This window comes from Ornithorhynchus anatinus, unplaced genomic scaffold (genome assembly GCF_004115215.2).
Source record: "Ornithorhynchus anatinus isolate Pmale09 unplaced genomic scaffold, mOrnAna1.pri.v4 scaffold_79_arrow_ctg1, whole genome shotgun sequence".
NCBI classification, from domain to species: domain Eukaryota; kingdom Metazoa; phylum Chordata; class Mammalia; order Monotremata; family Ornithorhynchidae; genus Ornithorhynchus; species Ornithorhynchus anatinus.
In genome coordinates this window covers 1-105,048 of record NW_024396935.1, presented here as the reverse complement: position 1 = coordinate 105,048, position 105,048 = coordinate 1, and the positions used below count along the sequence as shown (strand labels likewise).

The window sequence follows — 105,048 nt, the reverse complement described above, 5'->3', positions numbered from 1 at the left end:
CCAGATGGGGTTCACACTTTTGATCTCCCATTTTACAGATGAGGTGACTGAGGCCCAGAGAAGTCAAGCAATTTGCCAATGGTCACGCAGCAGATGGGTAGCAGAGGCGGGGTTGGAACCCAGGTTCCTCTGACTCCCGGGCCTGGGCTCTTTCCACTAGGCTGCCCTGCTTCTGTCCTGTTCAGCTTCCAGAGGACTGCTGGTGTAAGAAGAAGGTAGAGGAGGGCAACTTTGGGGGGCTTTTAATCCAGGAGCCGGGGGGAGAGTGGGGGGAAAACACAGGTAAGGGGGCTGGAGGCAGGTGGGGAGAGGAAGGAAGAGTGAGTCAGCTTTAAGCTGGCCACTAAGGATGGCCAAGGATGGTCCTTGCACATCTTGGACCAACAGATAATAACAATGGTATTTGTTAAGCACTTGATATGTGCCAAGCACTGTACTAAGCGCTGATTCCTGAGGTATCACGTGTCTCAAGGCACAATTTTTTTATGCTATTTGTTAAGTGCTTCCTAGGTGTTCAACACAATTCCAAGTGCTGAGTCAAATACAAAGTAAATTAGGTCGGACACAGTCCCTGGTCCGTATAGGGCTCACGGTCTAAGAACCGAAAAGAGAACCGAGGGCCAGAGAAGTGGAGCCACTTGCCCAAGATCATACAGTGGGCATTTGGCAGAGCTGGGACTGGAACTCAGGTCCTTTGACTCCTAGGCCCAGGCTCTTTCCACAAGGTCACACTGCTTCTCGGAAGTCTGCCCAAATCTTGGCCGTTTCTCCCTGGAAGCACAGGCACTGCTTCCAAGCCATGGAACTCGGTAATTGGAGTAAAGGAGAGGAGGGAGGCTGGGTGTGGAAAAGAAAAATGGTGGGCGGGAAGGCATTTGACAATGACCCGTACGTTATGGGCTGAGAATCGGATTGGGATAAATAGCTATTCTACTGGCCATCTTTTCTAAGGGCCTGTGACTCACCTGAGGCCATGTGACAACCTTGTCTGCCATGGAGTTTTCTGGTCTCCGCTCCCAGAATGCCTGGCGTTGGGACATGCCACACAAGGCCCGTCAGGACTTACCATAAAACAGGTGACCTGTTATAGGGTACAGAGGATGGACTGAGATGCCACATCTCTGCTGTGGCAGAGCACACAGCTCCTTAACTTCTATTTTAACCACTCAATCTCCAAGGGCTCCTTCCCCTCTGCCTTCAAACATGCCCACGTCTCCCCCATCCTAAAAAAACCCGCTCTTGACCCCACTTCCCCCTCCAGTTATCGTCCTATCTCCCTACTACCCTTCCTTTCCAAAATCCTAGAACGAGTCGTCTACAATCGATGCCTAGAATTCCTTAACTCCCATTCTCTCCTAGACCCCCTCCAATCTGGCTTCCGTCCCCTCCACTCTACCGAGACTGCTCTCTCTAAGGTCACCCATGACCTCCTTCTTGCCAAATCCAATGGCTCCTACTCCATTCTGATCCTCCTTGACCTCTCTGCTGCCTTTGACACTGTCGACCATCCCCTCCTCCTCCATACCTTATCTCACCTTGGCTTCACGGACTCTGTCCTCTCCTGGTTCTCCTCTTACCTCTCTGGCCGATCATTCTCGGTCTCCTTCGCTGGAGCCTCCTCCCCCTCCCATCCTTTAACTGTTGGAGTTCCTCAAGGGTCAGTTCTTGGCCCTCTTCTGTTCTCCATTTACACTCACTCCCTCGGTGAACTCATCCGCTCTAAGGGCTTTGACTACCATCTCTACGTAGATGACACGCAGATCTACATCTCCGCCCCTGTCCTCTCCCCCTCCCTTCAGGCTCGCATCTCCTCCTGCCTCCGGGACGTCTCCACCTGGATGTCGGCCCGCCACCTAAAACTCAACATGAGCAAGACTGAGCTCCTCATCTTCCCTCCCAAACCCGGTCCTCTCCCAGACTTCTCTATCACCGTGGATGGCACGACCATCCTTCCCGTCCCGCAGGCCCGCAATCTCGGTGTCATCCTTGACTCGTCCCTCTCGTTCACCCCACACATCCTATCCGTTACCAAGACCTGCCGGTTTCACCTCTACAATATCGCCAAGATCCGCCCTTTCCTCTCCACCCAAACGGTTACCTTACTATTACGGGCTCTCGTTATATCCCGGCGAGACTACTGTGTCAGCCTTCTCTCTGACCTCCCTTCCTCCTCTCTCGCCCCGCTCCGGTCTATTCTTCACTCCGCTGCCCGGCTCATCTTCCTGCAGAAACGATCTGGGCATGTCACTCCCCTTCTTAAACAACTCCAGTGGTTGCCTATCGACCTCCGCTCCAAACAAAAACTCCTCACTCTAGGCTTCAAGGCTCTACGTTACCTTGCCCCTTCCTACCTCTCCTCCCTTCTCTCTTTCTACCGCCCACCCCGCACGCTCCGCTCCTCTGCCGCCCACCTCCTCACCGTCCCTCGGTCTCGCCTATCCCGCCGTCGACCCCTGGGTCACGTCCTCCCGCGGTCCTGGAACGCCCTCCCTCCTCACCTCCGCCAAACTGATTCTCTTTCCCTCTTCAAAACCCTACTTAAAAATCACCTCCTCCAAGAGGCGTTCCCAGACTGAGCTCCTCTTCCCCCTCTACTCCCTCTGCCATCCCCCCTTTACCTCTCCGCAGCTAAAGCCTCATTTTCCCCTTTTCCCTCTGCTCCTCCACCTCTCCCTTCCCATCCCCACAGCACTGTACTCGTCCGCTCAACTGTATATATTTTCGTTTCCCTATTTATTTTGTTAATGAATTGTACATCGCCTTGATTCTATTTAGTTGCCATTGCTTTTACGAGATGTTCTTCCCCTTGACGCTGTTTATTGCCATTGTTCTTGTCTGTCCGTCTCCCCCGATTAGACTGTAAGCCCGTCAAATGGCAGGGACTGTCTCTATCTGTTGCCGACTTGTTCATCCCAAGCGCTTAGTACAGTGCTCTGCACATAGTAAGCGCTCAATAAATACTATTGAATGAATGAATGAATGCTGTGTGACCTTGGGAAAGCCACTTCGCTTCTCTGTGCCTCAGTTACCTTATCTGTAAAATGGGGATGAAGACTGTACTTTTCAAGTGCTTAGTACAGTGCTCTGCACACAGTCAGTGCTGAATAAGTACGATTGAATGAATGAATGAATGAATGAATGACTAAGCGCCATGTGGGACAGACTCTGTGTCCAGCCTCATTGGCTTATACATACCCCAGTGATTAGAACAGTGCATGGCACATAATAAGTGCTTATCAAATACCACAATTATTATTATGAGACAGGTTTCATTCCAACAATCAACAGTACTTACTAAGCACTTACCCTGTGTCGCGCAATGTATTAAGCAACTGGAAGAGTCCACTAGAGTGAGTAGGCACAATCCCTGCCCTCAAAGGACTAAGGAGCCAGCAAGTTGCCATCTGGGCTTCCTTTCAGCTTTAATTGGCAGCTCTCTGAGACCTGGGCAACCAGGGATGTGGAAAGTTGGGAGCCATCATTCCATCACCCTCTTCACCCTCATGGATTGGCCTCTATGCCCACTCTCCAGACCTGTTCCGTTTCCACTGTCTCTTCCCTAAAAATTGGGGAGCGGCTTCTGGGCCCCGGTGATTTGAAAATTAAAAACAACTGGTATAAATGGTGTCCAGTGTCTTATCGGTACTTTTCAGGGGACAGACTGGCCGAGAACTGGGCTGATGGGCATAAAATGGGGAAGACCTGGGGATCTTGGCTGAGGGGAGAGGGCGGGTGGACTGAGGGTAGAGGGAACATGAACTCAGGGTTTGACTCATAGTAGATGCTTAACCAATACCATTGGAAAAGATAAAAAGATAAACACCCCGCCTTGTCTCAAGCCAGCCTCTCAGCTGCCTTTGACACTGTCGACCATTCCCTTCTCTTCCACACCTTATCTCACCTTGGCTTCATGGACTCCATCCTCTCCTGGTTCTCCTCTTATTTTTCTGGCCGTTCATTCTCGGTCTCCTTCACGGGCTCCTTCTCCCCCTCCCATCCTCTAACTGTAGGGGTTCCTCAAGGGTCAGTTCTTGGCCCTCTTCTGTTCTCCATTTATACTCACTCCCTTGGTGAACTCATTCGCTACCATGGCTTCAACTATCATCTCAATGTAGATGACACCCACATCTACATCTCCTCCCCTGTACTCTCCCCCTCCCTCCAGGCTCGTATCTCCTCTTGCCTTCAGTACATCTCCACCTGGATGTCTGCCCGCCACCCAGAACTCAACATGTCCAAGACTGAGCTCCTTATCTTCCCACCCAAACCCTGTCCTCTCCCTGACTTCCCTGTCACTGTGGACTGCACTACCATCCTTCCGGTCTCACAGGCCCGCGACTTTGGTGTCATCCTTGATTCTGCTCTCTCAATCACCCAACCCATCCAATCCATCACCAAAACTTGCCGGTCTCACCTTCACAATATCACCAAGCTCTGCCCTTTCCTCTCCACCCAAGCTATTACTTTGTTGGTACAAGCTCTCATAATATCTCAACTGGATTATTGCAGCAGCCTCCTCTCTGATCTTCCATCCTCCTGTCTCTCCCCACTCCAGTCTATTCTTCATTCCACTGCCTGGATCATCTTCCTATAGAAACGCTCTTGTCATGTCACTCTCCTCCTCAAAACTCTCCAGTGGTTGCCTATCAACCTTCGCATGAAACAAAAACTCCTCACTCTTGACTTCAAAGCTCTCCGTCACCTTGACCCCTCCTACCTCACCTCCCTTCTCTCTTTCTACAGCCCACCCCAGACACTCCGCTCCTCTGCCACTCACCTCCTCACGGTCTCTAGTTCGCACTTGTCCTGCCATCGACCCCTGGCCCACATCCTATCACTGACCTGGAATGCCCTCCCTCCTCACATCTGCCAAAATAACTCTCTTCTCCTCTTCAAATCCCTACTGAGAGCTCACCTCCTCCAGGAGGCCTTCTCAGACTGAGCCCTCCATTTCTCTCTGCTCATCCTCCCTCCCCATTCCCCCTTCTCCCGCCCTCTGCCCTTCCCCAATCCCCTCCCCACAGCACTGTGCATATTTGTATATATTACTTATTGCTCTATTTAGTTTGTTAATGATGTGTATATATCTGTGATTCTATTTATCTTGATGATATGTATATGCCAGACTACTTGTTTTGTTCTGATTTGTTTTGTTGTCTGTTTCTCCCCTTTAGACTGTGAGTCCATTGTTGGGCAGAGATTGTCTCTATCTATTGGTGAATTGTACCTTCCAAGTGCTTAGTACAGTGCTCTGCACATAGTAAGCACTCAATAAACACGACTGAATGAAGAGAGACGTGCAGACCCCCTCCCCTTTCCCCAATCCTGAATTTGCTGGACTGCCAACTGGACAGCTTTGGCGCTTGGCGATTTGTTAGTAAAGTCACCACTGGTCATCTCTGTCCTGAGAGGTGGGCACAGGCAAAAGGACCGTAAACTCACTGTGGGCAGGTAATGTCTCTGTTATATTGTTATATTGGACTCTCCCAAGAGCTTAGAACAGAGCTGTGCACACGGTAAGTGCTCAAAAAATACAATTGTTTGACTGACTGACTCACCCACCAAGGACTCCCATCTGTGCTAAGGGGAGGGGAAATAAACCTACCATGATAAGGAAACTGCATTTCAGGGAGAAGATGGAATTGGACCCAGGGGCTCTCAGAGGTGCTATCTAGGTGGAAACTGGTTTTCTTAGGGCCACATGAGTAGATGGGGTGTTACTGCACAGATCTGAGAGTCTCATCATGGCTTGTCATCCCTCTTCCACCACTTGTCTTCTGTGTGACCTTGTGCAAGTCACTTAACTTCTGTGTGTCTCAGTTTCCTCATCTATAAAATGGGGATTGACTATGAACCCTATGTGGGACAGGGATTATGTCCAACTCGGTTATCTTGCCCTTACCTTCGAGCTTAAAAACAGTATTCAGTGCTTAAAACCATTGTTCTATTATTCCCCAACCTTCTCTGAACACCTACCTTTCCTTGCATGCCTTTGATAGCCTCCATTTCCCCTCCTCTTCAGCAAGCATTCATTGATTGAGCCCCTCTCCTTTCATTCATTCCTCCCTCTTCTCCTTTCCATTTCAACTTTGCCCTGGGCAGGAAGGTGAAGCTTTTGGGATTTTGAGTGGGCCAGTTTACAGGATTGCCTTGATCAATAAGCTCTAAATGGGACCCGTTTGCTTTGTTGGCCTTGAACTGGTTAAGCATATCACTGCTATTTTAGGGGAGGGCTTGGTATCCATTTAGGGTGGGATATTCTAGACACATACACACACACACACACACATACACACACGTGCTCAGAGCTTGGAAGAAACTGATAGCTGAGAGGTCTCACTGCTCCTGGTGAATAGGACTCCAGAAAGGAACAACTGTTGGCTTGGGAGATGGGGAGAAGAGGGAGGGGATATGGCCTGTGAGCCTGGTGGTTTGTCCTCCTGTCCCCATCTTCTCCCAGGACAGCTGTTGAGAGGGGCCAGACCAGCAGACACAGGGAAGAGTTCCTTGGTGAGTCCTGCTTAGTCAGCAAGGAGGGAGGGTCCCACTTTATCTTTGCTTTCCTCCTCTCCCCTCCTTCACCTGCCCCCAACTAGTAGAGGCCCTCACTGCCCTGAGGGACCTCCCAGTGACTAGAAAAAAGGCTTTAATACTAACTGGAAATGTGAATGATGTTGCCAGCCTTGGCCTTTCAGCTCTACTGCAAACCCATGGGAGGGGTAATCTGAGAGGGGCCTGGGAAGCTTTCTTTGCCATGTACTGCTGATATCCTTGCCCAACAGAGCTCAAGACATGTAGTAATAATAAGGGGATTTCTAAAGCTTACTATGTGTCAAGCACTGTTCTAAGCACTGGGGAAAATACAAGGTTATCAGGTCAGACGCCATCTCTATCCTTACAATATATACAAGGAGGAGAACATGTGTTGAATCCCCATTACACAGATGAGGTAACTGAGGGAGAGAAGTGAAGTGACTTGCCCAAGGTCACACAGCAAGCAAGTGGTGGAGCTGGGATTAGAACCCATGTCCTCTCACTCCCGAGCCTGGGGTCTTACCACTTTAGTGTAATGCTTGGCGTAAAATAGTCACATTATTATTATTATTATTATTATTCATTCATTCATTCGGCATTTATTTTTACTCATCACTTGTTTTGGGATTATTTTATTTCCATCTCCACAACATCTTCTAGAATGCTCCTGTTGAATAGGCCTTGCGTGTCCTTCACACTTCCTCACCAAACACTTCCGCTCCCTGAAGACTCCTTAGTAATGGAAATGGAAGTATTGACAGCATCAAAGCAAGTATTAACAGTATTAATAAGAATACCCAATGCGTGCTCGACATTTGAAGCAAGAGTTACAAAATATGATCCCTGTCCTGAAAGACCTTACCATTTCTAACAGGGAGATGATAGTCAGCCATTATTGATATTTCCTTCTCCATTAACACAATTTTCACAACTCACCTTTCATTCTCAATAGCATTCCAAAACCAACAATCACTACTACATATACCTAATATAAGAATGTCATGTGAGGAATTGATGTGTTTTCTTGATATTGTGCAGTTGTAGAATTACCCATCAATTAATCGTATTAAAGGAGCGCTTACAGTGTGCAGGGCACACTGAACTAAGTGCATGGGAGAGCTCAGCACATCAGCATAACAGGAATGGCACCACAAGTTTATACTACAGAGGGGGAGATAGACAATATAAAGAATAAATGACATACTTATCTTCTAGGATGCATCCTGCTTTATGTTGTGAGCTCCCAGAGGAGAGGACTGTGTACGTTTTATATGCTTTGCTCTGTGCTCAGCATGGCTCTCTGCACTTGTAGACAACTACAAAAGACACTTGGATGGTAGAAGTATAACATTATTAATAGGCATACAATGCAACATAAGATCTATGGCATATGTCCATCACTTAGTCTTACAAAAGAGTAATTTATCTCTATTGCAGACTTGGCATTGTACTCCTCTCAGCCAAGATAGGTGAGACAGAAGAATATTTGACCCATTGGATAACCACCTCTTGGCAACTGTTCTGTGACCTTGGGCAAGTCACTTACCTCAGTTACCTCATCAGTAAAATGGGGATTAAAACTGTGAGCCTTCTGTGGGATCAGCAACACCCAATCTAATTATCTTGTAACTACTCCAGCGCTTATTACAGTGCATGGCATATATTAAGTGCTTAACAAATACCATAAAAAAAAATGAGGATGCTGTGCTAACGATCAACTGAATAGCCATTGTGATTTGGATTCATTCCATGGGGCTCAAATTTCAAACCTCCAGAAACTCCAGCATCGGGATGCAAATTTGCGACTTACTTGGCAGTGTGGTTCCACACCAAAATTCCAACATTTGCCAAAAAACTACCTTCCAGTGAGATAAATTCCTTTCTGGACTGGGAATAATGACTAAACAGATCTTTTCCACTTATCACAGAGAAAACAGAGACATCATCTTCAAGTCCTTTATTGCTGAACACCATGAAGTGCTTAGCACTTTGGTACATTGTTCATACACATTCAAATGGTGTGAAGATAATTGCGCTTGTTCATTCATTCAATAATATTTATTGAGCGTTTATTATGTGCAGAGCACTGTACTAAGCGCTTGGAATGTACAATTCGGCAACAGATAGAGGCAATCTCTGCTCATCGACGGGCTTACGGTCTAATCAGGGGAGACAGACGGACAAAAACAAGACAACTTAATCACAATAAATAGAATCAAGGGGATGTACACCTCATTAACAAAATAAATAGGGTAATAAAATAAATAGAGTAATAAAAATATATTATAAAGTGCTGAGGAGAGGGGAAGGGAGAGGGGGAGGAGCAAAGGGAAAGTGGGGAAAGGGGGCTTAGCTGAGGGGAGGTGAAGGGGGGGCAGAGAGGGAGCAGAGGGAGCAGAGGGAAAAGGGGAAGCTCAGTTTGGGAAGGCCTCTTGGAGGAGGTGAGCTCTCAGTAGGGCTTTGAAGAGGGGAAGATAGTTTGGCGGAGGTGAGGAGGATGGGCATTCCAGGACAGTGGGAGGACGTGGGACAGGGGTCGACGGTGGGATAGATGTAAACGGGGGTCGGTGAGGAGGTGAACGGCAGAGGAGCCGAGTGTGTGTGGTGGGCAGTAGAAAGAGAGAAGGGAGGAGAGGTAGGAGGGGGCAAGGTGATGGAGAGCTTTGAAGCCCAGAGTGAGAAGTTTTTGTTTCGTGCGGAGGTTATAGACAACCACTGGAGGATTTTAAGGAGGGGAGTGACATGCCAGAGTGTTTCTGCAGGAAGATGACCCGGGCAGCAGAATGAAGAATAGACTGGAGTGGGGAGAGACAGGAGGAAGAGAGATCAGAGAGAAGGCTGACATAATAATCCAGCTGGGATAGTATGAGAGCCTGTACCAGTAAGATAGCTGTTTGGATAGAGAGGAAGGCGCGGATCTTGGTGATATTGTAAAGGTGAGACCGGCAGGGACTGGTGACGGATTGGATGCGTGGGGTGAATGAGAGAGCTGAGTCAAGGATGATACCAAGGTTGCGGGCTTGAGAGATGGGAAGGATGGTCATACCATCCGCAGTGACAGGGAAGTCAGGAAGAGGACAGGGCTTGGGAAGGAAGATAAGGAGCTCAGTTTTGGACGTGAATGTTGGTATTTGTTAAGTGCTTACTATGTGCAGAGCACTTTTCTAAGCGCTGGGGTAGATACAGGGTAATCAGGTTGTCCCACGTGAGGCTCACAGTTAAAATGATGGTGAAACATCATTTTGAACCTGAACAGGAATTGCCATGAAAAACAACAATTTCCAGCGTGAAATTCTCAAGCAAGACAGCTAAGAAAACTGCTGGAGTAGAGTTAAGGATGTGGTTCAATCCTGTTCAAATCCCCGAACCTACTCCTGATAGGAAGTTACAAAGTATTGGTGCTAATGAATATTGACAAAATATCTAGTTGAAAGAAGTTGGTCTTTTAGTCATAAGCAGGGTCAGACTACCTCAGGAGGCAGTTGGACACTTGCCTAGGGGCCTGATGGGAGACCTGCTGATTTTGGGGAAGAGAAAGGAGGAAGCAAACTCAAATCCCTGCTGGTTCTGTTCGGAGGCAACATCACTCAACACGCATCCACCATCTTGCAAGTCTCCCACCTGGGCAGGAAGGTTCAGGATTTGGTTCTAATGAAAGCATATTGTGGTCACTAAGCAGTCCCTGTCTGTCTGCCTATCGGTTCCTAACACTGCTTGGCATTCTCCATCAAAAGCACCAAAAGGCCCAACTGAGCTTATGATTCACAATCCAACGTAGAACACTAGATGATGATTAAGAGGCCCGTAACTCTTTTTCTCTCATGCTTATTATTCATGCACCCCTGAGATATTTCAGAATCTTTCCAAGATTCTGGATTACTCTAAGGATTTTCAGATCTGGGAGTCAGCGATCCCTGAGCCCAACTCAGAAACCGGAGCCTAGCAGAAACTCCAACCTGATCTAAAAAACAGATAAATTGTTGCAGTCTTTTTTCTGGAGGCAGAGCAATGCAGAAGCCTCAAGAGCTGCAATCCAGTGCCCTAAAATACGGCACTATCCCCTCTATGCCTGTGAAGACACAGTATAAGTAAGCTTTAACCTCCAATATATTTGAGTGTCCTGATGTCAACCACTTTGGGCTAAATGTCAGACCAGTGTTCCTGTGCTGGGAGTTCATTTACCTAAGTTACTGAGTCAGGTAGGTAACACCGACTTGCTAGGTAACAGTGACTTGCCTCAGAGCTAATTTGAAACCCAAAACAGAAAGTATATAAAGAAATTTCTGTTCCTCAATCCCCATTCACCCTAATTCTCAAATCTCTTACCAGAACTTTTATCCACCTTCCTCTGTGTCACTGTCAGCCTTATTCTGGTCTTTGGCCCAAATCAAGAAATCTGGTCAAGGCACCTGGGACAGAAGAATACCTAGATTACCACCAAAGAATATATCCACAAGATGTTTCTGAATGTTATTGGAATTATTATATCTGATGTTGTTGGAGAACCATGTGCTGATGAAATTTGCTTTTCAGCCCACAGATTTTTATTTGATTGCATTTGATAGTTCTCACCCTGGAGGTATTTGATTTGAACCTCCTCTTTTGCTCTGCCCTGTTGGACATAGCAATAGGGTTTATGAGACAGGAAAAGGTATGATTCTGGGATTCACGGATCCCCGAATCCAACTAAAAGACATTATGAAAGAACCTTTTTAAAGTGCTTGTCTGAAAATATCCAACAGCCCCAGATGGCTCAAGACAGTGACATTTGGGCCATTAATTACATTGCCTCTGCAGTAATGAAGGAACTGTCATCTCTGAATCTGCAAGGCAGCTCTACAGACAACACAGGGACCCTGTAAAATCAAGGGCCCTCCTCTTTCCTTTCTCTAGCACTTTCCACTTTTCCACCCTTGATCTACCCCTCAACAGAGTTCATCATCTTCTAATTTGTGACTCCATCTAAAAAATCACCAAGACATTTTTCTCTCATGGGACTGATTGCTTCTGGAGCAATTTTGCGTTGTGTTTATTTTACAGGAATGTTAATGATGTCCAGTCAAGGCACAGGTTCCAACGAGTATGTTCCAGATGCTCACCTTGGTGCTTTGCATTGTGGGTATAGTTCTGCCCTGCAGAATATCCATGTTTTCCAAAGACAGTAACAATTGTGTTTGCAGTACAGCAGCAAAGAGAGAGCTTTAACGTCTTATCCTTTCCCTTTTCATTTTCTCTGCCCAGTGTCAGCACTAAAAAGTGCATGGAAACCCTGAAGATTGCTTGGGATCAGATCTGACGACGTGAATATTTGAATATCCTTACTTCATAGTTGCTATTTAAATAGTGCTGCCTTAGTAACACTATAGTTTGTAGTCCAATCACACATTAAGTTTGTGAGTTTCTAACTTAGCTTAAGTTTTCACAATGGATCGAGCTCTCACCCTATAACTTAAAAACATGTCTACATTCAAAGTGACTTTTAAACCATGAGATGTTTCTGAATGTTATTGGAATTACTATATTTAAAAAACAGATGTATTCAGCCCAAAGTGGTTGACATCGGGACACAAATATATTGGAGGTTAAAGCTTATTTATACTGTGTCTTCACAGGCATAGAGGGGATAGTGCCATATTTTAGGACACTGACTTGCAGCACTTGAGGCTTCTGCATTGCTCTGGCTCCAGAAAAAAGACTTCAACCATTTATCTGTTTTTTAGATATAGTAATTTGTATCTTTAGCAGATGCAATGGAAAACTAAAGATAACAAATGTTTTTTAATCATGTAATTTACAGTGTTGTTTAATGGGTGCAATTCTTGACAGCCAAAATATCTATTTGTCAAACAGTTTGTCTCTTGCTTTGGGCACCATGAAATCCTTTGTGCAATGGCATTCTCTCAAAGAAATATATAGAATGCTTTAGTTAGCAAAGCCGGAGAGACATCTTTAAAAAAAAATCCACTGCAGTTCAATTGTAACAAACCCAGTGGTATAAAATGAACCTCAAAGCTCACTCCAAACACATCCTTGGCTCACTGAACCATTGCTCCTCCTGCTAAAATAGAATAAATGAAGCCAGAGGGAGTTAGTTTCAAGGGGAACACTAGTCTAGCAAATCCACCAGGAAACGAAACTACAGTCAACTACCTTTTGGCACAGAAGTGACCGTCACGTTGAGATGCTACCAGTAAACAATACTGCAACACTTAGATACGTCTATCCAATCACATGTAAAGATGGAATTTCTTCCATAATTCTCTCTGATAGAGTATTAGGAAAAAAAAAAACAAAACCCTTACAGATGAACCAGCTTTTTGGGGGGAGAAAGAAAACTAAGCAAATATCAACAGAACTATAGATTTGTTGTGCTCTCATTCCCAGTATTAAAATTGCCAATGGAGAGCTTTACTGCTCTTAATTTTACTCCATGTCTAATCAAACCAGTCATCTCCCATGCAGTTGCAATTCCATTCCAATCCACAGGTCCAGCACCACTCAAATTTGCACTGAGGCTGTGGGCATTTCATATGCATACATCCTCCAGGGGAGACAGAAAGAAGGACATGATCGTTGGCTATATGGTAGTGAGTCAGTCAATTGTACTTACTGAATGCTTACTCTGGGTGGAGGATTGAACTAAGTGTTTAGGAGAGAAACAGACACACTCCCTGCCCACAGTGAGTTTACAGTTCAGAGGAAAATGACACAAATATGTAAAACTACACTATTGGACATCACAAGCGCTTAGTACAGTGGTCTGCACACAGGAGGTGCTCAGTTCAGACTATCGATTGAAAGACATGCATTTACATGACTCCCTTCTAATCCATCAATTAACTGCTAAGACTGATAAGAAGGATATGGACTGAATGAATCTGAGTAGATCTCACCTCTTTTTAAAATCTGCATCATTCATCCATCCAGCGCTTACAACAGTGATTGGCACGAGTAAGCACTTAACAAATACCATCATCATCATTATTATTACTGGAAGGTGCAGGTGTCACTCAGAATCCATTCTTCATTATAAGACACCAAACAAACCGCTACCATTGTAGTACAATCACTCATCCTATCCCAACTGGAAAACTACATCGGCCTCCTTGATGACCTCCCAGCCTCCTGTCTCTCCCCACTCCAATTCAAACTTCACTCTGCTATCCAGGTCATTTTTCTCCAAAAACATTCAGGACATGTCACCCCAATCCTCAAAAAACTCCAGTGGTCGCTCATCCACCTCTGCATCAAGCAAAAACCTCTCACCTTTGGCTTTAAAGCACTCAATCACCTTGTCCCCTCCTACCTCACCTTGTCTCCTACTACAATCCAGCTCACACCACACTTTGCTCCTCTAATGCTAATCTTCTCACCATGCCTCAATCTCATCTATATCATCGCTGACGCCTCACTCACGTACTGCCTCTGTCCTGGAATGCCCTCCCTCCTCAAATCTGAGAGGAACTACGCTTCCCTCCTTCAAAATCTTATTGAAGGCACATCTCCTCCAAGAGGCCTTCCCTGCCTAAGCCCCCCTTTCCTCTTCTCCCACTCCCTTCGGCATTGCCCTGACTTGCCGCCTTTGCTCCCTCCCAGCCCCATAGTACTTATGTACTTATCTGTAATTTATTTATTTATATTAATGTTTGTCTCCCCCTCTCTAAATTGTAAGCACATTGTGGGTAGGGAATTTGTCTGTTTATTGTTGTATTGTACTCTCCCAAGTGTTTAGTACAGTGCTTTATATGCAGAAAGCACTCAATAAATACGATTGAATGAATGAATGGATGAAAAGATTATAGGAATTTGTCTTGTTATCACAAAGGGTTGTTCTGTACTACATCTCATGTTTCAGTTCATTATTTGCTCTTAAGACAGATTTTACCATTCTTTACTACCTCATTTTCAAATTTAATTCATCATCAATCTACTATATTTATTGAGTGCTTAGTGTGGACAGAGCAATCATTTAATTAATCAATGGTATTTATTGAGCACCTACTGTTGTGCAGAGCACTGTACTAAGCACTTGGGAGAGTACAACAGAATTAGCAAACCCATTCTCTGTCCTTAGCAAGCTTACGGTCTGGGGTGGAGGTGGACATTAACGTAAATACATAATTGGTAATATATAATTTAAAGAAATGTAGTAAGTGCTATGGAGTTTAGGGTGGGGCCAATATCAGATTCCCAAGGGCACAGATGATGCAGAAGGGAAAGCAAGCCAGAGAAAAGAGGGATTATTTGGGGGAAGGCACTGTACTAAGTGCTTAGGAGAGCACAATCTGATAGAATGAGAAGACATATTCCCTGCCCATAGGGTTTAAGGCATGTAGTTTTCTTGGAAAAAATTGTAAGGCCATTTAAGTGCTGCACATTCAATTGAAGATCAATCACTGTGTAGTAGTGTTAAGACTTCAGTGAAGGTTATTATTTTTCTTGAGGACCCAGAAAACATGAGTCATCATTGTATGCTCTCTACAGTGTTTTAGTTGAGCTCTATCCTTTATAGTAGGTTTTCAAAAAAAGATGCCTGTGTTTTAAATAGGAAAAATCCTACACAGTTTTCAAATTGGGTTTACTTTGTGCAGAGCACTGATTCTCCTGAATGATTTCTTTTCAATGGGACTTGCCTCATATTGAGCAGTGGGGTACATAAAAGGTTGGACATTGTCTATGTCCTACCTGGGGAACTAAAGCACAGAGAAGTTGAGTGATTTGTCCAAGGTCACACAGAAGAACAGTGGCAGAGTCAGGATTAGAACCCTTGTCCTCTGACTCTCAGCCCGTGCTCTTTCCACTAAGCCGAACTACCTCCCTGATTCAGAAAAGTGTTTTGTGTGGGCATTTTTATGGAATCATTCCAATAAATGTCCAGTTCTTTCTTCCACATTATTAGAGAAGCAGCGTGGCTCAGTGGAAAGAGCACGGGCTTTGCAGTCAGAGTTCATGGGTTCGAATCCCGGCTCGGCCACTTGTCTGCTGTGTGACTTTGGGCAAGTCACTTAACTTCTCTGTGCCTCAGTTCCCTCATCTGTAAAATGGGGATTAAGACTGTGAGCCCCACGTGGGACAATCTGATTCCCCTGTGTCTACCCCAGCGCTTAGAACAGTGCTCGGCACATAGTAAGCGCTTAACAAATACCAACATTATTATTATTAGTCAAGACCTGCCATAAGACCATTTAAAACACTTCTGGTGAATTCAGATCCCTGTTAATGCCGCAAAATTTTCTTACTCATTGAGAATTCATTGTGAATTAAGTGTAGAGGAACACTGGATATAATTATTCCCGGAAGTACTTGGAAATAATTCAGCCTAAGATAAAGTCCAAGTTCTACCTCCAAAAGGTTGTAATGTTTTAAACTGAATTTTACATGCAAAGTGCTATGAATAAACTGATCTTTAGGGACATATCTAAACCCAATTATCACTTGAAATGATGCTATGTAAAGCTTAGTGGTACATGATGGTTGAATTGAACCATTGTTTTAGAGATGAGGAATGTCAACATTATGAAAAGAGTTGAACTGAATGGAAATGACAGGAACAGGACAGAATCACCCCAAGGGAAAGAAAATGCATTGGAAAGCAAATGGAAATACCATAGACTGTATTAATAATGACTCTTAAAAGACAGAGAAATCACTGATGTTATATATATATAGATAAATGTTGCCCAAAGCTTAGATCTCATGGACAATTTTCTGTCTTCTGGTAGTCACTAACACAGTGGTGATATGCTAACGGAGATCTGCTGAATGTATCAATATTGGGTAATTCAGGATTCTAATAGGGAAGATCAGGGGGTGACACTGTCCAGGATTTAGTGCCAGGACTTTGGCAACATGCATCTCTGCCACTCTTCACTCTAATAAACTGTCTCCTGCCTGCAAGACTGAATACTGAGGATGATGATTCTGTTGCTGATGGAGATCGGGGGAAGGTGAGGAGGAACGGGGAGTGTGGGGACCAAAAATGCCTCTACTTCGGGTTCCAGGCCATGGGTTGATCCCTTAGAAGTGGAATGAGTCTGGGTTACATAAAAGCTCCTTTTTGTGATTCCTGGATTGGGGAAGGGGTTGGAGGAGAAGAAGAGGGAGGGATAGGAGAGAAGGGTGAATAGTAATAATGATAATTGTATTTGTTATGCATTTACTAAGTACCAGGCTCTGAACCAAGTGCTCGGGTTGATACCAGATAATTGGGCTGGACAGAGTCCCTGTCCCATGTAGGGCTCCCAGTCTCAATCCCCATTTTACAGATGAGGTAACTGAGGCACAGAGAAGTTAAATGACTTGACCAAGGCCACACAGTGGCAGAGGGTAGGATTAGATCCCAGGTACTTCTGACTCCCAGGCCTGTAAGAGAAGAAGGGATGAAAAAGAAGGCCTCGGTTCTAATCCAGGCTCTACAACTTGCTTGCTGTGTGACCTTAATTTCTCTGAATCTCAGTGTCTTTATCTATAAAATGGAGATTTGATACCTGGTCTCCCTCCTAACTGCAAGCCCCCATATGGGATGGGGATTAGTGTCTGACCTGATTATCTTGGTTGGCACATAGTAAGTGCTTAACAAATCCCTCAATTCACATATGGCCTAAGGTGGAGTCAGTTTGTGCACATGAACCTGGCATCTAAACCTGGGACTACTGCATTCATTCATTTATTTATTCAATTGAATTTATGGAGTGCTTACTGCATGTAAAGCACTCTATTGTGTGCCTGGGAGAGCATGACTTAGTGGAAGGAGCACTGTCTTGGGAGTCAGAGGTTCTAATCCCGGCTCCGCCATTTGTCAGCTGGGTGACTTTGGGCAAATCATTTCACTTCTCTGTGCCCCAGTTACCTCATCTGTAAAAGGGGGATTGAGACTGTGAGCTCCACGTGGGACAACCTAATAACCATGTATCCACCCCAGTGCTTAGAACAGTGCTTGGCACATAGTAAGTGCTTAACAAATAACCATTATTATTGTTATTTTTATTATTATTTCAATATAACAGTAAACAGACTCATTTCCTGCCCACAGTGAGTTTACAGTCTAGAGGAGGAGTTTACAGGGAGATGTTCCCTGGAGGCGGGGTTTGGCAAGGACACAACCCCTATCTAACCGGAGAACTGGAAAAGATCCTTGTATCCTTTACTACAGACTCACCATTTTTCTCTACCGGAATTTGACAATGAGGGCACGGCTTGGTAGTTTTCTTGATTGTGTCTTTGGAAGCCTCTTCCCAACAGGCTCCTTCTACTACTTGCTCATCAACCGAGTAGCCCTGTAGAGGAGAGATAAATGGGAGACATAGTTCATTCATTCAATCATAATTTTTGAGCACTTACTGTATGCCGACCACTGTACTGAGCGCTTAGGAGAGTATAATAGAACAATAAACAGATACGTTCTCTGCCCACAACGAGCTTACAGTCTAGAGGGGGAGACAGACATTAATATAAACAAATAAATTAGAGGTATGTACATAAGTGCTGTGGGGCTGGGAGGGGTGGACGAATAAAGGGAGAAAGTCAGGTGGTAATTATTAAGTGCATACTAGGTGCTGAACACCGTACTAAGTGCTGGGGTAGACACAAGATACTCAGGTCAGACACAGCAGACAAGCTAAGTGACTTGCCCAAGGTCACACAGCAGGCACGTGGCAGAGCTGGAATTAGAACCCAGGTCATCTGATGTCCAAACCTGTGCTTCCATATTTTAGCATTTAATCCTCTCCCTACTTCACAGACAACTGGATACAGCATGGGCCTGGGAGTCAGAAGGACCTGGGTTGTAATTCCTTGCTCCTTCATTTGTCTGCTCTGTGACCTCAGGCAGTTCACTTCACTTCTCTGGGCCTCAGTCACCTCATCTGTGAAATGGGGATGAAGACTGCGAGTCCCATGTGGGACATGGACTGTGTCCACCCGGATGAGCTTGTATCTACCCAACAGCTTAGAACAGTACCTGGCACACAGTGAGCACATAATACCATAAATAATAACAACAAAAATGGCACTCTTCCACCTATAGCCACAGATTACTTTCCTCTTGGCCTGCCACTACATTGAAGAATTTGGGTCAATGCACATTCGGCACTGAGCAGAGCATAAACACCTGTAGATGGGACTCTGACCTGTTTCTGTATCTTTTCAAAGAGAAGTCATGTGGCCTAGTGGACAGAGTATAAGGTGTCAGAGGGACCTGGGTTCTTATCCCAGATCCACCACTTGTCTGCTCTATGACCTTGGGCAAGTCACTTGATTTCTCTGTGCCTCAGTTACTTCATCTGGAAAATGGGGATTAAGACTGTAAACCCCAGGTGGAACAGGGACTTTGTCCAAACTGACTAACTTGTATGTACCCCAGCATTTAATACAGTGTCTGGCACATAATAAGAGCTTTACAAATACCATTAAAAAAAAAACTTCTGGGTGACAATGCTTGATGAGAAGTAGCATGGCTTAGTGGAAAGAGCACAAGCTTGGGAGTCAGAGGTTGTAGGATCTAATCCCAGCTCCACCACTTGTCAGCTGTGTAACTTTGGGAAAGTCACTTAACTTCTCTAGGCTTCAGTTACCTCATCTGAAAATGGGGATTAAGACTTGTGAGGCCCACATGGGACAACCAGATTACCTTGTATCTACTCCAGTGCTTAGAAGAGTGCTTGGCACATAATAAACGCTTAACAAATACCATCATTATTATTACTATTTTTTCCATGTATTAATTCCAATAGCATGACTCAATGCTCAAATATGGCTCCCTCCAACTGCCTCCCACAACCTTGAGTTTCTGTTTCCTTGAGTTCATTGCATAGACCTGGGAGAAATCTCCATTGTCCAGTCTCTGCACCATGATTTTAGTTCTTATTGATCAATCAATTAGTAAATCAATAAATCACCCTTGGTTTTCAAACTCTTTTGAACTCCCAAGAACTTCAAACCCTTACAAACATATCTTTTAAAATTTCTTTACCAGTAGCACTTGGATGCAGAAGATTCTGAAACCTGACTAAAGGCCACAGTTAGGTTTTTGGGGTTTTTTTTTCCAATAAATTACCAGGAAATAGAAGTTTCAAAATAAGATCTTCCAGCTAACATCTCCCATCTCCCAACCTGGATCCCTGATAAACTTGTCTAAGGGATCTAACCAGAACCAAGACCAGGCTACCTGATCCTGACTACTATTCTCTGGTTCTATGGACCACCTAATAGTGCTTAGAACAGTGCTCCAGCACTTAGAACAGTGCTTGGCACATAGTGCTTAATAAGTACCATCATTGTTATTAATATGGATCAGTCCCCAGTTAAATTAGTCAGTCAGTCAGTGGGAGCTATTCAGCAACTACTGGGTGCAGAGTATTGTACTACTGATTGATCAAACTGATTGATTTCAATCAAAATGATTGATTGAAATGTTTCCTGAAAATCCAGCTTTTCAAGGAGCAATTCCCTAATTAATCTTCTCCTTCCAGAGTGTTTCAATCCAACAACATTCCTGTGCACTTAAATTCTAGCATTTGTGTCCCCCTTTCAGAATCACACCTGAAGAGTTTCCAGTATTCTACCAGTTTCAAATAAGGTAGGGAGAGTCAAGCAGAGGCATATCCATTCCATTCCTAGCTTGGATGGTGGCTAGCGAGTGGCAGGTAATCTGCTACAAGTCAAAACTCACCTGTTCTGGGCAGCAGCTTCATGGGAGAGAGTCGAAAGTAAGGATTCCAGGTTACTGTGTGAAAGATGCAATGGTAAACTCTTTCTGTGTTTTTACTAAGAAAACTCTACGGATATAATCCCAGAGCAATTGCAGTTGGAGAGCGGGGTGTTCCGGGAGAGAGATGTGTCCACGGACTCGCTATGGGTCAGAAACAACTCAACAGCATAAGACAAGACAAGAATTGTGTATGTCCTATTTTATATTGTTTTACCCTGCATAATTCATCTATTTATTCTGTCATATTTCTACTCAGAATGGTGTTATTGTTTTTTCTCACCATGAGGATGGAGAGACAGAGGCAAAAGTGGAAACAGCGCTGCAAATAACAAAGATAATGATGTGCTATCACTACTTACAAAATGAACTTTTCCTTCCACCTCCAAAACTAGTGAGTGTGGTGGAGGAATTATGCAGTGGAAGCAATTAAGAAAGTGAATACATTGAGTCAATTTTGTTAGATTTACGGGATTTGTTAAACACTTACTGTGTGCCGGGCACAATACTAAGCACTGGAGTAGATACAAATTGATCAGGTTGGATATAGTCCCTGTCCCACAAGAGGCTCCCAGTCCTAACCCCCATTTTACAAACGAGGTAACTGAGGGATAGAAGTTAAGTGACTTGCTCAAGGTCACAGAGCAGACAAGAGGCAGAGCCAGAATTAGAACCCAGGTCCTTCTGACTCTACTAGGCCATGCTGCAGGGGCTAGAAAAATGATTAGCTTCCCACACACTAAACCTATGGTGGGCAGGGAACATTATCTGCCAGCTCTGTTGTATTGTATTCTCCCAAACGTTTTGTTCAGAACTCTGCCCACAGTAAGCGCTCAATAATTACCACTGATGATGACACTGATATAGCATTTTTTAGGGGAATATTTTCACTTTTCAAGTTAACGTACAAATGCCAAAGTAAGGTTTGTGTTTGGCTGACAATTTGGTGAGGCTGAAAAATTCAAAGCCATACACTGTACCTGTGAACCAGGTTAACCTCTGTCTACCCAAATGCTTAGTATTCATTCATTCATTCAATAGTATTTATTGAGCGCTTACTATGTGCAGAGCACTGTACTAAGCGCTTGGGATGAACAAGTCGGCAACAGATAGAGACAGTCCCTGCCGTTTGATGGGCTTACAGTCTAACAGGGGGAGATGGACAGACAAGAACAATGGCAATAAATGGAGTCAAGGGGAAGAACATCTTGTAAAAACAATGGCAACTAAATAGAATCAAGGCGATGTACAATTCATTAACAAAATAAATAGGGTAATGAAAATATATACAGTTGAGCGGACGAGTACAGTGCTGTGGGGATGGGAAGGGAGAGGTGGAGGAGCAGAGGGAAAAGGGGAAAAAGAGGGTTTAGCTGTGGAGAGGTAAAGGGGGGGTGCCAGAGGGAGTAGAGGGAGAAGAGGGGCTCAGTCTGGGAAGGCCTCTTGGAGGAGGTGAGTTTTAAGTAGGGTTTTGAAGAGGGGAAGAGAATCAGTTTGGCGGAGGTGAGGAGGGAGGGCATTCCAGGACCGCGGGAGGACGTGACCCAGGGGTCGACGGCGGGATAGGCGAGACCGAGGGACGGTGAGGAGGTGGGCGGCAGAGGAGCGGAGCGTGTGGGGTGGGTGGTAGAAAGAGAGAAGGGAGGAGAGGTAGGAAGGGGCAAGGTGATGGAGAGCCTTGAAGCCTAGAGTGAGGAGTTTTTGTTTGGAGCGGAGGTTGATAGGCAACCACTGGAGTTGTTTAAGAAGGGGAGCTACATGCCCAGATCGTTTCTGCAGGAAGATGAGCCGGGCAGCGGAGTGAAGAATAGACTGGAGCGGGGCGAGAGAGGAGGAAGGGAGGTCAGAGAGAACATAGTACATAGCAAGCACTCAAATACCACAAGCACTCTGTATTCAGACTGCACTCAGCCTAACAGCACTTACTTACATATCCATTATTTATAGTAATGTCTGTCTCCCCCTCTAGACTGCAAGCTCATTGTGGTCAGGGAATGTGTCTGTTTGATTGTACTCTCCCAAGCACTTAGTACAATGCTTTACGTACAGTAAGCACTCAATGAATACCATTGATTTAGTTTGGTCTTGTGCAGAAGGAGCCTCAGGCTTTCATCAGCTCCTCTGCTGCTAACCTCCTCACGGTGCCTTCTTCTCGCCTGTCCCAGCATTGACCCCTGACCCACGTCCTACCAGTGACCTGGAATGTCCTCCCTCCTCACATCCGGCAAACTCACATTCTTCCTCTCTTCAAGGTCCTAATGAGAGCTCACCTCTTCCAGGAGGTCTTCCCAGACTGAGCCCTCCATTTCCCTCTGCCCTCCTCCCTCCCCATTCCCCCTACTCCCTCCCTCTGCTCTAGCCCCTTTCCCCTTCCCACAGCACTTGTGTATATTTGTATATATTATTTATTACTCTATTTTATTAATGATGTGTATATATCTATGGTTCTATTTATCTTGATGGTATTGATCCCTGACTACTTGTTTTGTTTTGTTGTCTGTCTCCCCATTTTAGACTGTGAGCCCATTGTTGGACAGGGATTGTCTCTATCTGTTGCCAAACTGTGCATTCCAAGCTCTTAGTACAGTGTTCTGCACAAAGTAGCGCTCAATAAATACGACTGAATGAATGAATGAAAGTCAATAATGAAGGGATCAACTCTAGTTGAAGTCCACTTGATTTAGGAAAGTCTCCTATGATCAATTTAAATCCATTATGTCATCATCATCAATGGCATTTGTTGAGCACTTACTATTTGCAGAGCAATGTACTCAGCGCCTGGGAGAGTACGATACAACCCTGTAACAGATACATTCCCTGCTCACGATGATCTCACAGCCGACTGGGGGAAATGGACATTAATATAAATAAAAATGTATCATATATAATTTACACATATGTACATAACTGATGTGGGGCTGAGGGTTGAAGGTGTGGTGAATACCTAATGCTCAAAGGCTACATATTCAAGTATGTAGACTTCTACCAACTCAGCTGTACTGCACTCTCCAAGTGCAGGAGAAGCTGCATGGCTCAGTAACTGGGAAAAACGTGGAAATATATTGTTGGAGGAACTTTTAATCACCCCCTGGACTGTTTCATCTCTGTGAAAATATGCCTTATCAGTAGCTGGAATTTGAAAGTAGAAAGTTACATATTTTAGGTAACTACACAAGGTGGCGATGTAGACCTTAAGAAAAAATATTGTACAGGTATTTTCCCCAAGATTACATGTTAAAAGAAGAGCAAATGTTCTCCCATTCACACAAGCTTTTTTTGTAATTTTGGCAAATCAACCGGAGAGGAATTAATTTGAAGCCAGAGGCTGACTTAAGCACATTCTGGAGACTTGCAGCCCAACATATTGTCTCTATTCGCTGCTGAATTGTTCTTTTGAAGCTCTTAGTACAGTGCTCTGCACACCGTAAGAGTTCAGTAAATACGAGTGAATGAATGAACAGACGTAGAACCTACTGAACCCACCCCTCACACTTGGCTCCTCTAAGCCCCAGCTTCCTCTCTTTGCCCTAATCTCATCTCAGGCCAGATCACCACTCTCCCCACCTTTAAAACGCTATTATGGTCATATCTCCTCCCAGGGGCTTTTCCCGATTAAACCCTCTTTTACCTGGCTCCCGCTCCCTTCAGCGTTTTCTGTTGATTTGCTTGTTCATTTATTATGGTATTTGTTAAATTCATTCATTCATTCATTAGTATTTATTGAGCGCTTAATATGTGCAGAGCACTGTACTAGGCGCTTGGAATGTACAAATTGGCAACAGATAGAGACAGTTCGCGAGGTTCTAGATCAGCGAGATGCAAGATTCGTGAGGTTCTAGATTAACGAGGTTCTAGACCACTGGGGTCCCCACTCCAGATCCAGAAGGCTCTGGGACTCCGGCACTCCGAGGCTCTAGGTTCCCGAGGCTGCTACAGCACCCCAAGGCTCTAGGTTCCCAAGACGGCTCCAAATCCCAAAAGCTCTAGGTTCCCGAGGTGGTCCTGGCATCCTGGGGCTCCGGTGACCCGAGGCTCTAGGTTCCCAAGGCGGCTCTGGCCTCTGGGGGCTCTAGATTCCTGAGGGTCTAGATCATATAGGCTCCAGATCCTCGAGGATCTAGATTCGTGAGGTTCTAGATCCCTGAGGTTCTAGGTCAACGAGGTTCTAGACTCGTGAGGTTCTAGATCATCGAGATGCTAGACTGCTGAGGTTCTGGATCCTGATACGGCTCCGACTCCCAAAAGCCCTAAGCTCCCAAGGCGGCTCTGGCATCCTGGGGCTCCGGTACCCGACACTCTAGGTTCCCGAGGCGGCTCTGGCCTCTGGGGGCTCTAGGTTCCTGAGGTTCTAGATTCCCGAGGTTCTAGACTAGTGATGTTCTGGATCACTGGTTTCCAGGTGTCTGAGGTCCCTGCTCCAGGTCCCAGAGGTTTTAGGTTCCCAAGGCAGCTCCGGAATCCTGGGGCTCCGGCGCCCCGAGGCTCTAGGTTCCCGAGGCGGCTCCGACATCCAAAAACTCTAGGTTCCCTAGGTCACCACCTCGGGAACATAGAGCTTTTGGGATTTGGAGCTGTCTCAGGAACCGAGAGCCTCGTGGAGCTGTAGCCACCTCGGGAACCAAAAGCCTCGGAGTGCCACAGACCCAGGAAACCTAGAGCCTCCGGGACCTGGAGCGGGGATCTCAGATACCTAGAACCTCGGCGATCCAGAACCTCACGAACCTAGCATCTCGGCGATCTAGAACCTTGCGAGTCTAGGACCTCAGTGATCTAGAACCTCAGGAATCTAGAGCCCCCAGAGGCCAGAGCCGCCTCGGGAACTTAGAGCTTTGGGTGACCGGAGCCCCAGGATGCCAGGGCCACCTCGGGAACCTAGAGCTTTTGGGATTCGGAGTCGCTTCGGGAACCTAGAGCCTCGGGGCACCGTAGCCGCCTCGGGAACCTAGAGCCTCGGAGTGCCGGAGTCCCAGAGCCTCCGGGACCTGGAGCAGGGACGCCAGCGGTCTATAACCTCATTAATCTAGAACCTCACGAGCCTAGCATCTCGGCGATCTAGAACCTCGCGATTCTAGGACCTCGATGATGTAGAACCCCAGGAATCTAGAGGTCCCAGAGTCCAGAGCCGCCTCTAGAAACCTAGAGCCTCGAGGCACCGGAGCCCGAGGACGCCAGGGCCACCTCGGGAACCTACAGCTTTTGGAGGTCGGAGATGTCTCGGGAACCTAGAGCCTAGGGGCGCCAGTCCCAGGATTCCGGAGCTGCCTTGGGAACCTAAAGCCTCCGGGTTTTGGAGCAGGGACCTCAAATACCTAGAAACCAGTGATCCAGAACCTCATGAGTCTAGAACCTCGGGAATCGAGAATCTCAGGAACATACAGCCCCCAGAGACCAGAGCCGCCTTGGGAACCTAGAGTCTCATGGCACCGGAGCCCCAGGATGCCAGGGCCAGCTCGGGAACCTAGAGCTCTTCAGATTCGGAGTCGCCTAGGGAACCTAGAGCCTCGGAGTGCCGGAGTCCCAGAACCTCTGGGACCTGGAGCGGGGACCCCAGCGGTCTAGAACCTCGTTACTCCAGAACTTCACGAATCTAGCATCTCGGTGATTTAGAACCTCCCGAGTCTAGCACCTCGGTGAACTAGAACCTCAGGAATCTAGAGCCCCCAGAGTCCAGAGCCGCCTCGGGAACCTAGAGCCTCAGAGCACCGGAGAGCCTGGACGCCAGGGCCACCCCTGGAACCTACAGCTTTTGGGAGTCGGAGCCGTCTCGGGAAACTGGAACCTCGGGGCGCCATAGCCGCCTCAGAAACCTAGAGCCTCGGAGTGCCGGAGTCCCAGGATGCCTGCACTGCCTTGGGAACCTAGAGCCTCCGGAACCTGGAGCGGGGATCTCAGACACCTAGAACCTCGGTGATCCAGAACCTCACAAGTCTAGAATCGCGGTGATCTAGAACCTCGCGAGTCTAGGACCTCGGTGATCTAGAACCTCAGGAATCTAGAGCTCCCAGAGGCCAGAGATGCCTCGGGAACCGAGAACCGCTGGGTACCGGAGCCCCAGGATGCCAGGGCCACCTCGGGAACCTAGAGCTTTTCAGAGTCAGAGACGCCTCGGGAACCTAGAGCCTTGGGGCGCCGGAGCCCCAGGATTCTGGAGCTGCCTTGGGAACCTAAAGCCTCAGGGACCTGGAGCAGGGACCTCAGACACCTAGAAACCAGTGATCCAGAATCTCACGAGTCTAGAGCCTCGGGAATCTAGAACCTCAGGAACCTAGAGCCCCCAGAGGTCAGAGCCGCCTTGGGAACCTAGATCCCCGGGTTACCGGAGCCCCAGGATGCCAGGGCCAGCTCGGGAACCTAGAGCTTTTGGGATTCAGAGCAGTCTCGGGAACCTATAGTCTCAGGGTGCAGTAGCTGCCTCGGGAACCTAGAGCCTCACGTCAGTGGAGTCCCAGGGCCACCTCGGGAACCTAGAACCACGGAGTGGCAGAGTTCCAGGATGCCGGACCACCTCGGGAACCTAGAGCTTTTGGGATTCAGAGTCGTCTCGGGAATCTAGAGTCTCAGGGCGCCATAGCCGCCTCGGGAACCTAGACCGTTGGAGTGCGCGGGGTTTAAAAAAAAAGCGCAATATTGGGGTGTGTGGAAAAAGGGGGAAGCACTCTAAGCGGGGGTGGGGTTTAGAAATAAAGCGAAATATTGGGGTGTGCGGAAAAAAGGGGGAGCGTTCTAAGGGGGTTAGTAATAAAGTGCAATATTGGGGTGGGCGGCAAAAAGGGTAGCACTATAAGTGGGGGAGGGAGTTGAGAAAGAAATTGCGATATTGGGGTGTGCGGAAAAAAGAGGGAGCGTTCTAAGCGGGGGAAGGGGGTTAGAAATAAAGCACAATAATGGGGTGCACGGAAAAACGGGGGAGTGTTCTAAGTGAGGAGGCTTAGAAATGAAATGGAATATTGGGTGTGAGGGAAAAAGGGGGAGTGTTCTAAGCGGGGGAGGGGAGGTTTAGAAATAAAGCGCAATATTGGGGTGCGCAGAAAAAGGTGGAGTGCTCAAAGTGGTGGACGGGGTTTAGAAATAAAGCGCAATATTGGGGTGGGCGGAAAAAGGGGGAGCGCTCAAAGCAGTGGACGGGGTTTAGAAATAAAGCCCAATATTGGGGTTCAGGGAAAGGGGGGAGCGTTCTAAGCGGGGGAGGGGGTTTAATATAAAGCGTAATATTTTGGTGGACGGGAAAAGAGGGGAGCTTTCTAAGCGGGGCGGTTAGAAATAAAGCACAATATTGGGGTGCACGGAAGACGGGGGACCGTTCTAAACGGGAGGGTTTAGAAATAAAGCGCAATATTAGGGTGTGTGAAAAGAGGGGGAGCGCTGTAAGCGGGGGGGGGGTTTAGAAAGAAAGCGCAATATTGGTGTGTGCGGAAAAAGGGGAGCGCTATAAGTGGGAAGGGGTTTAAAATAAAGTGCAATATTTTGGTGGGTGGGAAAGGGGGAAGCGTTCTAAGCGGGGGGGTTAGAAAAAAAGCGCGAGATTGGGGTGCGCGGAAAAAGGGGGTGCGTTCTAAGCGGGAGGTTTAGAAATAAAGCACAATATTGCGGTGCAAGAAAAAAGGGGGAGCGTTCCAAACGGGAGGTTTAGAAATAAAGCGCCATATTGGGGTGCGCGAAAAAAGGGAGAGTGCTTTAAGCGTGGGAGAGGTTTTGGAAATAAAGTGCAATATTGGGGTGTGCGGGAAAAGGGGGGAGCGTTCTAAGCGGGGGAGGGGGGTTCAAAATAAAGCGCAATATTTTGGTGGGCGGGAAAAAGGGGGACTTTCTAAGCGGAGGGTTAGAAATGAAGCGCAATACTGGGGTGCGCGAAAAGGGGGGGCGCTGTAGGCGGGGGGGTTTTAGAAATAAAACGCAATATTGGGGTGTGCGGGAAAAGGGGAGAGCGTTCTAAACAGGGGTTAGAAATAAAGCGCAATATTGGGGTGTGCGGGACAAGGGGCAGCGTTCTAAATGGGGGGTTTTGAAATAAAGTGCAATATTGGGTTGCACGAAAAAAGGGGGAGCTTTTTAAGTGGGAGAGAGGGTTTAGGAATGAAGTGTAATATTCAGGTGCATGAAAATGAGGAGCGTTTAAATTTGGGGAGGGGGTTTCAAAATAAAGCGCAAAATTGGGGTGCGCGAAAAAAGGGGGAGCGTTCTAAGCGGGGGTTAGAAACAAAGCACAATATTGGGATACGCGGAAAAGGGGGAGCGTTCTAAGTGGGGGAGAGGGTGTAGGAATTAAGCGCAAAATTTGGGTGCGCGAAAATGAGGAGCGTTTTAAGTGGGTGAGCGGGTTACAAAATAAAGCACAATATTGGGGTGTGCGAAAAATAGGGGAGCGTTATAAGCAGGGGGTTCGAAATAAAGCGCAATATTGGGGTGCATGGGAAAAGGGGGAGCATTCTAAACGGGTGCTTAGAAATAAATTGCAATACTTGAAATAAATCGCAATATTTTGGTTGGTGGGAAAAAGAGGAAGCGTTCAAAAGCGGGTTAGAAATATAATGCGATATTGGGTGCGCGGAAAAGGGGGAACATTCTAAATGGGTTTTTGAAATAAAGTGCAATATTGGGGTGCGCGGGCAAGGGGGAGCGCTGTAAGCGGGGGTGGGGGGTATAGGAATAAAGCGCAATATTCGGGTGCACGAAAAATGGGGCGCGTTTTAAGTGGGAGGGGGGGTTTAGAAATAAAGCCCAATATTGGGGTGCGCAAAAGAAGGGGGAGCGTTCTAAGCAGGGGGTTAGAAATAAAGCGAAATATTGAGGTGCGGGGGAAAAGGGGGAGCGTCCTAAACGGGGGAGGGGGTTTAGAAATAAAGCACAATATTTTGGTTGGTGGGAAAAAGAGGGAGCGTTCAAAGTGGGGTTAGTATTAAAGCACAATATTGGGGGGGGGGCGGGAAAAGGGGGAGCACCCTAAACGGTGGAGGAGGTTTAGAAATAAAGCACAATATTTTAAAGAAAGCGCAATATTTTGGTTGGCGGGAAAGAGATGGAGAGTTCAAAAAGGGGTTAGATATAAAGCGCAATATTGGGGTGCGCGAAAAAAGGGGGAGCGTTCTAAGCGGGAGGTAGGAATAAAGAGCAATATTGGTTTGCATGAAAAAAGTGGGAGCGTTTTAAGTGGGGGAAAGGGTTTAGGAATAAAGCGCAATATGCGGGTCCGTGAAAATGAGGAGCGCTTTAGGTGGGGGAGGGGGTTTCAAAATAAAGCGCAATATTGGGGCGCACCTGAAAAGGGGGAGTGTTTTAAACGGATGTTTTGCAATAAAGCGCAATATTTTAATTGAATCACAATATTTTGGTAGGCGGGAAAAAGAGAGAGCGTTCAAAAGGGAGTTAGAAATAAAGCGCAATTTGGGGTGTGCGAAAAAAGGAGAAGCGTTCTGAATGGGTATATAGAAATAAAGCGCAATATTGGGTTGTGCGGGAAAGGGGGAGCTTTCTAAATGGGGAGTTTTGAAATAAAGCACAATATTGGGTGCACAAAAAAGAGGGAGCGTTTTATGTGGGGGAGAAGGTTTAGGAACATGGCGCAATATTCGGGTGCCCGAAAATGAGGAGCGTTTTAAGTGGGGGAGGGAGTTTCAAAAAAAGTGCAATATTGGAATGCGTGAAAAAAAGGGGGAGCGTTCTAAACGGGGGTTAGGAATAAAGAGCAATATTGGTGTGCACGATGAAAGGGGGAGCGTTTTAAATGGGGGAGAGGGCTTAGAAATAAAGCGCAATATTCCGGTGCGCGAAAATGGGGAGCGCTTTAAGTGGGGGAGGGGATTTCAAAATAAGTCGCAATATAGGGCTCGTGAAAAAAGAGGGAGCGTTTAAAAGAGGGTTAGAAATAAAGCACAATATTGGGGTGGGTGGGAAAAGGAGGAGTGTTTTAAGTTGGGGAGAGGTTTTAGGAATGAAGCACAATATTCGGATGCGCGAAAATGAGGAGCGTTTTAAGTGGGGGAGGGGGTTTCAAAATAATGCGCCATCGTGGGGTGCGCGAAAAAAGGGGGAGGTTTCTAAGCCGTGGGTTAGCAATAAAGCACAATATTGGGGTTTGCGAGAAAAGGGGGAGCATTCTAAATGGGTGTTTAGAAATGAAGCACAATATTTTAAATAAATCGCAATATTTTGTTTGGCGGGAAAAAGAGGGAGCGTTCAAAAGAGGGTTAGAAATAAAGCGCTATATTGGGGTGCGCGGAAAAGGAGGAGCATTCTAAGCGGGGGTTAGAAATAAAGAGCAATATTGTTGTGCGCGAAAGAAGGGGGAGCACTGTAAGTGGTGGAGGGGGTGAAGAATAAAGCGCAATATTCGGGTGCGTGAAGAATGGGGAGCGTTTTAAGTGGGGGAGGGAGTTTGGAAAAAAAGCGCAATATTGGGGTGCCTGAAAAAAGGGCTAGCATTCTAAGCGGGGGGCGGATTAGAAATAAAGCGCAATAATTGAAATAAATCGCAATATTTTCGTTGGCGGGAAAAAGAGGGAGCATTCAAAAGAGGGTTAGAAATAAAGTGCAATATTAGGGTGCACGGAAAAGGGGGAGCGTTCTAAACGGGGGTTTAGAAATGCAGCACAATATTTGAAATAAATCGCAATATTTTGGTTGGCAGGAAAAAGAGGGAGCGTTCAATAGAGGGTTAGAAATAAAGCGCAGTTTTGGGGTGTGCGGAAAAGGGGGAGCGTTCTAAACGGGGGGGTTTGAAATAAAGCACATTATTGGGGTGCGCGGAAACGGGGGAGCGTTCTAAACGGGTTTTTGAAATAAAGCGCAATACTGGGGTGCGCAGAAAGGGGGGAGCGTTCTAAGCGGGGCTTAGAAATAAAGCGCAATATTGGTTTGCACAAAAAGGGGGAGCGCTGTAAGCGGGGGAGGGGGTTTTGGAATAAAGCGCAATATTTGGGTGCGTGAAAATGAGGAGCGTTTTAAGTGGGGGAGGGGGTTTCAAAATAAAGTGCGATATTGTGGGGCACGAAAAATGGGGGAGCGTTTTAAGCAGGGGAGTAGAAATAAGGCGCAATATTGGGGTGCCCGGGAAAAGGGGGAGAGTTCTAAAGGGGGGGCGGTTTGATATAAAGCATAATATTGGGGTGCGCGGAAAAGGGGGAGCGTTCTATACGGGGGAGGGGTTTAAAATAAAGCGCAATATTTTGGTGGGCGGGGAAAAGGGGGAGCGTTCTAAGCGGGGGAGGGCGTTTAAGATAAAGCACAGTATTTTGGTGGGTGGGAAAAAAGGAGAGCGTTCAAAGTGGGGTTAGAAATGAAGAGCAATATTGGGGGGCGTGTAAAGGGGGGAGCGTTCTAAACGTGGGGGGTTTGAAATAAAGCACAATATTGGGGTGAGCGAGAAAAGGGGGAGCGTTCCAAGCGGGGGTTAGAAATAAAGCGCAATATTGTGTGCCCGAAAAATGGGGAGCATTTTAAGTGGGGGAGGGGGTTTAGAAATAAAGCACAATATTGGGGTTCGCGAAAAAAGGGGAGCTATCTTGGGGGGTTGGAAATAAAGCGTAATAGTGGGGTGCGCGGGAAAAGGGGGCGCGTTCTAAGCAGGGGGGGTTAGAAATAAAGCGCAACATTTTAAATAAAGCGCAACGTTTTGGTTGGCGGGAAAAGAGGGAGCATTCAAAAGGGGGTTAGAAATAAAGCGCAATATTGGGGAGCGCGTGAAAAGGGGGAGCGTTCTAAGCAGGGGTGTGGGTTTAAAATAAAACGAAATATTGTGGTGCGTGGAAAAAAAGGGGGGACGTTCTAAGCGGGGGGTTGGAAATAAAGCACAATATTGGGGTGCGCGGGAAAAGAGGAGCGTTCTAAGCGGGGCAAGTGGTTTAAAATAAAGCGAATTATTTTGGTGGGCAGGAAAAGGGGAGCGTTCAAAGGGGGGTTAGACCTTAAGCGCAATATTGGGGTGCGCGGAAAAAAGGGGGGATGTTCCAAGCGGGGGATTAGAAATAAAACGCAATATTTGGAGGCACAGAATAATAGGGGAGAGTTCTAAACGGGGGAGGGGGTTAGAAATAAAGCGCAATATTTCGGTGGGCGGGAAAGGGGGGAGTGTTTTAAAAGGGGGTTAGAAATAAAGTGCATTATTAGGGGTGCCGGAAAAAGGGGGAGCGTTCTAAGCGGGGGACGCGGTTTAAAGGAAAGCACAGTATTTTGGTGGGAGGGGAAAAGGGGAGCGTTCTAATGGGGGGGTTTAGAAATAAAGCGCAGTATTGGGGTGCGCGGAAAAGGGGGGGAGCATTCAAAGTGGGGGAGGGGTTTTAAAATAAAACGCTATATTTTGGTGGGCGGGAAAAAGGGGGAGCGTTCAAAGGGGGGTGAGGAACAAAGCGAAATATTGGGGTGCGCGGAAAAGGGGGGAGCGTTCTAAACGGGAGGGTTAGAAATAAAGCGCAATATTGGGGTGCGCAGAAGAGGGTGAGCGTTCTAAGCAGGGGGTTAGGAATAACGTGCAATATTGGTGTGCGCGGAATAAGGGGGGCGTTCTAAGCGGGGGTTTAGAAATAAAGCGCTGTATTGTGGAGCACGGAAAAAGGGGGAATGTTCTAAATGGGGGTTAAGAAATAAAGCGCAATATTGGGGTGCGCGAAAAAAGGGGTAGTGATGTAAGTGGGAGGTAGAAATGAAGCACAATATTGGGGTCTGTGGGGGAAAGGGGGAGGGTTCTAAACGGGGGAGGAGGTTTAAGATAAAGCGCAATATTTTGGTGGGAGGGAAAAAAGGGGAGCGTTCAATGTGGGGTTAGAAATAAATCGCAATATTGGGGTGCACGGAAAAGGGGGAGCGTTCTAAAAGGGGCGTTTTTGAAATAAAGCGCAATATTTGGGTGTGCAAAAAAGGGAGAGCATTCTAAGCGGGGGGTAGAAATAAAGCACAATATTGGGGTACGTGAAAAAAGGGGAGCGCTCTATACGGGGGAAGGGGGTTTAGGAATAAAGCGCAATATTCGGGTGCGCGAAAAACGGGGAGCGTTTCAGATGGGGGAGGGGGTTTAAAAATAAAGCGCAATATTGGGGTGCGCGAAAAAGGGGGAGCGTTCTAAGCGTGGGGTTAGAAATAGAGCGTAATATTGGGGTGCGCGGGAAAAGGGGGAGCGTCTTAAACGGGGGAGGGGGGTTTAGAAATAAAGCGCAATATTTTGGTTCCCAGGAAAAAGAGGGAGCGTTCAAAGGGGGGTTAGAAATAAAAAGCAATATTGGGGTCCACGGGAAAAGGCGGAGCGTTCTAAGCGGGGAGGGGTTTTAAAACAAAACGCAATATTTTGATGGGTGGGGAGAAGGGGGAGCGTTCAAAGGGGGGTTAGAAATAGAGCGCAATATTGGGGTGCGCAAAAGGCTTCCCCTTTTTTCCCACACACCCAATAATGCGCTTCATTTCTAAACAACCACGTTCAGAACGTTCCCCCTTTTTTCCGCGCACCCCAATATTGCGATTTATTTCTAATCCCTTGCTTAGAACGCTCCCCCCTTTTCCCGTCCACCAAAATATTGTGCTTTATTTTACCCCCCCACCCCCGGCTCACAGTGCTCCCCCTTTATTCGCGCATCCCAATGTTGCGCTTTGTTTCTAACCCCCGTTTAAAACGCTTCCCCTTTTCTGCTCACCCTAATATTGCGATTTATTTCTAACCCCTTTGAACGCTCCACATTTTTCCTGCCCACCAAAATATTGCGCTTTATTTTAAACCCCCTCCTCCGCTTAGAACGCTCCCCCTTTTCCCGTGCAGCCCAAAATTAGGCTTTATTCCTACCCCCTCGCCAGCTTAGAACGCCTTCCCTTCTTTTCGCAACCCCAATATTGCGCTTTATTTTTAACCCGCGATTAGAAGTCTCCCCCTTTTCTGCACACCTCAATATTGCGTTTAATTTCTAACCACCCGCTACGAACGCTCCCCCTTATTTCGCGCACCCCAATATTGCGCTGCATTTCAAAACCCCCATTTAGAACGCTCCCCCCTTTCCCGCGCACCCCAATATTGCGTTTTATTTCTCACCCCCCTTTGAACGCGCCCCCTTTTTCCCCTCCACCAAAATATTGCGTTTTATTATAAAACCCCTCCCTCGCTTAGAAAGCTCCCCCTTTTCCCTCGCACCCCAATATTGCACTTCATTTCTAAACCCCAGTTTTAGAACCCTTCCCCCTTTATTCCGCGCACCCCAATATTGCGCTTTATTTTTAACCCCGCTTTGAAAGCTCCCCCCTTTCCGCCAGCCAAAATATTGCGCTTTATTTCAAACCCCCCTCCCCGGTTTAGAACGTTCCCCCTTTATTCCGTGCATCCCGATATTGCGCGTTGTTTCTAACACCCCGCTTAGAACGCTCCCTCTTTTTTCAGCGGACCCCAATATTGCATTCTAAACGGGGGGTTAGAAATAAAGCGCAACATTGGGGTGCGTGGAATAAAGGGGGAGCGCTCTAAACGGGGGAGGGGGTTTGGAAATAGAGCGCAATATCTTCGTTGGTCTGAAAAAGGGGGAGCGTTCAAAGGGGGGCTAGAAATAAAGCACAATATTGGGGTGCGCGGGAAAAGGAGGAGCGTTCTAAGCAGGGGAGGGGTTTAAAAATGAAACGCAATATTGGGGTGCGCGGAAAAAAGGGGCAACGTTCTAAGCGGGGGGTTAGAAATAAAGTGCAATATTGGGGTGCGCGGAATAAGGGGGAGCGTTCGAAGTGGGTTATAAATAAAGCGCATTATTGGGGTGCGCGGGAAAAGGGGGCGTTCTAAATGGGGGGTTTGAAATAAGCCACTATATTGGGGTGCGCGGAATAAGGGGGGAGCGTTCTAAACGGGGGAGAGGGTTTAGAAATAAAACACAACATTGGGGTGCACGGGAAAAGGTGGGAGCGTTCTAAACGGGGGTGTTTCAAATAAAGCGCATTATTTGGGTGCGCAAAAAAGGGGAGCGTTTTTATAAGGGCGTTAAAAATAAAATGCAATGCTGGGGTGTGCGGAAAAGAGGGGGGCGTTTGAAGAGTGGGGTTAATAATTAAGCGTAATATTGGGTGCGTGAAAAAAGGGGGAGCGTTGTAAGCGGAGAGGGGGTTTAGAAATAAAGTGCAATATTGGGGTGTACGAAAAGAGAGGAGGCGTTCTAAGCTGGGGACAAGGGGTTAGAAATAAAGCGCAATATTGGGGTGTGCGAGAAAGGGGGAGCAATCTAAGCGGAGGGGGTTAAAATAAAGCGCAATATTTTGGTGGGCGGGAAAGAGGGGGAACGTTCAAAGGGAGCTGAGAAATAAAGCGCAATATTGGGATGCGCGGGAAAGGGGGGAGCATTCTAAACGGGGGTTGGAAATTAAGCGCTATATTTTGGTGGGCGGGAAAAGGGTTAGCGTTCTAAGCGGATGTTAGAAATTAAGCGCAATATTGGAGTGCGCGAAGAAAGGGGGAGCACTGTAAGCGGGGGAGGGGGGTTAGAAATCAAGCACAATATTGGGGTGCTTCGGAAAAGGGCGAGCGTGCTAAGCGGTGGGTTAGAAATGAAACACAATATTGGGTGCGCAGAAAAAAGGGGGAGCATTCTAAATGGGGATTTAGAAATAACGCGCAATATTGGGGTGCGCGAGAAGAGGGGGAGCGCTGTAAGCGGGGGAGGGGGTTTAGAAATGAAGCGTAATATTGAGGTGTGCGAGAAAAGGGGAGGCGTTCTAAGATGGGGAGGGGGGGTTTAGAAATAAAACGCAATATCGGGGTATGCGGGAAAAAGGGGGAGCGTTCTAAGCGGGGGAGGGGGTTTAAAATAAAGCGTAATAATTTGGTTGGGGGGGAAAGGGTGAGCGTTCTAAGCGGGGGTTAGAAATAAACTGCAATATTGGGGTGCACGAAAAAAGGGGGAGCGCTGTAAGCGGGGGAGGTGGGTTAGAAATGAAGCGCAATATTGGGGTGTGCTTGAAAAGGGGAGGCGTTCTAAGATGGGGAGGGCGGTTTAGTAATAAAGTGCAATATCGGGGTGTGCGGTAAAAGGGGGGAGCGTTCTAAGCGGGGGAGGGGTTTTAAAATAAAACGCAATATTTTGGTGGGCGGGAAAAGAGGGAGCGCTGTAAGCGGGGGAGGAGGGTTAGAAATAAAGCGCAATATTAGGGTGTGCGGGAAAAGGGGGGTCGTTCTAAGCGGGGGATTGTAAATAAAACACAATATTGGGTGGGTGGAAAAAAGGAGGAGCATTCTAAACGGGGGTTTGGAAATACCGTGCAATATTGGGGTGCGCGAGAAAAGGGGGAGCGCTGTAAGCGGGGGAGGTGGTTTAGACATAAAGCGCAGTATTGGGGTGCGCGGGAAAGGGGGAGCGTTTTAAGAGGGGGCGTGGGTATAAAAATCAAACGCAATATTGGGGTGCGCCGAAAAAAGGGGGAACGTTCTAAACGGAGGGTTGGGAATAAAGCGTAAAATTGGGGTGCGCGGAAAAAAGGGGGAGCGTTCAAAGGGGGATTAGAAACAAAGCACAATATTGGGGTGTGGGAAATGAGGGGGAGCGTTCTTAGCGTGGGGTTAGAAATAAAACGCAATATTGGGGTGTGCGGAAAAACGGGGAGCGTTATAAGCGGGGGTTAGAAATAGAGCGCAATATTGGGGTGCGCAAAAAGGGGGAGCGCTGTAAACGGGGGAGGGCGTTTAGAAATAAAGCACAATATTGGGGTGTGCGAAAAAGGGGGAGCGTTCTAAACGGGAGGGTTATTAATAAAGCGCAATATTGGGGTGCATGGAAAAAGCGGAGCGTTCTAAGGGGGTAGAAATTACGCGCAATTTTGGGGTGTGCAGAATAAGGGGGGAACGTTCTAATCGGGGGAGGGGGGTTTGAAATAAATCGCAATATTTTCGTTGGCGGGAAAGGAGGGAGTTTTAAAAGGGGGTTAGAAATAAAGCGCAATGATGGGGTGTGCAGAAAAGGGGGGAGCGTTCTAAATGGGAGTTTAGAAATAAAGCGCAATATTGGGGTTTGTGGGGAAAATGGGGAGGGTTCTAAGCGGGGGGGGTTTCAAATAAAGCACAATATTTTGGTGGACGGGAAAATGGGGGAGCGCTCAAGGGGGTTGAGAAATAAAGCGCAATATTGGGGTGCGCGGGAAAGGGGGAGCGTTCTAAACGGGGGGGGGTGTTTAGAAATAAAGTGCAATATTGGGTGGGTGGAAAAAAGGGGGAGCGGTTTAAACGGTGGGTTTAGAAATTAAACGCAATATTGGAGTGCACGGGAAAAAGGGAGAACCTTCCAAACGGGGGATTTAGAAATAAAGTGCAATATTGGGGTGTGCGGAAAAAAGGATGAGCGTTCTAAACGGGAGGTTAGAAATAAAGCGCAATATTGGACTGTGCAGAAAAGGGGTGGGGTTCAGAAATAAAGCGCAATATTGGGATGCGTGAAAAAATGGGAACACTAAGCGTGGGAGGGTGTTTAGAAATAAAGCGCAATATTGGGGTGCGCGGGAAAAGGGGGAGAGATCTAAGCGGGGGAAGGGGCTTAAAATAAAGCACAATAATCTGGTGGGCGGGAAAAAGGGGGAGCGTTCTAAGAGGGGGTTAGGAATAAAGCACAATATTGAGGTGCACGGAAAAGGGGGAGCGCTCCAAGCGGGGGTGTTAGAAATTAAGCACAATATTGGGGTGTGCGGGAAAAAAGAGGAGCGTTCTAAGCGGGTGAGGGGTTTTAAAATTAAACGCAATATTTTGGTGGATGGGAAAAAGGGGGAACGTTCAAAGGGGGGTTAGAAATAAAGTGCAATATTGGGGTGCACGGAAAAGGGGGGAGCGTTCTAAACGGGGGTTTTGAAATAAAGCGCATTATTGGGGTGCGTGAGAAAGGGGGAGCGCTGTAGCGTGAGAGGGGTTTTAGAAATAAAGCGCAATATTGGGGTGCACGGAAAAAGCCGGAGGGCTCTAAGTGGTGGACAGGGTTTAGAAACAAAGCACAGTATTGGGGTGGGCAGAAAAAGGGAGAGCGCTCTAAGAAGGGGAGGGGGTTTTAAAATAAAGTGAAATATTTTGGTGGGCTTGGAAAAGGGGAGCTTTCTAAGCGGGGGTTAGAAATGAAGCAAAATATTGGATTGCGCGGGAAAAGGGGGGAACGTTCTAACTGGGGGATGTTTGAAATAAAGTGCAATATTGTGGAGCACGGAAAAAAGGGGGAATGTTCTAAAGGGGGGGGGTTTAGAAATAAAGCGCAATATTGGGGTGTGCGGAAAATGGGGAGCGATGTAAGCGGAGAGGCAGATATAAAGCGCAATATTGGGGTGTGGGGGGAAAGGGGGGAGGGGGTTTAAAATAAAGCGCAATATTTTGGTGGGCGGGGAAAAGGGGGATGGTTCAAAAGGGGTTAGGAATAAAGCACAATATTGGGATGCGTGGGAAAAGGGGGAAAGTTCTAAGCGGGGGATGGGGTTTAAAATAAATCACAATATTCGGGTGTGTGGTAAGAAGGGAGAGCGTTCTAAGCGGGGGAGTGGGGTTTAGAAATAAAGCGCAACATTGGGGTGCGCGGAAAAAAGCAGAGCATTCTAATCTGGGGAGGGCGTTTAGAAATAAAGTGCAATATTGGGGTGCGCGAAGAAAGGGGGAGCATTCCAAGGGGGTGGGTAAGAAATAAAGCGCAATATTGGGGTGCAGGGAAAAAGGGGGAGCGTTCTAAGCGGGTGAGGGGTTTTGAAATAAAACGCAATATTATGGTGGATGGGAAAAAGGGGGAGCGTTCTAAGCGGTGGGTTAGAAATAACACACAATATTGGTGTGTGCAGAATAAGTGGGGCGTTCTAAATGGGGGAGGGGGTTTAGAAATAAAGCACAATATTGGGTTGTGTGGGAAAATGGCGGAGCGCTACAACGCGGGGTTATAAATAAAGCGCAGTACTGGGGTGCACAAAAAGGGGGAGCGCTGTGAGCGGGGGAGGGGGTTTAGAAATGAAGCACAATATTGGGGTGTGCGAAGAAAGGGGAGCGTTCTAAACGGGAGGGTTAGAAATAAAGCGCAATATTGGGGTGCGCCGAAAAGGGGGAGCCTTCTAAACCTGTTTTTGACAGAAAGAGCAATATTGAACTGCGCTGAAAAGGGGGAGGGTTCTAAGCGGGGGTTAGAAATAAAGCGCAACATTGGTGTGCTCAAAAGAAGGGGGAGCGCTGTAACCCGGGGAGGGGGTTTAGGAATAAACGCAATATTCGGGTGCGCAAAAAATGGTGAGCGTTTTAAGTGGTGGAGGGGGTTATAAATAAAGCGCAATATTGGGGTGTGCAAAAGAGGGGGAGCGTTCGAAGCGGGGATTTAGATATAAAGCGTAATATTGGGCTGCATGGGAAAAGGGGGAGCATCCTGAACGGGAGAGGGGGTTTAGAAATAAAACACAATATTTTGGTTGGAGGGAAAAAGAGGGAGAGTTCAAAGTGGGGTTAGGAATAAAGTGAAATATTGGGGGTCGGGAAAAGGGGGAGCATCCTAACAGTGGAGGTGTTTAGAAATAAAGCGAAATAGTTTAAATAAAGTGCAATATTTAGGTTGGCGGGAAAAAGAGGGAGCGTTCAAAGGGGGTTAGAAATGAAGCACAACAGTGGGGTGTGTGAAAAAAGGGGGAGCGTTCTGAACAGGTGTATAGAAATAAAGCACAATATTGGGGTGCGCGGGGGAAGGGGGAGCATTCTGAATGGATGTTTAGAAATAAAGCGCAATATTTGAAAGAAATCACAATATTTTGGTTGGCGGGAAAAAGAGGGAGAGTTCAAAAGAGGGATGGAAATAAAGCGCAATATTGGGGTGCCCGGAAAAGGGGGAGCATTCTAAACGGGTTTTTGAAATAAAGCGCAATATTGGGATGCGCGGGAAAAGAAGGAGCGTTCTAAGCGGGGTTTAGAAATAAAGCACAATATTGATGTATGCGAAAAAAGGGGGAATGCTGTAAGCGGGGCAGGCGGTTTAGGAATAAAGCACAATATTCGGATGGGCGAAAAATGTAGAGCGTTTTAAGTGGGGGAGGGGGTTTAGAAATGAAGTTGAGTATTTGAAATAAATTGCAATATTTTGGTTGGCGGGAAAAAGAGGGAGCGTTCAAAAGAGGGTTAGAAATAAAGCGCAATATTGGGGTGTGAGGAAAGGGGGAGCGTTCTAAACGGGTTTTTGAAATGAAGCATAATATTGGGGTGCGCAGGAAAAGGGAGAGCGTCCTAAACGCTGGAGGGGGTTTGGAAATATAGCGCAATATTTTGGTTGGTGGGAAAAAGAGGGAGCGTTCTCAGTGGGTTAGGAATAAAGCGCAATATTGGGGGTGGGTGGTAAAAGGGGGGGTGTCCTAAACGGTGGAGGGGTTTAGAAATAAAGTGCAACATTTTCAATAGAGTGCAAAATTTTGGTTAGCGGGAAAAAGAGGGAGCGTTCAAAATGGGGTTAGAAATGAAGCACAATATTGGGGTTCGTGAAAATAGGGGGAGCGTTCTAAACGGGTGGTTTTGAGATAAAGCGCAATATTGGGGTGCGCGAAAAAAGGGGGAGCGTTCTAAGCGGAGGTTGGAAATAAAGCGCAATATTGGTGTGCGCGAAAAAGTGGGGAGAGTTTTAAGTGGGGCAGAGGGTTTAGGAATAAAGCGCTATATTCAGGTGTGCAAAAATGCTGAGCGTTTTAAGTAGAGGAGGGGGTTTCTAAAAAAAGTGCAATATTGGGGTACGCGAAAAAAGGGGGAGCGTTCTAAGCTGGGGTTTAGAAATAAAGCGCAATATTGGGGTACGCGAAAAAAGGGGGAGCGTTCTAAGCGGGGGTTAGAAATAAAAGGCAATACTGGTGTGCGCTAAAAAAGGACAAGTGTTAAAGCGGGGGAGCGTCCTAAACGGTGGAGGGGTTTAGAAATAAAGCGCGATATTTTGAATAAAGCGCCATATTATGATTGACGGGAAAAAGAGGGAGCGCTAAAAAGGGGGTTAGAAATAAAGTGCAATATTGGGGTGTGCGAAAATAGGGGAGCATTCTAAGTGGGGGTTAGAAATAAAGCTCAATATTTGTGTATGCGAAAAAAGGGAGAACCCTGTAAGCGGGGCAGGGGGTTTAGGAATAAAGCGCAATATTCAGGTGCGTGAAAAATGGGGAGCGTTTTAAGTGGGGGAGGGGTTTAGAAATAAAGTACAATATTTGAAAGAAATCACAATATTTTGGTTGGTGGTAAAAAGAGGGATCGTTCAAAAGAGGGTTAGAAATAAAGCACAATATTGGGGTGCCCGGAAAAGGGGTAGCATTCTAAATGGGTTTTTGAAAGAAAACGTAATGTTGGGGTGCGTGGGAAAAGGGGGAGCATCCTAAACGCTGGAGAGCGGTTAGAAATAAAGCCCAATATTTTGGTTGGCGGGAAATAGAGGGAGCATTCAAAGTGTGGTTAGGAATAAAGCGCAATATGGGGGGGGGGTAAAAGGGGAAGCGTCCTAAACGGTGGAGGGGCTTAGAAATAAAGCGCAATATTTTGAATAGAGCCCAATATTTGAGTTAGCGAGAAAAAGAGGGAGTGTTCAAACCGGGGTTAGAAATAAATCGCAAAATTGGGGTGCGCCAAAATAGAGGGAGCGTTCTTAATGGTTGGTTTTTAAATAAAGCGCAAAATTGGGGTGCGTGAAAAAAGGGGGAGCGTTCTAAGCGGGGGTTAGAAATAAAGCGCAATATTTGAAATAAATCGCAATATTTTGGTTGGTGGGAAAAAGAGGGAGCATTCAAAAGAGGCTGAGAAAAAAGCGCAATATTGGGGTTCGCGGAAATGGGGGAGCGTTCTAAACGGGTTTTTGAAATTAAAGGCAATATTGGGGAGCGCAGAAAAGGGGGAGTGTTCTAAGCGTGGGTTAGAAATAAAGCGCAATATTGGTGTGCGAGAAAAAAGGGGCAGCGTTCTAAGCGGAGTTAAGAAATAAAGCAAAATATTGGTGTGTGCGAAAAAAGGGGAGCGCTATAAGCGGGGGAGCGGGTTTAGGAAGAAAGCGCAATATTCAGGTTCGCGAAAAATTTTGAGTGTTTCAAACGTGGGGGGGGTCAGTAATAAAGCGTAATATAGGGGTGCAGGGGAAAAGGGGGAGCGTCCTAAATGGGGAGGGGGTTTAGAAATAAAGCGCAATATTTCGGTTGGCGGGAAAAAGAGGGAGTGTTCAAAGTGGGGTGAGAAGTAAAGAGCAATATTGGGGAGCACGGGAAAAAGGGAGCATCCTAAATGTGGGAGGGGGTTTAAAATAAAGCACAATATTTTGGTCGGCGGGAAAGAGGGGGAGCTTTCAGAGTGGGTTTAGAAATAAAGCGCAATATTGGGGGGGCGGGAAAAGGGGGAGCGTCCTAAACGGCGGAGGGGTTTGGAAATAAAGCGCAATATTTTAAATAAAGCATAATATTTTGATTGGCGTGAAAGACAGGGAACGTTGAAAAGGGGTTAGAAATAAAGCGCAATGTTGAGGTGCTTGAAAATAGGGGAGCGTTCTGAACGGGTGTAGAGAGAAAAGCGCAATATTGGGGTGTGCGGGAAAAGGGGGAGCGTTTTAAATGGGGGTTTTGAAATAAAGTGTAATATTGGGGTGCGCAAAAAAGGGGGAGCGTTTTAGGTGGGGGAGTGGGTTTCAAACTAAAGCACAATATTGGGTTGAGCGAAAAAAGGGGGAGCGTTCTAAGCAATGGGATTAGAAATCAAGCTCAATATTTGAAATACATCGCAATATTTTGGTTGGCGAGAAAAAGAGGGAGCGTTCAAAAGAGGGATAGAAATAAAGCGCAATATTGGGGTGGCAGCGAAGGGGGAGTGTTCTAAACGGGTTTTGAAATAAAGCGCAATATTGGGGTCCACGGGAAAGGGGGGAGCGTTCTAAGGGGGGTGAGAAATAAAGCACAATATTGGTGTACACGAAAAGGGGGGAGCGCTGTAAGCGGGGCAGGCGGTTTAGGAATAAAGTGCAATATTCGGGTGCGCGAAAAATGGGGTGTGTTTTAAGTGGGGGTGGGATGTCAAAAATAAAGCGCAATATTGGAAATAAATCGCAATATTTTGGTTGGCGGGAAAAAGAGGGAGCGTTCAAAAGAGGGATAGAAATAAAGAGCAATATTGGGGTGCGAAAAGGATGGGGAGCATTCTAAACGGGGTTTTGAAATAAAGCGCATTATTGGGGTCCGCGGGAAAAGGGGGAGCGTTCTAAGCGGAGGTTAGAAATAAAGCGCAATATTGGTGTACGCCAAAAAAGGGGGAGTGCTGTAAGCGGGCCAGGCGGTTTAGGAATAAAGCGCAATATTCGGGTGCGCGAAAAATGGGGCGCGATTTAAGTGGGGGAGGGGGTTTAGAAATAAAGCGCAATATTTGAAATAAATTGCCATATTTTGGTTGGCGGTGAAAAGAGGGAGCGTTCAAAAGAGGTTTAGAAATAAAGCGCAATATTGGGGTGTCCGGAAAAGGAGGAGCGTTCTAAACGGGCTTTTGAAATAAAGCATAATATTGGGGTGCACGGGAAAAGGGGGAGCGTCCTAAATGCTGGAGGGGGTTTAGAAATAAAGCGCAATATTTTGGTTGGCGGGAAAAAGAGGGAGCGTTCAAAGTGGGGCTAGGAATAAAGCGCAATATTGGGGGTGGGCGGTAAATGGGGTGCACCCTAAACGGTGGAGGGGTTTAGAAATGAAGCGCAACATTTTAAATAGAGCACAATATTTTGGTTAGCGGGAAAAAGAGGGAGCGTTCAAAACGGTGTTAGAAATAAAGCACAATATTGGGGTTCGCGAAAATAGGGGGAACGTTCTAAGCGGGGGTTGGAAATAAAGCGCAATATTGGGCTGCGCGGGAAAAGAGAGAGCGTTCTAAACGGGTTTTTTAAATAAAGCGCAATATTGGGGTGCGCTGGAAAAGGGGGAGCGTCCTAAACGGGGGAGTGGGTTAAGAAATAAAGTGCAATATTTTGGTCAGCGGAAAAAAGGGGGACTTTTCAAAGTGGGGTTAGGAATAAAGTGCAATGTTGGGGGGGCGGGAAAAGGGGGAGCGTCCTAAACGGTGGAGGGGTTTAGAAATAAAGCGCAATATTTTAAATGAAGTGACATATTTTGATTGGCGGGAAAAAGAGGGAGCATTAAAAAGGGGGTTAGAAATTAAGTGCAACATTGGGGTGCGTGAAAATAGGGGAGCGTTCTGAACGGGTGAATAGAAATGAAGCGCAATATTGGGGTGTGCAGGAAAAGGGGGAGCGTTCTAAATGGGGGGGTTTGAAATTAAGCGCAATGTTGGGGTGCGAGAAAAAAGGGGAGCGCTGTAAGGGGGGAGACGGGTTTAGGAAGAAAGCGCAATATTCGGGCTCGCGAAAAATTTTGAGCATTTTAAACGGGGGGGGGTTAGAAATAAAGCATAATATAGGGGTGCAGGGGAAAAGGGGGAGCGTCCTAAACGGGGAGGGGGGTTAGAAATAAAGCGCTATATTTCAGTTGGCGGGAATAAGAGGGAGTGTTCAAAGTGGGGTGAGAAATAAAGCACAATATTGGGGAGCGCGGGTAAAGGGGAAGCATTATAAGCGGGGAGGGGTTTTAAAATAAAATGCAATATTTTGGTGGGCGGGAAAAAGGGGGAGCGTTCTAAGAGAGGTTAGAAGCAAAGCGCAATATTGGCGTGCTCGGGAAAAGGGGAGCGTCCTAAACGCAGGAGGGGGTTTAGAAATAAAGCGCAATATTTTGGTCGGCTGGAAAAACGGGGAGCTTTCAAAGTGGGTTTAGGAGTAAAGCGCAATATTGGGGGGGGCGTGAAAAAGGGGGAACGTCCTTATCGGCGGAGGGGGGTTTGGAAATAAAGCGCAATATTTTAAATAAAGCGCAATATTTTGATTGGCGGGAAAGAGAGGGAACGTTGAAAAGGGGGTTAGAAAGAAAGCGCAATGTTGAGGTGCTCGAAAATATGGGAGCGTTCTGAACGGGTGTATAGAAATGAAGCACAATATTGGGGTGTGCGGGAAAGGGGGGAGCGTTCTAAATGGGGTTTTTGAAATAAAGCGCAATATTGGGGTGCCCGAAAAAGGGGGAGCGTTTTAAGTGGTGGAGTGGGTTTAGGAATAAAGCGCAATATTTGGGTGTGCGAAAATGAGGAGCGTTTTATGCGGGGGAGTGGGTTTCAAAATAAAGCACAATATTGGGGTGCGCGAAAAAAGGGGAAGCGTGCTAAACGATGGGATTAGAAATAAAGCGCAATATTTGAAATAAATCGCAATATTTTGGTTGGCGGGAAAAGAGGGAGCGTTCAAAAGGGAGTTAGAAATAAAGAACAATATTGGGGGTGCGTGTGAAAAGGGGGAGCATTCTAAGCAGGGGTGTGGGTTTAAAATAAAACGAAATATTGTGGTGTGCGGAAAAAAGGGGGGACATTCCAAGCGGGGTGTTAGAAATAAAGCGCAATATTGGGGTGCGTGGGAAAAGAGGAGCATTCTAAGCGGGGGAAGTGGTTTAAAATAAAGCGATTCATTTTGCTGGGCTGGAAAAGGGGAGTGTTGAAAGGGGGTTTAGACATTAATTGCAATATTGGGGTGCGTGGAAAAAAGGGGGGACGTTCCAAGCGGGGGATTAAAAATTAAACGCAATATTGGGAGGCGCAGAATAATGGGGAGAGTTCTAAATGGGGGAGGGAGTTAGAAATAAAGCACAATATTTCGGTGGGCGGGAAAGGGGGAGTGTTTTAAAAGGGGGGTTAGAAATAAAGTGCAATATTGGGGTGTGCCGGAAAAACGGGGAGAGTTCTAAGCGGGGGAGGGGGTTTAAAGGAAAGCGCAATATTTTGGTGGGAGGGGAAAAAGGGAGCGTTCTAATGGGGGGGTAGAAATAAAGCGCAATATTGGGGTGCGCAGAAAAAGTGGAGCGTTCTAAGTGGGGGGTTAGAAATAAGGCACAATATTGTGGAGCACGGAAAAAGGGGAAACGTTCTAAACGGCGGTTAAGAAATAAAGCTCAATATGGGGGTGTGCGAAAAAAGGGGTAGTGATGTAAGTAGGAGGTAGAAATAAAGCACAATATCGGGGTGTGTGGGGGAAAGGGGAAGCGTTCTAAACCCGGGAGGGGGTTTAAGATAAAGCGCAATATTTTGGTGGGAGGGAAAAAAGGGGAGCGTTCAAAGGGGGGTTGGAAATAAATCGCAATATTGGGGTGCACGGAAAGGGGGGAGCGTTCTAAAAGGGGCGTTTTTGAAATAAAGCGCAATATTTGGGTGCGCGAAAAAAGGGGGAGCGTTCTAAGCGGGGGGTAGAAATGAAGCACAATATTGGGGTGCGCAAAGAAAGGGGAGCGCTGTAAGCGGGGCAGGGGTGTTAGGAATAAAGCGCAATATTCGGGTGCGTGAAAAATGGGGAGCGTTTTAGGTGGGGGCGGGGGGTTGAGAAATAAAGCGCAATATTGGGGTGCGCGAAAAAAGGGGGAGCGTTCTAAGCGTGGGGTTAGAAATAGAGCGTAATATTGGGGCGCGCGGGAAAAGGGGGAGCGTCTTAAACGGTGGAGGGGGTTTAGAAATAAAGCGCAAAATTTTGGTTCCCGGGAAAAAGAGGGAGCGTTCAAAGGGGGGTTAGAAATGAAAAGCAATATTGGGGTCCATGGGAAAAGGGGGAACGTTCTAAGCGGGGAGGGATTTAAAAATAAAACGCAATATTTTGGAGGGCGGGGAAAAGGGGGAGCGTTCAAAGGGGGGTTAGGAAGAAAGTGACGTATAGGGGTGTGCGGAAAAGGGAGAACGTTCTAAACTTGCGGGTTTTGAAATAAAGCGCAATATTGGGGTGTGCGAATAAAGGGGAGTGTTCTATGAGGAGGTTAGAAATAAAGTGTAATATTGGGGTGTGCCGGAAAAGGGGCAGCGTTCTAAGCGGGGGAGGGGGGTTTAACGTAAAGCGCAATATTTTGTTGGGAGAAGAAAAGGGGAGCGTTCTAACAGGGGGTTAGAAATAAAACACAATATTGGGGTGCGCGGGAAAGCGGGGAGCGTTCTAAACGGGTGGGGGGTTGAAATAAAGCACAATATTGGGGTATGCAAAAAAAGGGGGGGCGTTCTAAGCCGGGGAAGGGGTTTAGAAATAAAGCACAATATTGGGGTGTGTGGAATGAGGGGGGAGCGCTGTAAGCGTGGAAGGGGGTTTAGAAATTAAGCGCAATATTGTGGTGAGCGGTAAATAAGAGGAGCAGTCTCAGCGGGGAGGAGTTTAAAATTAAGCGCAATATTTTGGTGGGCGGGCAAAAGGGTGAGCGTTCTAAGCGGGGGGTTAGAAATAAAGCACAATATTGGGGTGTGCGGGAAAGTGGGAGCGTTCTAAACAGCGGGGTTGAAATAAAGTGCAATATTGGGGGCGCGGAAGAGGGGGAACTTTCTTACCGGGGGGTTAGAAATAAATCGCAATATTGGGGTGCGCGGGAAAAGGGGATCATTATAAGAGGGAGTTGGGAATAAAGCGCAATGAAGGGGGAACGTTCTGAGTGGGGGGGTTTAGAAATGAAGCGCAGTATTGGGTTGCACGGAAAAAGGGGGAGCTTTCTAAGCGGAGGAGGGGGGTTAGGAATAAAGCGCAATATTGGGGTACGCGGGAAAGGGGGAGCGTTCTAAAGGGGATTGAAATAAAGCGCAATATTGGGGCGCGTGGAAAAAGTGGGAGCGTTCTTAGAGGGGGCTTAGAAATAAAGCGCAATATTGGGGTGCGCGAAAAAAGGGGGAACTGGTTTAGAAATGAATGGCAATATTGGGGTGTGCGAAAAAGGGGTGGTGTTCTAAGCTGGAGAGGGGCGTTTAGAAATAAAGCGCAATATTGGGGTGCACGGGAAAAGGGGGAGCGTTCTAAGCGGGGGAGGGGGTTTAAGATAAATCACAATATTGGGGTGTGCAGAAAAGGCGGGCGTTCTAAACGGGGTTAGAAATGAAGCGCCACATTGGCTTGCCCGAGAAAGGGGGAATGATGTGAGCGGGGGAAGGGGGATGAAATAAAGCGCAATATTTTGGTGGGCGGGAAAAGGGGGAGCGTTATTAGCAGGGGGGTTAGAAATAGAACACAGTATTTGGGTGTGTGGACAAAAGGGGGAGACTTCTAAACGGGGGTTTTAGAGATAAAGCGCAATATTGGGGGCCCGGGAAAAGGGGGAGCATTCTAAGCGGGGGCGTGGGTTTAAAATAAAACGCAATATTGTGGTGCGCAGAAAAAAGGGGGGACGTTCTAAACGGGGGGTTAGAAATGAAGCACAATATTTTGGTTGGCGGGCAAAGGGGGGGAGCGCTCAAAGGGGGTTAGAAATAAAGCACAATATTGGGGTGCGCGGAATAAAGGAGGAGCACTCTAAACGGGGGAGGGGGTTTAGAAATAAAGCGCACTATCTTCGCTGGTGTGAAAAAGGGGTAGCATTTAAAGGGGGGTTAGAAATAAAGCGCAATGTTGGGGTGCGCGGGAAAAGGGGGAGCGTTCTAAGCGGGGGAGGTGTTTTAAAATAAGTCGCAATGTTGGGGCGTGCGGAAAAAAGGGGGAACGCTCTAAACGGGGGTTAGAAATAAAGCACAATATTGGGGTGTGTGGATTAAGGCAGGAGCGCTGTAAATGGTGGAGGGAGTTTAGAAATTAAGCGCAATATTGGGGTGCGCGTTTAAAAGGGGGAGCGTTCCAAGCAGGGAGGGGTTTAGAAATAAAGCGTAATATTTTGGTGCGCGGGGAAAAGGGTGAGCGTTCTAAGCCAGGGGTTAGAAATAAAGCACAATATTGGAGTGTGTGGGAACGGGGGAGGGTTCTAAACAGGGAGTTGAAATAAAGCGCAATATTGGAGTGTGCGGAAAAATGGGGGAGCGTTCTTAGCGGGGGGTTAGAAACAATGCGCATTATTGGGGTGCGCGAAAAAAGGGGGAGGGCTCCAAGCGGGGGAGTGGGTTTAGAAATATATCGAAATATTGGGGTCCGCAGAAAAGGTGGAAGCGTTCTAAGCGGGGGTTTAGAAATGACGTGCAATATTGGCGTGCGCGGAATAAGGGGGGCGTTCTAAACGAGGGAGGGGGGTTTAGAAATAAAGCGCAATATTGGTGTGCGCGGGAAAAGGGGGGAGCATTGTAAGCGCGGGCTTAGAAATTAAGCGCAATATTGGGGTGCGCAAAAAGGGGGAGCGCTGAGCCGGGGAGGGGGGGTTTAGAAATAAAGCGCAATATTGGGGTGTGCGAAAAAAGTGGAGCGTTCTAAACGGGAGGGTTAGAAATAAAGCGCAATATTGGGGTGCGCGGCAAAAGGGGGAGTGTCCTAAACGGTGGAAGGTGTTTAGACATAAAGCGCAATATTTTGGTTGACGGGAAAGAGAGGGAGCGTTCAGAAGTGGGTTAGAAATAAAGCGCAGTATTGGGGTGCACGGGATAAGGGAGACCGTTCTAAGCGGAGGAGGGGGTTTAAAATAAAGCTCAATATTTTGGTGGGCGGGAAAAAGGCGGAGCGTTCAAAGGGGGGTTAGAAATAAATCACAATATTGGGGTGAGCAGAAAAAGGGGGAGCGTTCTAAACGGGGGTTAGAAATAAAGCGCCACATTGGGGGGTGCGAATGAAGGGGGAATGCTGTGAGAGGAGGAGGAGGTTTAAATGAAAGCGCAATATTTTGGTGGGCGGGGAAAGGGGGGAACGCTCTAAGCGGGGGTTAGAAATAAAGCACAATAATGGGGTCCACGGAATTAAGGGGGAGCGTTCTAAAAGGGGGGTTAGAGATAAAGTGCAATATTGAGTTGCACAGAACAAAGGGGGAGCGCTCTAAACGGGAGAGGGGGGTTAGAAATAAAGTGCAATATCTTCATTGGTGTGAAAAAGGGGGAGCATTCTGAGCGGGGGTTTAGAAATAAAGCGCAATATTGGGTTGCGCGGGGAAAAAGGAAGCCCTCTAAGAGGGGGAGGGGGTTTAAAATAAAACGCAATATTGGGGTGTGCGGAAAATAGCGGAACGTTCTAAGTGGGGGGTTAGAAATAAAGAGAAATATTGGGGTGAGCGGAATAAGGGGGTGCATTCAAAGGTGCGTTATGAATAAAGCGCAATATTGGGGTGCGCGGGAAAAGGGGCTTTCTAAACGGAGGGTTTGAAATAATGCGCAATGTTGGGGTGTGTGGAATAAGGGAGGAGCGCTGTAATTGGCGGAGGGGGTATAGAAATTAAGCGCAATATTGGGGTGTGCGGGGAAAGGGGGGAGCTTTCAAAGGGGGGTTACAAAAATAAAGCACAATATTGGGGTGCCCCGGGAAAAGGGGAGCATTCTAAGCGGAGGAGGGGGTTTAAAATAAAGCGAAATATTTTGGTGGGCGGAAAAAGGGAGCATTCAAAGGAGGGTTAGAATTTAAGTGCAATATTGGGTGTGCAGGAAAAAAGTTGGAGCGTTCTCAGCGGGAGAGGAGGTTTAAAATAAAGCGTGATATTTTGGTGGGCGGGAAGGGGGGAGTGTTTTAAGGGGAGGTTAGAAATAAAGCGCAATATTGGGGTGCGCCGAAAAAGGGGAGCAGTCTAACCGGGGGTTTAGAAATATAGCGCAATATTGTGGAGCATGGAAAATGGGGGAACTTTCTAAACGAGGTTAAGAAATAAAGCGCAATATTGGGGTGCGCGAAAGAGGGGAGCGATGTAAGCAGGAGTTACAAATAAAGTGCAATATTGGGGTGTGTGGGGAAAAGAGGGAGGGTTCTAAGCGGGGGAGGGGGTTTAAGATAAAGCGCCATATTTTGGTGGGCGGCAAAACAGGGAGCGTTAAAAGGGGGATTAGAAATTAAGCGCAATATTGGGGTGTGCGGAATGATGGGGAGCGTTCTAAACGGGGGAGGGTGTTAGAAATAAAGCGCAATATTGGGGTGTGCAGGAAAAGGGGGAGAGTTCAAAGGGGTGGCTAGAAATAAAGCGAAATATTTTGGTGGGCGGGTAAAAGGGGAGCATTCAAAGGGGTTTAGAAATAAAGCGGAATAAAGTTGGGGTGAGCGGAAAAGGAGAAGCGCTCTAAGAGGGGGTTAGAAATGAATCGCAATATTGGGGTGTGCCGGAAAAAGGAGGAGGGTTCTAAGCGGGGGAGGGGTGTTTAAAGTAAAGCGCAATATTTTGGTGGGAGTGGAAAAGGGGAGCGTTCTAACGGGGGGTTAGAAATAAAGCACAATACTGGGGTGTGTGGAAAAACGGTAGGGTTTTAAGCGGGGGGTTAGAGATAAACCGCAATATTGTGGAGCACGAAAAAGAGAGGGAACACTCCAAACAGGGGTTTAGAAATAAAGCGCAATGTTGGGGTGTGCGGAAAAAGGGGGAGCGATGTAAGCGGGAAGTAGAAATAAAGCGCAATATTGGGGTGTGGGGGGAAAGGCGGTAGGATTCTAAGCGGGGAAGGGGGTTTTATATAAAGCGCAATATTTTGGTGGGCGGGGAAAAGGGGGAGCGTTCAAAGGGGGGTTAGAAATGAAAAGCAATATTGGGGTGCATGGGAAAAGGGGGAACGTTCTAAGCGGGGAGGGATTTTAAAATAAAACGCAATATTTTGGTGGGCGGGGAAAAGGGGGAGCGTTCAAAGGGGCGTTAGGAATAAAGCGACATATTGGGGTGTGCGGAAAAGGGGGGAACGTTCTAAACTTGGGGGTTTTGAAATAAAGCACAATATTGGGGTGTGCGAATAAAGGGGAGTGTTCTATGAGGAGGTTAGAAATAAAGTGTAATATTGGGGTGTGCCAGAAAAGGGGCAGCGTTCTAAGCGGGGGAGGGGGGTTTAAAGTAAAGCGCAATATTTTGTTGGGAGAAGAAAAGGGGAGCGTTCTAACAGGGGGTTAGAAATAAAACGCAATATTGGGGTGTGCGGGAAAGCAGGGTGCGCAAAAGAGGGGGGCGTTCTAAGTCGGGGAAGGGGTTTAGGAATAAAGCGCAATGTTGGGGTGTGCGGAAAAAGGGGGAGAGATGTAAGCGGGAAGTAGAAATAAAGCGCAATATTGGGGTGTGTGGGGAAAGGCGGTAGGATTCTAAGCGGGGAAGGGGGTTTTAAATAAAGCGCAATATTTTGGTGGGCGGGGAAAAGGGGGAGCGTTCAAAGGTGCATCAGAGCGCTGTAAGCGTGGAAGGGGGTTTAGGAATAAAGCGCAATATTGGGGTGCGCGGGAAAAGGGGGAAAGCTCTAAGCGGGGGAGGGGGCTTAAATTAAAGCGCAATATTTTGGTGGGCGGGAAAAAGGGGGAGCGTTCTAAAAGGGGGTTAGGAATAAAGTGCAATATTGGGGTGCACGGAAAGGGGGAGCGTTCTAAGCGACGGGTTAGAAATAAAGTGAAATATTGGGGTGTGCAGCAAAGGGGAGCGTCATAAACGGGGGAGGGTGTTTAGAAATGAAGCGCAATATTTTGGTTGGTGGAAGAAAGAAGGAGCTTTTAAAGTGGGGTTAGGTATAAAGCACAATATTGGGCGGGGTGGGAAAAAGGGGTGTGTCCTAAACGGTGGAGGGGTTTTGAAATAAAGCGCAATATTTTTAATAATGCGCAATCTTTTGGATGGCGGGAAAAGAGGGAGCGTTCAAAATGGGGCTAAAAATAAAGCGCAATATTGGGGTGGGCGAAAAAAGTGAGCGCTGTAAGCGGGGGAGGAGGTTTAGAAATAAAGCGCAATATTGGGTGCACGGAAAAGGGGGAGCGTTCTAAACGGGTTTTGGAACTAAAACTCAATATTGGGGTGCGCGGAAAAGGGGGAGCGTTCTAAGCGGGGGGTTAGAAAATAGCGTAATATTGGGGTGCGCGGGAAATGGGGAGTGCTGTAAGCGGGGGAGGGGGTTTAGAAATAAGGCACAATATTTTGGTTGGCGGGAAAAAGAGGGAGCGTTCTAAAGGTGGTTAGAAAAAAAGCACAATATTGGGCTGCGCCAAAAAAGGGGGAGCGTTTTAAGCGGGGGTTAGGAAGAAAGCACAATATTGTAGTGCCCGAAAAAAGGGGGAGCGTTTTAAGTGTGGGAGAGTTTTTAGGAATAAAGCACAAAATTCAGGTGCGCGAAAATGAGGAATGTTTAAACTGGGGGAGGGGTTTTCAAAATAAAGTGTAATATTGGGGTGCCTGAGAAAAGGGGGAGCTTTCTAAGCGGGGGGGGGTAGAAATTAAGCGCAATATTGGGGTGCGCGGGAAAAAGGGACAGCGTTCTAAACAGGTGTTTAGAAATAAAGTGCAATATTTGTAATAAATGACAGTATTTTGTTTGGAGGGCAAAAGGGGCAGCGTTCAAAAGAGGGTTAGAAATAAAGCACATTATTGGGGTGCCCGGCAAAGGGGAAGCGTTCTAAACAGGGGGTTTTAAAATGAAGCGCAATATTGGGGTGTGCAAAAAAAGGGGGAGCGCTGTAAGCAGGCGAGGGGATTTAGGAATTAAGCGCAATATTCGGGTGTGCGAAAAATGGGGAGCATTTTAAGAGGGGGAGGGGGTTTGGAAATAAAGCACATTTTTTTAAATAAAGCTCAATGTTTTGTTTGGCGGGAAAAAGAGGTTGCATTCAAAAGGGGGATAGAAATAAATCGCAATATTGGGGTGAGCGAAAAAGGGGGAGCTTTCTAAGCGGGGTGTTAGAAATAAAACGTAACGTTCGGGGGGTGGCGGGCAAAGGCAGAGCATCCTAAACGGTAGAGGGGTTTAGAAATGTAGGAAAATATTTTCAATAAAGCGCAACACTTCGGTTGGCAGGAAAAGAGGGAGCATTCAAAAGGGGGTTAGAAATAAAGCACAATATTGGGGTGCGCGAAAAAAGGGGGAGCATTCTGGACGGGTGTATAGAAATGAAGCGCAATATTGGGATATGCGGGAAAAGGGCGAGCCTTCTTAAACGGGGGTTTTGAAATGAAACGAAATATTGGGGTGAGCGAGAAAAGGGGGAGCGTTTTAAGTTGGGGAGAGGGTTTAGGAATGAAGCGCAATATTCGGGTGTGCGAAAATGCGGAGCATTTTTAAGTAGGGGAGGGGGTTTCTAACTAAAGTGCAATATTGGGTTGCACAAATAAAGGGGGAGTGTTCTAAGCGGGGGGGGGGGTTAGAAATAAAACGCAATATTGGGGTGCGCAGAAAAGGGGGGAGCGTCCCAAACGGGTGTTTAGAAATACACTGCAATATTTGAAATAAATCGCCATATTTTGGTTGGCGGGAAAAAGTGGGAGCGTTCAAAAGAGGGTTAGAAATAAAGCGCAATATTGGGGTGCGCGGAAAGGTGGGAGCGTTCTAAACGGGGGGTTTTGAAATACAGCGCAATATTGCGGTGCGCGGAAAAGGGGGACTGTTCTAAACAGGTTTCTGAAATAAAGCACAATATTGGGGTGCGCTGAAAAAAGGCAGCGTTCTAAGCGGGGGTTAGAAATAAAGCGCAATATTGGTGTGTGCGAAAAAAAGGGGGAGCCCTGAAAGCGGGGGAGGGGATTTAGGAACAAGCGCAATATTCGGGTGCACGAAAAATGTTGAGAGTTTTAAGTGGGGGAGGGGGTTTTGAAATAAATCGCAATATTGGTGTGCGAAAAAAGGGTGAGCGTTCTAAGCGGGGGTTTGTAAATAAAGTGTAATATTGGGGTGCGCGGGAAAAGGGGGTGCTTCCTAAACGGGGGAGGGGGTTCAGAAATAAAGTGCAATATTTTGGTTGGCAGGAAAAAGAGGGAGCGTTCAAAGTGGGGTTAGGAATAAAGCGACATATTGGGGGGGGGCGGGAAAAGGGGGAGCGTCCTAAACGGTGGAGGTGTTTAGAAATAAAGCGAAATACTTTGAATAAAGTGCAATATTTTGGTTGGCGGGAAAAAGAGGGAGCGTTCAAAAGAGGGATAGAAATAAAGCACAGTATTGGGGTGCGCAGGAAAAGGGGGAGCGTTCTGAACGGGTGTATAGAAATAAAGCACAATATTGGGGTGTGCGGCAAAAGGGGGAGCGTTCTACACGGGGGTTTTAAAATGAAGCGCAATATTGGTGTGGGCAAAAAGGGGGGAGCGTTCTAAGCGGGGGTTAGAAATGAAGCGCAATATTGGCATGCGCGTGAAAGGGGGGAGCTTTCTGTACGGGTTTTTAGAAATAAAGCACAATTTTTGAAATAAATCGCAATATTTTGGTTGGAGGGAAAAAGAGGGAGCGTTCAAAAGAGGGTTAGAAATAAAGCGCAATATTGGGGTGCGTGGCAATGGGGGAGCGTTCTAAAACGAGGGTTTGAAATGAAGCACAATATTGGGGTGCGTGGAAAAGGGGGAGCGCTGAAAGCGGGGGAGGGGATTGATGAATAAACACAATATTCGGGTGCGTGAAAAATGGTGTTTTAAATGGGGGAGGGGAGTTAGAAATAAATCGCAATATTGGTGTGTGAAAAAAGGGGGAGCGTTCTAAGCGGGGTTTTAGAAATAAAGCGTAATATTGGAGTGCGCAGGAAAAGGGGGTGCGTCCTAAACGGAGGAGGGGGCTTAGAAATAAAGCGCAATATTTTGGTTGGCGGGAAAAAGAGGGAGCGTTCAAAGTGGGGTTAGGAATAAAGCGAAATATTGGGGGGCGGCAAAAGGGGGAGCGTCCTAAACGGTGGAGGGGTTTAGAAATAAAGCGAAATACTTTAAATAAAGCGCAATATTTTGGTTGGCGGGAAAAAGAGGGAGCATTCAGAAGGGGTGAGAAATGAAGCGCAATATTTGGGTGAGCGAAAAAAGGGGGAGCGTTCTGAATGGGCGTATAGAAATAAAGCGCAATATTGGTGTGTGCGGGAAAAGGGGAGCGTTCTAAACGGGGGGTTTTGAAATAAAGTGCAATATTGGGGTGCGTGGAAACGGGGGAGCGTTCTAAACAGGTTTTTTAAATAAAGCGCAGTATTGGTGTGCGTGGAGAAGGGGGAGCATTCTAAGGGGGGGGGCTTAGAAATAAAGCGCAATATTGGTGTGGGCGAACAAAGGGGGAGCGCTGTAAGCGGGGCAGGTGGTTTAGAAGTAAAGCACTATATTCGGGTTTGCGAAAAATGGGGAGCGTTTCAAGTGGTGGAGGGGGTTTAGAAATAAATTGCAATATTGGTGTGGGCGAAAAAAGGGGGAGCTTTCTAAGCGGGGGGTTAGAAATAAAGTGCATTATCGCGGTGCGTGGGAAAAGGGGTAGCGTTCTGAATGGGTTTTTTAAATAAAGCGCAATATTGGGGTGCGCTGGAAAATGGGGAGCGTCCTAAACGGGGGAGGGGGTTTAGAAATAAAGCGCAATATTTTGGTCGGGGGGAAAAAGGGGGAGCTTTCAAAGTGGGGTTAGGAATGAAGCGCAATATGGGGGGGGCGGGTATAGGGGGAGCATCCTTAATGGTGGAGGGGTTTAGAAATAAAGCGGAATATTGGGGTGCGCGAAAAAAGAGGGAGTGTTCTACGTGGGGGAGAGGGTTTACGAATAAAGCACAATATTCGGGTGCACGAAAATGAGGATTGCTTTAAGAGGGGGAGGGATTTTCTGGATAAAGCGCAATATTGGGGTGCGCGAAAAAAGGGGGAGCTTTCTAAGCGGGGGTGTTCGAAATAAAGTGCAATATTGTTGTGCATGGAAAAAAGGGGGAGCGCTGTAAGTGGGGGAGGAGGTTTAAGAATAAAGTGCAATATTCCAGTGCGCGAAAAATGGGGAGCGTTTTAAGTGGGGGAGGAGGTTTGGAAATAAAGCACAATATTGGGGTGCATAAAAAAGGGGAGTGTTCTGAAGTGGGTTAGAAATAAAGCGTAATGTTGGGGTGCACTGGAAAAGGGGGAAGGTCCTAAACAGGGGAGGGGGTTTAGAAATAAAGCACAATATTTTGGTTGGCGGGAAAAAGAGGGAGCGTTCAAAGTTCGATAGGAATAAAGCACAATATTGGCCGGGGAGGTGGGGAAAGGGGGAGCGTCCTCAAAGGTGGAGCGGTTTAGAAATAAAGTGGAATATTTTAAAGGAAGCGCAATATTTTGGTTGGTGGGAAAAAGAGAGAGCGTTCAAAAGGGAGATAGAAATAAAGCGCAATATTGGGTTGTGCGGGCAAAGGGGGAGCGTTCTAAACTGGTGTTTAGAAATAAATCGCAATATTTTAAACAAATCGCAATATTTACGTTGGCGGGAAAAAGAGGGAGTGTTCAAAAGGTCGTTAGAAATAAGGCGCAATATTGGGGTGTTCAAAAAAAGGGGGAGTGTTCTGAACGGGTGTATAGAAATAAAGCGAAATATTGGGGTCCTCGAAAAAAGGGGGAGCGTTCTGAACGGGTGTATAGAAATAAAGCACAATATTGGGGTGTGCGGGAAAAGGGGGAGCGTTCTAAATGGGGGGTTTGAAATAAAGCGCAATACTGGGGTGCGCGAAAAATGGGGGAGCGTTCTAAGCGGAGGTTAGAAATAAAGCGCAGTATTGGGGTGCACGAAAAAAGGGGGAGCGCTGTAAGCAGGGCAGGGGGTTTAGGAATAGAGCACAATATTTGAGTGCGTGAAAAATGTGGAGCGTTTTAACTGGGGGAGGGGGTTTAGAAATGAAGCGCAATATTTGAAATAAATCGCAATATTTTGGTGGGCAGGAAAAAGAGGGAGCGTTCGAAAGAAGGATAGAAATAAAGCACAATATTGGGGTGCCAGCGAAAGGGGGAGTGTTCTAAACGGCCTTTTGAAATAAATGCAATATTGGAGTCTGCGGGAAAAGGGGGAGTCTTCTAAGGTGTGTTAGAAATAAAGGGCAATATTGGTGTACAAGAAAAGGGGGGAGCGCTGTAAGAGCGGCAGGAGGTTTAGGAATAAAGCACACTATTCAGGTGTGCGAAAAAGGGGGCGCGTTTTAAGTGGGGGAGCGGGGTTAGAAATAAAGCGCAATATTGGGGGTGGTCGGTAAATGGGGGAGCGCCTTAAGGAATGGAGGGGGTTAAGAAATAAAGCGCAATATTTGAAATGAAATGCAATATTTTGGTTGGCAGGAAAAAAGAGGGATCGTTCAAAAGAGGGTTACAAATAAAGCACAATAATGTGGTGCGTGAAAAAAGGGGGAGTGTTCTAGGCGATTCGATTAGAAATAAAGGACAATATTTGAAATAAATCGCAATATTTTGGTTGATGGGGAAAAGGGAGCATTCGAAAGAGGGTTTTAAAAAGTGCAATATTGGGGTTCGCGGAAAAGCGGGAGCGTTCTAAACGCGTTTTGAAATGAAGCGCAATATTGGGGTCTGCGGGAATAGGGGGAGCCTTCTGAGCGGGGGTTAGAAATAAAGCGCAATATTTGAAATGAATCGACATATTTTTGTTGGTGGGAAAAAGAGGGAACATTCAAAAGAGGGTTAAAAATCGCAATATTGGGGTTCGCGGAAAAGGGGGAGCGTTCTAAACGTGTTTTTGAAATAAAGCGCAATATTGGGGTCCTCGGGAAAAGGGGAGCCGTCTAAGCCGGGTATAAATAAATCGCAATATTTGAAATAAATCGAAATGCTTGAAAAAAAATCCTGATATTATTGTTGGCGGGAAAAAGAGGGAGCTTTCAAAAGAGGGTTAGAAATAAAGCGCAATATTGGGGTGCGTGAGAAAAAGGGGAGCGTTCTAAGCGATTCGATTAGAAATAAAGCGCAATATTTGAAATAAATCGCAGTATTATCTTTGGCGGGAAAAAAGAGGGAGCGTTCAAAAGAGTCTTGCAAATAAAGCACAATACTGAGGTCCGCGAAAAAGGGAGAGCATTGTAAGCGGGGGTGAGAAATAAAGCGCAGTATTCGAAATGAATCGCAATATTTTGGTTGGTGGGAAAAGGGAGCATTCAAAAGAGGGTTTTAAAAAGCGCAATATTGGGGTTCGCGGAAAAGCGGGAGCATTCTAAATGGGTTTTTTGAAAAAAAGCACAATATTGGCGTCCATGGGAATAGGGGGAGCCTTCTGAGCGGGGGTTAGAAATGAAGCGCAATATTTAAAATGAATCGCCACATTTTTGTTGGTGGGTAAAAGAGGGAGCAGTCAAATGAGGGTTAAAAATCGCAATATTGGGGTTCGCGGAAAAGGGGGAGCATCCTTAACGGGTTTTTGAAATAAAGCGCAATATTGGGGTCCGAGGGAAAAGGGGAGCCTTCTGAGAGGGGTTTAGAAATAAAGCGACATATTGGTGTAAACGAATAAAAGGGGGAGCGCTGTAAGCGGGATAAGCGGTTTAGGAATAAAGCGCAATATTCGGGCGCGTGAAAATTGGGGAGCGTTTTAAGTGGGGGAGGTAGAAATAAAACGCAATATTTGAAAGAATCGCGATATTTTGTTTGGCGGGAAAAAGAGGGAGATGTCTAAAGAGGGTTAGAAATAAAGCGCAAAATTGGGGTGCGTGAAAAAAGGGGGAGCGTTCTAGGGGATTCGATCAGACATAAAGCGCAATATTTGAAATAAATCGCAATATTTTGGTTGGCGGGAAAAAAGAGGGAGTGTTCAAATACGGTTGCAAATAAAGCACAATACTGAGGTCCGCGAAAAAAGGGGAGCGTTCTAAGCGGGGGTGAGAAATAAAGCGCAATATTGGAAGTGAATCGCAATATTTTGTTTGGGGGGAAAATGGAGCATTCCAAAGAGGGTTTTAAAAAACGTAATATTGGGGTTCGCGGAAAAACGGGAGCGTTCTAAACGGGTTTTTGAAATAAAGCACAATATTGGGGTTTGAGGGGAAAGGGGAGACTTCTGACCGGGGGTTAAAAATAAAGCGCAATATTGGTGTACACGAATAAAAGGGGTCGCGCTGTAAGCAGGATAGACGGTTTAGGAATAAAGCGCAATATGCGGGTGCACGAAAATTGGGGCGCGTTTTTAGTGGGGGAGGTAGAAATAAAGCGCAATATTTGAAAGAATAGGGATATTTTGTTTGGCGGAAAGAAGAGGGAGCTTTCAAAAGAGGGTTAGAAATAAAGCGCAATATTGCGGTGCGTGAGAAAAAGGGGAGCGTTCTAGGCGATTCGATTAGAAATAAATCGCAATATTTGAAATAAATAGCAATATTTTGGTTGGCGGAAAAAAGACGGAGTGTTCAAAAGACGGTTGCAAATAGAGCAAAATACTGTGGTCCGCGAAAAAGGGGGAGCATTCTAAGCGGGGGTTAGAAATATAGCGCAATAATAGAAATGAATCGCAATATTTTGGTTGGTGGGGAAAAGGGAGCATTCAAAAGAGGGTTTTTTAAAGCTCAATATTGGGGTTGGCGGAAAAGCGGGAGCACTCTAAACGGGTTTTTGAAATATAGTGCAATATTGGGGTCCGCGGGAATAGGGGAGCCTTCGGAGCGGGCGTTAGAAATAAAGCGCAATATTTGAAATGAATAGCAATATTTTTGTTGGTGGGAAAAATAGGGAGCATTCAAGAGAGCGTTAAAAGCGCAATATTGGGGTTCACGGAAAGGGGAGAGCGTTCTAAACGTGTTTTTGAAATAAAGCGCAATATTGGGGCCCGCGGGAAAAGGGGAGCTGTCTAAGCGGGGTAGAAATAAAGCGCAATATTTGAAATAAATCGCAATATATTAAAAATCGCGATATTTTTGTTGTCAGGAAAAAGAGGGAGCTTTCAAAAGAGGGTTAGAAATATAGCGCAATATTGGGGTGCGTGAGAAAAAGGGGAGCGTTCTAAGCGATTCAATTAGAAATAAAGCGCGATATTTGAAATAAATCGCAATATTTTGGTTGGTGGGAAAAAAGAGGGAGCGTTCGAAAGAGGGTTGCAAATAAAGCACAATAATGTGGTCCGCGAAAAAGGGGGAGCATTCTAAGCGGGGGTTCGAAATATAGCGCAATATTGGAAATGAATGGCAATGTTTGGGTTGGTTGGGAAAAGGGAGCATTCAAAAGAGGGTTTTAGAAAGCCCAATATTGGGGTTCGCGGAAAAGCGGGAGCGTTCTAAACGGGTTTTTGAAATAAAGCGCAATATTGGGGTCCGAGGGAAAAGGGGCGCCTTCTGAGCGTGGATTAGAAATAAAGCGCAATATTGGTGCACACTAATAAAAGGGGGAGCGCTGTAAGCGGGATAGGTGGTTTAGGAATAAAACGCAATATTCGGGTGCGCGAAAAATGGGGCGCGTTTTAAGTGTGGGAGAGAGAGGTAGAAATAAAGCCCAATATTTTAAAGAATCGCGGTATTTTGTTTGGCGGGAAAAAGAGGGAACTTTCAAGAGGGTTAGAAATAAAGCGCAATATTGGGGTGCATGAAAAAAGGGGGAGCGTTCTAGTTGATTCGATTAGAAATAAAGCGCAATCTTTGAAAGAAATCGCAATATTTTGGTTGGCGGGAAAAAAGAGGGAGCGTTCAAAAGAGGGTTGCAAATAAAGCACAATACTGTGGTCTGCGAAAAAAGGGGGAGCATTCTAAGCGGGGGTTAGAAATAAAGCGCAATATTGGAAATGAATTTCAATATTTTGGTTGGTGGGGAAAAGGGAGCATTCAAAAGAGGGGTTTTTAAAGCCCAATATTGGGGTTCACGGAGAATTGGGAGCGTTCTAAACGGGTTTTTAAAATAAAGCACAATAATGGGGTCCACGGGAATAGGGGAAGCCTTCTGAGCGGGCGTTAGAAATACAGCGCAATATTTGAAATGAATCGCAATATTTTTGTTGGTGGGGAAAAGTGGGAGCATTCAAAAGAGGGTGAAATTGCAATATTGGGGTTCGGGGAAAAGGGGGAGCGTTCTGAACGGGTTTTTGAAATAAAGCGCAATATTGGGGCCCGCAGGAAAAAGGGGAGCCATCTAAGTGGGGGTAGAAATAAAGCGCAATATTTGAAATAAATCGCAATATTGGAAAAAATCGCGATATTTTTGTGGCCGGGAAATAGAGGGAACTTTCAAAAGACTGTTAGAAATAAAACGCAATATTGGGGTGTGTGAGAAAAAGGGGAGGGTTCTAAGCGATTCGATTAGAAATAAAGCGCAATATTTGAAATAAATCGCAATGTTTTGGTTGGGGAAAAAGAGGGAGCGTTCAAAAGAGGGTTGCAAATAAAGCACAATACTGTAGTCCACGAAAAAAGGGGGAGCATTCTAAGCGGGGGTTCGAAATAAATCACAATATTCGAAATGAATGGTAATATTTTGGTTGGTTGGGAAAAGGCAGCATTCGAAAGAGGGTTTTGAAAAGCGCAATATTGGGGTTCGCTGAAAGCGGGAGCGTTCTAAACAGGTTTTTGAAATAAAGCGCAATATTGGGGTCCGAGGGAAAAGGGGAGCCTTCTGAGCGGGGGTTAGAAATAAAGCGCAATATAGGTGTACACGAATAAAAGGGGGAGCGTTCTAAGCGGGATAGGCGGTTTAGGAGTAAGCGCAATATTCGGGTGCGCGAAAAATGGGGCGCGTTTTAAGTGGGGGAGAGGGAGATAGAAATAAAGCGCAATATTTGAAATAATCGTGATATATTGTTTGGCCGGAAAAAGAGGGAGCTTTCCAAAACGAGTTAGAATTATAGCGCAATATTGGGGTGCGTGAAAAGGGGTGCGTTCTAGGCGATTCGATTAGAAATGAAGCGCAATATTTGAAATAAATCACAATATTTTCGTTGGCGGGAAAAAAGAGGGAGCGTTCAAAAGACGGTGAGAAATAAAGCACAATACTGAGGTCCGCGAAAAAGGGGGGAGCATTCTAAGCGGGGGTTGAGAAATAAAGCGCAATATTTGAAATGAATCGCAATATTCTTGTTGGTTGGAAAGAGAGGGAGCATTCAAAAGAGGGTTAAAAATCGCAATATTGGGTTTCGTGGAAAATGGGGAGCGTTCTAAACGGGTTTTTGAAATAAAGCGCAATATTGGGTCCGCGGGAAAAGGGGAAGCCGTCTAAGCGGGGTAGAAATAAAGCGCAATATTTGAAAAAATCGAAATATTTGAAAAACCCCGATTTTTTTGGCGGGAAAAAGAGGGAGCTTTCAAAAGAGGGTTAGAAATAAAGGGCAATATTGTAGTGCATGAGAAAAGGGGGGCGTTCTAAGCGATTCGATTAGAAATAAAGCGCAATATTTGAAATAAATCGCAACATTTTCTTTGTCGAGATAAAAGAGGGAGCGTTCAAAAGAGCCTTCTGAGCGGGGGTTTGAAATAAAGCGCAATATTGGTGTACACGAATAAAAGGGGGAGCGCTGTAAGCGGGGCAGGCGGTTTAGGAATAAAGCGCAATATTCGGGTGCACGAAAAATGGGTCGTGTTTTAAGTGGCGGAGAGGGAGGTAGAAATAAAGTGCAATATTTGAAAGAATCGCGATATTTTGTTTGGCAGGAAAAAGAGAGAGCTTTCCAAAGAGGGTCAGAAATAAAGCACAATATTGGGGTGCGTGAAAAGGGGGGAGCGTTCTAGGCGATTGGATTAGAAATAAAGCGCAATATTTGAAATAAATCGCAATATTTTGGTTGGCGGGAAAAAAGAGGGAGCATTCAAAAGACGGTGGCAAATAAAGCACAATACTGTGGTCCGCGAAAAAAGGGGGAGCATTCTAAGCGGGGGTTAGAAATAAAACGCAATATTGGTGTACACGAATAAAAGGGGGAGCGCTGTAAGCGAGGCAGGTGGTTTAGAAATAAAGCACAATATTCGGGCGCGTTTTAAGTGGGGGAGGGGGGTTAGAAATAATGTGCAATATTTGAAAAAAATGGCAATATTTTGTTTATGCGGAAAAAGAGGGATCTTTCAAAAGCGGGTTAGAAATAAAGGGCAATATTGGGGTGCGAGAAAAAGGAGAAGCATTCTAAGCGGGAGTTAGAAATAAAGCACAATATTGGAAATGAGTTGCAATATTTTGGTTGGTGGGGAAAAGGGAGCATTCAAAAGAGCATTTTAAAAGCGCAATATTGGGGTTCACGGAAAAGCAGGAGCATTCTAAACGGGTTTTTGAAATAAAGCGCAATATTGTGGACCGCGGGAATAGGGGAAGCCTTCTGAGCGGGCGTTAGAAATAAAGCGCAATATTGGTGTACACGAAAAAGGGGGGAGCGCTTTAAGCGGGGCAGGCGATTTTGGAATAAAGCACAATATTCGGGTGTGAGAAAAATGGGGCGCGTTTTAAGTGGGGGAGGGGAGGTAGAAATAAATCGCAATATTTGAAAAAATTGCGATATTTTTGTTGGCGAGAAAAAGAGGGAGCTTTCAAAAGAGGGTTAGAAATAAAGCGCAATACTGTGGTCCGCGAAAAAAAGGGAGCATTCTAAGCGGGGGTTAGAAATAAAGCGCAATATTGGAAATTAATCGCAATATTTTGGTTGGTGGGGAAAAGGGAGCATTCAAATGAGGGTTTTAAAAATCCCAATATTGGGGTTCGCGGAAAAGCGGGAGCGTTCTAAACGGGTTTTTGAAATAAAGCGCAATATTGGGGTAGGTGGGAAAAGGGGGAGCCTTTTAAGGTGTGTTAGAAATAAAGCGCAATATTGGTGTACACGAAAAGGGGGGAGCGCTGTAAACGGGGCAGGCAGTTTAGGAATAAAGCACAATATTCGGGTGCGCAAAAAATGGGGCGCGTTTTTAGTGAGGGAGTGGGGTTAGAAGTAAAGTGCAATATTGGGGGTGGGCGGTAAATGGGGGAGCGTCCTAAACAGTGGAGGGGTTTAGAAATAAAGCACAACATTTTAAAGAAAGCGCAATATTTTGGTTAGCGGGAAAAAGAGGGAGCGTTCAAAATGGTGTAAGAAATAAAGCGCAATATTGGGGTTCGCGGAGAAAGGGGGAGCGTTCTAAACAGGGGTTAGAAATAAAGCACAATATTTGAAATGAATCGCAATATTTTGGTTGGCGGGAAAAAAGAGGGATCGTTCAAAAGAGGGTTGCAAATAAAGCACAATACTGTGGTCAGCGAATAAAGGCTGAGCATTCTAAGTGGGGGTTAGAAATAAATCGCAATATTTGAAATGAATCGCAATATTTTGGTTGGTGGGAAAAGGGAGCATTCAAAAGAGGGTTTTAAAAAGCGCAATATTGGGGTTCACAGAAAAGCGGGAGTGTTCTAAATGGGTTTTTGAAATGTAGCGCAATATTGGGGTCCGCGGGAAAGGGGGGAGCCTTCTGAACGGGGTTTAGAAATAAATGCAATATTGGTGTACACGAATTAAAGGGGGAGCGCTGTAAGCGGGGCAGGTGGTTTAGGAATGAAGCGCAATATTCGGGTGCACGAGAAATGGGGCGCGTTTTAAGTGGGGGAGGGGGGTTAGAAACAATCTGCAATATTTGAAAAAAATTGCAATATTTTGTTTGGCGGTAAAAAGAGGGCGCTTTCAAAAAGGATTAGAAGTAAAGCGCAATATTGGGGTGCGGGAAAAGGGGGAGAGTTGTAAGCGATGCGATTAGAAATAAAGCACAATATTTGAAATAAATCGCAATATTTTGGTTGGCGGGAAAAAAGAGGGAGCGTTCAAAAGAGGGTTGCAAATAAAGCACAATACTGTGGTCCGCAAAAAAGGGGGAGCATTCTAAACAGGGGTTAGAAATAAAGCGCAATATTGGAAATGAATCGCAATATTGTGGTTGGTGGGGAAAAGGAAGCATTCAAAAGAGGGTTTTAAAAAGCACAATATTCGGGTTCACGGAAAAGGGGGAGCCTTCTAAGCGGAGGTAGAAATAAAGCGCAATATTTGAAATCAATCTCAATATTCTGGTTGGCGGGAACGAGAGGGAGCGTTCAAAAGAGGGTTAGAAATAAAGCTCAATATTGGGGTGTGTGGAAAAGGGGGAGCGTTCTAAATGGGTTTTGGAATTAAAGCATAATATTTGGGTGCGCTGGAAAAGGGGGAGCGTCCTAAATGCTGGAGGAGGGTTAGAAATAAAGAGCAATATTTTGGTTGGTGGGGAAAAGGGAGCATTCAAAAGAGGGTTTTAAAAAGCGCAATATTGGGGTTCGCGGAAAGGTGGGAGCGTTCTAAACGGATTTTTGAAATAAAGCACAATATTGGGGTCCGCGGGAAAAGTGGGAGCCTTCTGAGCGGGGGTTAGAAACAAAGCGCAATATTGGTGTACACGAATAAAAGAGGGAGCGCTCTAAGTGGGGCAGGCGGTTTAGGAATAAAGCGCAATATTCCGGTGCATGAAAACTGGGGCGCGTTTTAAGTGGGGGAGGGGGATTAGAAATAAAGCGCAATAATGGGGTGTGCGTAAAAGAGGGAGCGTTCTGAACGGCGGCTCACTGGAAAGAACCTGGGCTTTGGAGTCAGAGGTCATGGGTTCGACTCCTGGCCTTGCCACTTGTCAGCTGTGTGACTGTGGGCAAGTCTCTTAACTTTTCTGTGCCTCAGTTACCTCATCTGGAAAATGGGGAATAACTGTGAGTCTCACGTGGGACAACCTGATTACCCTGTATCTCCCCCAGCGCTTAGAACAGTGCTCTGCACATAGTAAGCGCTTAACAAATACTAACATTATTAACAGGTTTTTGAAGTAAAGCATAATATTGGGGTGCGCGGGAAAAGGGGGAGCATCCTAAATTCTGGAGAGGGGTTAGAATAAAGCGTAATATTTTGGTTCGCAGGAAAAAGAGGGAGCATTCAAAATGGGGTAAGGAATAAAGCGCAATATTGGGGGTGGACGGTAAAAGGGGGAGTGTCCTAAACAGTGGAGGGGTTTAGAAATAAAGTGCAATATTTTAAATAAAGCGCAATATTTTGATTGGCGGGAAGAAGAGGGAGCATTGAAAAGGGGGTTAGAAATAAAGCGCAATATTGGGGGGCGCGAAAATAGGGGAGTGTTAAGCGTCAATTAGAAATAAAGCACAGTATTTGAAATAAATCGCAATATTTTGGTTGGCAGGAAAAAGAGGGAGCGTTCAAAAGAGGGATAGAAATAAAGCGCACTATTGGGGTGCCAGCGAAAGGGGGAGCATTCTAAACGGCTTTTTGAAATAAAGTGCAATATTGGTATCCACGTGAAAAGGGGGAGCCTTCTAAGGGGGTTAGAAATAAAGCGCAATATTGGTGTACACGAAAAGGGTGGAGCACTGTAAGAGGGACAGGCGGTTTAGGAATACAGCACAATATTTGGGTGCGCGAAAAATGGGGCACGTTTTAAGTGGGGGAGGGGGGTTAGTAATAAAGCACAACATTGGGGTGGGCGGTAAATGGGGGAGCGTCCTAAGCGGTGGAGGGGTTTAGAAATAAAGCGCAACATTTTAAATAAAGCGCAATATTTTGGATAGCGGGAAAAAGAGGGAGCGTTCAGAACAGTGTTAGAAATAAAGCAATATTGGGGTTCGCGAAAAAAGGGGGAGCGTTCTAAACGGGGGTTAGAAATAAAGCGCAATATTTGAAATGAATCGCAAAATTTTGGTTGGCGGGAAAAAAGAGGGATCGTTCAAAAGAGGGTTACAAATAAAGCACAATACTGTGGTGCGTGAAAAAAGGGGGGCGTTCTAAGCGGGAGTTAGAAATAAAGCGCAATATTTGAAATAAAATGCAATATTTTGGTTGGCGGGAAAAAAGAGGGATCGTTCAAAAGAGGGTTTAAAAAGCGCAATATTGGGGTTCGCGGAAAAGGGGGAGCACTCTAAGCGGGGGTAGAAATAAATCGCAATATTCTGGTTGGCGGGAAAAAGAGGAAGCGTTCAAAAGAGGGTTAGAAATAAAGCGCAATATTGGGGTGTGCGGAGAAGGGGGAGCGTTCTGAATGGGTTTTTGAAGTAAAGCATAATATTGGGGTGCGCAGCAAAGGGGGAGCGTCCTAAATGCTGGAGGGGTGTTAGAAATAACGGGAAATATTTTGGATGGCGGGAAAAAGAGGGAGCGTTCAAAATGGGGTTAGGAATAAAGCGCAATATTGGGGGTGGAAGGTAAAAGGAGGAGCGTCCTAAACGGTGGAGGTGTTTAGAAATAAATCGCAATATTTTGAATAAAACGCAATATTTTGATTGGCAGAAAAAAGAGGGAGCAATGAAAAGGGGGTTAGAAATAAAGCACAATATTGGGCATGCAAAAACAGGGGAGCGTTCTGAACAGGTGTATAGAAATGAAGTGCAATATTGGGGTGCCAGCGAAAGGGGGAGAGTTCTAAACGGGTTTTTGAAATAAAGCGCAACATTGGAGTCCGCGGGAAAAAGGGGAGCCTTCTAAGGGGGGTTAGAAATAAAGTGCAATATCGGTGTACACGAAAAGGGGGGAGCGCTGTAAGCAGGGCAGGCGGTTTAGGAATAAAGCGAAATATTCGAGTGCGCAAAAAATGGGGCGCGTTTTAAGTGGGGGTGGGGTGTTAGAAATAAAGCGCAATATTTGAAATAAATCTCAATATTTTTGTTGGCGGGAAAAAGAGGGACGGTTCAAAAGAGGGTTAGAAATAAAGCGCAATATTGGGGTGTGCAGAAAGGGAGGAGCGTTCTAAACGGGTTTTGAAATAAAGCATAATATTGGGGTGCGCTGGAAAAGGGGGAGCGTCCTAAATACTGGAGGGGGGTTAGAAATAAAGCGCAATATTTTGGTTGGCGGGAAAAGAGGAAGCATTCAAAATGGGGTGAGGAATAAAGCGCAATATTGGGGGTGGACGGTAAAAGGGGGAGCATCTTAAACGGTGGAGGGGTTTAGAAATAAAGCACAATATTTTAAATAAAGCGCAATATTTTGATTGGCGGGAAAAAGAGGGAGCATTAAAAAGGGGGTTATAAAGCGCAATATTGGGGGTGCGAAAATAGGGGAGCTATCTGAATAGGTGTATAGGAATGAAGCGCAATGTTGGGGTGTGCGGGAAAAGGGGGAGCGTTCTAAACGGGGGGTTTTGAAATAAATCGCAATACTGGGGTGCGCGAAAAAAGGGGGAGCGTTTTATGTGGCGGAGTGGGTTTAGGAACAAAGTGTAATATTTGGGTGCACGAAAATGAGGAGGGTTTTAAGTGGGGTAGTGGATTTCAAAATAAAGCGCATTATTGGGGTGCATCAAAAAGGGGGAGCGTTCTAAGCGATTCGATTAGAAATAAAGTGCAATATTTGAAATAAATCGCATTATTTTGGTTGGCAGGAAAAAGAGGGAGCGTTCAAAAGAGGGATAGAAATAAAGCGCAAAATTGGGGTTCCAGCGAAAGGGGGAGCATTCTAAACGGGCTTTTGAAATAAAGCACAATATTGGAGTCCGCGGGAAAGGGGGGAGCCTTCTAAGAGGGGTTAGAAATAAAGTGCAATATTGGTGTACACGAAAAGGGGGGAGCGCTGTAAGAGTGGCAGGCAGTTTAGGAATACAGCACAATATTCGGGTGCGTGAAAAAATGGGGCACGTTTTCCGTGGGGGAGGGGGGTTGGAAATAAAGCGCAATATTGGGGGTGGGCGGTAAATGGGGCAGCGTCCTAAACGGTGGAGGGGTTTAGAAATAAAGTGCAACTTTTTAAAGAGAGCGCAATATTTTGCTTAGCGGGAAAAAGAGGGAGTGTTCAAACGGTGTTATAAATAAAGTGCAATATTGGGGTTCGGGAAAAAACGGGGGCGTTCTAAACGGGTGTTAGAAATAAAGCACAATATTTGAAATAAATCACAACATTTTGGTTGGAGGGAAAAAAGAAGGATCGTTCAAAAGAGGGTTGCAAATAAAGCACACTACTGTGGTCCTCAAAAAAAGGGGGATCATTCTAAGCGGGGGTTAGAAATAAAGTGCAATATTGGAAATGAATCGCAATGTTTTGGTTGGTGGGAAAAAGGGAGCATTCAAAAGACGGTTTAAAAAGCGCAATATTGGGGTTCGCGGAAAAGGGGGAGCGTTCTAAACAGGTTTTTGAAATAAGGCGCAGTATTGGGGTCCGTGGGAATAGGGGGAGCCTTCTGAGCGGGGGTTAGGAATAAAGCGCAATATTGGTGTACACGAAAAAAGGCGGGAGCGCTGTAAGCAGGGCAGGCGGTTTAGGAATGAAGCGCAATATTGGGGTGCGCGAAAAATGGGGCGTGTTTTAAGTGAGGGGGTTAGAAATAAAATGCAATATTTGAAAAAATCGCAATTTTTTGGTTGGCGGGAAAAAGAGGGAGCGTTCAAAAGAGGGTTAGAAATAAAGCACAATATTGGGGTGTGCGGAAAAGGGGGAGCCTTCTAAACGGGTTTTTGAAGTAAAGCATAATATTGGAGTGCGCTGGAAAAGGGGGAGCATCCTAAATGCGGAGGGGTGTTTAGAAATAAAACGCAATATTTTCGTTGGCCGGAAAAGGAGGGAGCATTCAAAATGGGGTTAGGAATAAATCGCAATATTGGGGGTGGACGGTAAAAGGGGGAGCGTCCTAAATGGTGGAGGGGTTTAGAGACAAAGCGCAATATTTTAAATAAAGAACAATATTTTGATTGGCGGGAAAAAGAGGGAGCATTAAAAAGGGGGTTAGAAATAAAGCGCAATATTGGGGGTGCGAAAATAGGGGAGCGTTCTGAACGGGTGTATAGAAATGAAGCGCAATATTGGGGCGTGCGGGAAAAGGGGGAGCGTTCTAAAGGGGGGATTTTAAAATAAAGCGCAATACTGGGGTGCGCGAAAAAAGGGGGAGCGTTTTTATTGGCGAGTGGGTTTAGGAATAAATCGCAATATTTGGGTGTGCGAAAATGAGGATGGTTTAAGTGGGGGAGTGGGTTTCAAAATAAAGCGCAATATTGGAGTGCGTGAGAAAGGGGGAGCGATCTAAGCGATGGGATTAGAAACAAAGCACAATATTTGAAATGAATCGCAATATTTTGGTTGACCGGAAAAAGAGGGAGAGTTCAAAAGAGGGATAGAAATAAAGCGCAATATTGGGGTGCCAGCGAAAGGGGAAGCGTTCTAAACGGGTTTTTGAAATAAAGTGCAATACTGGAGTCCGTGGGAAAAGGGGGAGCCTTCTAAGGTGGGTTAGAAATAAAGCGCAATATTTTGGTTGGCGGGAAAAAGGGGTAGCTTTCAAAGTGTGTTTAGGAATAAAGCGCAATATTGGGGTCGGAAAAGGGGGAGACTCCTAAACCGTGGAGGGGTTTGGAAAAAACCGCAATATTTTAAATAAAGCGCAATATTTTGATTGGCGTGAAAGAGAGGGAGCATTGAAAAGGGGGTCAGAAATAAAGCACAATGTTGAGGTGCTCGAAAATAGGGGAGCGTTCTGAACGGGTGTATAGAAATGAAGCGCAATATTGGGGTGTGAAGGAAAAGGGGGAGCGTTCTAAGCAATGGGATTAGAAATAAAGCACAATATTTGAAATAAATCGCAATATTTTGGTTGGCCGGAAAAAGAGGGAGCATTCAAAAGAGGGATAGAAATAAAGGGCAATATTGGGGTGCCCACCAGAGGGGGAGCGTTCGAAACGGGTGAATAGGAATAAAGCGTAATATTGGGGTGTGCGGGAAAAGGTGGAGTGTTCTTAACGGGGGGGTTTGAAATAAAGTGCATTATTGGGTGCGTGAAAAAAGGGGGAGCGTTTTAAGTGCGGTAGAGGGTTTAGGAATAAAGCAAAATATTGGGATGCATGAAAATGAGGAGCGTTTTAAATGGGGGAGGGGGTTTCAAAATAAAACGCATTATTGGGGTGCTCGAAAGAAGGGGGAGCGTTCTAAGCGGGGTTAGGAATAAAGTGCAATATTGGGGTGCCCGAAAAAAGGGGGAGGGTTCTAAGAGGGAGTTAGAAATAAAGCGCAATATTGGGGTCCCCTGGGAAAGGGGAGGCTTCTAAACGGGTGCTTAGAAATAAAGCGCAATATGTTACACAATTGACAATATTTTGGTTGGCGGGAAAAAGAGGAGCGTTCAAAAGAGGGTTAGAAATAAAGCGCAATATGTTACACAATTGACAATATTTTGGTTGGCGGGAAAAAGAGGGAGCGTTCAAAAGAGGGTTAGAAATAAAGCGCAATATTGGGGTGTGCGGGAAAAGAGGGAGCGTTCTAAATGGGGTCTTTGAAATAAAGCAAAATATTGAGATGGGCAGAAAAGGGGGAGCATTCTAAGCGGGGGTTAGAAATAGAATGCAATATTGGTGTGGGACCAAAAAAGCATTATTGGGTGCGCGACAAAAGGGGGAGCGTTTTATGTTGGGGAGAGGGTTTAGGAATAAAGTGCAATATTCAGATGCGTGGAAATGAGGAGCGTTTAAAATGGGGGAGGGTGTTTAGAAATAAAGCACAATATTGGCGTGCGTGAATAAAGGGGGACGTTCTAAGCGGGTGTGTTCGAAATAAAGCACAATATTGCTGTTCACGGATAAAAGGGGGGAGCGTTGTAAGCAGGGGAGGGGGTTTAGGAATAAAGCACAATATTTGGGTGCGTGGAAAATGGGGAGCGTTTTAAGTGGAGGAGGGTTTTTAGAAATAAAGCGAAATATTGGGGTGTGCAAAAAAAGGGGGAGCTTTCTGAACGGGTGTATGGCAATAAAGTGCAATATTGGGGTGTGGGAAAAGGGGGAGTGTTCTAAACGGGGGGGTTGAAAACAAGCGCAATATTGGGGTTCGTGGAAAAAGGGGGAGCATTTTAAGTGGGGGGGGAGTTTAGGAATAAAGCGCAATATTCGGTTGCGTAAAAATGACGAGGGTTTTAAGTGGGGGAGGGGGTTTCTAAATAAAGCACAATATTGGGGTGTGTGAAAAAAGGGGGAGCGTTCTTAGCGGGGTGTTTAGAAATAACGCGCAATATTGAGGCGTGCGGGAAAAGGGAGAGCGTTCTAAACGGGGGTTTTGAAATAAAGCGTAATACTGGGGTGCGCGGAAAAGGGGGAGCATTCTAAGCGGGGGAGGGAGTTAAAATAAAGCGCAATATTTTAGTGGGCGGGAAAAGGGGGAGCGTTCTAAGGGTTGGGGGTGTTTCTAAATAAAGCGCAATAGTGGGGTGCACGGAATAAGGGGGGAGCGTTTTACGTGGGGGAGGGGGGTTGAAATAAAGTGCAATATTTTGGTGGACGAAAAACAGGGGGAGCGTTCAAAGTGGGGTGAGAATTAAAGCGAAATACTGGGGTGCGCAGAAAAGGGGGGAGCGTTCTAAACGGGAGGTTTAGAAATGAAGCGACATATTGGGGTGCGTGGAAAAGAGGGAGCGTTATAAGCGGGGGGTTAGAAATAACACGCAATATTGGTGAGCGCGGAGTAAGGGGGGCATCCTAAATGTGGGAGGGGGGTTAGAAATAAAGCGCAATATTTTGGTTGGCGCGGAATAGAGGGAGCGTTCAAAAGAAGGTTAGAAAAAAACACAATATTGTGGTGCGCGGAAAAGGGGGAGCGTTCCAAACGGGGGTTTAGAAATAAACTGCAATATTTGAAATAAATCGCAATATTTTCGTTGGCGGGATAAAGAGGGAGCATTCAAAAGAGGATTAGAAATAAAGTGCAATATTGGGGTGCGCGAAAAATGGGGACTGTTCTAAGCGGGGGAGAGGGTTTCGGAATAAAGCACAATATTCGGATGCGCGCAAATGAGGAGAGTTTTAAGTGGGGGAGGGGTTTCAAAATAAAGCGCAATATTGTGGTGCGTGAAAAAGTGGGAGTGTTCTTAAGAGGGGGAGGTTAGAAATAAAGCACAGTATTGGGGTGCGCGGGAAAAGGGGAGCGTTCTTTATGGGTGTTTGGAAATAAAGCGCATCATTTTAAATAAGTCGCAATATTTTGGTTGGCGGGAAAAAGAGGGAGTGTTCAAAAGAGGATTAGAAATAAAGCACAATAGTGGTGTGCTCGAAAAAAGGGGGAGCGTTCTCAACGGGTGTATAGAAATAAAGCGCAATATTGGGGTGTGCGGGAAAAGGGGGAGCGACCTATGCGGGGGTTAGAAGTAAAGCGCAATAATAGTGTGCGCGACAAAAGGGGGAGCGCTTTAAGCGGGGAAGGGGGTTTATGAATAAAGCGCAATATTCCGGTGCGCAAAAATGGGGAGTGTTTTAAGTGCGGGGTAGGTTTAGAAATACAGCGCAAAATAGGGGTGCGCGAAAAAGGGGGAGTGTTCTGAGCGGGGGGTTAGACTTTGAGCGTAATAGTGGGGTGTGCGGGAAAAGGGGGAGCGTCCTAAATGGGGGAGGGAGTTTAGAAATAAAGCACAATATTTTGATTGTCGGTAAAAAAAGAGGGAGCATTCAAAGTGGGGTTAGGAATAAATCGAAATATTGGGGGTCGGGAAAAGGGGGAGCATTCTAAGTGGGGGTTAGAAATAAAGCGCAATATTGGTGTGCTCGAAAAAAGGGGGAGCGCTGTAACAGGGGGAGGGGGTTTAGGAATATACACAATATTTGGGTGTGCGAAAAATGGTGAGCGTTTTAAGGTGGGGAGGGGATTTATAAATAAAGTGCAATATTGGGGTGCGCAAAAAAGTGAGAGCATTGGATGTGGGGGTTTAGAAATAAAGTGTAATATTGGGGTGCGCGGGAAAAGGGGGAGCGTCCTAAAAGGGGGAGGGGGTTTAGAAATAAAGCACAATATTGTGGTTGGCGGGAAAAAGAGGGAGCATTCAAAGGGGGTTAGAAATGAAGCGCAATATTGGGGTGCATGAAAAAATGGGGAATGTTCTGAACGGGTGTATAGAAATGAAGCGCAATATTGGGGTGTGTGGGAAAAGGGGAGCGTTCTTTATGGGTGTTTGGAAATAAAGCGCATCATTTTAAATAAGTCGCAATATTTTGGTTGGCGGGAAAAAGAGGGAGTGTTCAAAAGAGGATTAGAAATAAAGCACAATAGTGGTGTGCTCGAAAAAAGGGGGAGCGTTCTCAACGGGTGTATAGAAATAAAGCGCAATATTGGGGTGTGCGGGAAAAGGGGGAGCGACCTATGCGGGGGTTAGAAGTAAAGCGCAATAATAGTGTGCGCGACAAAAGGGGGAGCGCTTTAAGCGGGGAAGGGGGTTTATGAATAAAGCGCAATATTCCGGTGCGCAAAAATGGGGAGTGTTTTAAGTGCGGGGTAGGTTTAGAAATACAGCGCAAAATAGGGGTGCGCGAAAAAGGGGGAGTGTTCTGAGCGGGGGGTTAGACTTTGAGCGTAATAGTGGGGTGTGCGGGAAAAGGGGGAGCGTCCTAAATGGGGGAGGGAGTTTAGAAATAAAGCACAATATTTTGATTGTCGGTAAAAAAAGAGGGAGCATTCAAAGTGGGGTTAGGAATAAATCGAAATATTGGGGGTCGGGAAAAGGGGGAGCATTCTAAGCGGGGGTTAGAAATAAAGCGCAATATTGGTGTGCTCGAAAAAAGGGGGAGCGCTGTAACAGGGGGAGGGGGTTTAGGAATATACACAATATTTGGGTGTGCGAAAAATGGTGAGCGTTTTAAGGTGGGGAGGGGATTTATAAATAAAGTGCAATATTGGGGTGCGCAAAAAAGTGAGAGCATTGGATGTGGGGGTTTAGAAATAAAGTGTAATATTGGGGTGCGCGGGAAAAGGGGGAGCGTCCTAAAAGGGGGAGGGGGTTTAGAAATAAAGCACAATATTGTGGTTGGCGGGAAAAAGAGGGAGCATTCAAAGGGGGTTAGAAATGAAGCGCAATATTGGGGTGCATGAAAAAATGGGGAACGTTCTGAACGGGTGTATAGAAATGAAGCGCAATATTGGGGTGTGTGGGAAAAGGGGGAGCGTTCTAAACGGGGGATTTTGAAATGAAGCGCAATATTGGTGTGCACGAAAAAGGGGGAGCGTTTTAAGTGGGGGAGAGGGTTTAGGAATAAAGCACAATATTCGGGTGCATGAAAATGAGGAGCATTTTAAGTGGGGGAGGGGGTGTCTTAATAAAGCGCAATATTGGTGTGCGCGAAAAAAGGGGGAGTGTTCTAAGCGGGGGTGTAGAAATAAAACGCAACATTGGTGTGCGCTGTAAATGGGGGAACGTTTTGAACAGGTGTTTAGAAATAAAGCGCAATATTTGAAATAAATCGCAACATTCTGGTTGGCGGGAAAAGATGGAGCATTCAAAAGAAGGTCAGCAATAAAGGGCAACAGTGGGGTGCGTGGAAAAGGGGGAGCGTTCTAAACGGGGGGTTTTGAAATACAGCTCAATTTTGGGGTGCGCAGAAAAGGGGGAGCGTTCTAAGCCGGGCTTAGAAATAAAGTGCAATATTGGTGTGCAAGAACAAAGGGGGAGCGCTGTAAGCAGGGGAGGGGGTTTAGGAATAAAGCACTATATTCGGGTGCGTGAAAAATGGGGAGCAAATCAAATGGTGGAGGGGTTTAGAAATAAATCGCAATATTGGTGTGCGCGAAAAAAGGGGGAGCGTTCTAAGCGGGGGTTAGAAATAAATCGAAATATTGGGGTGCACGGGAAAGGGGGAAGCGTCCTAAACGGTGAAGGGGTTTAGAAATAAAGTGCAATGATTTAAATAAGGCACAATATTTTTCTTGGCGGGAAAAAGAGGGAGCGTTCAAGAGGGGGATAGAAATAAAGCGCAATATTGGGGTTCGTGAAAAAGGGGGACCTTTCTGAACTGGTGTATAGAAGTAAAGCACAATCCTGGGGCCTGCGGGAAAAGGGGGAGCATTCTAAAGGGGGGTTTTGAAATAAAGCGCAATATTGGGGTGTGCGGAATCGGGGGAGTGTTCTAAGCAGGGGTTAGAAATAAAGCACAATATTGGCGAGCGCAGGAAAAGGGGGAGCTTTCTGAATGGGTTTTTAGAAATAAAGCGCAATATTTGAAATAAATCGCAATATTTTGGTTGGCTGGAAAAAGAGGGTGCGTTCAAAAGAGGGTTAAAAATAAAGCGCAATATTGGGCTGCGTGGAAAAAGGGGAGCGTTCTAAGCGGGGGTTAGAAATAAAGCGCAATATTGGTGTGCTCAAAAAAGGGGGAGCGCTGTAACAGGGGGAGGGGGTTTAGGAACATACGCAATATTCGGGTGCGCAAAAAATGGTGAGCGTTTTAAGGTGGGGAGGGGATTCATAAATAAAGCGCAATATTGGGGTGTGCAAAAGAGGGGGAGCATTCGATGCGGGGGTTTAGAAATAAAGTGTAATATTGGGGTGCGCGGAAAAAGGGGGAGCGTCCTGAAAGGGGGAGGGGGTTTAGAAATAAAGCGCAATATTTTGGTTGGCGGGAAAAAGAGGAAGCGTTCAAAGGGGGTTAGAAATGAAGCACAATATTGGGGTGCGTGAAAAAATGGGGAGCGTTCTGAACGGGTGTATAGAAATGAAGCACAATATTGGGGTGTGTGGGAAAAGGGCGAGCGGTCTAAACGGGGCGTTTTGAAATAAAGCGCAATATGGGGTGCGCGAAAAAAGGGGAGCATTCTAAGCAGGGGTTAGGAATAAGTCGCAATATTGGTGTATGCAAAGAGGGGGAGCGCTTTAAGTAGGGGAGAAGGTTTAGGAACAAAGCGCAAGATTCTGGTGCGTGAAAATGAGGAGCGTTTTAAGTGGGAGAAGGGGTTTATGAATAAAGTGAAATATTCGGGTGCACGAGAAAAGGGGGAGCGTTCTAAGCGTGAGATTAGAAATAAAGCGCAATATTGGGGTGCCCGGGAAAAGGAAGAGCGTTCTAAACGGGTGTTTAGAAATAAAGTGCAATATTTGAAATAAATCGCAATATTTTGGTTGGCGGGAAAAAGATGGTTAGAAATAAAGCGCAATATTTGGGTGCTCGAACAAAAGGGGGAATGCTCTAAACGTGGGGTTTTTAAATAAAGCGCAATATTGGGGAGAGCGGAAACGGAGGAGCATTCTTAGCGGGGTTTAATAATAAAACGCAATATTGGTGTGTGTGAAGAAAGGGGGTGTGCTGTAAGCGGGGGCGAGCTTTAGGAATAAAGCGCAATATTGGGGTGCGCAAAAAATGCGGAACGTTTCAAATGGTGGAAGGGGTTTAGAAATAAAGCGCAACATTGGGGTACATGGAAAATGGGGGAGAGTTCTAAGCGAGGTGCTAGAAATAAAGCGCAATATTGGGGTGCGCAGAAAACGGGGAGCGTTCTAAGCGGTGGTTAGAAATAAAGCGCAATATTGGTGTGCGCGAAAAAAGGGGGAGCGTTCTAAGCGGGGGTTAGGAATAAAGCGCAATATTGGTGTCCGCGAAAAAAGGAGGAACGTTTTAAGTGGGGGAGAGGGTTTATTAATGAAGCACAATATTTGGGTGCCAGAAAATGAAGAGTGCTTTAAGTTGGGAGGGGGTTTCTAAATAAATCGCAATATTGGGATGCGCAAAAAAGCAGGAGCATTCTAAGCAGAGGGTTCGAAATAAAGTGCGATGTTGGGGTGCGGAGGAAAGGGGGGAGCGTTCCAAATGCGTGTTTATCAATAAAGCGCAATATTTGAAATAAATCGCAATATTTTGGTTGGCGGGATAAAGAGGGAGAGCTGAAAGCGAGGTTTAGAAATGAAATGCAATATTGGGGTGCGCCGAAAAAGGGGGAACAGTCTAAGCAGCGGTTAGAAATCAAGCGCAATATTGGGCTGCATGGGAAATGGGGGAGCATTCTAAACGGGTACTTAGAAATAAAGTGCAATATTGTGGTGCACGGGTAAAGGGGGAGTGTTCTAAGCAGGGAGGGGTTTTAAAATAAAATGCAATATTTTGGTGGGCGGGAAAAAGGGGGAGCGTTCAAAGGGTGTTAAAAATAAAGCACAATATTGGGGTGCGTAGAATAAAGGGGGAGCATTCTAAACGGGGGAGGGAGCTTCGAAATAAAGCGCAATATTTTGGTGGGCGGGAAAAAGGGTGAGCGTTCAAAGTGGGGTGAGAATTAAAGCAAAATATTGGGGTGCGCAGAAAAAGGGGGGAAGTTCTGAACGGGGTGGTTAGAAATAAAGCGTAATATTGGAGTGCACGGAAAAAGGGGTAACGTTCTACAATGGGGTTGAAATAAAGCGCAGTATTGGGGTTCGCGAAAAAAGGGGGAGCGCTCTAAGCGGGGGGGTAGAAAGAAAGCGTAATATTAGGGTGCGTGGGAAAAGGGGGAGGGTCTTATATGGTGGAGGTGGTTTAGAAATAAAGCACAATATTGGGGTGTGCGGGGAAAGGGGGAGCGTTCTAAATGGGGGTTAGGAATAAATTGCAATATTGGTTTGCGCAAAAAAAGGGGAGCATTTTAAGTGGGGGAGAGGGTTTACAAATAAAGCGAAATATTGGGGTGTGAGAAAAAGGGGGAGTGCTGCAAGTGGGGGGTTAGAAGAAGAGCGCAATATTGGGGTGCATGAAGAAAGGGGGAGCGTTCTGAACGGCTCTATAGTAATAAATTGCAATATTGGTGTTTGTGGGAAAAGGGCGAGCGTTCTAAACGGGGGGTTTTAAAATAAAACGCAATATTGGTGTGTGTGAAAAAAAGGGGGAGCGTTTTAAGTGGGGAAGAGGGTTTAGGAATAAAGCGGAATATTCGGGTGCGCAAAAATGAGGAGCGTTTTTAAGTGGGGGAGGTGGTTTCTAAATAAAGCGCAATATTGGGGTGCACAAAAAAGGGGGAGCGTTCTAAGCGGGGGATTGCATATAAAGCGCAATATTGAGGTGTGCGGGAAAAGGGGGGAGCGTTCTAAATGGGTGTTTAGAAATAAAGTGCAGTATTTGAAACGAATCGCAATATTTAGGTTGGCGAGAAACAGAGGGGGTGTTCAAATGAGGGTTAGATATAAAGAGCAGTATTGGGATGCGCGGAAAAGGGGGAGCGTTCTAGGCGGTTTTGAAATAAAGAGCAATATTTGGGTGTGCGGATTAAGGGGGGCATTTTAAACGGGTTTTTAAAATAAAGTGCAATATTAGGTTGCGCGGGAAAACGGGGAGCGTCCTAAACAGGGGAGGGGGTTTAGAAATAAAGGGAAATATTTTAAATAAAGCGCAATATTTTGATTGGCGGGAAAAAGAGGGAGCATGAAAAAGGGGGTTAGAAATAAAGTGCAATATTGGGGTGCGTGAAAATAGGGGAGCGTTCTGACCGCGTGTATAGAAACAAATTGCAATATTGGGGTGTGCGGGAAAAGGGGGAGCGGTCTAAATGGGGGGTTTTGAAATAAAGCGCAATATTGAGGTGCGCAAAAAAGGGGAAGCATTCTAAGCGAGGGAGAGGGTTTAGAAATAAAGCGCAATATTCAGGTGGGCAAAAATGAGGGGCGTTTTAACTGGGGGAGAGGGTTTAGGAATAGAGCGCAATATTCGGGTGTGTGAAAATGAGAACGGTTTTAAGTGGGGGAGTGGGTTTCAAAATAAAGTGCAATATTGGGGTGCGTGCAAAAAGGGGGAGCGTTCTAAGCTGGGGGATTAGAAATAAAGCGCAATATTTGAAATAAATCGCAATATTTTGTTTGTCGGGAAAAAGAGGTAGCATTCAAAAGAGGGTTAGATATAAAGCGCGATATTGGGGTGCACGGAAAAGGGGGAGAGCGTTCTAAGCGGGGGTTAGAAATAAAGCGCAATATTGGTGTGCTCGATAAAAGGGGGAGCGCTGGAGGCGGGGGAGGGGGTTTAGGAATAAAGCTCAATATTCGGGTGCGTGAAAAATGATGAGTGTTTTAAGTGGGGGGGGATAGAAATAAAGCGCATTTTTGGGGTACGCAAAAAGGGGGAGCTTTCTAAATGGGGGGTTAGAAATAAAGCGTAATATAGGGGTGCACAGGAAAAGGGGGAGCATCCTAAACGATGGAGGGTGTTTAGAAATAAAGAGCAATATTTTGGTTGGTGGGAAAAAGAGGGAGCGTTCAAAGTGGGGTTAGGAATAAAGTGAAATATTGGGGGTCGGGAAAAGGGGGAGAGTCCTAAACGGTGGAGGTATTTAGATATAAAGTGCAATATTTTAAATAAAGCGCAATATTTTGGTTGGTGGGAAAAAGAGGGAGCATTCAAAGTGGGGTTAGGAATAAAGCGAAATATTTATTGGGAAATATTGGTTGGGAAAAGAGGGAGCGTCCTAAACGGTGGACGGGTTAAGAAATAAAGGGCAATACTTTAAATAGAGTGCAATATTTTGATTGGAGGGAAAAAGAGGGAGCATTAAAAAGGGGGTGAGAAAGCGCAATATTGGGGTGTGCGAAAATAGGGGAGCGTTCTGAACGTGTGTATAGAAATAAAGCGCAATATTGGGTTGTGCGGGGAAAGGGGAAGCGTTCTAAAGGGGGGTTTTGAAATAAAGCGCAATATTGGGGTGTGTGAATTAAAGGAGGAGCGTTCTAAACGGGGGAGGGGGCTTAGAAATAAAGTGCGATATCTTCGTTGGCGGGAAAAAGGGGGAGCATTCATAGGGGGGTTAGAAATAAAGCACAATATTGGGGTGCGCGGAAAAGGGGGGAGCGTTCTAAGCGGGGGAGGGGTTTTAGAATAAAACGCAATATTTTGTGGGCGGGAAAAATGGGTGAGCGTTCAAAGTGGGGTGAGAACTAAAGAGAAATACTGGTGTGCATGGAAAAGGGGGGAGCGTGCTAAACGGAAGGGTTAGAAATAAAGCGCAATATTGTGGTTTGCAGAAAAGGGGGAGCGTTCTAAGGAGGGGTAAAAATAAGCACTATTGGTGTGTGCGGAATAAGGGGGGGCGTTCTAAACGGAGGAGGGGGTTTAGAAATAAAGCGCAACATTGGGGTGCGGGGGTAAAGAGGGGAGCGTCCTAAGCGGGATGTTTGCAATAAAACGCAATATTGGGGTGGGGGAATAAAGGGGGTGCTTTCTTAGCGTGGGATTAGGGGGAAGGGTTTAGGAATAAAGCGGAATATTCGGGTGTGCGAAAATGAGGAGCATTTTTAAGTGGGGGAGGGGGTTTCTAAATAAAGTGCAATATTAGCGTGTGCGGGACAAGGGGGAGCATTCTAAACAGGTGTTTAGAAATAAAGCGCAATATTGGGGTACACAAAAAAGGGGGACCGTTCTGGAAGGGTGTATAGAAGTAAAGCGCAATACTGGGGTCTGCGGGAAAAGGCGGTGCATTCTAAAGGGGGGTTTTGAAATAAAAAGCAATATTGGGGTGCGCAGAAACGGGGGAGCGTTCTAAGTGGCTGTAAGAAATAAAGCGCAATATTGGAGTGCGCAGGAAAAGGGGGAGCTTTCTGAACGGCTTTTTAGAAATAAAGCGCAATATTTGAAATAAATCGCAATATTTTGTTTGTAGGGAAAAAGAGGGAGCATTCAAAAGAGGGTTAGAAATGAATCGCAATATTGGGGTGTGCGGGAAAAAGGGGAGCGTCCTAAATGGGGAGGGGGGTTAGAAATGAAACACAATATTTTGGTTGGCGGGAAAAAGAGGGAGCATTCAAAGTGGGGTTAGGAATAAAGTGAAATATTGGGGGAGCGTCCTGAATGGCTGTATAGAATGGGGTGTGCGGGAAAAGGGGGAGCGTTCTAAACGGGGGGGTTTTGAAATAAAGTGCAATATTGGGATGCGCGACAAAAGGGGGAGCGTTTTAAGTGGGGTAGAGGGTTTAGGAATAAAGCGCAATATTCGGGTGCGTGAAAATGAGGAGCCTTTTAAGCGGGGGAGGTATTTCAAAATAAAGCGCAATATTCGGGTGCACAAAAAGGAGGGAGCGTTCTAAATGGGGGGGATTAGAAATAAAGCGCAATATTTGAAATGAATCGCAATATTTTGGTTGGCGGGAAAAAGAGGGAGCGTTCAAAAGAGGGTTAGAGATAAACGCAATATTGGGGTGCCCGGCAAAGAGGGAGTGTTCTAAGCGGGGGTTAGAAATAAAGCGCAGTATTGGTGTACGCGAAAAAAGGGAGCGACCTGTAAGCGGGGCAGGGGGTTTAGGAATAAAGCGCAATATTCGGGTGCGCGAAAAATGGGGAGTGTTTTAAGTGGGGGAGGGGGGGTTTAGAAATAAAGCGCAATATTTGAAATAAATCGCAATATTTTGGTTGGCGGGAAAAAGAGGGATTGTTCAAAAGAGAGTTAGAAATAAAGCGCAATATTGGGGTGCCCGGAAAAGGGGTAGCATTCTAAACGGGTTTTTGAAATAAAGCGTAATATTGGGGTGTGCGGGAAAAGGGGGAGCATCCTAAACGCTGGATGGAGTTTAGAAATAAAGCTCAGTATTTTGATTGGCAGGAAATAGAGGTAGCATTCAAAGTGGGGTTAGGAATAAAGCGCAATACTGGGGGGAGGGGCGGTAAAAGGGGAAACGTCCTAAACGGTGGAGGGGTTTAGAAATAAAGTGCAATATTTTAATAGAGCGCAAGATTTTGGTTAGCGGGAAAAAGAGGGAGCGTTCAAAACGGGGTTAGAAATAAATCGCAAAATTGGGGTTCACAAAAATAGGGGGAGCGTTAATAACAGGTGGTTTTGAAATAAAGAGCAATATTGGGGTGCGCGAAAAAAGGGGGAGCGTTCGAAGCGGGGGTTAGAAATAAAGCACAATATTGGTGTGCGCGAAAAAAGGGGAGCGCTGTAAAAAAAGGGGAGCGGGGGAAGGGGTTTCGGAAGAAAGCGCAATATTCGGGTTTGCGAAAAATGGTGAGCATTCTAAATGGGGGTTAGAAATAAAGCGTAATATAGGGTGCAGGGGAGAAGGGGGAGCATCCTAAACGGGGGAGGAGGTTTAGAAATAAAGCGCAATATTTCGGTTGGCGGGAAAAAGAGGGAGCGTTCAAAGTGGGGTGAGAAATAAAGCGCAATATTGGGGTGCCCGGGTAAAGGGGGAGTGTTCTAAGCGGGGAAGGGTTTTAAAATAAAATGCAATATGTTGCTGGGTGGGGAAAAAGGGGGAGCGTTCAAAGGGGGGTTAGAAGTAAAGCACAATGTTGGGGTGTGCGGAAAAGGGGGGAGCGACCTAAATGGCTTTTTTGAATAAAGCACAATATTGGGGTGTGCGGGAAAAGGGGGAGCATCCTAAACGCTGGAGGGAGTTTAGAAATAAAGTGCAATATTTTGGTGGGCGGGAAAAAGGGGGAGATTTCAAAGTGGGGTTAGGAATAAAGCACAATATTGGGGGCGTGGGAAAAGGGGGAGCGTCCTAAACGGTGGAGGGGTTTGGAAATAAAGCGCAATATTTTAAATTAAGTGCAATATTTTGTATGGCCGGAAAAAGTGGGAGACTTCAAAAGGGGGTTAGAAATGAAATGCAATATTGAGGTGAGTGAAAATAGGGGAGCGTTCTGAACGGGAGTTCAGAAATAAAGCGCAATATTGGGGTGTGTGGGAAGAGGGGGAGAGTTCTCAACGGGGTGTTTTGAAATAAAGCACAATATTGGGGTGCGTGAAAAAAGAGGGAGCCTTCTAAGCGGGGCCGAGGGTTTAGGAATAAAGCAGATTATTCGGCTGCGCGAAAATGAGGGGCGTTTTAAGTGGGGGAGAGGGTTTAGGAATAAATCGCAATATTCGGGTGCGTGAAAATGAGGAGCGTTTTAAGTGGGGGAGTGGGTTTCAAAATAAAGCGCAATATTGGGGTGCGCGAAAAAAGGGGGAGTGTTCGTAGTGGTGGTTTAGAAATAAAGCGTAATATTGGGGTGTGCGGGAAAAGGGGGAGCGCTCTAAATGGGAGGTTTTGAAATAAAGCGCAATATTGGTGGGCGCGAAAAAAGGCGAGCGTTTATGTGGGGGAGTGGGCTTAGGAATAAATCGCAATATTCGGGTGTGCGAAAAATGGAGCGTTTTTAAGTGGGGGAGGGGGTGTCAATAAATCGCACTATTGGGGTGCGTGAAAAAGGGGAAGCGTTCTAAGCGGGGAGGTAGAAATAAAGCGCAATATTGGCTTGCGTGGGAAAAGGGGGAGTGTTCTGAATGGGTGTTTAGAGATGAATCGTGCAATATTTGAAATAAATTGCAATATTCTGGTTGGCGGGAAAAGAGGGAGCGTTCAAAAGAGGGTTAGGAATAAAGGGCAATATTGGGGTGCGCGGAAAAGGGGGAGCGTTCTAAACGAAAGGTTTTGAAATACAGCGCAATATTGGGGTGCGCGGAAAAGGGGGAGTGTCCTAAAGGGGTTTTGGAAATAAAGCGCACTATTGGGGTGCGCGGAGAAGAGGGAACATTCTAAGCGGGGCTTGGAAATAAAGCGGAATATTGGTGTGCATGAACAAAGGGGGAGCGCTGTAAGCGGGGGAGGTGGTTTAGGAATAAAGCAATATATTCGGGTGCCCGAAAAATGGGGAGCGTTTCAAGTGGGGGAGGGGGTTTCAAAATAGATCACAATATTGGCGTGTGCAAAAAAAGGCGGAACTTTCTAAGCGGGGGTTAGAAATAAAGCGTAATATTGGGGTGCACAGGAAAAGGGGAAGTGTCCTAAACAGGGGAGCGGGTTTAGAAATAAAGCGCAATAATTTGGTTGGCGGGAAAAAGAGGGAGCTTTCAAAGTGGGGTTAGGAATAAGGCGCAATATTGGGAGGGGGGTTGTGAAAAGGGGGAGCATCCTAAACTGTGGAGGGGTTTAGAAATAAAGTGCAATATTTTAAATAAAGCGCAATATTTTGGTAGGCGGGAAAAAGAGGGAGCGTTCAAAGGGGGTTAGAAATGAAACGCAATATTGGTGTGTGGGAAAAAAGGGGGGCATTCTGAACGGGTGCATATAAAGCGCAATATTGGGGTGTGCGGGAAAAGGTGGAGTGTTCTATGGGGGGGGGTTAGAAATAAAGTGCAATAATGGTGTGCGCGACAATAGGGGGAACGCTTTAAGCGGGAAAGGGGGGTTAGGAATAAGCCCAATATTCGGGTGTGCAAAATGAGGAGCGTTTTAAGTGGGGGAGGATGTTTAGAAATAAAGAACAATATTGGGGTTTGCGAAAAAAGGGGGAGTGTTCTGAGCAGGGAGTTAGACATAAAGCGAAATATTGGTGTGTGCGGAAAAAGGGGGAGCGCTCTAAACGGGTGTTTAGAAATAAAGAGCAATATTTGAAATAAAGCGCAATATTTTGGTAGGCAGGAAAAAGAGGGAGACTTCAGAACGGGGTTAGAAAGAAAGCGCAATATTGGGTTGCGTGGAAAAAGGGGAACTTTCTTAAAGGTGGGTTTTGAAATAAAGTGCAATAGTGGGGTGATCAGAAACGGGGGAGCATTCTTAGCGGGGTTTAGAAATAAAGCGCAATATTGGTGTGCGCGAAAAAAGGGGGAGCCTTCGAAGCGGGGGTGAGAAATTAAGCGAAATATTAGTGTGCGCAAAAAAGGGGGAGTGTTTTAAGTGGGGGAGAGGGTTTAGAAATAAAGTGCAATAATTGAAATAAATCGCAATATTTTGGTTGGCGGGTAAAAGAGGGAGCGGTCAAAAGAGGGTCAGAAATAAAGTGAAATATTGGTGTGAGCTGAAAAGGGGGAGGGTTCTAAACGGGGGCTTTTGACATAAACCGCAATTTTGGGGTGCAAGGCAACGGCGGAGCGTTCTAAACGGGTTATTGAAATAAATCGCAATATTGGGGTGCGCGGACGATGGGGAGCATTCTAAACGGGGCTTAGAAATAAAGCACAATATTGCTATGCACGAAAAAAGGGGGAGCGCTATAAGCGGGGGAGGGGGTTTAGGAATAAAGCGCAAAATTCGGGTGCGAGAAAAATGGGGAGCGTTTTAAGTTGGGGAGGGGGTTAGAAATGAAGCACAATATTGGAGTGCGTGAAAAAGGGGGGAGCTTTCTTCGCGGGGGGTTAGAAAGAAAGCATAATAGTGGGGTGCGCGGGAAAAGGGGTAGCATACTAAATGGGGGAGGGGGGTTAGAAACAAAGCACAATATTTTGGCTGGTGGGAAAAAGAGGGAGCGTTCAAAGTGGGGTCAGGAATAAAGCGCAATATTGGGGGGCGCGGGAAAGGTGGACCGTCCTAAACGGTGGAGGAGTTTAGAAATAAAGCGCAATACTTTAAATGAAGCGCAATATTTTGGTTGGCGGGAAAAGGAGGGAGCGTTCAAAGGGGGGGTAGAAATAAAGCACTATATTGGGGTGCACAAAAAAAGGGGGAGCGTTCTGAATGGGGGGTTAGAAATAAAGCACAGTATTTGAAATAAATCACAATATTTTGGTTGGCGGGAAAAAGAGGGAGCGTTCAAAGTGGAGTTAGGAATAAACTGCAATATTTGGGGGGCGGGAGAAGGGGGAGCACCCTAAACGGTGGAGGGGTTTAGAAATAAAGCGCAATATTTTGAATAAAGTGCAATATTTTGGTTGGCGGGAAACGAGAGGGAGCGTTCAAAAGGGTGAAAGAAATAAAGTGCAATATTGGGGTGCACGGAAAAAGGGGGGCGTTCTGAACGGGTGTATAGAAATTAAGCGCAATATTGGGGTGTGCGAGAAAAGGGGGAGCGTTCTAAATGGGGGTTTTGAAATAAATCACAATATTGGTGTGTGCGAAAGAAGGGGGAGCGTTCTAAGCTGGAGGTAGAAATAAAGTGTAACATTGGTGTGCGCGAAAGAAGTGGAAGCATTTTAAGTGGGGGAGAGGTTTAGGAATAAAACACAATATTTGGGTGCGCGAAAAAAGGAGGAGCGTTCTAAGCGGGAGGTTAGAAATTAAGCGCAATATTCCAGTGCGCGGGAAAAGGGGGAGCGTTCAAAAGAGGGTTAGACATGAACGAAATATTGGGGTGCCCGGAAAAGAGGGAGCATTCTAAACGGGTTTTTGAAATAAAGTGCAATATTGGGGTGCGCAGAAAAGGGGGAGCGTTCTAAGTGGAGGTTAGAAATAAAGCGCAATACTGGTGTACGCGAAAAAAGGGAGAGCTGTGTAAGCGGGGCAGGGGGTTTAGGAATAAAGTGCAATATGCGGGTGCGTAAAAAATGGGGAGCGTTTTAAGTGGGGGAGGGGGGTTTAGAAATAAAGCGCTATATATGAAATAAATCGCAATATTTTGGTGGGCGGGAAAAAGGGGGATCGTTCAAAAGAGGGTTAGCAATAAAGCGCAATATTGGGGTGCCCGGAAAAGGGGTAGCGTTCTAAACGGGTTTTTGAAATGAAGCATAATATTGGGGTGCACGGGAAAAGGGGGAGCGTCCTAAACGCTGGAGGGGGTTTAGAAATATAGCCCAATATTTTGGTTGGCGGGAAAAAGAGGGAGCGTTCAAAGTGGGGTTAGGAATAAAGCGCAATATTGGGGGAGGGCGGTAAAAGGAGAAGCGTCCTAAAGGGTAGTAGGGTTTAGAAATAAAGCACAATATTTTAAATAGAGCACAATATTTTGGTTAGCGGGAAAAAGAGGGAGCGTTCAAAATGGGGTTAGAAATAAATTGCAAAATTGGGGCTCGCGAAAATAGGGGGAGCGTTCTTCACGGGTGGTTTTGAAATAGAGCGCAATATTGGGGTGCGCAAAAAAAGGGGGAGCTGTCTAAGCGGGGGTTAGAAATAAAGCACAATATTCGAAATAAATCGCAATATTTTGGTTGGTGGTAAAAAGAGGGAACGTTCAAAAGAGGGTTAGAAAAAAAGCGCAATACTGGGGTGCGCCGAAAAGGGGGAGCGTTCTAAATGGGTTTTTGAAATAAAGCCCAATATTGGGGTGCACGGAAATGGGGGAGCGTTCTAAGTGGGGGTTAAAAATAAAGCGCAATATTGGTGTACGAGAAAAAAGGGGGAGCGTTCTAAGCAGGAGTTGGAAATAAAGCACAATATTGGTGTGCACGAAAAAAGGGGAGTGCTGTAAGCGGGGAGGAGGGGGTTTAGGAAGAAAGTGCAATATTCGGGTTCACGAAAAATAGTGTGTGTTCTAAATGGGGGGTTAGAAATAAAGCCTAATATAGGGGTGCAGGGGAAAAGGGGGAGCGTCCTTAACGGGGGAGGGGGTTTAGAAATAAAGCGCATTATTTCGGTTGGTGGGAAAAAGGGGAAGCTTTCAAAGTGGGGTGCGAAATAAAGCGCAATATTGGCGTGCGCGGGTAAAGGGGAAGCGTTCTCAGCGGGGAGGGTTTTTTAAATGAAATGCAATATTTTGGTGGGCGGGGAAAAGGGGGAGCATTCAAATGAGGGTTAGAAGTGAAGCACAATATTGGGGTGCGAGGGAAAAGGGGGAGCATCCTAAACTGGGGAGGGGTTTTAGAAATAAAGCGCAATATTTTGGTCGGCGGGGAAAAGGGGGAGCTGTTCAAGTGGAGTTAGGAATGAAGAGCAATATTGGGGGGGGGGGGGCGGGAAGGGTGGAGCGTCCTAAACGGTGGAGTGGTTTAGAAATAAAGCAAAATATTTCAAATAAAGCGCAATATTTTGATTGGCGGGAAAAAGAGGGAGACTTCAAAAGGGGGTAGAAATAAAGCGCAATATTGGGGTGTGCGAAAATAGGGGAGCTTTCTTAACGGGAATTTAGAAATAAAGCGCAATATTGGGGTGTGCGGGAAAAGGAGGAGGGTTCTAAACGGAGGGTTTTGAAATAAAGCGCAATATTGGGGTGCGTGAAAAAAGAGGGAGCCTTCTAATCGGTGGAGAGGGTTTAGGAATAAAGCGGATTATTCGGGTGCACGAAAATGAGGGGCGTTTTAAGTGGGGAAGAGGGTTTAGGAATAAAGTGGAACATTTGGGTGCGTGAAAATGAGCGTTTTAAGTGGGGGAGTGGGTTTCAAAATAAAGCGCAATACTGCGGTGCGCAAAAAATGGGGAGCGTTCTAAGCGATGGAATTAGAAATAAAGCGCAATATTGGGGTGCGCGCCAAAGGGGGAGCATTCTAAATGGGTGTTTAGAAATAAAGCGCAATATTTTGGTTGGTGGAAAAAAGAGGGAGCGTTCAAAAGAGGGTTAGATATAAAGCGCAATATTGGGATGCGTGGAAAAGGGGGAACGTTCTAAACGGGGGTTCGAATAAAGCGCAATATTGGGGTGCACGGGAAAAGGGGGAGCGTCCTAAACGGCGGAGGGGGTTTAGAAATAAAGCGCAATATTTTGGTTAGCGGGAAAAAGAGGGAGCGTTCAAAACGGTGTTAGAAATAAAGCGCAATATTGTGGTTCGCAAAAAAAGGGGAAGCGTTCTAAGCGGGGGTTGGGAATAAAGCGCAATATTGGTGTGCGCAAAAAAATGTGGAGCGTTTTAAGTGGGGCAGAGGGTTTAGGAATAAAGCACAATATTCGGGTGCGCGAAAATGAGGAGCGTTTTAAGTGGAGGGGGTTTCTGAACAAAGCGCAATATTGTTCTAAATGGGATTAGAAATAAAGTGAAACATTGGGGTGCGTGAGAAAAGGGGGGCGTTCTAAGCGGGGAGTTAGAAATAAATCACAATATTAGGATGTGCGGAAAAAAGGGGGAGACTTCTAAACGGGGCGGTTTGGAAATAAAGCGCAATATTGCGGGTCCGGGAAAAGGAGGAGCACTCTAAGCGGGGGAGGGGGTTTAAAATAAAGCGCAATATTTTGGTAGGCGGGAAAGGGGGAGCGTTCTAAGCCTAGGGTTAGAAATATAGCGCAATACTGGGGTGTGCCTGAAAAAGGGGGCGCGTTCTAAGCGGGGGATGGGGATTAAATTAATGGCAATATTTTGGTGGGCGGGAAAAGGGGGAGCGTTCTAAACGGGGGGTTTTGAAATAAAGCGCAATGTTGGGGTGCGCGAAAAAGGGGGAGCGTTCTAAGCGGGGGTTGGAAATAAAGTGCAATATTGGTGTGCGCGAAAAAATGGGGAGTGTTGGGGTGTGCGAAAAAGGGAGTGTGTTCTAGGCTGGGGGTTAGGAATAAAGCGCAATATTGGGATGCACGGGAAAAGGGGGAGCGTTCTAAACGGGGTTAGAAATAAAGCGCAACACTGGGGTGCGCGAGAAAATGGGGAGCGCTGTGACAGGGGGAGGGGGGTTAAAATGAAGCGCAATATTTTGGTGGGCGGGGAAAAGGGGGAGCGTTCTAAACGGGGGTTATAAATGGATCGCAATATTGGGGTGTGCGGGAAAAAGGGGGAGACTTCTAAACGGGGAGTTTAGAAAGAAAGCGCTATATTGGAGCGCGGGAAAAGGGGGAGCGTTCTAAGCGGGAGCGTGGGTTTAAAATAAAGTGCAATATTGTGGTGCAGGGAAAAGTGGGGAGCGTTCTAAGTGGGGGGTTAGAAACAACGCGGATATTGGGGTGCACAGAATAAAGGGGGAGCGTTCTAAACGTGGAGGGGTTTTAGAAATAAAGCGCAGTTTTGGGGTGCGCGGGAAAAGGGGAGCGTTCTAAGCGGGGGAGGGGGGCTTAAAATAAAGCGAAATATTTTGGTGGGCGGGAAAAAGGGGAGCGTTCAAAGGGGGGTTAGAAATCAAGCGCAATATTGGGTTGCGCCGAAAAAAGGGGGGACGTTCCAAGCGGGGGGTTAGAAATAAAGCGCAATAGTGGGGTGCGCGGAATAATGGGGGAGCGTTCTACACGGGGAAGGCAACTAGGAATAAAGCGCAATATTGGGGTGTGCAGGAAAAGGGGGAGCATTCGAAGGAGGGGTTAGAAATAAAGCGAAATATTTTGGGGGGCGGGAAAAGGGGGAGCGTTCCAAGAGGGGTTAGAAATTAAGCTCAATATTGGGGTGCGCGGAAAAGGGGTAGCGCTGTAAGCGGGTGAGGGGGTTTAGAAATAAAGCGCATTACTAGGTGTGCTGGAAAAAGTTGGAGCGTTCTAAGCGGGGGAGGGGGTTTAAGATAAAGCGCAATATTTGGCGGGCGGGAAAGGGGGGAGCGTTCTAAACGGGGAGGGGTTTTAAAATAAAATGCAATATTCTGGTGGGCGGGAAAAAGGGGGAGCGTTCAAAGGGGTGGGTTAGAAATGAAGCGCAATATTGGGGTGCGTGGAAAAGGGGGGTGTTCTAAGCGGGGGGGGGGGTAGAAATAAAGGTGTGCATCCCCTTGATTCTATTTATCGTAATTACGTTGTCTTGTTTTTGTCCATCTGTCTCCCCCACTTAGACTGTAAGCCCGTCATTGGGCAGGGATTGTCTCTATCTGTTGCCAAATTGTACATTCCAAGCACTTAGTACTGTGCTCTGCACACAGTAAGCGCTCAGAAAATACTATTGAATTGAATGAATGAGCAATGTTTGGCAGATAAAAAGCACATAACAAATACCATCGTTATCATTCTTCTACTCAAACGCTTTCCTTACCCAGACTGCATTATTTGGGTCCTCCTCATTCAACCGATGCTGGACCTATAAGATTGAAAGGGAACTATGTTAGTATGTGAAGAACTAGCACATCTGAAGGGGTAAGGGGAAGATGACATCACAGTGAGAACAGAAAAGTGGGGATAGGCACAGTAAGGTGAGGAGTCAGCCCTGCAGAAAACATGTCTTAATTCTGTTGTACTGTACTCTCCCAACCTCATAGTACAGTGCTCTACACAAAATAACCACTCAATAAATACTACTGATTGATTGCATGAAGGAAGTGTCTCTGAATTTCCAGAGCCACAGAGAGAGGCTAGAGAACAAAGCAGTTTGAAGAGCCAGGAAGCCTTCTGGGATGATGTGTTAAGCCCTTCACCCCACTCCCTACCTCCCTCACAGGCATGAAGGAGATCAGGAAAAGGGTCAGGTTGATACCTCCAGCCTAGAAGGGAACCCTTCAAGGAAATTACCAGGCCCAGTAGAGCTCCCCCCTCCTCCCCACCCCGCACTAGCAAGCCAAAAAGCAAGTTCAAAGTTACCCAAAATTTAACACCTCATTACCCCCCCCCCCAACAGCTCTTTCCTCCTCCTAAACTCAACAGGCACAGACATTAAGGAAAACTCATTCAGCTCTGAAATAGCCTCACACTCTGGAGGCTTATATAGGCCAGGGCGGGGCCCGGCCTGACGTCAGTAATCCACCTGATTAGGAGCAGCTGGGTTAGAGATCAGGTGTCCTGGGAGAAAGCCCCAGCCTCTTCATTGGAGGAGGGGGTGACTGTGGGAAAGATAGGATTTGTAGCATGAAAGGGTTTGTCCAGGGAAACAAAAAATTACAAGCAGCTGTCTCGGGGGTCTCATCTCTGGCCTGACCCCCCACACCACCTTCCTGTCCTGTATGAGTTCCCTCCTCACGGCCCACTGACACTGGACCCAAGGAACAGTCAGGATAGCCTGGACCTTAAAAGCAGACTATCACTCTCCCCACCTTCAGAGCCTTCCTAAAATCACATCTCCCTCAAGAGGTCTTCCCCCACTAAACCCTCATTTCCTCTATTTAATCATAATAATAATAATTGTGTGGTTAAGCACTTACTATAATAATAGATTAATACTTATGGTAGGCTTCAAGGCTCTCCATCACCTCGCCCCCTCCTACTTCTCCTCCCTTCTCTCTTTCTACTGCCCACCCCACATGCTACGCTCCTCTGCCGCCCACCTCCTCACCGACCCCGTTCTCGCCTATCCCGCTGTCGACCTCTGGGCCACAACCTCCCGCGGCCCTGGAATGCCCTCCCTCCTCACCTCCGCCAAACTAATTATCTTCCCCTCTTCCAAACCCTACTTAGAGCTCACCTCCTCCAAGAGGCCTTCCCAGACTGAGCTCCCCCTTTTCCCTCTGCTCCCTCTGCTCCTCCCCTGTCCCCCCTTCACTTCCCCTCAGCTAAGCCCTCTTTTCCCCCCTTTCCCTCTGCTCCTCCTCCTCTCCCTTCCCCTTCCCTCAACACTGTACTTGTCCGCTCAACTGTATATATTTTCATTCCCCTATTTATTTTGTTAATGAGATGTACATCCCCTTCATTCTATTTATTTGCTATTGTTTTAATGAGATGTTCATCCCCTTGATTCTATTTATTGCCACTTTTTTGTCTGTCTGTCTCCCCGATTAGACTGTAAGCCCGTCAAAGGGCAGGGAATGTATCTGTTACCGATTTGTACATCCCAAGCGCTTAGTACAGTGCTCTGCACATAGTAAGAGCTCAATAAACACTATCAAATGAATGAATTTGTTAAGCACTTACTATCTGCCAAGCTCTGTTCTAAGCGCTAGGGTAGATATAAGATAATCAGGCTGTCCCACATGGGGCTCCCAGTCTTAATCCTCATTTTACAGAAAAGGTGACTGAGGCACAGACAAGTGAAGTGGCTTGCCCAAGGTCACACAGCGGACAAGTAGGAAAGCAGGGATTAGAACCCACATCCTCTGACTCCAAAGCCCATGCTCTTTCCACTGAGCCCCGCTGCTTCTCTATGTGCCAGGCACTGTACTAAGCACAGGAGGGAGGGAGAGAAGAGGAAGAGAGCTGAGTTTGTTTTTATTTTGTGCATGCGTGCTGTGGTTTCTGTTTGATGGCCCCTGATGCGTCTGTCTCTAGTCTTTCTCAGAGTTGGAGAAGGAGGCAAAGAAGATTGCAGGCAACCTAGATTTTTTGAGGGAGGGTGGGGAGGCAAACACTGTTTCTATTTCTGAGCCAACAGGACAAACTCGTTCTCCCCTTGTCCCCCGCCCCTTCCAAGACACAGGTCTCACTGCAGACCCCTCCTCTGGGTAGGAGGACATAGCATCAGGGTCTAACGGAAGCAAGGTGTCGCTGGACCTTCTCCACCGGTCCTGACGGAAACCCATCGGGAGTTGTGGAACCTGAACTTAAGAGACACATGTGGATCAGTGAGCCTGAGAGGCCAGGTTCCCTCATCCTGCCCTTTGAGATCTGCCTCTGAGACCCAACCCTTCAGTCTCCAGCAGAATCTGTTGTCTCATAGCTGGGGAAGGAGGGGTAGGAGACTGCAGACAACATAGGTTTCTTTTGCAGACCCCATTTTCCCTCTCCCCCACCAAACATTGAACCTATCATCAGAAGAGATGTGATGTATAGACAGACCACTTCAGCTAAGATGACTGCAACAGTCCACCCTTATTTATTTATTTGTATATTTATGTTCATGTCTGCCTCCCCCTCTAGACTGTGAGCTCTTTTGGGGGAGAGAATGTGTCTGTTTGTTGCTAGATTGGACTCTCCCAAGCCCTTACTACAGCATTTTGCAAAGAGTAAGTGCTCAATAAGTAAGAACAAACGAACGAACGAATGAATGAATGAATGCCCTATTGATGCTGAGAGGCCCGTTCCTCAAAACCCCAGCTCTGTTACTCCAGGAGGGCCTCATTCTCCAGAGACCGAAGGTCCAGCACAACTATACAAGTCAACTTCTAGTACCAAACCTGACTACTCTGCTCCTCCCAACTCCCCAACGCCCTGCCCCCCACTGACTGAAAATGTGACATGTGCCCTCTCTTTATGACAGCAGGACTTAAGATCATGGAGGTGCCTTGAGCAGCCAATGAGCCTCTCCCTTTAGTTATCCATGGCACCCCAGTGATCTCAGAGCTGAGAAGCAGCAAAGAAGGAAAGGAAGAGAAGAAACAAAGAACTTTCCTATCACAATCTTAGTGTAAATTGATTTCAGCTGTTCTTCATTAGCCTCATTACATTAGAAACCATAAAGTTAAAGAAAACTTGACCAAATTGTAGGGGTCCTCAATGGACTAGGGCTAAAGGTTTTGCCTAGCAAAACAAAGTTGTGAGTTCTAATCGCACTGGTGGAAGTAGAATCTTTTTAACGGAGAAAGGGGGAGCGCTCTAAGCGGGGGAGGGGTTTAGAAATAAAGCGCAATATTGGGGTGGGTGGGAAAAGGGGAGTGCTCTAAATGAGTGAGAAGGTTCACAAATGAAGCACAATATTGAGGTGCGTGGGAAAACGGGGAGTGTTCTAAGCGGGGGAGGGGGTTTAGAAACAAAGCGCAATATTGAGGTGCGTGGAAAAAAGGGGAGCCCTCTAAGCAGGGGAGGGGGTTTAGAAATAAAGCGCAATATTGGGGTGCGCGGAAAAAAGGGGGAGCGTTTTAAGATTGGGAGTTTAGAAATAGAGCGCAATATTGGGGTGCGTGGAAAAAAGGGGAGGGCTCCAAGTGGGGAGGGGGTTTAGAAATAAAGTGCAATATTGGGGTGCGCAGAAAAGGGAGGAGTGTTCTAAACGGGGGGTTAGAAACAAAGCACATTATTGGGGTGTGCGGGAAAAAGGGGAAGCGTTCTAAGCGGGGATGGGGTTTAAAATAAAGTGCAATATTTTGGTGGATGGGAAAAAGGGGGAGCGTTCCAAGCGGGGGGCTAGAAATAAAGCACAATATTGGGGAGAAAGGGGGAACGTTCTAAACGGGGGGGGGGGTAGAAATAAAGCGCAATATTGGGTGGGTGGAACAAAGGGGGATCGTTCTAAACGGGCGGGTTAGAAATAAAGTGCAATATTGGAGTGCACGGAAAAAAGGGGGATAGTTCTACACGGGGGGGTTAGACATAAAACGCAATATTGGGATGCGCGGAAAAGGGGGGGCGTTCTAAACGGGGGGTTTTGGGGAAAAGGTGCAATATTGGGGTGCGCGAGAAAAGGGGGAGCATTCTAAGCGGGGGTTAGAAATAAATCACAATATTGCATTGGGGTGTGTGGAGAAAAGGGGGAGGGTTCTAAACGGGGGAGGGGGTTTAAGATTAAGCACAGTATTTTGGTGGGTGGGGAAAAAGGGGAGCGTTCAAAGTGGGATTAGAAATAAAGAGCAATATTGGGGTGCGCGGAAAGGGGGGAGCGTTCTAAACGTGGGGGGTTTGAAATAAAGCGCAATATTGGGGTGAGCGAGAAAAGGGGAAGCGTTCCAAGCGGGGGGTAGAAATAAAGCACAATACTGGTGTGCCCGAAAAAATGGGGAGCATTTTAAGTGTGGGGGGGTTAGGAATAAAGCACAATATTGGTGTGCGTGAATAATAGGGAGCGTTTTAAGTGGGGGAGGGGGTTTAGTAATAAAGCGCAATATTGGGGTTCTCGGTAAAGGGGGGAGCTTTCTTAGGAGGAGTAAGAAATGAAGCGTAATATTGGGGTGCGCGGGAAAAGGGGGAGCGTTCTAAGCGGGGGGGGGTTAGAAATAAAGCGCAACATTTTAAATAAAGCGCAATGTTTTGGTTGGCGGGAAAAAGAGGGAGACTTTCAAAGGGGGATAGAAATAAAGCGCAATATTGGGGTGCACGAAAATAAGGGAGCTTTCTTAATGGGAATTTAGAAATGAAGCGCAATATTGGGGTGTGCGGGAAAAAAGGGGGGACGTTCTAAGCGGGAGTTAGAAATAAAGCACAATATTGGGGTGCGCGGGAAAAGAGGAGTGTTCTAAGCGGGGGAAGTGGTTTAAAATAAAGCGAATTACTTTGGTGGGCGGGAAAAGGGGAGCGTTCAAAGGGGGGTTAGACATTAAGCGCAATATTGGGGTGTGCGGAAAAAAGGGGGGACGTTCCAAGTGGGGTATTAGAAATAAAACACAATATTGGGAGGCGCAGAATAATGGGGGAGAGTTCTAAACGGGGGAGGGGGTTAGAAATAAAGCGCAATATTTCGGTGGGCAGGAAAGGGGGGAGTGTTTTAAAAGGGGGGTTAGAAATAAAGTGCAATATTGTGGTGTGCCGGAAAAAGGGGGGGCATTCTAAGCGGGGGAGGGGGTTTAAAGGAAAGCGCAATATTTTGGTGGGAGGGGAAAAGGGGAGCGTTCTAATGGGGGGGGGTTAGAAATAAAGCACAATATTGGGGTGCACAGAAAAAGGGGAACGTTCTAAGTGGGGGTTAGAAATAAAGCGCAATATTGTGGACCACGGAAAAAGGGGGAACGTTCTAAACGGGGGTTAAGAAATAAAGCGCAATATTGGGGTGCGTGAAAAAAGGGTAGTGATGTAAGTTGGAGGTAGAAATAAAGCACAATATTGGGGGGTGTGGGGGAAAGGGGGAGGGTTCTAAACCCGGGAGGGGGTTTAAGATAAAGCGCAATATTTTGGTGGGAGGGAAAAAAGGGGAGCATTCAAAGGGGGATTAGAAATAAATCGCAATATTGGGGTGCACAGAAAGTGGGGAGGCCAGGCTGGAAAGGTTAGGCCGGGCTGGAAAGTTTAGGCTGGCTGGAAAGGTTAAGCCGGGCTGGAAAGGTTAAGCCGGGCTGGAATGGTTAAGCCGGGATGGAAAGGTTGGGCCGGGCTCGATAGGTTAGGCTGCCCTGGAAAGGTTAGGCCAGGTTGGAAAGGTTAGGCCAGGCGGGAAAGGTTAGGCCGGGGTGGAAAGGTTAGGCCGGGAGGAAAGGTTAGGCCAGGGAAACAGTTTGGTTAGGGAAAAAGATTAGGTCAGGAGAAAAGCTTTGGCTAGATGAAAAGTTCAGGCCAGAAGAGAAGATTTGACTAGGGGAAAAGGTCAGATGAGGAGAAACCGTTTGGCTAGGAGAAAAGGTCAGCACAGTATTAAAGGTTTCGCAAGGGGAAAAGGTCAGAGGAGGAGAAAAGGTTTGGCCAGGGAAAAAGTTTGGCTATGAGAAAAGGTCAGGACAGAAGAAAGGTTTTGTCTAGGGGAAAAGATTTGGCTAGGCGAAAACTTTTGGCTAGGACAAAAGGTCAGGCCAGAAGAAAAGGTTTGGTTTGGAGAAAAGGTCAGACGAGGAGCAAAGGTTTTTCTAGGAGAAAAGGATAGGCCAGAAGAAAACGTTTGGCTAGGAGAAAAGGCCAGGCTAGAAGAAAAGGTTTGGCTAGGATAAAAGCATAGGCCAGAAGAAAAGGTTTAGCTAGGAGAAAAGATCAGGCCAGAAGAAAGGTTTTGGCTAGGAGAAAAGGTCAGGCAAGAAGAAAAGGTTTGGCTAGGAGGAAAGGTTGGGCCATGAGAAAAGGTCATGCCAATTGAAAAGATTAGGCCAGGGAAAAAGGTTTGTCCAGGAGAAAAAGTTAGGCCAGCAGAAAAGGTTGATCTAGGGAAAAGGTTTGCCAAGGGGAAACGTTTAGGCCAGGAGGAAAGGTTTCGCTAGGGGAAAAGGTTAAGCTAAGGAAAAAGGTTAGGGATCATTAGGGGAAAACTAAGGTGACCCGTGTGTCCTCTCTTGAAGCCTCCTGAGAAGTATCCTCCTGCTCCTCCTGCTGAACTGGGGGAAGAGAGGTGGTGGCCTTTTCCTCCAGCAACTGGCTGTCCAGCAGCTCGGTCCGGGATACTTCCCTGGCGAGGACGAGGGCTACTCCGGTGGTCCTCACAGCCTGCTGCCCAACCTCTACCTCCCCCACATGACTCATGTGCAGTTCCTCATTCGACCTGGCTCTGTCAAACACGGGTGGCCCCCGAGATTGCCAGGGAACACCTGGCACGCTCCACCGGGTGTCTGGCCTGGGAGGGCAAGAGAAAGGCAAGAGTGAGCTCCCCAGCCACACTCCCTGGGTTTGCCCTGCCGGTTCCACCCGCCACTGCGTCGTCATCCCCCCCACCCCCGCCCGCACTCGGGCCGGAAGGAGTCCCATCCCAGTCCCTAGGGACAGACCCCACGAGGCTGATCCTGGGCCGGCCGGGGGGGGTCTGCCCTGGGCCAGCGGCTCCCTCGTATGCTGGGGCTGCTCCCACCCGGGCCATTCGGAGACAACTCGCTTCCTGCATAGAGCCCGGGCCCCTATTCTCCCATGAGTGACCTCAGCCTTATCACTCTTCTTCCCCCCAGGAGTTACACAAATACACACACACAATCAAACACACACACACACACACAGCCCCTCCTCTTTGGGGTAGCAGTGCGGTCCATTCAGTCAGAGGGCAAGTCTGGGAGTGGACTGTGCCCACAGGACAAGAGAGAGGATCCTCCAAGCTGAGGAGAAGCCCTGAGCAACCCGTTTTTGCTTAAATTGGCAAAAATATGGGTCGGGACCCGGCCAGCAAGGCAAAGGGAGGGGGGGTGGGTTCCGGAAGGATGGGCTTTGGGGCCAACCCTGCAAGGGAAGGTTGGGGAGGCCCAAATGGGAAGGAAAGGATTTGGCGGAAATGGGCAAGGCACCCCGGCTCCGCCACTTCTCAGCTAGGTGACTGGTCGCAAGTCACTTAACGTCTCTCGGCCTCAGGTAACTCCTCTGGAAAATGCGGAGTAAGATGTTGGGCCCCACGTGGCACAGTCCGATGACCCTGGATCTAGCTCAGCGCAAAGGACAGGGCTCTGCAAATGGCCACTGCTCAATAAATACCACTGAAGGAATGAAAGTGCAGGCCAGGGACAAGGTTAGCCTAGGGGAAAATGTTAGGCTAGCGGAGCCGGGGACAGGAGGGGTAAAGGCTCGTCTGCGGCACAGATTTAGGGCACGGGAAAAGGTTTGGTCAGAAGAAAAGTTTAGGCCGGGAGAAAAGGTTACCCCAGGCTGCAAACCTTAGGCCGGGCTGGAAAGGTTACGCCGGGCTGGAAAGGTTAGGCCGGGCTGGAAAGTTTAGGCCGGGCTGGAAAGTTTAGGCCGGGCTGGAAAGTTTAGGCCAGGCTGGAAAGGACAGGTGGGGCTTGAAATGTTGCGCGGGGCTGGAAATGGTAGGCCGGGCTCGAAAGGTTAGGCTGGGCTCTAAAGGCTAGGCCGGGCTGGAAAGTTTAGGCCGGGCTGCAAAGGTTAGCCCAGGCTGGAAAGTTTAGGCCGGGCTGGAAAGGTTAGGCCGGTCTGGAAGGGTTAAGTTGGCCTTGAAAGGTTAGGCCAGGCTGGAAAGGTTAGGCCGGGCTGGAAAGGTTAGGCCGGGCTGGAAAGATTAGGTTGGCCTTGAAAGGTTAGGCCGGGCTGGAAAGATTAGGCTGGGCTGGAAAGGTTAGGCTGGGCTGGAAAGGTTAGGCTGGGCTGGAAAGGGTGGGCCGGGACGGAAAAGATTTGACTAGGGGAAAAGGTCAGATGAGGAGAAAAGGTTTGGCTAGGAGAAAATATCAGTCCATAAGAAAAGGTTTGGGTATGAGAAAAGGTTTGGCCAGGGAAAAAGTTTGGCTACGAGAAAAGGTCAGACCAGAAGAAAGGTTTTGGCTAGCGGAAAAGGTTTGGCTAGGCGAAAAAGCCACAATCCCTGGGTTTCCCCTGCCGATTCTACCCGCCAGTTCGTCGTCCCCCCCACCCCCGCCCGCACTCGGCCCGGAAGGAGTCCCATCCCAGTCCCTAGGGACAGACCCCGCGAGGCTGATCCTGGGCCGGCCGGGGGGGTCTGCCCTTGGCACAGCGCCTCCCTCGGAAGGGGGACCGGGGGCTAGGCCTGCTCCTTCCCCGGCCAATCGGAGACAACTCGATTCGTGCATAGTGCCCGGTCCCCTATTCTCCCCTGAGTGGCCTCAGCCTCATCGCTCTTCTTCCCCCCAGGATTTACACACACACACACACACACACACAGCCCCTCCTCTTTGGGGTAGAAGTGCGATCCATTCAGTCAGACGGAAAGTCTGGAAGTGGACTGTGCAAACAGGACAAGAGAGAGGATCCTCCAAGCTGAGGAGAAGCCCTGAGCAACCCTTTTTTGCTTAAACTGGCACAAATATGTGTCAAGACCAGGCATGCAAGGCAAAGTGGTAGGGGGGCGGGGACGGTCCCAAATGGGAATGTAAGGTTTGGGGCCAAACCTGCAAGGCTAAGGCTGGGGAGGCCCAAATGGGAAGGAAAGGATTTGGGGGAAACTGGTTAGGCACCCCGGCTCCGCCACTTCTCAGCTAGGTGACTGGCCGCAAGTCACTTAACGTCTCTGGGCCTCAGGTAACTTCTCTGGAAAATGGGGAGTGAGACGGTGAGCCCCACGTGGCACAGTCCAATGACCCTGGGTCTAGCTCAGCGCTTAGAACAGGGCTCTGCACATGGCCACAGCTCAATAAATACCACTTAGGCAATGAAAGTGCAGGCCAGGGACAAGGTTAGCCTAGGGGAAAATGTTAGGCTAGGGGAGCCGGGGACAGGAGGGGTAAAGGCTCGTCTGCGGCACAGGTTTAGGGCTCAGGATAAAGTTTGGCCAGAAGAAAAGTGTAGGTCAGGAGAAAAGGTTACACCGGGCTGCAAAGTTTAGGCCTTGCTGGAAAGGTTAGGCCGGGCTGGAAAGGTTAGGCCGGGCTGGAAAGGTTAGGCCGGGCTGGAAAGGTTAGGCCGGGCTGGAAAGGTTAGGCCGGGCTGGAAAGGTTAGGCCGGGCTGCAAAGGTTAGGCCGGCCTGGAAAGGTTAGGCCGGCCTGGAAAGATTAGGCTGGCCTTGAAAGGTTAGGCTGGCCTTGAAAGGTTAGGCTTGGCTGGAAGGTTTAGGCCGGGCTGGAAAGCTTAGGCCTGGCAGGAAAGGTTAGGCCGGGCTGGAAAGGTTAGGCCGGGCTGGAAAGGGTAGGCCGGGCTGGAAAGGTTAGGCCGGGCTGGAAAGGGTAGGCGGGGCTGGAAAGGTTAGGCCGGGCTGGAAAGGTTAGGCCAGGCTGGAAAGGTTAGGCCGGGCTGGAAAGGTTAGGCCGGGCTGGAAAGGTTAGGCCGGGCTGGAAAGATTAGATTGGCCTTGAAAGGTTAGGCCGGGCTGGAAAGGTTAGGGCGGGCTGGAAAGGTTAGGCTGGGTTTGAAAGGTTAGGCCGGGCTGGAAAGGTTAGGTCGGTCTGGAAAGGTTAGGCCGGGAGGCAAGGTTAGGCCAGGGAAACAGTTTGGCTAGGGAAAAAGGTTAGGTCAGGAGAAAAGGTTTCGCGAGGAGAAAAGGTTTCGGAGAAGAAAGTCCAGAAGAAAAGGTTTGGCTAGGGGAAAAGGTCAGACGAGGAGAAAAGGTTTGGCTAGGAGAAAAGGATAGGCCAAAAGAAAAGGTTTAGCTAGGACAAAAGGTCATGCCAGAAGAAAAGGTTTGGCTGGGAGAAAAGTCAGGGCAGAAGAAAACGTTTGGCTAGGTGAAAAGGTCAGGCAAGAAGAAAAGGTTTGGCAAGGAGGAAAGGTTAGGCCATGAGAAAAGGTCAGGCCAATTGAAAAGATTAGGCCAGGGAAAAAGGTTTGTCCAGGAGAAATAGGCCAGCAGAAAAGGTTGAGCTAGGGAAAAGGTTTGCCAAGGGGAAAGGTTTAGGCCAGGAAGAAAGGTTTGGCTAGGGTAAAAGGTTAAGCCAAGGAAAAAGGTTAGTGATCATTAGGGGAAAACTAAGGTGACCCGTGTGTCCTCTCTTGAAGCCTCCTGAGAAGTATCCTCCTCCTCCTCCTGCTGAACTGGGGGAAGAGAGGAGGAGGCCTTTTCCTCCAGCAACTGGCTGTCCAGCAGCTCGGTCCGGGAGCCTTCCCTGGCGATGACGAGGACTTCTCCGGTGGTCCTCCCACCCTGCTGCCCCCCCGCCACCTCCCCCACATGACTCACGTACAGTTCCTCATTCGACCCGGCTCTGTCAAGCACGGGGTGGCCCCCCGAGATGGCCAGGGAGGGAACTCTCGGCAGGCTCGACCGGGTGTCTGGCCTGGGAGAGCAAGAGAAACGCAAGAGTGAGCTCCCCAGCCACACTCCCTGGGTTTGCCCTGTCGGTTCCACCCGGCACTTCGTCGTCGTCCCCCCGACCCCAGCCCGCACTCGGCCCGGAAGGAGTCCCATCCCAGTCCCTAGGGACAGAAGCCGCGAGGCCGATCCTGGGTGGGCCGGGGGGGGTCTGCCCTGGGGCCAGCGCCTTCCTCGGAAGGGGGACCTGGGGCTGGCGCTGCTCCTTCCCCGGCCAATCGGAGTCAACTCTCTTCCTGCATAGAGCCCGGGCCCCTATTCTCCCCTGAGTGGCCTCAGCCTCATCGCTCTTCTTCCCCCCAGGATTCACACACACACACACACACACACTCACAGCCCCTCCTCTTTGGGGTTGCAGTGCGGTCCATTCAGTCAGAGGGAAAGTCTGGGAGTGGTCTGTGCAAAGAGGACAAGAGAGAGGATCCTCCAAGATGAGGAGAAGCCCTGAGCAACCCTTTTTTCCTTAAACTGGCACAAATATGGGTCAGGACCAGGCCCGCAAGGCAAAGTGGGGCGGGGGGGGCGGTCCCAGAAGGGAACGTAAAGCTTTGGGGCCAAACCTCCAAGGCTAAGGCTGGGGAGGCCCAAATGGGAAGGAAAGGATTTGGGGGAAAGGGGCAAAGCACCCCGGCTCCGCCACTTCTCAGCTAGGTGACTGGTCCCAAGTCACTTAACGTCTCTGGGCCTCAGGTAACTCCTCGGGAAAATGGGGAGTGAGACCGTGAGCCGCACGTGGCACAGTCCAATGACCCTGGGTCTAGCTCAGCGCTTAGAACAGGGCTCTGCACATGGCCAGAGCTCAAAAAATACCACTTAAGGAATGAAAGTGCAGGCCAGGGACAAGGTTAGCCTAGGGGAAAATGTTAGGGGAGCCGGGGACATGAGGGGTAAAGGCTCGTCTGCGGCACAGGTTTAGGGCACGGGAAAAGGTTTGTCCAGAAGAAAAGGTTAGGCCGGGAGAAAAGGTTACACCGGGCTGCAAAGTTTAGGCTGGGCTGGAAAGGTTAGGCCGGGCTAGAAATGTTAGGCCGGGCTAGAAATGTTAGGCGCGGCTCGAAAGGTTAGGCCGGGCTGGAAAGGTTAGGCCGGGCTGGAAAGGTTAGGCCGGGCTGCAAGGTTAGGCAGGGCTGGAAAGGTTGGGCCAGGCTTGAAAGGTTGGGCCGGGCTGGAAAGGTTAGGCAGGGCTGGAAAGGTTAGGCCGGGCTGGAAAGATTAGGCCGTGAGAAAAGTTTAGGCCAGGGAAACAGTTTGGGTAGGGAAAAAGTTTAGGTCAGGAGAAAAGGTTTGGCTAGGAGAAAAGATAAGTCCAGAAGAAAAGTTTAGCTATGGGAAAAGGTGAGACTAGGAGACAAGGTTTGGCCAGAGAAAAAGTTTGGCTACGAGAAAAGGTCAGGCCAGAAGAAAGGTTTTGGCTAGGAGAAAAGGTTTGGCTAGGCGAAAACGTTTGGCTAGGAGAAAAGGTCAGGCCAGAAAAAAAGGTTTGGCTAGGAGAAAAGGAGAAGCCAGAAGAAAAGGTTTAGCTAGGAGAAAAGGTCAGGCCAGAAGAAAAGGTTTGGCTAGGAGAAAAGGATAGGCCAGAAGAAAAGGTTTAGCTAGGAGTAAAGGTCAGGCCAGAAGAAAGGTTTTGGCTAGGAGAAAGGTTCAGGCCAGAAGAAAAGGTTTGGCTAGGAGGAAAGGTTAGGCCATGAGAAAAGGTCAGGCCAATTGAAAAGATTAGGCCAGGGAAAAAGGTGTGTCCAGGAGAAATAGTTAGGACAGCAGAAAAGGTTGAGCTAGGGATAAGGTTTGCCAAGGGGAAAAGGTTAAGCCAGGAAGAAAGGTTTGGCTACGGTAAAAGGTTAAGCCAAGGAAAAAGGTTAGGGATCATTAGGGGAAAACTAAGGTGACCCGTGTGTCCTCTCTTGAAGCCTCCTGAGAAGTATCTTCCTCCTCCTCCTGCTGAACTGGGGGAAGAGAGGAGGAGGCCTTTGCCTTTTCCTTCAGCAACTGGCTGTCTAGCAGCTCGGTCCGGGAACCTTCCCTGGCAACGACGAGGGCTACTCTGGTGTTGCTCCCACCCTGCTGCCCCCCCGCCGCCTCCCCCACATGACTCACGTGCAGTTTGTCATTCGACCTGGCTCTGTCAAGCATGGGGCGGACCCCCGA

The 105,048-nt window shown here is 47.0% G+C and overlaps 1 long non-coding RNA gene across 2 annotated transcripts; it reads right to left on the bottom strand.

Moving 5' to 3' along the window:
* Positions 1-7,117: 7,117 nt before the first annotated feature.
* LOC103169387 lies at positions 7,118-91,855 on the bottom strand. Of its 2 annotated transcripts, none has more exons than XR_003756713.1 (5): positions 91,815-91,855; positions 17,693-17,810; positions 10,861-10,943; positions 7,739-7,862; positions 7,118-7,266 (listed from the first exon to the last, which is right to left on the bottom strand). It is a non-coding gene; the product is annotated as an uncharacterized LOC103169387 (long non-coding RNA). The 2 variants fall into 2 exon arrangements; XR_003756712.1 differs by lacking the exon at positions 91,815-91,855 and adding an exon at positions 20,204-20,246.
* Positions 91,856-105,048: the final 13,193 nt, after the last annotated feature.